The 144179-nt window shown below is 40.3% G+C and overlaps 1 protein-coding gene across 1 annotated transcript; it reads left to right on the forward strand.

Annotated features, from left to right (window-relative positions):
• The first annotated feature begins 20003 nt into the window (after nt 1–20003).
• Nucleotides 20004–84101, forward strand: B3GLCT (beta 3-glucosyltransferase). The gene is made up of 15 exons (XM_086481862.1): nt 20004–20091; nt 28369–28430; nt 31183–31222; nt 37916–38025; nt 53772–53848; nt 56287–56398; nt 61554–61690; nt 63774–63837; nt 68598–68729; nt 69702–69771; nt 75084–75197; nt 77171–77270; nt 78240–78359; nt 80678–80822; nt 83934–84101. The coding sequence occupies exons 1-15, from the start codon at nt 20004–20006 to the stop codon at nt 84099–84101; spliced, it is 1539 nt and encodes a 512-aa protein (XP_086337988.1).
• Nucleotides 84102–144179: the final 60078 nt, after the last annotated feature.

A 144179-nucleotide genomic window follows, 5' to 3' on the forward strand; every position in this document is an offset into this window, starting at 1 on the left:
CTACTGGCAGGCCTTAACCTGCTGCATTCCATGTGGATCTTGATTTTGGTTGTCAGTGGTACATTTGTTAGATGGTCCTGGCTGTTAGGAAGGGCGGGGAGAGGTGGTAGCATTCAGAGTCCTGAGTGTGCCTGTGTGGAAGAGATAAAATATCAGTATTTTGTCCCTACTCCTTTTCTAGATTCTGTGCTGTAGCTATCTATGCTAAAGCTTCACTTCAGAGTTGAGTAACATTCAGCTCTGTGCTGGATCGTGACCCCTCGTGATTATATATGGGGAGGAATTGGTCCCCTGAAATAATGTTTGCCTGTTTCAGAGGAACCACATAGCTGAAAAATCCATTGAGACCATTGTGTGACTAGCTGAGGCAACTTCTAGCTTCGGAATAAGCTGACAGGTTGGCCAGACACCAAGGTGTATGTGTGTGTTGATGAGGTTTCCTGTCCCTGCTTGACATGGTAAATATTCCTGATAATGCACTTACAGTTCTAAATGAGGAGGTAGACCTCTTTGGAGTAGTTAGGTGCTTAAATATTCCGATTTTTCTTGGGTGATATAGAAATGCTCAAAATACTTCCACTGCCTTCATGAGCATCCGAAATCCTTGCATTCTGGATAATGCTTCTCTAGAGCTTGAAGGTGAAAATCCAGTCCCTTTATTACCAGTTCATCTGTATGTCAGCCATTACCTTATCTGACAAGAAGCTGGGTGCGTAGTATTTTCAGTGATTGTTTAGAAAATGCGATTGTGGCAAGTGATGAACTTACAGCATACCCACTAGTTTAAGTGTCACCGTGGATGATAAAAGCACATACCTAACGTTCCTTTTGCTTTTTCTCCTTTGCTGTAAATTGTTTGTTCCTGAATAGAAATAAGAAAAACTTGACTGTTTGCCCAGATTTGCAGCTGGTCTCTAAAGGGAGAAAAATGTTACGCTCAGCAGTGAATTCGTAAGTTGCTCTGCTGGCACCATCTGTCTGAGGGTGCAGTAGTGTTGTGCTGTGCAGTGATTGAGCTGTGGCTTCAGTGAACTGGGATCCCAGTATAGGAATAAAGTTGGGCCACGAACAGAAGCGCGTATTGACGATGACTTGCTGTCTGTGAGGTGAAAGCCCACTGTGGAACTGTGAGTTGTGTGGAGGGTTGGGGAGGAGCAGAGGGGAGTTAAGAACTGCTGAGGGAAGTAATAGCGGTAAGATGCTTGCTCGAGATGGTCCCTGAGGCCAGGCCTGGGGCAGCTGGAACAGCGGTGAGGGCCATTCTGAAAGGGTAGCTGCCGCTGCATGTTGCCAGCACTCTGTAGGCTGGAAACGCTGTGGCTGTGGATGCAGCCCATGTGCCACCAGGAAGTGCTCTGTGGAGGAACAAGTTTGACTGTTATGACGTGAGAGAGAACCCCCTGTTTTCATCACTGATGAAAGCAAACAAATTCAAGATCAAAGAGCCATCAAGAAATGATGTGACATCAATTGGCTAAATTTAACACACCGGTGAGGCCTGACAGTGAGAAGACTCACATCTCTCTGGCTAGATGGTTGCTCTGGATAGAGCCAGCAGGATTGGAATCTTTAAAACTGATTTACCAAGGGCTGTAGAGATCAGATAATAAACTTTATTGTAAAAGTCTAGGAAAAAAAAACCCACTTAAAACTCTTGTTTCTTTCTTCTAATGATATGGAGACTCTGGGTGTCGCTCCTTTCTGAACTAGAGATAGGAAGGGTTATGTAAGGACAATTCTCTTGTATGGGAGGATGGGGAAACACACTGACTACTGCTGGGGTTTACTTGTGTTGGAAAGCTTATGAGTTTAGGAACTGAGAATAACCAGTGCGCTGCCCTTCCCTTTGATTGTCAGGTCAGCCTTTACTGGATGGCTGTGCGGATAGACGTGCTGGACTGGCATGAAATTTCTGTTCATGTTTTCCTTGGTAGCTGTCAAGTAGTCTGGGGTCTTAATGCTGCTGGGAAGGGAAGAGGAAGGTTCTGCTGTTCCTGCTTTCTCATTGTGCAGTGGGATATTGGATTGTTGTGCATGAATGCTCTGTTTCAACCTTTGTTTTTGCAATGCACCAACTATTGCAACTTGTTACCAAAATATGATGATTGACCTGTATTTTTCAAATTTTTAAGGTTGCCTTGTGCAGTTTGGCTGAGCGTTGCTCAGTCTACCCAAATACTCTACTTAAGTGTTTAGCTTATGGTAAATAAGGAGAGGGCTTGGTGACAAAAAAGCATGTGTGGTGGATTTTCCTTTATTCCTCAGCATGTGCAAGGAGTTCAGCTCTGTAGGTGCTCTTGTTGTCTGTGACAGTTAAAGGCATCTTTAAACATGTCCACATTCTGACTTGGAGAAAAGAGCAATCTGGCCTTCATCATTGCAAGCTGTGCTTTAAAGTGGTAGCTGCCTAGGCCTTTAAAGAATTATTTTCATATTTGGTGCTGGATGTTCTATGTTGTGGCCTCTACCAGAGCATTAATAAAGGTGTTAATTCCTGTTCCCGCATCAAATTCAGTTTATCTCATCTGTTAAACTAGTCTTAACGTTAGTAAACTCTCATTGGGTGTGGAGGTAGAATGACATTAGTGTCTATAGAGGGAATATTACCATTATAAAGCATGACCTAAGTGAACTAAAGAGAACTGGTTAATGTCCCTGTGGAAGCCCAGGCATCACATGGGACATAACATGGGAATCTATGGAGTACTTAGGATGTGTTGCCAAGAACCCAGAGAGAGCTGTACAGGAACTCTGCTGGGACAGTAGAAGCAGCCTTCTTTGTACATAATCTTCACATTTTATTTAAAAGAGAAAACAGGAGATCCCATCCCAGCATAGGCAGGCAACATCTAAACATGGCATTACAAGTAAACAGGTCTCTGTATCATTTCTCTGGGGACTTTATGTTCTCGCTTTCCATTTGTGGGCTGAGCTGCGTGCCAGCCCACGCTGTCGTTCTGATCTATTTGGAGGTTGCCTGTGCCAGCTTTACTGCAGCTGCCATTCCGTAACTGTGAGCAGTTGGCTTGATGATAGTGCATGATGGACATGCTGGTCGATCTTAGCTTCTGCACCATTTCTGTCTCTCATCTTTTGAGTAGATCTTTAATGCAGACCTAATGAGATTAGGGTTCGTTTGTTCTTGGGTTCCAGGATAAGTGTTAAAGGGTAAAGAGCGTTGGAGATCATTGCTTATTCCAAAGAAAGACTGATGTCCCTGTCAAGTCATGGTTCTCTGGAAATACAAATTAATTCACTAGATAGCTCCAGCGGTCTCACCCTTGCTGTACAATGCTGTACTGCAGCTCTTTTTTTCCACTGATTTTCATACCACTATGTTACCGCTGTATGATATTTATTTTCATGTATTTTACAAACATTCTGTAAATCAAGTGAAAAACAGGGTAGTAAGAAGGAAAATAGTATGAAATGCCAAATGTTTATTCAACTGTATGAAGCAATAGGTAACATTATGCTTGTAAAATAGCTAAGTGTTTTCATTTGGCCTTATTTTGGTCTCTTCTGTATAGGAAGTGTTAATGATAATGTTCTACAGTATTATCTTGGTTAATACCTTGATCCGCATGCTTATTCTGGAGAAAGAAAGAAAAGAAAGAAAGAAAGAGTGATGAGGATGTGTCACCAACATGGTAGTGTAAGCAGTCTGAAGCATAGCAACCAGTGGGCACTGCTTTCTAAAGGTTTCTACTGTTCAGACCATCCCTGCTGTGGGGAATATCCCCTTGAAACAAAATGCACAGCCTCTCGGGTAAGGCAAACAAACGTCACTTGATAGATTTCTGCATGCTTCTTGATAAAAGCCTCGGCACTTGGCAAATTCTAATGTGACTTTTCAGGGGTTTGGCCATGTATCAGCATACTTTAACACACAGTGTCACATGGATCCAAATCCCAGAGTAACGAGGGGGGCGATGCTTTATCTTCCTGACACTCTGAATAAGACTCTTAACCCAAAAGTAACATTTTAATCCGAATACAAGGATGTCTTTTCTCTGTGATTTTTTTTTTTTATTGTTTCTAGTTTTCACACCTATTAACAGATATGTGTGCTTGTAGAACATGAATTAAAATGGAGCAGGCTTTGCTTTGGATGCTAACGTGGTGAATGCCTCAAAAACTGTAATTGTGAATGTTTGCTTTGGTGCTGGGAAACTACCATTACCATCTGATGCTGATTAAGCATTCTTTGGGTTTACAAAACCACAAAACTAAGACTGAAACTAAGTAGCACAAAGGTGGACAAGGTAAGTTAAAAAGTTATGGTGCCAAGTTTATTGTAAACTTCTTCGTTCTCTTCACTTAGATGTACCGATGTTTTAATCCTTTCACTTAAACAACTGGGTTGTCTTACTGGAAAATGTGAAGATTGTAGGAAAAAGAGCACTTACACTTTATTTACTTTGTATTTAATAAGCTTAGTACAGCAAGGTAAGCGTACCATAAATGCTTTAAGACACAAAATTATGGAGTTTAGAAACATTCAAATAATATTAAACCTTAGGTGTTCATGAATCTCGATACTTTGAGTGATTGTGTGATTAATTCCCTCATAACCTTTTTTTTTTCCCACTGTCACTTAGACGCAAAAAGTGTTTTGAATAAGAAAACCAGACAATAGGATTATGGCACAAAACAAATTTAATGTGGCTGCATATCACTAATTGGAAGTAGTGAAGAGTTGAACAGTTTTTAAGTAAATATGGAATTAGAGTGCATAAACTCTCTGATGCCTAAGTGCAATTAATAAAATAAATGCACTTGTAAAAGCAAAAAGATTGCAAAGCAATGAGGCAGTCTGGATTCAAAAAAAATAAATCAGTGGTTTTTGACTGGTTTGTGTGTATAAAATCGAAGGAACTGAATGTTATTTTTAAGTAGAGAAATGAAAATGGATAGAAATGAAAATGAGGGAGGGGGGAATGGAGAAGAAGCAGCTAAGTTATTACTACTTGATCTGATAGCAAACCATCTGGCAGTATGCTGCCAAATCATTATGTATGATTTATATGACTCAGTGCTAATTAGATGTGCACAGATTATGCAGACTCCTTGTGCTTTCAACATTAGTAGAATGTTTTAAAAATAACACTTGCAATATTAGTGTGACATGTACTTGTTATGAATTTCTGACAGTAATCCAAGCCGTTTTTTCACTAGAAATTATCCCAAGCACTTCAAAGACTGTTCAAATTTTGACTTAGGGAAAAAACCCCAAGCCAAGAAACAAAACCCCAAACCAATATAATATCAGTATCTTCTGTACAGGCACCAAGAAATGAATTTCTTTCTCTTTTTTCAGTAACTTACTGAAAATATACTAAATAAACAGTTGGGCCTGAACAGTATGAAAAGGTAGCTAACTAGTTAAATATATATACACTACAGGTTACAATAAGCATGCTTTGAAAGAGCATGTAATAAAATAGCTTTTAAAAGAGTGTGCATGGTACTATGCCTATGCATACACAAATCCAACACTTGTGTGTTTTTTTCTAAAAAGGAACATGGGTATGTTATTCCTGTGCTCGCATTGTCGCAAAGTCAACAGTTGCCACAAATGGAGTACTATAAAAGTTTCCTTTGAGTGTTTATAGCATATCTATAGCTATACTTGGAATAAAATAGCTATTGTAAATATATAACTAACAGATTTCTATGGCAGCATGTTTATAAAATGTATTCTGAGAATTTAAAACTTCAAACTGTCTTCATATGAAAAAGACAAAAATCTGTTGGAAAGAATAGCAAATACTGAGTGTTAAAAATAAACAGGTTGAGTAATTACTCCAACAGGTCAAATTGTTCCTGTCTCCTCAAGAAAGGTCTTAAAGGTGGTACCTACAAAACTATGGAAATTACTTTTTTGAAGAAAAAAAAAATATGCTTGACTAAGAAATATTATATGTATTCTGGAAATTAAGGGCCTGTGAAGGGAGCTTGTTTATTTGTTAGGTGACCATAAGATTCAGTTGTGAATATGGTGAAAATAAGGTAGCACAAACCCATAGTTGTATAAGGGACCAGCAACCGGGAAGAAAGAAGTAATATTTGAAAAACTATCAAAACATTCCAGTTCAGGGATAAGGATCTTAACACAAGACTACTTTTTGTGATGTGGATGCTTGTGTAAGCATGTGTCACTTGCTGCATGTAGTCTCTTGTATTTACATTTACAGATGATCTGGAATAGGTGAAGATATCTCGAAGAGCTGGCAGCATGCTTTATAGCGTAGAAAGCATGTTCTGCAAAGTGGTGTAAGTAATCCATTGTTTGGATTTACTTATAGACTTAGAATTACTTACACAAGAAAGAGGCATATGCTAATCGGGGCACTTTTTTATTTTAGACATAGTCACATAGTGTTCCTCTAGTAGAAGGATGAGAGCCAGGTTCAAAACAAAACCGAGATGTACGCTTTTAACAGTGGCTGTCATTAATGATCTCCTGGTAAACTTTTCCAATATGATAAACTCATTTGAATTCCTTATAATTATGGGTGGTTGTCTTTCTGACAAGTTACTGTCCTTTGAACACGGGCTAGGTTCAGGTCTTTGTGGATGAAAACTGGATTGTTGTGCAAGAGATTTGATAGTGTCATAGTAAAGTCCACGCAACGCTTGGAACATGCTGAAGACTGATCCCTGTGAGAAGCCCCAACTGGGTAGGCCTGAAAAGTGAGAAACTAAAATAATGTGGACCTTAGGAAAATGCCGGCAGACATGTTTTGACAGCTTGTCTGTATTACCTGGGCTGTGCTAATATCCGTTTTATGGAGAATTCAAGCTGAAACAAAAGAAGTATGACATATTTGCCTGATTTGAAATCTACCACATCTGTTAATCTTATCTCTGAGACAAGCCTTGGCATACAGATACAATTGCTAACAAGCATTACATACGGTTTGTTGGTTTGGGGTTTTTTTTTTGCTTGCTTTTGGATCACTAAAGAAAAACAAGCTTATGTCTGACTTCTGGACATTGGGTGGCACTATTGCCTCACGTAAGCCACCATATAGTTATCTTCTAGTTTAAGTTGTACAGTGTTGGCTCAGCTCCCTTTTCCTCTTTAGCATAACTATATATGGCAAGTTAAAAAGCAGAACTAGTGCCCTTCTTTCTTTTCTTTTTTTTTAGCTTGATTTTAAGTAATCATCTGTCTTTAAATGGTAATGGATTTTTAAGCAAGAGCTGATGTTGCTTAGTTTAAGGAACTGTTGTTTTATTTTGAGTTGATCTACAGATCTGTGAAGCTTTTGACTGAAATAGAAAGATACTCTTTACAGACAGTCTGCTTTCGTGTGCATGTGCCTCAGCCAACCTGTTACGGAGCTGTGCACTACTGTAAAAAGCAGGTATAGCACCTGTGCATTTTGTTGTCTTTAATAAAACTTCAGTTTAAAATTATTTTTTTAATTAACTGAATGATCTGGTAAAAAAGAATACAGTATTCTGATTCATTTTTAGTTTATGGCTGTATTTGAGGCAAAAGTGCAGAGTTAAGTTTTGCAGTTGTTTCAGAAAGTCTCACAGCAGAGCGATGTTGGAGTTATGTAGATCAGAGTTAAGGACTGTCTCACCCAAGGGAAAACATTCTGATGAAAGCTGAGAGAATAACAGTGACAATCTGTTTGCATGTATGTTGGCTGTTTAACCTAAAGATACCACAATTTTAGCATAAATAGAAATCTACATAAAAATATTTCTTATTGTTTGAAAATGCTGCCATCCAATCATCAGAAACAGTAACTAATCACATATTGGTAGTATCTGCTTTAAACCACTTATGAACCTGCAGAAGTTTGCACTGTTAAGCCTTGTAAGGAATGTATTAGGTAGTCTGAACCAACTACAGAATTGAAAAACAGATCATTAAAATAGATTTCTTGGATTATCTGTTTATAATGTATAATCTGACCAGCCTATCTGTTTGCACTGCTCTAGAACTGATCACAGTGCAGCTCTGCAAGTTCAAGATCTTTCATTCTTCGAACATTTAGAGCCTCACAAGTAAACTTGGAGTACAGATAATCCAGTTTCAGAGATCAAAAATGGGACAGAAGCTTTAAATATACACTATGAGGACCAGTGAGGATCAGTGATTTAACATTAGAAGAATCCTATTTTTTATTCTTTTTAGTGTGAAAAGAAACATGATACTATTTCTCAAGTACTGAAAAACTAGGTAAGGACTTTCTCTAGGCCTATAAAGGACACCATGCAAAGTAGTGTCTTGCAATTAAAACAAGGAAGATTTAAGTCGGACACCAGAAAGAAGCATTCTAATCATGAGAAGTAAATACTGAGGGAGCTTGAGTTTCTAATGACGGGGATTTCAAACAACTGTCAAAATGGTTTAGACTCAGTTCATTGTGCCTTCTGGCTGGAACTGGGAGGGAGGAGATAGGGGAGGACTAGGGACTGTGGTTGAAAAACCAATGTGCTGGACTCTACTTTTCTTTCCGTAGGGGCTACTCAGCTGATACTGTACCTTTTGGCTCCCACAGGGTTTGGAGCTCAATGTCAGCCAGGAACTGGGAGTCCATGCCTTGCACAACTGAAAGATACTTTTCATTTCTGGTGTCTCCATGCTTTGAAAGGCAGCATGGGTCCTGCTGTGAGCAGATATGATTGAAATGACCTCTTGAGGTTTCCTCTAAGTCCTATCCGATCCCACCCCATTATTTTAATATTGTACATTCTGTAGTAGATTAATCTGATGGAAAAATTAATTTGTCTTTCAAACTTATTATTCAGACCAAGATTGCTGGTCTGTTAGAGTAATTCACTGCCAAGTAATGGTCGTGAAAAGACAAAATTGTCACTGATCTAGAGAAGATTGTTACCACCTGTTACGGGTTGACCCTGGCCAACAGCTGAGCACCCACACAGCTGCTTGCTCACTCCTTCCCCTCCCCTAGCAAGACAGTGAATAAAGGAAGAGCAAAAGCAAGAAAACTCGTGGGTAGAGATAAAGACAATTTAATAAGTGAAGGAAAGAGAGGGGGAAAGACCCAAATGATGCCAAGGCAATCGCTCACCACCTCTCGAAGCTGAGCAATGTCCAGCCAGTCACCAGGCAACAGCCACCTTGGAAGTCAAACACCCCCATCCCCCCTTTCTTCTTCTAACCCAGCTTTTATTGCTGAGCATAACTTCATATGGTATGGAATATGCCTTTGGCCCGTTTGGGTCCTAGCTGTGTCCCCTCCCAACTTCTTGCGCAACTGTGGAGAAGGGTAGAACCATCTGGGCTGCTATGAAGGAAGTTCACTCCATCCTGGCCAGACTCAGTACACTTAATTTACAGCTTTTTAGGTCAAATTCAACAAATTAGTTGTGTTCCACACAGTCTACACAAAGCTGCAGTTACTGAGGTTTACTGTGTATCTAATAGGCATTTTCTTAGGATCAGTGGTGTTTTCTGTAGAGCATTGTAAAGACTTGTTACTGCTGTTAAGCAGCATAGCATACTGGGAATGTCCACAAAGCAGTTTTCCTAGTCTTAACTGAGAGGTTTTGATTTAGAACTGTATTCAGGCTGCAATGAGTGCAGTTACTCTGAAGCGACATCAGGCTGTAATGGTTCTTAAGGGCCATTTCATAACTGAAAAATTCCGGAATGAGAAGTGCTTTGGTTCTTAGTGTCAGTCCTGTCCTACTGTCCTTCCTGTCAATTTTGCTCAGTAAGCTTCTCATCTGATTAACTGTCCCAGCCCTTGTTTCCCCCTACCCCTGTCAGCAGGACGAAGCAGATGCCCGCTTTTGAGTGAAGAAGATCAGAATGCAGAAGTCCTTTTCAGACATAATTAAAACTTTTTATTGCGCAGAGGATGTTTTAGTGGTTTTGTTCATTGCAAGCGATGGTTGTTAGGTGACTTTATTCATGAGCAAGGATGGTTGACAGGCTCAGAATTGAATCATTTTACCTTTAATAATGACCGACCTTTCTGTGAAGTAATTATTTTAAACTGCTGTTTTGTCTAGGTGGGGAGCCTCAACAGGCAGCAAATACCAACTTATATGCTTGGAGACAGTTTACAGACCCAAAATTACATATTGATTTTTGTCTGTAGTTATGTGCCAGATAGGTGTCATGTCATTTTCTATTCTCCCTACCGTCTCAGAATAAGAGAATAATTTAGGCTGATAATGACCTCTTGAGGTCATCTGGTCCAACACCCAGCTCAAAGCAGGCCTACCTCTGAAGTTGCTTAGGCCTCTGTCCAGTAAGTTCTGAATGTCTCCAGTGACACAGATGCTTCAGCCTCTCTGGGCAAAATTGGCTCAGTGTCTAATCTCTGTGACATTTTTTTATATTAATTTAGAATTTCCCTTATTGCAACTCGTGAATGCTTATCCTCTTGCTGAGCACTCTACTGAGAAGAATCTCTAGCTTTCCTTCCCTAGGTAATTGCTGGCAGCAATTAGATTCCCCTTTAGTCTTTTTTTCCATCTATCTTGAACAGTCCATTACCTCGGACCTGCCTGGTAAGTTCCAAGCCCTTAACCAACTTAAGGCTGTCCAGTGGATTTGCTCCAGTTTGACAGTCTGTCTTGTGCTGGTGGGCCCCAAATTATACAAAGTACTCCAGGTGCTGCCTCCAAAACACAAGTAGAGTGAAGCACCTTTTTTTATTTTTGTCCTGCTGACTATGCTGTTACTAATGCAGCCTATTGTATAATTGGCCTTCATGATTACAACAGGGCAGTGCATTCTCATGCTCTGCTTGACCACCCGGACTGATATTATTTGAGGTTATTCTGACCCAGGTGTGGAATTTTACATTTTTTAACAACATAAGGTTTCTATCAGCCCATTTTTAAAGCTTGTCAGGGGCCTTTTGAAGGCCAATCCTGCCCTCCAGGGTTTTGACTGTTCTGCAGTAGCTTGGTGTCACCTGCAAACATCCTGAAGGTGTGCCCCCCAGGAATTGTTCAGGACAGTAAAAAAAAAAAGGCCACCAGCTGCTTGTATAGTCCAGAGTTGTTGGTGTGAAGGCAACTGCTGTATTTTATTACTCTTTATTTGGTATCTTCAGGTATCAGGGCAGAATATAACACCATGACATCATTGTCAGAAGCATTTTTTTGGATCTGTGAGGGTTGGACTCCATCCTTTTTTCCTACTCTACATCAGAAAATGTTCCTGGCTGATGATGACCATGAGAAGATGATTTGTCAACATACTGGTTAATCAGTCTATGCAACTTACTAGCTTTTTGACACCCTATGTGCTGGGATGCATGAAAGTATCCATGTTTGAAGGCTACTCCTATAGCAATGGCATTGGCATTTCTAATATCTCAACTAGAGATGATATTTCTCTCAAGTGTCAGTAAGATATGAATAAAACATGATACATAACATAGCTACAAAGCTTTATAGAGACACAGATAACAAAATGAGAAAAATACACCGAATCTAGTTATATTAAAATAAAATGCAGAGACCTACTAGCTAGTAGGGATTTTCCAGCCCTACTTGTTCAGGGGCATGATTGTTGTGCGCACCGGAGTGGTTCACAAGAGAGCTACTTCAGCTAAAGAAACTAGCTCTTATGTTCCTACCATTGCTTAGAGCGTTCTTATCTAAGTATAAACTCCCTGCACTTCTTGGGATCACTGGTGTTAAATGCTGTAAGATGGACATACCCCAAAGTCTTTGGTGTCACCATCTGACAGGACGGATTTTCTGGGGTCTAAAACCTAGTTCAGATGTTGCACACTGAACATCTTTGGATGTTACTGTGACTACTTGTCTTTTCTACTCCCAAGGATTTTTTTTTTTCGTGCCAAATTGGAATGCCATAAGAACTTTTGAGTTGGTTCCTGAACTGTTATAGTGCAGCTGTAATAAGATAAAAAAAGTATGTGGAAGCCATTTGTGAGACATGGGACATCTTGAGGCAGTAATACCAACAGCTAATGCAAGTCAGTGCTTGAGTGATCGCGTTATTTACAGCCCATCAGAACAGCAGAAAAGTTAAAGACAAATTCAGAGGCCGTTATTTCACCATCTACCCCCATGTTCCTTGAACAGTTCACTTCGGTTTTTTCGCTGCTGCTATGACTTAGTATACAGTGGAAAAGGGTAGGTGGTTCTTTATACCACTTTTTATATCACTATATTTCTTTTCTTATAGGAATAGAAGCAGGGGAAAGTAGCCAATATGGCCACTAAGCTCTTTAAAATACGTGGAAGCATTCAGTTCCTATATGGTTTTGCTCAATTAAATCTCTTGCTCTTCATCTATACTTTGACTCTCAGTTGACAAGGTAATATTTTCATATATTGATAAAAAGACAATATCGCCTAGTTTAGGACTAATGTTTTGTATTTTCAAATAGCTGCACTTCAGCAGAGGGAAGTTATAAAGACCTCAGATGTGCTTGGTAGAGGCAGTTCTGTGTCAGATGGAAGCAGCAGGAGACAAAACAGGGAAGAGTATCAAGTCTGACAGTTCTTTTAGGCAAGCTGTTCATTTGACCAAAGGAGTGGGCAACATGCCCTTGGCTTATAATCAAGACTGAACAGCTTCAGTCTTCTACATCTGCCTGTAGAGGTATTACCCTTGTTTCTCCTTGCCTGTGTGCAGTACAAAGACAGTTGCAAGAAATCAAAATAATGCATTTTCCCCCTAGTTTTAACCTGGCAGATATTTGTCTGCAGATACTGATTCTGAAAAGAGTTTATACTATAGCTTTTCAGGAATGTTGTGCTAAAAATAATTCATAACTGAATCTTCCTGTTGACATAAGGGATTAAATAATTTCAATCATATCTGAATGTAGATAAATTTCTAATAAAATTATTTAATTTTAAAAGTAATTTCATAAAGTAAAACTGGAGACAACACTGAGCTTCCAAAAGTAGAAAAGGAAAACTTTATAATTGCACATAGTATTAATATTTTGTAACATTAAACTAACTTAAGGATAGTAAGGTCCTTTGCACAGGACTGACAGTCTGAATTCCTTCACTGATATGATAACTTAGTCTAGTAGTTTTCAGGTGGACTGGATAATCTTGTAGTAGTTTTTTCTGGACAGATTAGATACACTGTAGTTAGAACAAAGCCAAAGAGGAGGCAGAAGTTTAGGAGTTCAGAATGACTAAAGCCAACATGTAGACTTTGCCGGGAGAATAAAGAGCTTAGAGAACACCTGAGGATGTTCTAAGATCTAGTCAGTGAAGTTTAATGTCTGAACCAATATGGCAAGAAAGAAGAAGAATCAGATTCTGCAACTAAACTACAATCCTGTGGGAAGGAGGGATAGCTGAGTTACTGACTGAAGTGGAGGAAAGAAGTGGGAAAGGTTTCAAGCAGGGTAGGGGGGAGGAGTGAAGCGATTTAGTTTCCAGGTTCACCTTTCAAAGGATTCCAGAGTCCAAGCTTGCGTCTCCCACAGACCTATTCATTTACTGCTACTGTGTGGTTTAAACCACAAATCTAAGAAATATGAACAAAGCTGCAGCTATAGGTTATATTCTTTATGCTACCTGAATAATAAGCATAACCATTTTAGGTTTTGTTCCTGCTGTTTCTTTGAGATTAAGCATTTCAGAAGGTAAGCCACACCTGGCAACAGATTTTCAGTGATGCTTACCAGAATGATCCGATCAGAAATGTCAAGGTATGGTCTATAAGGGAGACTGAAGCACTGACATCTAAGTGGCTGTTTTAAGGCACTCTGAGGATCTGTGTTAAGTTCCACAGTTTGATAGATGTCCTGTTTCTCATCTGTGGCTTAGTCTGTAATTGTTCAAAGATGTTGAAATGTCCTCCCCCCTTCCCCAAATGTATATACTCTGCCTCTTGGACCATCCTATCATGAGCTCCAGAAAATACACTACATAACGTATTTTCAGTGTTTCTGTGCCAGATGACAGAGACGAGCTGTTAAGCAGGCATTGTTTGCCCTGTAGGAAAGGAATTGCCTTTGATCCATCTACAATCTACTAGGAATCCATGGCTGACCACTTCATGCCCAGTGTTTTTCCAGGTCCTCTCTAAAAAGTGTGTAATCTAATAACAGCAGTCTCTATTATGAGAAATTGCTTGGTTGAACTCTGTCCCTGACACTCTCTGCTACAGCCCCAGACCAGTTCTCTATAAAGTTTTGACTGAATGCCCTAAGACTTACCTCAAGATGGAGTCCTCACATTTTAATTAAAAGCAAGTTCTTCTTAGATTAACCCAGGAAGGAGAGAGACTAAACTCAGACCACGCTGTGGACTACCATCTCCCTCAGTGATTTGGTTGTCAGGCTTTTACAGCATGTGTGTGCTCTGATACTGCAACTTTATCAATTGTTCTGAACAAGACGGGGCAAGTCCCAGGCCAGGTGTCGCTGACTGAGTCATGTCTACAGCAGTCAGGGCTTTCCCTGCTACTGCAGATTTCTCCTGGAGAGAGCTCTTGGGGTGGTCCAAATGGGACAAGGGAGTGTAGTTAAGAGCTGAGCAATGCAGAGCTCCCATGCGCAAGCTCACTGCCTAGCATTTGACAAATGTAGATGTACTCCCAGGGTATTAGCTGGACGTTGTGATGTTAATGGAATGGAACTGTCATTGAATTACTGTCTTGAGTAGCTGAAAGCTGAGAAACTGTTTACAGTTCCATATTGTGATTCAAAAAGTAATTCTGTGATTCTGAACGCATTTGGGTTGGTTTTGCTGATTTCAGCAGGATTAGTCATACATTAAAGTTATGCCCCTGCTTGTGCAACTTGCTGAGTAGGACAGAGAGGTCAAACTGCAGCAACCTGAGGAACAGCTGGACAGAACTCAGCTCATGTGATTAACAGGCCTACCTCTGCCAGAAAGGCCTTTCCACCCCACCCATTGCAAGAAACCAAACGAGTACGTTGTCGTTCCTGGAGTAGTTAAATGTTTTTCAAATGGCTAATACAACGAAGTAGTTCCAGTCAAGTTCTCTAACTCAGTAATTGCCATCATGTCTGGATCAGAATTTCTCTCTTCTTCTTCCATATGATAGTCCTTCTATAGCAACAGATGACAGAGCCATCAGAGTATCCTGAATCGCTGCTGGGCTGCCTGTGTGTAAGAGCAAACCACCCTTGGACCACATGCCAGCCTGGCTAGTCTCAACTGGACTTCTCTCACTGTTCCTTTTGTCTCTGAAATGGTGATCTGAGCATTTTGTTCTGAGCTAGAGAGACTGGCTGTTCCCTGGTTTGTGTAAAGGAATGGGTGAATAACACATTAGCCCAAATGGCACAGTTGGAATACCAAGCATATTGTGGAAGTTTATGCTTGGTAAAATATAAACACTTGCCATAACTTCAAGCTTATTTCTCCATTGGGATACCAGATTCTTTGATTTCTTGTAGCCATTTGATTCATGAAAAGTGTTAAAATAGTGACACTGGCTCTATGAAAAGGTGTGAGGACTTAAATTTACCACGTGGATGGTCCTGTTGATCTCTTAACTGCTTATCCACATAGAGTGTTTTCAGGACAAAAAATCATAGTTGAAAAGTCGTCCCCATTCCAATCACTGAAATTTGTAGTTGATGAAACATTGCTTTGTTTCACATCAAATTGTCAGGCTGAAGTAAATCAGCAAAGCTTCCACAAATCCGTAAGAAAAAACAACCTCAGAAATTCTACAGGCCTCATAATCCCACAAATTATGATACAATACTAAATGTTATTAACTAAAATGTAGTAACTTGGATGCAGAATCGCTGTAACATACATGCTATTACAAATATTTCAAAGGACATAGGCATTTACTTTATTATTTTAATTACTCTTTCCCCAGAAAGTCCAAGTTTACTTTTTGTTCTGGAAAAAATGCTGGGTTTTTCTTTTCTTTTTTTTTCTTCTAAAAATCTCATCTGTGATGAATAATTAATTTAAAATGTTTAATTGTATTTAATACCTGTAAAAGATATCCTACCAGGACAAAATAATTTTGATATGCAGAACATTATGTGTATATATCTGACAGGATTTCTTTGTATTTGCAACCCCCCCTTGTTAACCTGAGAGGTCGGTGTGGTAGATTGACCCTGGCCAAAATGCCAAGTGCCCACCAAAGCCACTCTATCGCTCCCCCTCCTTAACTGGACAGGAGAGAGGAGAGAAAAAAAAATAACAACAGGCTTGTGGGGTTGAGATAAAGACAGGGAGATCACTCAGCATTTACCATCACGGGCAAAACAGACTCGATTAAAGGAAAAAATGTAATTTATTGCCAGTTAACTCAGAGAGGAGTAATGAGAGATAAAACCAAATCTTAAAACACCTTCCCCCCACCCCTCCCTACTTTCCTGGGCTTAACTTTGATCCTGATTTTCCTCCCTCCTCCCCCTCAGCAGCACAGGGGGGAAAACAGGGAATGGGAGTTGGGGTCAGTTCATCACACTGTTGTTTTCTGCTGCTTCTTCCTCCTCAGGGGGAGGTCTCCTCACACGCTTCCCCTGCTCCAGTGTGGGGTCCCCCTCACGGGAGAAAGTCCTCTGTGACTTCTCCAACGTGAGTCTTCCCATGAGCTACAGTTCTTCATGAACTGCTCCAGCGTGAGCCCCCCTCACGGGGTCACTAGCAGCAAACCTGTTCCAGCGTGGGCTTCTTTCTCCCCACGGGCCACAGGTTCTGCCAGGAGCCTGCTCCGGTGCAGGCTTCCCACGGGGTCACAGCTTCCTTCAGGTATCCACCTACTCCAGCGTGGGGGCCCTCCACGGGGTGTAGGCAGTCACCTGCTCCACCGCCCATGGGCTGCAGGGGGACAGCCTGCCTCACCGTGGTCTTCACCACAGGCCACAGGGGAATCGCTGCTCCGGTGCCTGGAGCATCTCCTCTCCCTCCTTCTTCACTGACCTTGGTGTCTGCGGGATGTTTCTCTCACATATTCTCACTCCTCTCACTCGCTGCAATTCCTGCTGCGCAACAACTTTCTCACTCTCTTAAATACGTTATCCCAGAGGCGAAAGACGCTGTCGCTGATTGGCTCGGCCTTGGCCAGCGGCGGGTCCGTCTTAAAGCCGGCTGGCATTGGCTGTATCTGACATGGGGGAAACTTCTAGCAGCTTCGTACAGAAGCCACCCCTGTAACCCCCCTGATACCAAAACCTTGCCATGCAGACCCGTTACAGTGGGACAGCAACAGTGCTACATTTGATTTATATTTGGATGTAAGATGTATGTAATACTATTAGGAAAGGAAGCTTGATGGTCTTCTGAACCTCTGTATGCCTTACCAGAAAGTTCATTATTTTCATCCTTCCTGAGATGGTAATTATCAGTGGGGTAGTTAGAACAACAAACAAACACAATCTGAGTTTGTATGTAGAGTAGAATTAAAGAAAATGATTTATTTCCTCCTTCCAGTCCCAAATATAAGATTTAAGACACTTAAGTGTTATTTTTCATAACAGTTGGAGAACATTAGGTTTCATGGTAGAGTTCCGCATTTCTAGGGAGGTTGTTACAATGAAATTTCTCTTAATTTGTGAGAATCCAAAACACTGATTACATCTCAGCAAAAGGTTGGGTTTTTGTTTTCCTTACTGACTTGCTCCATGGGGAAACATCTGAGCTTGGGTATGTCTTAGCTGTTTTGAAAGTGAAGTCTTATGTTTATCCCAGTTGTTGTGGGTGTAATCTTTGTGAGTGAATACTTAGGGAAACCAGCACAGAACAGAGAAATGGTAGAAAGGGCAGGAAATGCTGCTGAAACTTATAAGGAAAACCAAGCAAATATAGATATATGTGTTAAGCAGAAGGATTCACACCTTTTATATTGTTATAAATATAGAAATGGAAGGATAACTTAACACTTTTTTTTCCTCATGAGCACACACATAGAATCAGAGAGAGAAGTGTATTATAAAAGTTTCTATTTAATTTGCATCAGAATTATTATTCTTGAGGCCAGTAACTTATTTAGTGAATCAGAATGTCAGCACAAGCAGTTATAAGGCGAACAACAAGCTGTGGTTGCTCACACTTGGGTCCCATTTTCCCTCTCTCTTCAATCCCTTGCAATATAAGGCGGGGTGGCAAGTGCGTAAGCAAGTCTAATACCCCAAGGAAGTCTGGCTAACATATATCTGTTGAGCTAGTTTTCAAGGAAAGTGTGAAGTCTACTACCAAGTTACAGTGATACAGATGTGCTTGCTTGAACTTGCAGTGAGAGCGAGAGTTTATCACTGTGAAAAGATTTCCCTTCATCTTCACAATCACCTCTCTGGCATACTTAAGGTACCCTGTTGTAACTGCTTGACCTGTCAGGGAAAGAATGCAGTAGGTCTAGAAGCTGCAGAGTTTTGAGGAAAGGTCCAAGTTGGGCTCATGCTGTTTGTTTGCCTTACGGGGTTAAAACTATGGGAAGTTTATGGCTGACCTGGACATTGCACCATTTGTCTCCAGTGAGATCGGTACATACTGAATGGCTGGGTTGGTAGGAGGGGTCTGCATGGAAAGTATTTGACGGGAAAATGTGAACATATAGACCTGGCTGGAATTCATGTCTGCGCATACCCAGCGTGTAAGGGATTGTTCCCTAGGGGCACCAGGTGTTAGGCTTAAATTGTGTTAAAGGGCAAAGAGGAAGCGTGCCTTATATGTCAGTGAAGTCAAGAATTTCTTGTTACTGTAGTTGAAATGTGAAGAATCTATATAATGTAGATCTAATTGTTACAGAAAAAGAAAGAATGACAGTGCAGTGAAAATTTTATACACACTGCTGGGTGTCTACTCCTTTCCCTGCTCACCTTTCTGTGGGTCCCCTGGGTCTGAAGGTTAGCAGTTTCATTCTGGGGTGCACAGAGGGTATCACAGCAAGTTGTTAGAATGTGGAGCGCTTCACTTGGACAAATCTGACATTCATGTAGATGGTTTCTTCTTCCTTGCTCCAGGATCCATGCGGGGTTGTTTTTCATTTGCTAACGAAGTTTTACTCTTGATCTTTCTTCATAGGTCTGCAGCTCTGTTACATTCAAATTTACTGCGTTTTATCATGGCATTTGTGCATGTTAGATACTACTACTTTGTCCTCTGTGTTATCCCTAAAACCGGTTTTGTGTGGCTCCAGGTCTGCATTTCTTTAACTGATTATGGATGAGTTTGTAGCTGTGGTGACTCCGGTGCCAAGGCTGTGCCCTACTTGTGCCGCATGCCTGTACTCCGTGCTGCACCCCATGTCTCCGCTTCTGGTTACGAAATGGTGGTCTGGAGGTGCAATCTGCTCTTCTGGGGTAACGGTTTGTGAGGGTGGTTTTAGAGATGAACTCGGCCGCTTGTTACTGTGGGCCAGGCTCCTGTCAGAATGCTGGGTATCATTTCACTGACAATATTTAAATTTGTTTGCAAGAGGAGAAGGATGAAGCTAATAACAAAAAAAACCCCTCTTTTGTCTAAATTGGACAACCTAGAAACCTCGTTGGAGGACTTTCTGTGGAGTTAACAATTTAGCATGAAGACTTAAAGACATTACTGGTTTTGTACTAGCAGACGCTGGATGATCAGCCGTGGCTACGGAGAGCTGTGTTGCTACGGTTATTTCGGGTTGGATGCGTAATCCGTAGCCATCCGCAGGGCTGCAGGAGCTCCGGGCGCCCCGGGGAGCGGCCTGCCCGCGGCGGCCGGCCGGAGAGCGCCGGGGGCCCGCAGAGCGGCTGCCGGCCGCCGGCTGCGGGAGGCTGGGGCCGGCGGGGCCGCGGGGCGCCGCCGCTACTGCCCGCCAGAGGGCGCGGCGGCCCCCGCTCCGCCTCCCCCTCCTCCCGGCGCTGGCGCCCGGTCCTGCCGAGCCCTGGCGGGGGGGAGGGACGGGAAGGGAGGGCGGGCGGCGGGCTGGCGGCGGCACCGCCACCAGCACCGCCAGCAGACGGAGGCCGCTCGCCCGCGCTCCTGCGGCCGAGGCGGGCAGCCGGGCGCACCGTGCCCCTCTCCCCCTCCTCCTCTTCCTCCTCCTCGTCCTCCCCCCGCCGTGCGGCTCGGCGGCCTTTGCCAAGATGTCTCGGGAGCTCGGCTGCAACCGCTGGCTCCTTTTCGCTGCGTGCGCCCAGCTCTTCTTCCTTCTCCCGCCGCTCCGCACCCGGGGTGAGTGGCCGCGGGCCGGGCCGGGACTCCATGGCGAGGTGAAGGGAGGCGACCCGGGACGCTCGGCCCCTCCGCGGAGGCGGTGAGGGGGAGGAGGGCACGGGACAGAGCTGGAGAGCTTGGGCGGGCGCCGGAGCCGCCGCCGCCGTTTCTTCACCTTTCTGTCCCGCCCCGTCAGGGGAAGCGAGCGGGGGCACAGGAGGTGCCCCTTCCCCCGAAGTTTGTCAGCGAGCTGGGCTGTAGCGCGGACGGGGCAGCGCGGGCTCCCTTCAGCGGCCCCGGCTCTGAGGTGCCAGTGGCGGCCGGCGCCGGGACCGACTCCCGCCCTCCGGGCCCCGCGGCGGTGTGTGGGGGCGAGGGGGCGGCCCTGGAGACCGGTCCTCACCGGGCTAGCCGCTCGGGCCGAGAAAACCCTCACTGAACCCCACCGCGAAGCCACTCGTGTTTGAAATAGCACCTTACTGACGGGAAGCTGCCGAGGGGAGGTGGAAAGGTAGTACCGCCTGGTTAAAGTGTCAGCATAGAGAAAAAAGATCGTATTTCTGTATGTTAGAGACGTTTTGAATGTGTCTAGTCAGGTGGGGGAAGATTAAAAGAGAAGGGTTAGTAGTGTGCCAGCAGTTGGATCGCTTCAGGCTCTTGGAGTTAGGAGCTGTTGCCGTGAGTGTAACAGACAGAAATAAATGTTTACATCTGTTCTGTTTCTCATTATTTCTTTTCCTGAATGTTTCCATCTCTGTCAGCATAGGCTTGTCAGTTTGTTCTGAGCCTTTGGATTCGATTCTCTTCCACTACTATGGGTTGTGGATCAAAATCCTGCAGGGGAAACCTGGTATAAATAAATCCTGTTTTCAGCAAAGTAAAACTGTGATATTTTGATTTTTCTCTTGTAAAACACTTTTACTTTCACCTACGCAGCTTGGTTTTTGGAAGAGTCCTAATACTATACAGCTCTTCGTAAAGCTGTATTTCATTCTTTCTGAGATGAGTAGTTTTGCTCCAGTGCTTCAGCAAGGTATTAGAGCACTTGTAACCTTGAGCAGATTGTAATCACAGTCAGAGAATAGCAGCTTCAATTTTCCCCGTATGTATATTTGTTGTACATACATGCATACGTGCAGGTAAAAGGCAGAAATGGAAAAACTTAGATTCTTGCTTCTGCAATTACCTCTTGTTTAGTAGGTTTCCGTTAATGCTTATATAGAATTTGTTCACCTGAAGCTTGTTGCAGTATCATGGCTTTCTTGTAGTTTTTAAAATATCGTTTTATGTTGAAGTCCTTTCTTTTGTAGATGCCCCATGATTTTGAGATTGCCAGGGTCGTAAGTTTGCAGAACAATCAGCTTTGCTCTTGGAAAACAGAAATAATTTGGATTGCTTTTCACAGAAGAAAGCAGCTTGACTGTTGGTATTTAAGTCATTTTATAAATTCCAGCTTGCAGGTGGCAGCTTGCAGAATGGGAAAATGTATTCAGATAATTTTGTTTGGTCTAACTTCTAGACAATCAGAAGGGATAATGATGATGCTTTTTTCTTCTGATTTTTTTTTTTGCTCGCCTTTTATCAAGATACTGGTGTACGCAGCACTCATTTAGACATTTCAGTGGTTCACAGTGGTGATTTCAGCTGCCTTCTCGTGTGTGCCATTTGCTTAAAGAAATTTAGTAAAGAAATAGAATGAGTTGCTTTTATTTTATGAAAAGCTTCAGGTGCTGGAAATTTGCTTTCATCACCCCCTCCTCTTCCTCCTCCCCCACTGCTCTCTCCCCATTTTGGGTTGATCTGTAAGTCTTCATTCTTACCTAGCTAGACTAGGATCGTTGATGCTGGTAGGGTAGCAACAATGAAGAGATATTATAAAAGCTTGCATATAAATACATGAAACTAATTTATTTTTCTTGCTAGCGCTCCCAGGCTATCTCATTATGAAGATCCTGTCTCTTTGAATGACAGCGTCAGTGCAGATTTTCTCTGGAATCATGTCAATCCATAGGATCTTACGTTCTTTGAAAACTTGGGAGGGGAAGGAAACCCAACCGAACCAAAAATAGGCCTTTTGTTAAATTATAATTAGAAGTATAAAGAAATTATATTTTAAATGTTTTGTCTACAGTGTACAACATAATCAATAGTTTTCATTATTTGAAGTGGTTATTTTTATTAATCACAGTATTGCCATACATAAGTCGTAGAATCATAACCTTTTTGTAGCTCATTTAAGCTGACCCACAGCCCGGTGAGGTGATTGGAGTGACTCTGGGGTCACTCAGCCTTGAATCACAGCATAAAAGAGGAGGGTAACAGAAGTGTTGCCTTTCTGCCTCAAATGGATTTTGTCTGTCAAAGCAAAAGAATTAACTCTTGGTTTTTAACATCCTTTGCACTAAAAGGACATATAATTGTAAATGTTTGGAAGTTGTTGGCACTTGAAAGGGTAGTACTGAAGAAAGGATTACTTTTACATTTATAATGTGGTATTAGATCATTATATATATATATACAGTATATTGTATTTTAGTACCACAGTATTTACATCCATTTTCCTAATAGTTTGTTGGCACGTATTCCTGCAGTTCAGCTACTGAACAATGAAAATAAATTATTTGAATTTTACTTTCTAGTGTTATAAGCAAGTCTATTTACTCACCAAAATTTTAATGGAAATAATGGAACACTTGAGAAAAATAAATAGGGATTGAAGCTACTTGTATTACTTTCTCTGATTATATTTCCAGGTTTTGAATGGATCCAAAAATGTTGTCTAGCTTTTTCAGTGGATTTTAGTCATGCTTTCAAAAGAAATAAAGATAAAATTGATGAAAATAAAGAGCTTTAAAGTCTTTCTAAAATCTCTTTACTTTTCTTACTTATGCTCACTTATTGAGCATTTAGCAAAAGGAGAGGAGGACTGGGGATTGACATATTCCGCTTCTGTCTACTTGTGCCAAATGGTGTGAATAGCTACCTGTGTTAACAAACTTCAAAGTACACAATGCATTAAATAGTGAAGTGACAAATACAAAATTACAGGTTGCCTTTAAGACAGCATCTTGCTGGGGGGTTTTGTGATTTAGATAGCTTTGTGTGTGAGAAATTGTACAGTTAATCACCCTAGTCTTTTTGGTTGCTGTAGTGCCTATGCAGTTTGAACTTCTGTCCGCTATGGGTTTCTTCTTGCAACATCTTTTCTCTGTGCTCTGTGGTAAGTCAGTGGTCCACCTGAGGTGGTGTTGAAAAAAATGAAAGGGACTAGAGGAAATTCTGGATTTAGCGAAGGCACCTCTAGCTCCAGAGAGTGATGTGTGTCTTAGGGAGTTCTATACTGAAAAAAATCTGTTGCAGTTGTCTGAATTAATAATGATGTTTGGACATGAAAAGTTACTGTTTTGTTATAGTAGCATCTGATAGCTGTCCGACATAGGTCATCCTTCTTTGTGCATGTGTACTTTACATCAAAAAGATATCCTTGCAACAGAGAGTTTATAGTTTCTACCTGTGTTGTATAACTGATCTGGTCATGAGCTGCGTGTGTGGTCTATTCCTGGGCACGCCTTTTTCAGAAACCTCTTGGGAGTAAATTGTGGGTGCATGAATTAATCTTAGAGATGTCCTCTTAGGCCCAGGCACTGTATTTCCTACCTGCCCTATGGCACCTTTGTTGATAAGTCGTATGCTAGCTAGATTGACCATGTTCTTCTCATGCCACCCTTCTCCCAGTAAATCCTTAGAAAAGGATATTTATTTCCAGGCTGAGAGGTCAGGTTGCTTAGCCAGAACAGTCTTGGCCATATGTTAGTAAGACTTGAATTTACTCCACAAGTGCATCCCAGTTTACTTCTGAAGACTGCTTTGCTTGTATCAAATTCTGTGTGCATAACAGATTTGCTAATAATGTAGTGGAGGGGCCATGGCATATTTTCTGCTAAAATAAATTCGTACAGTCTGCCTGAGTGAAAAGCTTGGTTACTGTTGGGTGAAGGCTCTTGGGGTTTTTTGTGGTGCCTTCAGGGGTCTGCTAGTCTGTTTAGTGAATGATTTTCAGTAGTTTAAAAATAGTCTGAACAGTTCTTGCCTTATCATTAAAATGTATTAGCTGGGAAAAGTCTTCCTGGAATATTTAATGTAAAAGATACCAAGTCATTTTAATATGTTTATTTGTTGGAAAAGAAGCAGGCTGTATGTCTGAAAGCACTGGGAATAAGAATGATGGTGTATAGAGAGACTTCAGCGTTCATCACAGATACTGGTTTGTTTAATAAATGATGTGTTGTGAGTGTTGAAGTTGCACTATATGTCAGGGCAGCTGCAAAAAAAGTAATTTTTAGCCAGGCATCTTCAGTCTACCACTGTCCTCAACAATACAGAAAGATTGATATGGGAGATGGTCCAGGAGAGCTGGTTGATTTTAAAGTTTCTCCTCCTACAGGCTCAAGAATAGTTCCTCCCCGCATGTAGGAAAGCAAGGAAAGGTGGCAGGAGGCCCATGTGCATGAACAAGGAGCTCCTGACAAAATTCAGACGTAAAAAGGAAGCATACAAAAGATGGAAACAGGGTCAGGTCACCCCAAGAGTAATATGGAGACACTGACTGAGAGTGCAGGTATACTGTTAGGAAAGCCAGAGCCCACCTGGGGGTGAATATGGTGAGGGATTCAACTTCTGAAAGGCCAGAAAAAAGGCTTTCTCAGGTGTATCAGCAGCAAAAGGGACACTGGGGAATGTGTGGGCCTGCATCTGAATGTGGGGCATGTACTTGATTAAAAGAAGAACATGGAAGAGGGTGAGGAACTCAAAACCTTCTTTGCCTTGGTCTGTGCTGTTAAGACCCACCTTCAGCAATCCCAGGCCCCTGAAACTCATGGGAAGTCTGGAGCAAGGAAGAGTTACTTTCACTGGAGGGGGACCAGTTTAGGGAACATTTAAACAAACTGGACCTATAGAAGTCCACAGGACCTGATAGGCACCCACAAGTGCTGATGAAGCTTGACAATGTCAATGCAAGGCCACTCTCTGTAGTCTTTGAAAGGTCATGGTGACTGAGGAGAGTCCTGGAGACCAGAAGAGAGCAAACATTACCCCTGTCTTCAAGAGGGCAAGGAAGGGAATCTGAGGAAACTATAGGTTGGCCAGTGTCTTCTCAATTCCTGGCAAGCTGGTGAAGCAAATAATCCTGGATACCATTGGCAAGGAAGGAAGGACAAGACAGACATACAAAGGAGAAGGCACATGTGTTTTATGAAGGGGCCATCATGCTTCTGTGATTAGAAGACTGCCTTCATGAATGTGAGGAAAGCAGTAGATGGTGTTTATCTCAGCTTTAGCGAGGAGTTCAATACTGTCTCCCATAACATCCTACACAGACTGGTGAATTATGGGGTAGATATGTGGACTGTGAGGTGGGTAGAAAACTGACTTGCTGGGCTCACGGGTTCTGATCAGTGGCATGGTAGACTCCTGGGGTTGATAATGGTTCCAGTAGTGTTAAGCCTCTTCATTAATGACCTGGACAGTGGGACAAAGTGCACCATCAGCAAACTTGCAGGGGATACAAAATGGGCAGGAGGGCTTGATGCACCAGCTGGTTGTGTTGCTGTTCAGAGAGACCTCAGTGGGCTGGAGAGATAGGCAAGTGAGAAACTTGGAAACCCAAGTTCAATGAAGGGAAATGCCAAGTCCTGCCTCTGGTGAGGAGTCACCCCATGCACCAGTGCACACTGGGGGCATGCTGTCTGGCAAGCAGCTTTGTCGAGAGGAACCTGAGGGTCCTGGTGGGCACCAAACTGACCATGAAACAGCAGTATGCCATTGTGGCAAAGATGGGTAGCAGCCTCTTGGGCTGCATTACAAAGAGTGTTGTCAGCAGGTCAAGGGAGATCACGTTCCTTCCTCTCTTCTCAGCACTGGTGAGACACACCTGGGATGCTGTGTCTGGGTCTAGGCTTGCCAGTACAAGAGAGACATGGACATACTGGAGTGAGCCCAGCAAAGGACCATGAAGATTATTAATAGATTTGAGCACCTCACATATGAGGAGATGCTGAAGGAGCTGGGACTGTTCAGCCTGTAGAAGAGAAGGTTCAGGGAAGATCTTGCTGACATGTAAATACTTGATGGGGGGCAGTAAAGAAGACAGAGCTAGGCTCTGTGGTGCCTAACATGAAGTAGTTGGCATAAACTGAAATGCAGGAAATTCCATTTAAACATAAGAAATAATTTTTTTTTTTTTTTTTTTTTTACTCTAAGAGTGGTTGAACACTGGGAAGAGGTTGCTTGGAGAGTTTGTGGAGTCTCTGTCCTAGGAAATACTCAAAACCTGACTAGACAGGGTCCTGAGCATCCTGCTCGGGGGCAGTTGGATTAGATGATCTTCAGGAATCCTTTCCAATCTCAACAATTCTGTGGTTCTGTAATACAAAGATGAAGTAGGTTCTTAAAATAATTCCCTGAAGAGCTTTATCTGTGCTCTCAAAGACATAGTTTGAAATAGGTCTTTTTTTCCCAGGTTATCTGAGTATTGTTTGATTTGTTTCAAGAATCATGTGCATTAATATTTTATAAATCTTAGAAGCAGTGTGCCAGGGGTTATTGGATGTTATGGTGAGAGAGGCAGCATCTCTTGTCAATCACAGTTGTTTCATGTGTCATGTGTGCTGTTCCTCAGCTGCATATTAAGAACTGAAAGTCATGAAAATTCTATTTGCATTCAGTTCTGTGAATAAGCCGAATTTCTGAAGTGATAGTTCTTCAGGCTAATCCTATGTAATTAATACATTTCCTAGAATAAGGCTGTTTTGTGTTCTTGTAATTAGGATCGTGTCAAATAGAAGATGTGGATCTGGTTTGTGTAGTGGAAGACATTCCTTATCTGGAGCTCTAAGTACTGTTATGTTGGAAGAGGAGGAGGAAAATGATCAGAACATGCTGTCAGGAAGGGATTTAATAGGCAGATTGAGGTATTCTCTGTGCACTTTTGAACTAGAAATGTAAAACGTTTACTTGAGGACAACGTTGCAGGGGATGTTTCTGTTTTATTCTTCCTGGCTAAATGGTTTATTGAAGTGTGGCTATGGTCAATGTCAGGCTACTGTCTTAGAATGAATTTGGGATGTCTGCATCTAGTGGTGTGATTTGAGGTTCAAGTAGTCAGGACCTGAGATGTCATTGTGAAACTCAACTCCTAGACACTTGATGAAGTTTGGTCTCCAGTTGAAAGAGCATGGGGATATAGGTAATCAGAGGTGGAGCTCCACAGGCTTTGGACAATCTTGTCTTCTTGCTTTCCTGCATTCTGGGTTTCTAGCATGTTAAAGGAATTGATGGTTGCTAATAATTCACTTTGAAAACAATTTCAAGCAATAAAAAATTTAAACTTGCAGTGAAGCACTTCACTTGAATATGTTGATTTTTTTTTTCCGTCCTGGTTTTTAAGAAAACCATCTATTTGACCATGATCAGTAGTACCTTGAGTTCCTTCCAAATTACAGCAATTTACTTTCATTTGCATCTCTTTAGTACCTTTAAGAAAAACACTCCTTACAAAGAATCTTAGCAGAACTTTCTTATGTTAAATGGATCTACTTTTACAAATGAGTAAAACTCATTTAACAGAGACAAATTGATTAGGTTACATCAACAAAAATGAAAGAAAGAGCGCCCTTTTTAAGGATTATTTTTCTAATACAAACCAGAAGTATATGCATAGGGTGATGTCAGTTTAAAAGGTTTAAGATAATACTAAGTCTGTGCAAATTAGCTCTTTGGGGTCTCTATTATTTTTGTAAATGTTTATTTGGGTCTCTTATCCAGCATTCAGGATGTATGACAGCCATCTTCAAGTTTGATAGAAATTTCTGTCAGCTGCTATTAGTTTCTGTGGTTCCAAGTGAAGCTTTGGTAATCCAAACGTTAACCTGGAGTGGAAAGCAGGTCTTCCATGTGAAAGCATATTATGCTGTTGTCAAGTGAACTGCTGGACTGAACAGATTTGATTTTTTTTTTTTTCTTTTAAATGGGATTTATTTGCCTTGAAGCCAAGATAAATTGGCTTCACATCAAAGAGTGATCTTTTCAGCAATGTACAGGAATAGAATTATCAGGCAGTAAATGTCTAAATTCTGTAAGAACGGACTGTCTTATGTTCATAAAGATTATTACCAATATAGTATCATTTAATGTAGAAATCTACCTAAATGGATTTGGGTTTTTTTTTGCTGCAGAACTTTGTCAAGTGTGAAAATGAGCTCCTATAATATGAAAAAAGTCTGCTTTTTCTTTCAGCTTTTGCTGTACATGTAGTTCCTGAAGGTGCAGAAGATGAGACCGAGCTACCAGTGCTGCAGGTAATAAATTTTAATTGCCAGAGCAGGAGCATTTTACAGACATTATAAAGTCATCTAGAAGAGACTAGAGCAAAAAGCCTAACATCTGTGGCATTGATTATTTTGATCATTGACTTCAGTGGCACTAAATGTCATATGATGACTTTTTCTTCTGTGTGGCATATAAGAGACCTTTAATAGGACACAAGTTGCGTGTAGCACTACTCTTCCGTTACTATGAGGATCTTAATTTATCCTATGGATTCTTAGAGTTACTAGAATAGACTTACACTTAGCGCTTTTGTTTTCTTTCTTAGCCTGGTTTTTCTGACTTATGTTCACAGGTGTTAAGAATTAGGTTTTTCGGGTTTTGTTGTGGAACAAAATTATAAATTAGAGAACGATTTTTCTTTTTTGCAGGATCAGCTGAAGAGTGCAGTAGAAACTTATCGTGAAACAAACTTGTGGATTTTACCAAGTGCATTTCTACAACTTGACAGTGATTTTCTGCAGGCTGATAGTGTTATTGCTGTTGAGAATAGTATATAACCTTTATTAGTTTCAGAGCTAGGTTTTCCTTTCTTCTTGGTTTTGTCAAATATATTTTCCATTGCGAGGGAAATGGCTGCCTTTCTGCTAAATTAGCATTACTACATATGGCTATAGAAGTCACGGCTCAAGTAAAGCTTGAGTATGAGATTTCAAATTAACAGATTAGAAGAACTGATGATGAGAGCTAGTGCTACCGTTAAACACGTAAGGGGTGTTCAGTGTGTATGCATGAATGTCCTTTAATCTACCTTCTATCCTGTCCTTCTACCTACCAATGTTTTTATAGGTATGTATTTGTAACAGATATTTGTGTATGTATAGAAGACATTTAAGGGAGGAAAATCAAAGTACTGGAGTGAATCAAGAGTTAGAATCTGTAACTGTCGTTTAGAGGTAGTGATCTTGCATCAAATGCAATAGAAGTATGGTCAGAGATGCCTGTTTCTAAATATTTTTTGATTTTGTTGATGATTGCTGTATCTACAGTAATTTTCATAAATTAAAAAGATCCCTGTTGCAAACTGCTGATCTGCTGCAGTGTATCTGGGAGACTAGGAAATGTCACTCTTTTCATTACTTATAAGTTGCTGTTTGTCAAATTCCATTACTGTCTCAACCCAGCTGTTTAATGTTATCATTCTTATATAGCATACAAGTTATGAAGGCTTTCCTACTATTTTAGAGTTTCAAAACCTTTCCTCAGATGAAGTCAGAGGTGCCTCCTAGAACCCATCAGGCCAAAATCTTTTTTTTTCCTTTTTTTTTTTAACGTTAACAGGAATGTAAGGGGCAACAATTATTTTGTGTTAATAAAGCTAAATGTAAAATATGGCTTGTTTGTCACATTGTGTACCATAAAACACTTTTTTTTTTTTTTTTGCATAGAAAATTAATCTTCCCGCGTTGTTTACGATACAGGTTAACTTAGAGTGTGGTGTGTATTGCACTGTAAGGTGGCAGTACTGTGTATAGTCATCAAAACAACTTAGTCTTATAAGAACTTTTTTAAACTTCATTGACACAGTCAGCAAAAAAGGGTCATAAGCATGGATGCAATGCAGTCATTCTTGAAAAGGTTTTACAGATGGCTACCAAGGAAGTTGGAGCTTATGCATTTTGATGTAAAAGTCAGACCTGGACAAAGAGAGAGATCATCTGATGCAAGTAGGACTAAAAGGATTAGATGGATATTTAAAAAAAGAAGGAAGAAAAAAAAAGTGTTTATAAACAGGAATTAAGTCACAAGGGTAGGAAAACTATATACGAGCTTATTACTGAGGAGGGCCTTGTATAGTGTTTCTATCTGAAGGTCTTAAAACACTTGGACAAGATAAATCCTACAACATCTTCAAGCAATTAGTAAAGATGATCTTGATTTTACATGTGGAGAAACCGAAGCTCTGAGGTGCTGTTACTAGGGAGAAATTGTGCAATAAATGAAGGCTCTGTTTTCCTTCCTGCGATTTTTGTAGGAAGCACAGAGCTATTTCTCCAGTCCTATCTCTACCAGTCAGGAGTTCTTAAACAACAGCTTTCCACCCAGCCCCTGTTCTTTAGAAGCAGTTGAATATCCTCCTAAGATGTTTTTGTGCACGTCTTGGTTTCCAGGTTAATGATGCAAATGAAGTGTCACTGTTGTCTGTTCCTCAGCACTCTGTTAAAATTTCATCACAAATGTGTGTGATAACCTGAGTAAACCTTAGTGAAGTCATGTTATATACAACAACCTTTTCATATTTATTTGTCTTGACAGAAATTGCTTTTGAGTCTTCCTGTAAGAACTGTGTTTCAATAGATGCTTGATAGTGGATTAGATGAGTAAGAGTGTGTTGAGGTTTTTTTACATACTGAACGGATGTATTTGTATTATAGAGTCCCATATTCCAAACTTTGTGCTGAGGAGATACATATTAAAAAAAACCCAAACAACATTGTTAATATCACTTAAAGAGCTCTGGTATAAATTGACTCATGGAAAAGCATTGTCTCATTTTTTACTCTTTTACTGTATTGTCTAAGTAATAGTATACATACATGGAGAATATCTGTTTCAGTTCTTGATGATGAAAAACTTTTTACTTTAGGTTTTTTATTAGTTCTTGAGTTAAAACCTCTATGTATACGTTTATAATCTGATGAATGCTTTGACTACCTGTGTGTGTCTATAGAAATATTTGAGGGTTTGCGTGTATTCTTATTTTGCTTTTCTCCTTTCTTCTAGAAGACTGAGAAAAGTGGAACAATCAGTAAAATAAGCAGAGGTAAGTACTGTTATAATCTGTATTTGTTTCACTTGTGTCTGCCTTTTTAGTATAAATAAAATACAGTTGTGCTTTGAAAAGTGACTGTGTGAACAGTGCCTAAATGCTCAACAGCATTGTTAGTTACTTGCTGATTCCCAAATACTTTGTATTTTTTTTCTTTGCTCATGTAGTCTCATGAAACAGAAGCTTCTCAATCTTTGTTTGTGTTTGCAGTTCTTGTAGTAAAGTGTTTTTCTGAAAATGTTCACTTGCACTATGAAACTGATGCATTGCTTTTGGTAGTACACAATACCTTAAAATCAAATTTCATGATACTTGATGTCTCTTCCTGTAAAAATTTAACATGAGACTGAATTTTACAATTCTGCTAGGCTCTCGTGGTACTTGGAATAACTACAGTTATTATAAGTTAATTGTAACAACTTGTAATAACTTTGTGAGATCTAGAAGCAAGTATTTAGGAAACATGTCAAACATTAGTAGGATAGTGAGTGGTAAAATAATATTTTACTGGACGTGTGAGATAAATTATGAGAATAAAAATTCTGCAAGCTGCTGCTTTTTCTGAAAACAAGTCTGATGTCCTTCCGGCAAAAAGTTTACAGACCTGAGATTAGGACTTGATGTCTTTGCACTGTAACCTAGTGCTGCCTCTGCTATACTATAACAGTTCAGTCCTTAAAGCAACTTGAGCTGTTGCGGTACTTCTCACTCTTCTAAACCCTGAACACTTGGGTCTGCTTGTTCTAAAAAGAGGCAGGTTATCCATGCTTCTGTTGTAGCAGTTTCTGAGCGTTTGTGAGTTCGTTCTGACATCAGAGCTGAACACCGGGAAGACTTAGCATGCTTTTAGTAGAGTTGCTAACAGAACTCTGAATGGTGCTGAGAAGATCTGGCTTTTGTTTGTTTGTTGGCTTTTTTTTTGACTTAGTTGCAAGCTCTGTCCCTAACACAGCTAACCACTTCTGTGGAAAATAATTAAGTCCCTTGTCCCATTAATCTCCTGTTTTACTATTGAAAGGTCGGGACCTTTCTATAGAAGCTTTATTACTCTTTCCCTGTTCACCCTTCCTTATCTGGTGTCAAACAAAGTCTGTGTCCTCTTTGTGTTCTTTCATGTACTTCTGTGGAATCTCATAGCACAGCCAGGTGCTCGTTCCTGCTTTTTCACTCCCAGCAGACCTGCTGTGTCTCACTTCCTAAAACACCCAGGGAGGCATTGACAGATGTTTTTGGGGGTTTTTGCAGTGCTAAGTTTTCATAAGTTTCAATATAATCTCATTACTTAGGAAGGTTATATTTAGGAATGTTACAGTGGTACATTAATGATGTAACCACCATCTGTCATCTATTGTTTATTTCAGTAGGAGATCACTTTAAAGCAGACAAACAAGGTAGTAAAATTTTACAGGTAGTAAAATTTAGAAACCTGCTGCCACAGCAGGTTGTGGAAGCAGGATGTACCAGCAGTTTGAAGAGAAGACAAGTCCATAAATGTATGGTAAGATAAGTAGACAGCAATGTATCTTCTGGCATTTGCTAATACAATAGTTGTTGATGCTGTTCGAGTACGAGAGGCGCTGGAGAAAACCTGGAAGGTCTCGTGGTGCCCCTAAATAGTGTTTCCTACGGCTACTGTTAAAGACAGTATACTGGACTAGATGGACCAGTGGTCTGATGTAATATGTCTTCTCTTTTTTTTTTTGGAAGTCTCTTTTAACCCGTTTCTTTGGGTAAACTCAAGGAAGGACTTGAAACAGAGAATGAAGTTCTTGATGGTTCTTAATTCCTGTGATTTTTCATTCTTCTTTTTCAGACTTGTGTAAGAAAATTCTTTCTCCTTTATAGATCAGCTGTACCTTTGTACCAAGGAAGCAAAGTTACCATCTGAAGTTTTCCTTTCAAAGTTTTAAGAGGTCTTTTTAAGTGTCCTTAGTCAAGCCTTTGAAGACAGGTATCAACACTTTGATATTCTAGTCACTGGGAAGACAAGTATAATAAAAGACTGAACTTCATGTTCCCATGGTTGCTTTGTCTACCCAGAATGCAGTGTAGCTTTCTGGGTTGGCTGGTGCGCAAAGTGTTCCATGCATGGATATGTTACAGTCCAGCCGAAAGATAAGTGGTGTGACTTACCAGTGTTGGGTCATCCTTGCCAGGCCATGGCAAAAAGTCTTGCCCTTCAGGTGGATTTATAGGTACTCTATTGGTGAGTGTATTTGTCCCCAAACGATAGGCCTTATTGTTGACCAACAGTATTTTCAGCTTGTAGAATATTTGAGTAACAAAAGTCAATCTCTCCTTGAAGTGAGGCATTGGCTATTTCAGGCTAATGTACAATGGTTTTGCCTTCTTTGGAAACTCAAGGAAACATTGAGCTGGGGAGCGTGAGTTCTCTAGATTCCTTCTGCAATTTGTGGAAAGAGAGGGGCACTTCCAAGTGTGAGGAGAGATCCAAGGTAGGTTGAGTCATTCCTTCACCACAAGAGTATCTCCTGGCTTTTGGCTGTGGGGTGAAGAGGTATTTGGTTCAAGGTGTTTTTTATTGTTCTTAGCGCAAGAAAAGACTTTTAACTGTGGAAGCTTTTTATGAGGCCGCAAAAATCTGCTCAAAATATAAGAGCTAAAAGAGCCTGATCTAGAGTTTAGTTTGATTTTAGAGTGGGCATAAAAGGAGGGGAAGGCCTACAGAATATGCATGTGGCCTAAATTTTTTTAGACTCAAATTGGAAGCTGAGTTTTCTGACCTACACAGTAGCGTCTCTGGTTTGTGAGTCAAAGCACCAGTGCTTCTGTGCTTTAGTTTTTGTCTGAATAAAAAAATGAGATGTTTTGTATTTTCTCACTGGGTCTTCATTGTACAAATATTCCATTTAGCCTTAAACAAATTCATTTTATTTCCATCATTTCTTAAGAAAGAAAAACCCAAAGAAAAGAGGAGCTAGATTTAAGCACCGTTGGCAGAGCCACAAAGGTGTCCGCGGCATTCATTTACCTAGTAGAGGCCAGTGGTTAGACAGCATCCTCATTGTTTTAAAGTCATAATTATAAATCAAATTTTTGCGGAAATGGTTTGGACCATGTCACACATTCTCCAGGAAAGTATACAGGTCATCATGAAATTCTGTCTTTTCTGTTGATGCTTGTTCTACGTTTTTAGTGATGTGTTTAAACATTCGGCAAGTTGAAGACATGGTTCTAGATGCCCGCTGTTTCAGGTGAGTTAGATAATTGGGTAGCTCAGGAGTCATTTTCACTCTTTTCTAGAACAGTAGAAGGGAGTGGGGAAAACCCACTTCGGAATATACTTGCAGTCTAGAAATTAAGGAGGCTGACTTGGAATGCCAAAGACCTATATTCAGGCCCAAACTGCCTCACAGATGAGAATTTGGGTTTTATTGCATCTTAGGTGAATGCTTTAACCTCTGGGTAGTAGAGAAAGGCTATCAGGAAACATCATCATCATCATATGTTCTTCTGGGAGATTTCTTTTGAGCTGATTTAGTGATAATTCCTAAGGAGGAATATTTTGCATAGGTCATTGTACACTTGCTGAAACACACATTACTGTTAATGGCTTGTTAAAAGTTGACTAAGGTTCCCTTCTGTTTAGCAATGAGCCATTATTGTGGTGAGACTCAGAGTTTTAGCATTCCTGTTTCCGAATTTATTTTTTTTAATATGAACTTGCAGTATTTTTCCAATCAATAAGCATTTGAGATTGTTGAGGATATTTTCCAGATATATAAGTGTCTTGGGGAAATAAAAGAGAAGAGAGACATGAAGTATCCGCATATCAGTAGCTATTTTTGGATATTACTCTTCCAAAAGACTCTGTTCTTTGTCTTGCTTGGTTGACTGTTTCTCAACTTGAGAAACAATTTAGGTGTTTAAAATTATACCTATTTTCTGTTGACATTTTGATACAATGAATATGTCTTTTTATGAACTATTTTAAAGTGCCTATAGCAGAGCAAACTATTTCCATTGGATTAAAGCAGTAACACTAAAGTAGGTGGTAGAGTACTTCCTGAAAGTATTCTATTGTGGGATATCACAGCTGTTGTTAAATGTACCCTTGAATGTAACTGCGTGTAATTCAGATGCTTGCACATCTGTAAATATACTGATACTGAAACAGTAATTATATAAAGCAAAATAGGTTTTGGGTTTTCTCTCTTGGGTTGTTTTCAGTATTGTGCATGTAGCACTTAGCTCTTTGACTCTCACTAGCATCAATGAAGTGTAATTTTGATTTTTACACTAATTTTAATTTTTGCACAGGAGATCTAGGAAACATCCGGCTAAATATCGAATAGCTGCTATTCAGAAGTTTTTAATGTGCATGGTTTTTTTAAGCAGCTTGTTTGGTGGGGCAGAGCATGAGGGAATGCTGTGCGGGAAAAATGTGAAATCAAAACTGATATCTATGTCAATGCTTATGCCATCTTTGCAACTTTATCTCCGGGAACCTCACACAATTTGGCATTTTCAGAGTTTGTCTTGGTGAATAAGCTAGCAAATTGAGGGAAAAGTAGAACATTTAACTGCAGCTTTGAGCTGTCATAGGTTAGATTAACAAGTAACTGCTCAGAGGAACAAAGGAATGTAATCAGTCCTCAGGTTTTGGAGATGGTAATCTCATAATCTTAGTGAAGATACTTGAGGTTAATGCTCTTTTTTTTGCCACTGTTTTTCTTGTGATCTTTCTTCATGTGCTCAGTTTTACTCCTTTTTCCTTGAAACTACTTCTTTCCTCCTTTGGACATTTATTCTCCATCTTTGTTCCACGGTTCTTCACTCATTCTACTCTATTTGCCAAGTTAACATTTTTAACCTAGAGGTCAAGATTTTGGTGTGACACTAGGATCTTTTAGATTGACTTGATCTACTATGCAAGAATATATACTTTAAAAATAAATATTGCATGATGTAAAGCTTGAATTTACACGGCAGTGAAACTGCAGATTAAAAGAATTGAAATATTTTGCTGCCTGACAAGAAGCTTCACATGCTTTCCCTAAGGTGCTCTGTCCTTGGGATGTTTGTCTTCACAGACGTGACTTGTAGTAAAATCTGGCAGCTTTCAATCAGCCATGACTCACTAGTTCTCTACTGAACTTTCTTCCTGGACTGTCTTCAATTTGATATCTCCTGTATCTCACTCAAAGTTTGGTTTCAAGGGAATACCAGAAAGTGTCTTAGAAAGCTCTCCTAGAGGGTTTGTATCTTTACTTTCTCTGTCAGCTTTCATAATGTTGCTGCTGATGGTGATCTTAAAATTCTGCTTTTCTGAAGTTTGACTTGTATGTCTTTTTTGTTAGCTATGTAATTTTTTGTTCCTTGTGCACTTTGTTCCTTCTCCACATTTTTTGATATTCTATACAGATCCCATGGGACTTTAATTTCTTTTCTTTTTGTACTGTCTTGTCTTCGAGTGATGTAATTTGTAAACATTAACTCAGCAGCCTTTTCTGTGCTGCCTCCTCGTTGAATTAAATAGATTCTGTTGCCTCTTATGCTTGATCTGACTGTCACCTCAAGTGACAGAATATAAATGCAGTTCTCAAACTCCCCCATCCCCACAAGTCCTCTACTTATCTCCTTGAACACTGACAACATCATTACTAACTTTTTTTGTTTCTTATGCAGTGATTGAACGGTCATTGTCTTGAACCTCTTCAGTTGTTACATTTTTGAGTTTCCTTGTCTGGATGCTTTCTGCATAGTATCCGTGAAGTTCAGTCTTTTCCGGCCAAACAAACAGAAACCGCAGTATTGTGCAGTTCTCCTCGTCTTAAACTTTGATTGCTACTTAGTTCTGGTCTTGCATGGGTTATGCAGCATAGGTCAAACTTGTTAAGAATTTTGGAAAGGACATCTGTCTGCTCTTCCTTTCATCTTCTCATCCTCTGTTGTCTTCTGCTGTGTTCTGCTTCTGAATGGGATCAAATTTGCTTGTTTTTCTTAGCTTTCAAAGTGTTGAGGCATTGTTCTATCTACTATCATCAAGAAAATTTGACTATCTGCTTCATTGCCTACTTATATTTTTTTAATAGGCACTTTTTTCTATCCATAAATGTTTGCAAAGCTACTTCATTATTTTCTTTTAAATTTCTCAGTCTCTTCTCCAGTTGAAAGTTCTTAACTGTGGTGCCTTTAAACACTGTGAAGATGTGAAATGTTGGTGTTGTCCTATTAGATTAAAGAGTATTACCTCATTTTTCTCATGTGCATCTCTCCATCTGATGTTTGTTTCTGGGTAGCGTTTTAAGCTCTTTATTGAGGAAGCATCTTTTCTGTTCTATGTTCATGCATTGCCTAGTGAGGGGACATGCTGGTCTATGACTAACACCTTTTGACTCTGGTAATAAGGTGTGCTGGTGTGTTGGAGAAAAAGCAACTTCATGAATGTGGCTGCTGTTAACTGCGGGCATAAGTGTCTTTGTTGCTGCAGATCTGCCAGTCATGTCATGCTTTTTGTTTGTTAATCCTTAAAAGGACTGTTCTGGATTTTTTTGGTGTGGTTAATTTATGCCTTTTTACTATTTCATTAAATGTTTGTATAACTAAAGAGATAGCTTGCTGTGTAATAGATTCCTCCACATGCACCTGGGCTCTCACTAGCTTTGGAGAAAAAATGAAAATAACTTCTTTTGTCTTTAAATCTTCTTATTTTCTGGTTCACAGAATTAAAAGAAATTGTATTTATCATCCAGAGTCAAAGTAATTCTTTTCATTCCAAGAGAGCAGAAGATCTAAAAAGAGATATTTTAAAACAGGCTGCAGATCTTGGAAAGGTATGTTTAGATAATATAGATTGCACCTTGCTATGTGTACTTTTACTGCATTTTACTAAAAATATCGTTTTCTATTGTTCTTTTTTTTCAAATCCATTTTATTCCTTTTGTTAATTGTCTTCTGTGTGCTTATAAGAAAACTATTTCAGTGGGTATTTATTGATTGTATGCTGTGATTTATCACTAAATAATTTTAATTTGAACTATCTACCTTTTTGAATAACAGCTTTGTTTATTTGGATGGCATTTGGTGCAAAAGTAATAACGAGGAAGGCTTTGAAGAATACAGTTTTCCGATACAACTGTAGTATGTTTTAAAAAAAAAAAAAAAAAAGGAAAAAGGAAAAAGAGAAGGAAGATGCTTTCTTTATGAAGTGAAAAACATAATCATTTCAGTAATAGAGTAATTTTAGGTGAATACTTTATTTTATTAGAGCCGATGAAGGTGCTGTAAGGTAGATTTTATCAGAATTTCATTGCACAACTGTAGCACTGTGACAGTAGAGCAGCAGTGTGCGTGGGCATTAAAATCCTGACACAGGATTCCCTACTTCCTACACCAATAGTCTTTCACACTTCTCTTGCCCGAGTCGGTATTGGCTCCCTCCCTGGTGCAGTACCTTCCCAAACTACTCCTTGTTCCTCTGCCACAGCAGTGCAGACTGAGCGTTCTGCCTCTCACCTGCTGGTGGGCCGTGCTGGCCAGGGAGCTGCATGTTGTACAAGTCTGGTTTTGACTCAACACTAATATGAAATATTACTTGTAAAGCTTTAACCTAGAGGGAAGAGATTTTTAAGACACTTAGATTGAAAGTTAAGTGCACATCAGCAATGCTTTAATTTTCTTTGTCCTTAATAAAAATAAGAAGAAAGTAAGGAGGCCATACATCCCCTGAAATGAAATAGCTCGCTGTGAGGTTATTGGACCTACTTTTCTATTCCAGGTTCTTTGTTGTAAAGGAAGAAGTCTGATTTAAATTGTCTTCTGTATCTTGGCCTTGGAGTGCCTAAATCAGATTTCTGGATGTTTTAGGCTTCATTTATGGAAGCTTATCAAACCTGTTGTAAATAAATCCATTCTAAATGCAATTTTTAATCCCTTAATGAAATCAGTCATGTGAACAGCCTTTGTTCTGCGGAGTTCTGCTCTTTCAGAGTCCTCTTTGGGATTGAGACAAATGTTCAGATGCAATGTGTGCAGAGAGGATTATGGCTTCGGTTGTTAAAAACAAGGATTTTAATTGAGTTCTGTAATTGATGTTGCAGAATATGAATGGTGAAAAGATCAGTAAGTGGAAGTATAAATAGTTTCAGTGAGGGAGGAATATAAGCATGTTTTTTTATGGGAGAGAAGTAAAATCTTTTTTTGTAATGAGAGAGTTGTACCTGTGAGTACTTCTGCCTTGAGCAAACCAAACTGGCTTTTAAAAAACTTTATTGGAGGTAAAGGAGATTCCTCTAAGTGAATGCTGAAATGGTGATGCTTTTCCAGTATTAAGAGGTACCTGTTAAACAGCATTCATGGCATCTTATAGAAGGTGATGGAAGTACATCACACCAAAAACCTCATGCCTGAAATCTGAGAAAAGGGCAAAGCCATCAATGTACCGGGAAAAAATGAGCATAGCCAGCATGTACTTGATATGTCTTGATTGTTTGTCAACTCGCAATTCCACTGTAGTCCATTGTGAAGCATGACACAATAATACTAATTATGGAGAAGGGACAGAAAATCTCTGAAATTCTGCACATCAACATTTGAAGTTCACATTTTTCATTAAAAAGAACGCATATGAAATTATTAATTTCAGGCAAAGGCAGTTAAATCCTTGTGCTTTAAAGGACAACTGCTCTATAGAAACAAAGGACTGGATCAACTGAATCATCAGGTTCACTTGCCTGTTGTCACAGGACGAAACATCTATTGTTTCATCCATAAGGATTCATTAGTTATTATTTTCTGCTGTTTTAAAACGAGAAGTGGAAGCCAGCTGCTGGATTTGTGTTATTTAGTGAAACTAGAATATCTGCATTGCTTTAAAATGTATTGAATCTCTCACATTCGTATTTACTTTACTTTAATCTTTACAAGTAATTTGTCCCTTTGTTTTCTTTTGCTGTGTACTTAAAACATTTTTTTTCATCTGAAACTGATCTATAATTCCGGTCACCAGTAGGTGTCAGTATTGTGTTCATGCTTAAAAGCATATTCCATAGCGAGTTACGAACACAATCTCTTAAGTTAGAACATAGCAATGAAGAAAATTTCTTAAGGTTTTTACCTATTTTCTTAATTGTCTGAGCATTTAAGAAACTCTGTAAACTAGGAAGTCCTAAGAAACACCAGATAGGAATAAGGAAGCTTTCACAGTGTGAAATGGTAACGTTTTGGACTGTTCCCTTTCTGTTGCCTTAAAAAATTGAACACCAGGATTAGGTTTTTGGTTATAACATTTAAGACTAGAAAACTGGTAAAATATAGTTTTTGAAAAACAGTAGATTTTTGTTTGAAATATAGTTTTAGATGCAGTTAATGCTATTTAATTGCTTGGAATTGTGGCATTGGTTTGAAGACAAAGGTCTGTGTATTTCTTTATGAAAACTAGTCTAGTAGAGTAAATGCCTTTTTTTTTTTTTTTTTTTTTTTTCCCCCTTTCTTCCCCATTTGAGGGTTCTTATATTGAACACCCTCAGGCAATTCACGATTCGTTTATTTTTCCTGAAAAGCCTAGAGATTAAGTGGTATCCTATGTGTATTAACCAGAAGAAAATGGCAAATTAGTACTATTCATTGTGGAGTTAAAAAAAACAAACACCAAAACCCCCCAAGAACGCAACAATAAGATCTTAAGACTGATACTGTGGAGTATTGAGAAGTGGAAATGAGTATCGCGTACTTCCATATGAATAATAGATGATGTGAATTGTGACCTCTGTTTTATAGAAGCGTTATAACTATAATTTGCAATATTTTTACTGTGAGGCTTATTTCGTTTTGAGCAAGATCCTATATCTTGTACTATCTCCTAGAAATGAAGTTTCACAGATTTAAACTATCCCTACGTAGAAAAGGGAATGTTGCTCATTTGTGAGTTGAGGAGTGTTACTGGAGTGATCATTAACCTCAGTTTAAAAGAAACAAGTACAGTCAAAAGCGTGGAACTGTACATAGAAAACCTCCATATTCTGTTACTTGAGTAAATACTTGCTTTAGTTAACATCTTTATTAAATTTTCATAATATTGTTTCTTTGTTAGTCTTTCAGTTTGGCTAACATGAAAATATGTGACAAATGTTAGGAGCATTCTATAGTTGTGTTCTTGTTTATTTGAAACAATTTTGCAAAATCCTGTTTCCTGAAGGGCAACAGGAACAAAAACCATCAGAAACCCAGCTGGCCTATGCCAGTGGTCTGTGCCTCAGAAGTTCAGTCTCTTTGTTATCTTACAGGATCATGCCTGCAGAAGGTTCTGTTTTTTCTGCTTCCAGCACAAATTGACTGTAACTCAGTATCCTAGCTGCTGTGTCTATTAAGGTTGAAAAGCCTCTTGGTGCCTATCTCAGCTTTATTTTTTTTTGTCATTAGATTCATGGCCGCAATATCTTGCCAAAGTGCCGGCTGTTGTTGAGCATGGCATATGTGCTTTAAAAATCTGTTATTTTTAATTGCCTAGGCTGTACTGATGGCAGCACTGCACTGTTTCAATAAAATGGAAGATTTCTTTGTTGAAATGTTGGAAAGGGAGGAAAAAAGTATAATTAGTTTGGTTGAATTTTAATGTGTATATGTTAAGTCATCACCATATTCCTATCTGAAATGATCTGTCTCCAAATTGTTCCTGCTTACGTTTTGGACATCTGAGAGAGACTACTTTCAGAGAATTTATAGACTGTGTCTTTCTTTTCTTAATTTGCCAGTGGGACATGCATTCCTTCTCTGGGTGAATTAATGCTTTCTGAAGTTCTTCCTAGCTCTACTTCCACATCTAATTTCAGATGCTAGAGTGAAGTGAGCTGAAGTTCTGTTGTCCAAAAGCCTTTTTAAATATTCCTCTGTTATTGTTTGATACTATTCCCACGATGAATTCTGACATACATATCTTGCCTGAAAGAGATTTTTAAATACTGGCAGGCTATGAAAATGTGTCTAGGTTTTTCTTGCACTGTAGTACTTCTTTCCATATTTTATTCCTTGTTAGATGTATTCCACATGTCAACAGGCGTATATTCTTCATCCTGACTTGCAACAAGCTCTATAGCTAAAATTTCCCAATGTTTCTTGGAGTAGGTCTGAGCTGTTCCCTTACTGTAAAGCTCACATGCATGTTAATAATGTCATTATAAAATTTAGTGGAAGGATTGCTCATTCATTACAACTGAGTTGTTTTTAAACTGATCTGTGTGTTTAGACAAAATATTTGTATGCTTAACTTGCTTGAGACTTTAAATGCAGTGTAATCCATAATATAACTGTTGCTTCAACTTTCACATAGCTTACTCAAATTCTAGATTCTAGTCTGAAAACCCTGTTTCCTCCTCTCCCTCCTATAATGGCTTCCCATGCCATGGAACCTGCTTTCCAGCTGAGACTGATCAGATGATTCATTTTTGGATCTTGCAGTTTTAACAAGGTTTAAATATTTAAGTGAAGTGTTGGGCTACATTCTTCCTGCCCCTCCATCTCCATGCCTACAGCAGTTTGTCTTTTCTCCGCAATATGAAGATCAACCATATTTTTTTAATTAGAACAGGTATGTTTTATGCATAAAACTTTAAATTATTTTATTTCCTGGTGTCCTGGTGTTACTAGATTTAGTGTCTTTTTTTTTTTTTTTGTGTACAATGCTAGTGTGCAATCTGTTTCCTACCTAGCAACGTCTTTCTTTTCTTCGGCAAGGTTTTGTTCATGTCAAATAAATCCTGTAGCCTTATGAAATGGACTTACTATCTTAGTTCTTAAAATTTTTATTCCTTAAGACATAAGAGTTTATCTTGCCAGTCAGTGGACAGTTTTTGTTGACTTTATTTATGAAAAACAAGGCTCTTTGGCATACCTTCTCCATTAGCTTTCCATCTTTTTCCCTCTTTGTAGAAAAAGATCAGGTGCCAGTCTATTACCAGAGCTGTTGGGGAAGGCAGTGTCATGTCATCTGTGCTATTAATCTTGTATGCCACTCTACTTGGCCCTGGTTTTGCTAGTTTTTGACTTATCAGCAGGACTCTTTCCCCAGCAAAATGATGAATCTGGCACATGACTGGCAGTAGACTGTGTGAGGGTTTCTTGCCGAGATGACAAGTCCTGCACTTCTCTGTGGTGAGGGCAGAGATGCTGATGGGGTACCTGGAGCATCGGGCACTCTTTACTTTCTCAAAGAAGTGAAGTCCTTGCAGGAGTTCCCTCATGGACTCAAAAATTTAGAGTCATTAGGGTACTGCAGTGAAAGCGAGGGAGGAAGAAGTTCCAGCCATTATCAGTGGCCTCCTGAAACCACACAAATCCTTGTCCAAAAGTTTTGAGTGTCATAGTACCTGGTGTGTGTTGCTCTTGTGATACTTTTTTCTGTCTGTATTGTATAAGTCGGATGATAGTACTGGTAACTACCAAAAGCCCTGTATCTTCTCAGGTTTATGGATAGAAAATTCTGGAAACAAGATTTCTGTGTCTTTTTCTTCCCCCTGTCCCCCCCCCAGTTTAAAAAATACTTTGTATTCAGAGAATGAACACCTAAATATTGCCATACTAGTTGAATTTTCTCCTAAACTGGCATGTTTGTGCCTTGCATAATTTAGATTTCTTGTTTAAAAGACAGAAAGCAAATTGATGGATTAATTTAGTATTTCAGACTTGACCTGATTTTCAGATTCCTCTGTAAAGTTTAGTGGGACCTTCATTTTATCCAACCTTTCTTCTCTCCCCCTTTGCTTTTGTTTTGCCTGATGTTCTATTTATAACATCATCCAAAACTTTCATATTTATACTTACCTTCCAAGTCTGTCCTTAAAACTTCACTTCTATTATGTGGGTAGAGCTTGCAGTATAAAAACCTTGTCTCTAATAAGTGTGTGCATTTAAGTGTTCAGTGTATGGAGTTTGTATTTGCCCTTCCTTATCCATATTAACATCTGCATTTGTTTGTTTTGTGATGTATTATTGTGCTTACATATGTTGTCTGATATCAGCATGTTCTTGGTCATCTTCCTTCCTTTTGAGTCCATAGTTGGTCTTCATAATGCTTAATTTCTTTTAGGATTTGCATTTTAAAATGCCACTGCTCACTTTGGAGCCTCAATATTTGCATGTTCAACTTCTGAAATGCTTCTGAACTCTGAATCTGTTGAAGGGTGAGGTGCCTTTAAGTTCTGAAAAGCAAACCTTTTGAAAATGTTTTGGGAAAAGGGTACAAAATTACTGTTTAGTTTTGAAAATGAATTTCAGTTGTCTTGAATCTCTTCAAGGTCATCTTGCAGGACTTTACAGATTTGACTAACTTGTGTTTTATCTTTGCTTTCCTCCAGCTTTTCTCTTGACTTTTTGTTTTGTTTGATCTCTGACTTTCTGATATGCCCTTGCTTCTTGTTCTGCAGAGGTACAAGAATGATTTTGACCATTACTAGGCTTTATTATCAGCAAAATTAATATCCAGCGCATTAACTACTGAAACTGTAAAAGTTACCTACACTGTAATGCTGGAAGGTGAATATGATCATCTTTCCATACTAGATATCCAGTAGATTTGAAGGAATTTGTAGAAGTTGGATGATTCTGCACTAGAGATCTTTTAAATGTTTTATTAGCGACGAATGGGCTCTTCTCAGCCCTGCATTACACATCACACACTGTTTTTTATAGCTGCTTTTTTCCCAGTTAAATATGTGGTAATTGCATTGACTTTTTTATGCAGAAAATAAGACCTGTCATCTCACAGAGATTACTTCTCATGTCAGGGCAAAATATATACATGAAATGGAGAAGTTTAAAGTGCTTTAGACAAAGGTGTATCAGCCTCTTCTGCAGCAATCTCTGCATACATAATAGGATTTGAACAAAACCATTTCACTAAGGTATATCTTTATTAGTAAAGAATAAGAGGTTAATCTGAAGTTTTTTCTTCCACTGTGGTTGCTGTCTGCTATGTTAAAATAGCTCAGTCATCTTTGAATAAAGTGCCATATTCAGTGTTCTCAAGTATTCATGAGGCTAAATTACTACATCATCAGATTTAAACCCTTAAAATCAGTATCTGTTGATGGTTTTCTTTGGTCTTGGAAGTCCTCCTGAGCATCTGTACTAGTACTTGAAATACGTTCACCAAATTTCTTGCCTTGTGGAAGCTTCTTTCTGCTCTGCTATTCCTGTTCCTTTCTTCTTCCTTAGTTAGAAAACGTATTTTTAGGGTTACTCAGTAAGAGACGGTTGGGGGGAAGGGGCCTGCTGCCCCATGTATCAGATTAAGTTAGCTAGGGAGATGATTGCCTCAGACTTGCTGTCAGTGAGAGATGCTCCCGACTTATTTGTCTGTGAATATAAAAATCTATTAAGAGAAATACTTAAAACTTTCTGTGAGGCTAAGAGTTTGTGTAGATATTGCAATAAAAAGTTGGAGGATAAGGAGCTTATATTGTTTCCATAGAGAGAAACAATGGGAGAGAAGAGAAGACAGAAGTAAACCATCGTCCATTTATGTGTATGACGCATGGAATTTGCAAAACCATCCAATGTTAAAATAGACTTTATAGATTTTTAATTTGAAAAAGAGATTTTCTAATAATAAAAGAATCATCAGAGTCCCATAAATAGCTTAATTTCATTGTTTGAAATGTTTTTATGTGTTGGTTCTGATTGAGAAAGGTTTTGCTTTTAAGTAAAAACTCACTGTACACACTAACATTATCAATCACTGTACTAAAATCTCATGTTGAATATGTTCTCAATGATCTTATTCAGGTCAGTTGGCAACATAATCATTGTGATTCACCATTAATACTTTCATGAATAATTGCTATGTGCTGTATACCACATGTCTGTCTTCTGTATGATTGCTTATATTTAGAATTCTTGTAAACTGTGAGCTATGAAGACAGTATTCCTCTCTGCTTTTTAACTATACAAGTGATAAGCAAGCAAATGGGACTGTACTGCAATATATTGTTGTTATTCTAGGCTACTGTCTCATTATACATATCTCTGGTAGCATTTATTATAATAAGTGCTCAAAACTTTTCCAGATTATTTGACATCTTTTTTGTCTTGTTACAAAATAAGACTTAGTGATGTTGGTGATCCCTAACTCTTAAAAGAACAGAAGAGAGAAGATAGGGGACATCTAGGGGGAAGATAGAGCATTCTAGGGGAGGAAAAAGAAAATTAAATGCTGAGTAAATTGATGAGAAACTTTATATTGATTAAGTTTCCTCCTCCAAAACTACACTTTTTAATTAGCAAGTTCGAAGTCTTAGTTTTCAAAATTCAGACTGCTTCTCGAACTAAATATTAGAGTGACTTAAAATCCATGTAATTATTTTATTATTTGTGTTATTAAATCCCAATTAACTGAAAGTATAGTAGATGTGCCATACTGCTTATTTGGACTATTTCCACATCAGCAAGTGACGTGGTGCGGTAGGAGCGAACATGTAGAGCAATGCAGTTGTTGCTGAGTAGCTACCACTCCTGTTAGATGCCGTTTCAAAGGGGTTTACTTCGGACGAGTTCTGATTTGGTTCTGTCAGCTGGAGGTCCATTAGCAGTTGCAGCACATCCTTTGGTTTATCCCAAAGGCATACAATTTGTGCACTCTATCATGCAAGGTTGTGCGGCAAGTAGGAAAAAATGCACAAAAATGGACTAACCTAGACTGAATAGACGGGGCAGTGTTAGGAAGCAGTAGGAGCTGCTTTTGGTCTAGGTCTCAATCTTGCAATAAAGTTTGAACTTTATTTAGTAAATAAGTCTTTTTATTCTAGGTATTAAGATTTATGATAATGAGCCAACCTCTGAATGTTGTTCAGATCAAGAATGAAATTAGTTAGTTTTTTACATTTTTCAGTTTGAAAGGTCAGGAGTTGACAACTCTGTCAGTAAGCACTAATTGAAGACTCCAGACTTCATTTTGATCTTTGAAACATGCAGATTAAAACAGATAAAATTAGAAATATTTTATATTTTTTGACTAATTGCAGGGGGGGGGCATTATTCGTTTGTTGATGAACATGTATTTTGAAAAAAAATATTTATTTTTCAATTTAGCAGTTTCTCGAGTTTTCTTTTGTCCTGGTCATATGAATTACGATCCTTTCAGGTTTCATCTACAAGATTGGAGTAAATTCTGTTGATGTTGACACATTTTCTGCTCCTGGTAATGGAAAACAGGCACATTTATAAATTCTTTGTATGACTGTTTTTCAGTTTGCTGCAGGACACTTGTTTGTACCAGTAGTTGAGGAAAATCTTGTGCTGTCACATCAACATAATGCAAACCAAATTAGCACTGATTACTACTGACCACAGGTGAATTATTTCTGCATCACAAAAACCTTACTGGACCTTTTACCGATTTTTCTAATCATGGGAACTCTAGGCAGCGTGTTAGCAATTGGCAGCATCGCAATATGCATGCTGAAATTTACTTCCACTATTGTTGAAGAACAACATGGTAAAATAAAAAATCAGTGGCTACCAGCATCTTTCCTACATGAAGAGGTTGCATCAATGATAATTATAGGGGTTTGAGACAGAAATATATTGTAGTTGAAAGCTTTCTTTTGATAATTAAATAAGTTATTGCATAACGATTAATATTCTAGCTAACTGCCTAAAAAGTCCCTTCAGATACAAATACTTATTGGAGCTATTTTCCCACGCAATGAGTTGTTGGATCTGGCTTGTAAGCAGTCAGGAGTCAGTGCTTTGGTTATGCAGTCAAGTATATTTTCTGGCAGCTAAACTGGGTTATGAGGATTTCAATGTAATGTACAGTAGGAAATAGTGACAAAATTACTTCCTTTTCATGAAAAATCTTCCCTTTTTTTGCCTCTTATCTGAAGTTACAGTTAGGAACACTTCAAATCACTTCCTTAAGTTTATTACCTCCGTATGATTGGGTAAATGCTTCCATCTTTTCTTTAATGTCAGAGCATTTGACGAGAGGCTTGCAAACAGCATCTTGCTCTTAATTTATGAAAGCAGGGTACTGCTATGGCCTCTCCCTGAACCCCTTGAAACTGCACATAATATATTACCAAATCTTGGTTCTTTTTTAAAATGATAACCATTTGAGGCATCTGAGAGTATAACAGAATTAGAGATTCTCTCTGATGGAAAATAGTAGATTATTACTTTAGGCTTCCTGAGGAGCAAGACAATGAAGTGTCTATTTATTGGATGTTATGTGTTGTTAGCAACACAGGGTTTTTTTTTTAAACAGCTTAAAGGGAGAAATACAGCAAAGGTTAAAAAGGTCATGACCATCTTGGAGAAGGTCCCAAGTAACCGACTTGTTAAACAGAGGCGAAGTACTTGTATTGTAAAATAGTGGTTTAAATCGTTCATAGGTTTTATTTGAAGGGATATATTGAAATAATGTTTTGCCCTGGATTCTTGGACTTAATTATTAGATAAATATTGACACTTATGTTTTTTAACATGAAAAATATTTTAAATGTGTACTGTAGTAGTGTACAGTGTAATATTTGATGTTAGCAATTCCTAGCAAATTGACTGACCGACTGGGTTTAGAGGTAGGAGATTTGCTCTTACTTTCTGTCATTTTTAGAAATCCTTCAGGGTGTCTACAGCAGTGGCATGTTTGTGAAAATAAAGCTGTAGGGAGACTTCAGTGTGTATTCCACAGCTCTACTTTGTCAAAGGTGTCGTAACAGATGACTGGAAGAGTTTGGCTTATGTAGCCCCCCAAGGGAGGGCTGAGAAGAGGGTAGATAGGCTTGCTCTGAATGTGTGTGAGGATTAATTTCTGAAAAGAAGATAAGAGAGTAGGGAAAATACTGTTAAGTGCTGGTAGAGCATATAGAGCAAAAACTAGGAAAACATTTCTAATTCTGTAACTGTGCCATTCAACAGTACTGTCTAGGTTTTAGGATCCCTCCCTCCTGCCCCCCAGTTCTGGGTTTCCTGAGGCAGTTTAATAAACTTACAAAGCACAGAGATATATGCAAGACATCTGCAGATACCAGCATACTGGACTCATTACAAGCAGATTCCTATACACTAGTGTATTTTTCTATAATGTGTTATAAATTTGCTAATTGCTGTGATCAGGTGACTTAATATAACAGTAAACGTACTACTGTCTTGTTTTGCATTTCACCACAGTTCCGTGTCTGTTTATGTGTAGTACTTACAGTACTAGGCCACAACTGGATGTGATAAATACTGGTGAGCAACATCCAGTTTGAATTATCTTCTAAAAAGTATGTTCTCATTAAACCATACACTTAGGGCAAGGTTTGATTATGCTTAGATGAAATTCAGTGAACTCCGATCTGCAGGAAAATAAAGCAAGCACAGGTCTGCTAGGGGGTCTTAGAGAATGTGACCGAGCTGTGGCTCTGGAAATCCCATTTTATCTGGGAATGATCTCAGCCATCCCAGCTGCTTACAGAGGTCCCTTTTGACCTTGTAGTCTGTGAAATCTTAGCCCTTTTCTTTGTTTTTACACTGCACTGTTTTGTTGTCTGTAAATTGTGAACTTTTTAGATAGGTTTTGGTAGATTAATTTGAAATTGCATGTAGTACAGAAAGATTTCAGGTATTTGTTTCAGGTAAGCAATTCTTGTCATTATTATTTAAAAATTCTTTTATTCTGAAAGATCTTTTTCCTCATTGGATATGCTATTCCCCCAAGGTTTTTCATGTGTAAATGAAGGGAACTTTTAATGAAAAGAACCAGAGTTTAATTTCAGTTCTGTTGATGAATTGCTGTGAAATTGAGTGTATCACTAGCATCTTTGTACTTCAACTTGAATAAATAATATTAAATTATTTTAAAGATATGTCTGAAGCTAAGTCTTTTGAATTGGTTTGAAGATGTGGATCATAATGTGTTTTATGATGTTATGAGGTACACAGACACAGTTACTTACCACTGCCTTGACCATCTAGCCATCCCCTGATGAGCTAGTCAGCACATGCCCTTTCACTCTCCAAAGCTGACATCGAGTATTTTTTGCTTTTTTTTCTATCCTTGTACTGAAGGTAGAATAAATGAAATGACTAGGTCAGCCCAGTTCCACTAGATTCAGAGCGAAAATACGTAAAAAGAAAAAGGAAAAGCAACAAAGATCCTCCTGTATTTTTGGAAGAGGCTATTTTACCTGTACAGTGTTTTTTAAGCATCTCCTTTATTAAATCAGAGTTGTTGCATTGTGTAGAGATGAGTGGAAGGAAAAGTATATGCAGGGCATGTATTTTCATGTTTTAGAGGAGGTTGGGTAGAGAAAGACAGGCTTATGAGAATGTCAAAAAGAAAAGATACCTTGGAAAAGATACCTTGCGAAAGTATCAGGTTAGCTGAAGAAAGAGTGCTCTTTAACATCACTTCTTTGGTCTGCACAAAGGAGAGAGTTGGGTTTTACTGTTAAAGAGGAGATACTTAAGTATATGGTACGGCTACTTAGCTTATGTAATTTACTTCATACCTTTTGCATGGGAAAATGCCGTTTATATCTAAAATGAATACAACTTCAGCCTCTAGTGTGATATAGACACTGAATATATTAATAACTTTTATCTCTCTGGCTCCAAAATACGTGGCCATGTACAAATACTAGCGTAACTACAGGATTTGCTTGTAAAAACAAGTATTCTTGTAAAGACAGAGGTTTGCCCTTTTATCTTCCTGTCTGCAATCCCATAAGCAAACATATTTTTTACGGTTTTACCATGAAGTGGTTACATTTTAGTGAAATACCAGATGTTGAGTATACTGTTACTAAGATTTGCCACTTCCACCGAAAACCTCTGGACTTCTTCGGGTTTGCAGTAAATTGAAACTAACCAGAAATGTATTTGATGGATTGGCTTTCACTAGAACCATAAATTAGACCCACTGATATTTTAGATGCAGGTGAATATCCTGTTCCAAATTTTGGCATTGTTTCTTTTAAATTTGGGTCATTCACAATAGCATAAATATTTTTAAAAACAGTAGATTGTTATTTTTTGATAGTTTTAACGCACTCCTGAGAGACACGGTTATTATTTAGAGTGATAGAGATCTTTTCTTTAGTGCATGAAGTTTGGAGGTTTTATGTATTTCTAGGTTCTATGCTTAACTGCCCTTGAAAAGGATTTAAAGTAAACTTGACAGTCAGCAAGCAGTGTGAACTTTATATTACAGCTTTTCTTAGAGAATAAATTATTTTTGTGTTTAAATATGACTTTTATGTGGATGGAATTGGCTTATATTCACGAGATGCATTCGTCAAGCAAAAATGTTTGACATATGCAAGGTCTAAGTGGAAAGGAATTAGGCCCTTGAGAGATAAAGGTTTGTCTTAGGAACTGCTGAATCTGCTAGCCTGGCAGTGTCCCCAGATCCAGCCAGGAGCAAGGCTGAGCATGTGTTCCCCATACCAGCAGTCGCTGGTCTCACATCCTTAGTCTCTGCAGTTTATGGCAGGTGGGCATGTGACTCTTGCTGTGTGGCTCACCACTCTGTTCCGGTTGCTCGTGCTCAGCCCTGCTCCTGCACACCCACACACACACTTGCACAAGTTGTGGATCCTCCCAGTAGCTTTTAGACACTCAAGGTATCCAGTTGATCCCTAGACACCCTGGCCTTGCTGTTGCTTCACGCATAGACACACACACGCAAATGGGTACCTGGTGCAGACTTAAAACCCTACCAGTAGCTGACCCTTGCACCCCAGAGGCTCCCCTGTAGCTGGGACCTCCTGGTTCCTCCAGTAACCAACTGTCAGGCTCCTTGATCTCCCCAGTGTTTGCCTCAGACTTGCGGCTGCTCTGATACCTGGCTCCTAAGCCTCTTTTCCTACTCCTAGTCCAGCTTGATGCTCATGAGTAATTAAATACACTGAAACACCCAGACAGCATGCATCCACTCAACTCTCCCCAGTTTCTAGAAGTACAGACAAGTGCACACCTATGATTCATGGTCCCCTTTCCAGTTGCAGGCACTCAGACCTCCAAATACACACAGATACACAGAGCCTCCTGCCCAGGAGTTAGAAATGGAATTCAAGAAGACAGGACAGAGTGCAGTGATCAGTGCGCGACATGGTCAGACAAGCATCCTGACTAGCAATTTGTTTCAAATGACCAACTCCTTTTTTCCCTGTGTTTACCAATTGTTATTTCTCCTCAGACCACTCTGATCCCTCTTTTTTTTGGCCTTTCATCTTCCCTAAGCACCATCTAGTAAGTTTTGTGCCATGCCAAAATGCTCTTTGAATCCTGTGATGAGTCCCATGCCCCTGTAAGCAGCAACCCTCTGTCAGACTGTAAGATGAGCGGGGAGCCTCTCCCTTCGCTTTAGCTGGTGAGTGTCACACCTGGACAGGCTGATGGCTCCCTTGGGCCAGCCCTGGCGGGAGCTGGGTCACAGGCACTCAGTTTTCTCCAGTTAGGTTACTGGGATTCCTGTCCTGTTGCTGTTCCTCTTTGCTTCTTTGTGGTCATGGTGATGAGCCGTCAATCACAACAGTTTGTATGATGGAAAGGTGGGATCATTTACCTGCTGGTGTTAAGTCATTTGTGTTAAAATGCATTAACACCACTAGTGTTTTGTTAGGTTAGTTGTTGGAATGGAATGGACTGAGATGGTGAGGAAGTTTAGATAAGCTGGGAGAGTTAGGCATTTCTGGCAGAAAGATTTTTGCTTCAGTACTAGTACAGTTACCTAACCCAAAGGATTTAGACATCTGTGAGGTGGTTAAGACCCTAATGATGCTGCAGTAGAGAATTGTACTTATAAATGTAGTATATCAATGGAGTAAGATACTGCCTATATATTATGGAATATATATCTCCCTCCCTCTCCCACTTTTTACATGTATGAACTAGTGAATAAATTATGCAGTGTGGTTTATCAGAGGGCCATGTTTAAAGAGTGCTTTCTTAGGAACTACCCCAGAATGATAGCTTGTCTGCTAGACATTGGCATCTGCCACACTGAAGAGATCTCAAGTAACAGAAAAGCAAAGAAATTTATGAAAATATGTTCCTTTCTAGGAAGATACTTCAGTTTTTCAGGAAGAAAAAATGCTGACTCCTCATTTTGATTTTTGCATAAACTCATAGGGTTTTGTCATGATGTTGGTGTGAGAGGTCAAAGCTGAACTCAGCAAGGAAAAGTGTTAGAACTCTCACATAAGCTCTGTGTAATATGATTGTCCGATGGAAGCCTTTGTAGAATACCCTGAATTATTTATGTCTTTCTTTACCATGTCATAAAATCCCATAATGTAAAAAAAATTAGTATGATATATTGCTTAATTGATTACATGGGACCTATACAAAACATTTAACCTGAAGTGTATTAGCTTTATATCTAATAGAGAATTAAGAAATCGTGAGTTGGAAGAAACACTTTCCCTAAAATGCAGGTCACTTTGTTTCGTACCATCCTAAGTCATCTATTCTGCAGGGCTACTTGCCAGTAAGAACTAAATAGTCATTCCAGAGTAATTTTTTATTAAGATTAGTTGGTGTTTAGGAAAAAAGTGCATATAATTCAAGTTTAATGGGGATATTTTTATTTTTCTTAAAGGAATTACCTACAGTTCTGCTTATTCATCAGATGGACGGGCATGAAGGTGCATGGACAATATTACCGTTAATGAGAGAGTAAGTGTAATGAGTGCTAGTTATCTTCAGAATATTTTGTAAACAAGAATATAAATATAATTACTCAGACCTCTTTTTTCAGAAGAGTTTTTGAATGAGAGTTGCAGCCTTATCTTTTCACTTTTTTACTCTATTTTTTTTCGTTTTCCAAAGCAATTTTCTGTTAAATTTCATTAAATAGAGAAAGCTATTTTAAATAAAACAATAATGTAATGTAACTGAACAAGTACCTTCTTCAAGTCTTTGTGGGTTTAAAAAATATTGGGGAAGTAAACTAGTCAAAAGAAATACCATTTTTAAATGTGTATTTTCCTATTTGGTCCCACTTGTCACAGCATAAGGTGTGAGGTATTTCAGAGGTTTCCTTTTACTTGGCTGAATGAAGTGATAAATAATTTTTTAAAAACAGATAATAATACCTGTTTGGGAGTTCTATCTTTTATTGCTTACAGTGCTTCTAAGAGGTGGTTTGCCTCTATAGTGAAAAGGTGTAGCTTTCAACATCTTTTTAGGAGCTTGTATGGCCAGTTTTCATCTTAGTATGGTCAGAGAAGACTGGTAATGTCAAATATCTTTTCTTCTTTGCTTGAGCAGATGGCTCCAAGGAAGACATGCTGCATTTAGACGTAGTAGTGTCAGGAAGCAATGATTCTTCTTCCAGAAAGTCCTAAAGCTCCATGATGCTAAAGGCTATCGTTTGCCTAAAACTTGCATTTGAAATTGATGCCAAAGGCTCTGCAGCCTCTTGAGGTTTAATTTAGTTAATATAATTTATTAAAGTTACCCAGAAGGATGCTTTTCCTTCTGCTTTCCATTGCTTTCCATGTGTGTAGAAACATCAAATTAGTGCTTGTATACTAGCTATCTTTGTGAAAAGAAGTAAAAGGAGAATTGAAGTAAATTGAAAAACTGGAAGATGATGCTCCATCTATCAATCATCTTTGTTTTTCCTTCTTAGCTACTGTTTCAATGACCTAGTGGTTCCTCTTCTCTGGATTATGTCTCAGTGACAGAGTTTTTGCAGACACAGCTCTTACAAGATAGCAAAACTCAGAAGCAAAAATACAAATGCTTATTTGTGTGATAAAGCAGAATAAAACTCTTCAGAAACCAGAAGAGGAATTTTAAGTAGAGATTTCCATCTTGAGAATTCTGGAATATGAATTTCCTTGTATCTACTATTTCACTTACCACTTTTGGCACAATTAAGACATGGAGTAGTATAGAAATACGTCGATGTTGTGAGGCTTGTACTGCTTAGTTTTCTCAGTGGACGGAAGAGGAGGAAGGGAGATCAGCCCGCTCTGTAGCAGCTGATGATGCTCAGAATTGTGATACAAGATGCATTCTTATCTGAAAACTGCTTTTAGAAGAATGGCTTTCTTCAGTTGTGTAGTTGTCAGCATTTCTAAGGAGGCCTCTAAACAGTTATGGCAATTACTAATTTTTAGTTCTTAGGCACAGGTTAAGTTGGACAAAATACTTTGTTTCAGAAGATGAAAAGTCTTCAGTCTTCACAGGGCACTGAATATACTGTACATATTTAAAAACATGAGGGGATCTGATACCCTTTCTATACTTGTTTAGCAAGTTCTAGAAGGAACAGCTAGGAAGTGTCTTTCCCAGCTGATTGTATCTTGTTTGCTTGCCTGGATGGCAAAGAGTTGCCCAGATTTCAGTGTTGAGTAGGCAACAAGTATATGCTTTTATGAATTAAAAAGATGAATGGATCGTGAGTTCTTCTGGCTATTATAGTTTAGCAGATTAAGTATCATAAGCAGAAAGCAGTGAATAATCAAATACCATTACAAGACACAGAGGAAGGGTAGCTTTATAGGAATATTGGCTGTCGTGGTTTAACCCCATCTGGAAACTAAGCCCCACACAGCCACTCGCTTACTCACCCCTGGTGGGGTGGAGAAGAGAATCGGAAGGGTAAAAGTGAGAAAACTTGTGGGTTGAGATGAAGACAGTTTAATAGGTAAAGCAAGAGCTGCACACACAAGCAAAGCAAAACAGGGAGTTCATTCATCACTTCCCATCAGCAGGCAGGTGTTCAGCCATCTCCAGGAGAGCAGGGCTCTGCCACGTATAACAGTTGCTTGGGCAGACAAACGCCATCGCTCCGAACCTCCCCGCCTTCCTTCTCCTTCCCCCAGCTTTATATGCTGAGCACGACGTCACACGGTGTGGGATATCCCTTGGGTCAGTTGGGGTCAGCTGTCACGGCTGTGTCCCCTCCCAACTCCTTGTGCACCCCCAGCCCACGCCCATTCACTGTGGTCCTTTTGATATATAATTCTAAGGCAGTAGTAAAAGTTTCTGTTTCTGTGTAAAGGAATAATTGATTGCAAAGTACTTATATTTGGGAATGTGGGTTGATCTATCATTCTGTTCATAAGCCAGTTTATTAGTAAAATGTTACTTTCCTTTTTTAGCTTCTCTGTTACCTATGGTAGGAACTCCTCATGGATATTCTTCTGTGAAGAAGATACAAGAATACAAGTTGTAAAGCTGCTAGAAACACTTGGAAGATTTGATGGGTCTAAGGTGAAATTAAAATTTAGATATTTAACTTTCTTTTGAATGTGCTTGAATGGGTTTTTAGATGAAACATGTGGAATCGTTTTAAGTCCAAAATTATAAATACAGAATGTTAGAATTCCTAGTTACGGAACAGTTTCTGTGGTCCAGAATTTAATTTTATAACACTGCCTGGATGGCTCAGAGCTCCAAACAATGGAAAAGATCTATGCAAACAGCTTAAAATAGGGAGATAGACTTCTGTTGCTGAGGCTAAGAGTGATCAAGGTATTTAACATGAAGCAGTATAAGCACCTGCCTAGCTGTTGAAGAACTGTTAAAATTGGTCAGAGAAAAAGGTTCCTTCTGTGGATAGTCTGAAAATGATGTAGCATCAGTAAAAAGATTAATATAGTCTGCTGTGTGGTCCCCTCTCCTCATTTTCCTGTCTGTCATCAGTTCTTATTATCATCAGACAGAATAACTGATTTTCGTTTGACTAACTCGCTCTGATCTAATATAGTAGGATATTTTATTTGCACTATGTTTCTGAACTGTCTTGGTGATAAGACAGGGTTTTTTTACCTGCTGGAAAATAAACAACAACCAGAAACCTCGTAGAACAAAAGAAAAACGAAGTCACCAAAGTACAAAGTAAATTTTGCAATGCAACTGACACGAAAGCTGTTAATGTTTAGAATTCTCAGTGTTCAGAAAAAAATTCAGCTTGAAGTCTGTCCTTTGTCTGGAATAAAAGAAGCCAAAATCTCCTGTGTGAAATAGGTTTTGCCTCTTTATTGTTACTTTGACTGAGTATTGAACTCTGCTTCAGGTCTCACTTCAGCATATTTACTTCTTTTGCAGGCACATGGCCTTGTCCTGTTTTCTTACATTTCTTTTCCCAAATGGTACTAATAATAATTCAGAAATCTTACAGTTTTAAGCACTGTCTTCAGAATGGCCGACTGACTATATTCAGATGTTTCAAATATCCATTTATTTCTGTTTCAGAAATATGTACTCCTAATTGATGTTTTCAGAATAGATACATTAAATTTTTTGTTCTAGATGCTGCCCTTATGCCAGTTTTAATCTCTTCTTTGCATTACATGTAAATTCTATTACAAAAGCAAATTATGTTCCAACCTGCATTAAAAGGAAAATAAAATGTTTCGCTTTTGTACATAGTAATCATCATCTTAATGTAACAGTCCATAACTGATTCCTTATGTGCAGTAAAGTCCACCAATCACAAAATTTAGAATGACTTAGTCCAGAATGAGCTCATTCATTATTCATTTTTAAATGTCAGCAGTCTGCATAATAGAAAGCTGATATACATTAATCACAATAAAAGGTCTACAGGGGGCATGTGAATAGTTGATGAATCTGCAGCTTTTCAGTCTTGATATATAGAAATTAGTAACAGAACTATTGAGACTGATATGAATGTAATATTGAGTGAAAACAGATGTGTGAAAGCATCATAAGAGCCTGTGGAGGAACGTTAAGAGAATGACCTGCATTGATAACCAAGGACATTATTGACTGCAGTAAAACTGAGAAATAGTGAGAAATATTTGATTTACATTCAGACCTCAAGGTAAGCACTCAGATGGAACATCAGGAAACACTTTTACTGTGAGGTTGACTGAGCATTGGCACAGGTTGCCCAAAGAGATTGTGGAGTCTCCATGCTTGGAGATAACTCGCAAGCTGTCTGGACGTGGTCCTGGGCAACCTGCCATATAGGTGGCCCTGCTTGAGCAGGGGAAGTTAGACCAGATGATCCCCAGAGGTCCCTTCCAAACTCAAACCCTCTGTGATTCTGTTTCAACAGCAGATAGATCCAACTTCTGCTTTCATAATGTAAGAAGGCAGCAAGGTTAAACCAAATTGTATGTGCCACTCCTCTTCTGTCAACCTGACAGCATGACAGACTACAGTCCCAAAGATATCTAGAATGAGTAAATCATTGCTGATGGGCAGCAATGACTTAGTAGCTGTTGAATCTTAAAGGGTATAAAAATCAGTCTAAAGAACAGTTTGTCTTTGAGAATCATAAGAACTTACAAGATGTTGTAGTAAGACACAGCGAGGATGTGACAGCTGAAAACTGCTGTCCTGTGTGTCAGACGTAAGTCTTGAACAGATGAATTCGGCACACTTGTCTTGGTGTTCGTGAGTAAGTGTATCAAGAGTGAGTGGGTGGAATCAACTTGATGAGCAAGTTAGGTGAAGTCACCTCTGCTCACCCTGAGGTCTGGTACTGAGTTTTGTTGCATCACGTTCCTTCAGCTATTAGTTTAAAGTGTTCTAAAGACTTTGGAGTGCCCTTACTAAAGATAGATGATTTTTGCCATTTTTGAAGCACAATATATTAACTGATCCAGTGGATGGTAGTTATCCATAATGCAATAAATAGAATTCTTTTTTTTAGTCTGCATTTTTGCCTATATACAATTTGATTACCATCATTCCTTAAGTTACTTTATAAGTAACTTAATTCACATGTAACTAATTTGGTCTTGTAAAGCCAGCCTGCACGGATTGACTTCTCCTACATATCAGTGTAGTAAGTAAACTATGTTATGATCAAATAAGCTTGGAGAGTACTGGCTATAATCTGGAATGCCTTCACTGTGATTCGAGGCTTAATATTGCCAGAAAAAATAGTATGTGAGAGCCTGAGGAGGGTATATGTATGGGTTTAATTTTCTGTGTTTTATAGAGAAAGGAAAGTAAGGTTGTTGGGTTTTTTTTTTAATCCATAGATTGTTTTGATGTAAAAATGAGCATGCAAAATTAAGATAAGTAATTATATATTTTTTTCACTCTGTAGCATAACAAAGTGGAGGTCCAGAAAAAAATTGTCTGCAGATGGTACTGTCATATTAAAATGTTACTATTTATTTACTGTTTCTGAAACAGAATAGTGTGCTTGTGTTAGGAATATTTTGAAGCCTTGGACACCCTAAACCAGCTAAAAAATGGTGTGCACTAATGATTCTAGTGAATTATTTCAGTTCTTCCAAGGCAATCATCTTCGTGCATAAAGATTAGTATGTTTGCCCATTTTCTTTTACCTCCCAATATTTTGTTTGGTTTTTAATCCTTCCAGTGAGCACTATTGAATCCTTCAAATAAAGGAAGGAGAAAACAGTGTGTGTTGTGATTGAAGGTATAAATCAAAGGCTGAGTAAGTAGGTACCATGTAGCAACTCCTATGAAGGTGGTTAAAAAAAATCCATGGGGAAAAATCTCCACCCTTATCTTCTCCATATATTGTGTAGTGTCAGTTTAACTTTATCTGTTTCCTCAGCAGCTGAACACCTGCCTCAGCCTCAGGAGGCACATGGGGACTATGGGAGCAAACAAGTTTTCAGCATTTGTGTTACCTTAAGAGGTCACTAGTCAAGTAAAAGATCTATTTAGTTTAGTTTTGTTGAGAGTATCTGATCAGAGAGGAGAAATGTGCAGAATTTGTCGGAAAAGCATTCAGCACCTCACACGAGTATATGTACATATGCATACCATGTGACACTTGCATCAGTCCCTCGGAGAGTCGGTGTTCCTGGCAGGGTGGCATCCCTTATCTCTGACTCATGGTTGCTTATATTGGTCCTGGCCATCCTTGCGGAGATGGTGTTCTTGAAGCAGGCAGCACCCCATAGCTTTGACTCGGCGTGTGTGGCAAGACAAGCACCCCTGGTAGCTCCTGAGGGCTGCCCTTTTATTGCCTTTTGAGGAGCCAGGTTGAGTCCTGGCTGGAAGCCAGGGGGGTTGCCAGGCTGGATGACCTCTGGGGCAGCTATGGTTGCACACACTTCTGCCAGGCTAAGCCAGTTGGTTTTGGCTGGAAGTGTCTCCTGGTGCATGCAGACCTCTCTTCTGATCCTGAGACACAGGATCCTCTTAGGGTTAGACTGGGGCTTTTTTTGACAGATGTTTTTACAGTACTTTTGAATAGTTTTCCTTTTGTCTTGAATTTTGTGTAGATTATTTATTTATCTCATGTGAAGTGTGCGAACTGTGCTAATACTTTGAAGGAATTTTTCATTGCTGCTGATAGCTGCCCCTTTAAAGTATGGGAAAAATCAGATATGGTAGGAAGTATGGAGAAAGAGAATCTTTTGTGAAAAAACAGTTGCCCTAACTTGGAATCTGTTTTACTGATGATATATGAGGAACAGATAAGTTTTCAGGAAAAGAAAAAGCCTGAATTAATGTCATAATGCAAAGAACTTCACAGTTTAAAGATTTAATATAACCATTAAGGTGATTCGGAATTGTGAATTCAGAAATGTGAATCAGAATTCATTGTTTGTACTTGTAGGCCTGAAAAGCTGTCTTTATATATATATTTTTAATTTTATATATATACATGTATTCTTTTTTCCCTTCATTGCAGTCCTTATTCTGCAAAAATTTGGGGATATACTGATTTTAGAAGTAGTATTTAAGTCTGTTTGTTGTTTTCAGGTACAGGAGAGTCAATAGTAGAATCATAGAACCATAGAAGTAGTAGTAAATTATTAAACACTGTTATTTAAAACTCTAATAATAATGCTACTAATTAATTTTTTAATTTACAAATGGATACTTAGGACCTTCTTCATTTAACTGTTTTGAAGATCAAGGTATTTAAAACATACTTGCTTTTTAAGTTTGCTAGTGTGAAAGAGGCTAGACAGATGCAAATTCAAAATGGATACATGTGAAGTTGCTGAATGCAATGAGTGTATTGTCTAGTCAGCAGTCAGTTTGGGTGGTCAAACACTGGAACAGGGTGCCCAGAGAGGTTGTGGAGTGCATTCAGAACATGACTGGACAGAGTCCTGGGCAACCTGCTCTGGCTGACCCTGCTTGAGCAGGGAGGTTGGACTAGATGATCTCAAGAGGGCCCTTCCAACCTCAAACCTTCTATGACTCTGGGAGTCAGTGCCTTTTGAACAGGTGGAATCCAGGGCACATGCTGTAGTTTGAAAATACAGTGTTTGAATTTGGAAAACTGACTTTAGTTTCATTTCTTACCAAGTACAATTTTTGTCCGTATTGTTGTGAACAATACACTTCCCTTGTTTTTGTTTTCAGGTTTGCTTTATTCAGCATGAATGCAGTCGTCACCTTCACTAAAAGGATGCTGTAGATGAACAAAATTGTTTCCTATATTCCTTTACAGGAGTGGTTTTTAGGTAAAGCATTATATGATGAAGAATCTACAATAATTCACCATTATGCCTTTGCTGAAAATCCTACAATCTTTAAATTTCCAGATTTTGCTGCTGGTTGGGCACTTAGCATTCCACTTGTTAACAAGTAAGAATTGAATTTTTAATCACTTCTTGTTTATTGATAGTAATTAAGAATGTTTAATTTATACAATATTTCTAGATGCTAATCTGTATTATTTTAATGCATTATAATTTCATATGGTTTAATGCTTTCTATAAAAGAGGAAGGTGTTCCTGAAGTACAGTGGAAGGTCTTATTGCAGATCATGTAGATACGCAAAGTGAAATTTAATTTTGAGCTGTCTTTGAATTGAAGCTGATTGCAGCTTAGCTATGGCAGACAGCTTGCATGTACTCAATCAGTGCAGGCTGGCCTCTCATGGATTTGGCTTCAGAGCCTACGCTGAGCTTTTGCTGCTGCCACCTATATTATTTGCATCCATGCTGATACATGTAAGTTTATATTACTCTGAGGATCTAAGGTGCATAGCAAGACATTTGACCAGGCACAGTAATGTACCGCTAGCTCTGGGTATGCCTGCATAGACTTGTGCTCCCACTGTAAACTTACCTAGAAAATATATCTTTGATAAAATGCCATTTCTTTCTTATTCTACACATTCCAAGCATAATTATTATAGATAAACATTTCAGAATTCATTAGTACACAAGGGTACAGAAATAGATTTCTGTATCATTGCTGTATGTGTGATTTATTTTGCTTCACTCTGCCTACCTAAAAGTTAATGTTGTGTTAATAGTTAATAGTCCTGAAAGGTCCGGTATGTGGGTCAGGGCAATCCTAAGCACAAATACAGGCTGGGTGATGAGTAGATCAAGAGCAGCCCTGCAGAAGAGGACTTGGGGGTGTTGGCTGATGAGAAGCTCAACATGACCCAGCAATGAGCACTCGCAGTCCAGAAAGCGAATCAAAAGAAGTGTGGCCAGCAGGTCAAGGGAAGTGATTCTCCCCCTCTACTCTGCTCTCGTGAGACCCCCACCTGCAGCGTTGCGTTCAGCTCTGGGGCCCCCAGCCCAAGAAGGACATGGACCTGTCGGAGCGAGTCAGAGGAGGGCCACAAAGATGACCAGGGAGCTGGAGCACCTCCCCTGGGAGGACAGGCTGAGAGAGTTGGGGTTGTTCAGCCTGGAGAAGAGAAGGCTCCGGGGAGACCTTATGGTAGGCTTCTAGTACTTAAAGGGGGCCTACAGGAAAGATGGGGAAGGACTCTTGATCAGGGAGTGTAGTGACAGGACAAGGGGCAACAGTTTCAAAGTGAAAGAGGGGAGATTTAGATGAGATATTAGGAAGAAGTTCTTCACTGTGAGGGTGGTGAGACACTGGCACAGGTTGCCCAGAGAAGCTGTGGCTGCCCCCTCCCTGGCAGTGTTCAAGGCCAGGCTGGATGTGGCTTTGAGCAACCTGGTCTGGTGGAACGTGTCCCTGCCCATGGCAGGGGGTTGGACTAGATGGTCTTCAAGGTCCCTTCCAACCCAGACCGTTCTATGATTCTATGAATAGTTAACCAGTACTAGTTGTTCAACTGGTTCCGTACCAGCAGTTTTATTCCTGGATCTCAGAGTGACTGCATTGCCCTCTAGAAGTATTTCTCATGCTGTAGTGACAACCTAGATATTTATTTCAGATTAGATGCTTAGTTTTTAAATGAGATTTGAAAAGTTCATTGATTTCAGAAGTTAAATGCATCTTGCTGTGGCAAAGATTGATGTTTTCATAAAATGAAGGTGCTTAAATAGTGTGCATTGGTATACACAAAAAGAGAATATTGTCTGAAGTTCGAGATGCTGATCAATACTGAGCTTCAAACGCACTACTGCTTTTAATCTATTGAAAATGTTGTGCCAGACTGTCCATCTACTCCAGATGAGAACTTTCTTATTGGGCAGGAAGTAGGTATCAAAATGTGTATGCTGGAAGCTGGTATTAACATCATCAGACATTGCTCGGATGGAAAAAAAAAATTGTCATGAAAAAGAAATGTAAATTGCTTCTTGGGATGATAAATACGGAACCGTGATCTATTATTTTTTTTCCCCTTGTACGATGGTCAATAATACCAGCCACACTTTGTTGCATAAACTAGTGATAGATTTTTTTAAATTTAATATGTTTTTTTGAATAAATATCTTCATCTTTAATTGTATAGGCTTGCAAAGAAGTTGAAAAGTGAACCACTCAAGTCAGACTTTACAATAGATTTAAAGCATGAGGTAAGCAGTGATGTGATGAAAGAAAGAATTGTCTCAAATTATATATTTGAATGTTGATAAATGTTAATGGAAGTAACATGTCGCAGACATTGCTAAAAAGGTCGACTGCAATGGCAAGTTTAATTTCTTTCCCTTTCTTTAGAATATTGCAATACTTTAAAACTATATTTTAAGCATAGAAGAATTCATTAATAAAATTGCATTCATATATAAATACATACATCGTTGTATATAGTAAGGTATCTTCTGAGGCTTGCTCTATAAAGAACGAGAGAGACTTCCATTTCATGAAGCATGAACAGTATCTCACATAGCAGCCAGCCTCACTCTCTTTCTAAATCAGACTCTAAGAGCTAAATATGGTGGAGTTTGGATTAAATAGTCTGAGGAACCTAACTGTTGTGTGAACAATCAACTCTGCAACTTGCAGCCTGGAAGTCTGGAAAGTTGTTTTTTGCCTCTGGTTTGCAACCATTTTAAAACGTAACCACTAGGTCTTTCAGAGAATGAGTTGAATGAAAGGAACATGAGAAGTAAGGCGTGGGAGGATCTGAAAGAACAGCAGTGCTAATTTTTCTGAAACTTTTTTATTTTTTCTGCCTTCAAAATGTTTGTGCAGGCCAGGGTTTTGTACTGTCACCAAAGTGAACTCCTGAACCAGGGTGGAAGGGGAAGATGAATTTTGAATTAACTTGCTGATTTTGGCCTGAAACTATAAGCGATGTTGAATTTGTTTTAGTTTTTTAAAAAACCTGAAAGTCAACTGTAAATTGTGGTTCCAGCCCAGAAAAAAACCCACCTCGCCTAAAACCACTGCTACTGTTACAGATCTTTATTCTGTAATGGTTATAAATCTCCTGATTTCCAACATAAATCTACAGTGTATTTATAGAGTATAAATTAGTAGCGTATTTAAATGAACTTGGTTTTGTGCCAACACTATTCTTTCACATAGTTTCCTCTCCTTGACTGATGTATTTCTCAAAAGCAGTTGGACCCCTCTCAGCTTTCATTTTGCTAGATGAAACAAGCCATTGTTAAGTTTTCTAAATCCAAGACCTTGGGCTTCACATTGTTAATCTTCTTTTTGTAAGTTACCTCAAAGGCATTCGTATATTCCCAGTATTCCAGTCTGCCTCAGCACTGACAAAGCCTCTAAACATAGTCGTATTAAAAAAAATCATTAGCAGACATTTCTTTTATGTGCCACAGATTGCTTAATGAAAAACCATCGATCACTCAAGGCAAAATTACTTCCATCCACTTCTTATTCTGTTAGCAGTTCTTTGCATATGTTTCATTTCAAATTTATTGCCATTGATAACCTACTTCAGCCCTGTAGTTATTCTTTCTGCACAGTCTCGTGTCTCCCTAGAGACAATTCCATTCCCCCTCATTTATTTTATAAATCACCATCTTCTCCTTAAGTCATTTTTATCTCTATGGCCTTCTTGTGTGAATCAAGATTGACAGCAAACCCAAGGATATAATTGGTGATCTTTAATCATTGTGTGTAATTTTTAAATTTATGAAGGGCGATAAAAGTTTTAAGAAATGTTTTAGTTTGACAGAGTCCTAATAACATGTGCCTCTAGTCTTCGGTATTTTGTTGTGCCGTGCATCAGGGTTTTTTTCAGCCTACTGCTTTCTTGTTCCTTGTATCAATAACATTGATATCCCTTTCCATTTGAAAGGCCTATCTTGCAAATAAAGGGGTTTTGTCATGCTGCTGCTCATTTGTAGATTGTTTTTTAGACTTTTTGTAAATGCACAATATATAGCATATTTCCTGATGCTTGTTCAAAACTGGAAGTGAATGATTATTTTTTTGAGTATCTAACATTAGTTTTGAACTAGGACTAAGGCTAACAATATTTTTTTCTTTTTATTGTAAATCCATTTTCCTTGTTTTATGTCTGTCATCCTGTTCTATAACCCAAAATGGCACTCTAACTTTGCTTCTGAAGTGCGATAGCTTCACACCAGTCTAAGGCTTTCTGTTCAAGATTTCATTATTCAGTGGGAAATCTTAGTACGTTATAAACTTTCATAAATAATTCATGTTATTGAGTTACGTATTGTTATATTAAGTTACAATTGTTAAATATTCTTTGTGCTGCAGGAGCGTTGCTTCTTTATTGGTTCATGTGATAGATATGAATTCTGAATAGCTGAATTCTGAATGAATGCAATCTTAAAATGTACTGGAAGCTCTTTAGAAATCCCATCCCTTGCTGTTACATAGTCTCCAAGCTACAAGGCAGGGTCAAGAACTACTTACATTCCGCAATGTGAGTGTGGTGACAAGGCAAAAAGATAACCTTGGAGATGTATGTGTGTTCATTGGCTGCTCCTTACCACAAGTGTGTATGTGTTACATGTCGCTTCCATACTCCTTCTCTACTCCAGGCACTGTCAACAGTATTTGCCTTAACTGCCACTCACGCTTATGCCTTTTCTTCCCTGTAGAGTGGCCTTTCCCTTTAGAACTGTGTTGAACTCATCCGTAATGCTAAGATTGTCTCTGTGTTCAGCAGCATTGCTAAACCAACAAATAAACAGAGCACTTAATAATGGTGAGGCTAAGAGGGATTAGAACTTGCAAACTACAAAACTGACAATTGAAAGAACCTGCAGCTGAGTTACAGTGGTTTAGCAAGTCACTGTCAGCTGAGCAGTAGTAGTGACCATGTTGTACTCACAGCTCCCAGTCATCTGCCCAGTTACAAGGAAAAATACAGTCATTGAAACTCTTTTCAGTGCAATCAAGCGAAGTGTTTTTACTTTGCTGTTGAGGTGGTCTAAGAGCACATGTGTAGTTGTGAGAGCCCAGCTACAATCAGCAACTTGCTCAAAAGTCATCAGTTAATTGTGTTGCAGTATGTGACTGTACCCTATCAGGAATCTTCCAGATCTGGAACCTTAAGTTACAAAAATATGATTATATTCTTAGGCTTGCCACCAGTTCTAACAGGGCCTGTAAAAAACTGGCACTTCTATTTTAGTCCCTCTAAGTTCCAGAAATGACTGTGTGCAGGCAGTTGGATTTTCTGAGGATGTTGAGACACTAAATGAGGTAGGCAGGAAAATAATAATCTGTAACTTAGAAGTCTGTAAGTGGTTTGGTGACTTGGGCTTGTCCAGACCATACTGAATGCTCTTTGTGCCAAGTTCTTCCTGAACACTGGGGAGAAGGAAATATTATGCCCTCTTAATAGCTTAACGATCACATTATTTGCTAAAAGAGGAGCTGAATTCTGGCCCTGGGCGGGGAGGTGGGGTGGTTAGGTGGGGTTAAAGCTTGCAGTTCCTGAGTAGGCATCAAACAGTGAAAAGAAGGCTCATTTTCATTGCCTTTGGTGTGTGCTGGGGCTGGTCCCATATTCCAGTGAGGCACTTAACTTGTTTTCCATGAAGGAGTCATTGTGAATATGTGTAAATAACATGGGAAACAAGAACTAGAACCCAAGACTGATTTTCCTCCCTTGGAGGAGTCCCATTCTCCCTGTGCATTAGTCAGGCTCCCCTTCACTACACTGTCTTCTTGGTTCTGTGAACCTTACTTTTTGCCCAGTAACTCAGTTTCATGAGGTAGCATGGAGGGTGTCTGGCCCAGAATATCTGTGGTTTGTTGGTGTAGGTGCCCTTTTGAAAACCAGAAGCTCTAACTTCTGAGTTAGGCAGAAACAAACCTAGAACCTGGATCTCTACATCTTCAGTATATGCTCAAACAGCTCTTTTCCAATGATGCCTTCACATCCTCAGGAGCGACTAAAGCATTCAGAATAGGGAGTGTGTGGCAGTGCAGCTGGGAAGCTCTGAATCCACATACTTTATGAGATGATATTTTCTGCCTTTCAGGTTTTTAAGAATTCATTTTGTTCTTACAAGTTTCTGAACAGTTTTACATGAAATTAAGTTAATCTTTTAACTGTCCTAATGTAGGCACCCAGTGTAAACTTTCCTGCCTGAATACTTAGTCTGGCAAAGTTACAAGCAGTGTGAAAGTATTGCAATAGAAATGTTGGGCAAGTCTAAGTGTTCTGGATGTGTCATGAAGGACAAATTGAAATACTATTATTTTTATTATTAATTGAATGTAAAGACAAAGGGTGGCTGGTTGTTTTTTTTAAATCTTCAGACATCACTGGTTGCTTCTTTTTTTTTCTGTGAATGTTTTGTTGTTGTGTTTAAAATGGACAAGAGTCTACTGTAGGATAGCATATCTATTACATTATCCTTCATTGCATTTTACAGCTTCTACGAGCTTCATTATTGATCTTGAGCATTTTCAGTTGTCATCAGAGAATGGATCTATTTTCAAAAGCTGAAAATTGCCATGTAGGGTGAAACAGGCCTAACTATTCCAAGTTACCAAAATAATTTTAAAAGCAACACAATAAGGATTTTTATTTATGTTAAAAGAAGGTGTAAATGTTGACTCTACCACTTCTTATAAAAGTTAAAGATGAGTTGTTTTGACATGCTTAAATATATGAAACTAATTGTAATTCTATGAAGCAAATTTTAAAACTTGTCTGTCTATAGAATTTATTTTCTAGCAAAACAGTTATATGTTGGCTCTAGAAATGTGAGGAAGAAGTAAGGTATGCAGCTAGTTAGTCAACTAAGGGACAAACCTTCTACAGCATCCCATACTTTTGAGTTTTCCTATTAGGTTTGTCATGTAACGTCATTTTTTTGCCCTGAGAATTTTTATCCAGTTTCATCACTGATATAAATGTTTTCTATTTTGATAGATTGCCCTATATATTTGGCAGAAAGGGGAAGGACCGCATCTTACTCCAGTGCCTGAGTTCTGCACAGATGATGTGAACTCGTATAATGTTGATCATTGTGCAACAACATTCAGTAATTTTCTTCCACTTTGCGTAAGTACTGTATTTTAAATACCGCTTGCTTAATATAGGTATAACTCTTACTAAAATGCATGATACTTGACTTCAAAAATCTCAGACCTTAAGAAAATATTTTTCATTGTGTTTTAAAAAAAAGAAGTCTGTTCTGGCATTTAATATTTTTGGATATGATTTCAGCCTTCCATGGCACAGGATATTTGCTGGCAAACAAACATTGCATATGCTTTAATGAGTCTTTCTGCCACAATGTTTGATCAGCACGTGATCTATAAAGTATTTCTCCTTACATTTCTGTGAGATAACTGAAGTATAGATAATCTTTCTTCATAGGTAGGAAGCTAAAACATGTTGAGGCTAAAGATAAAATGTAATATAGTATTTGGTGCATTAAATTACAACCCATCTCTTCTGCCTCTAGGAGAATACATTTATGATATTATGGGTTAAGTGTTGCTAAAGGCCAAAATGATCTGTGCTTCCAGGAGAGCAAAACTCTAGGTGCCAAAAAGGAAAACAAATAAAAGTGGTTAAATTATTTTATTACACTTGAGGAAATTTAAAGTTTCTAGTGTGTAGCATTTAAGCTTCTTTTTCCAAGTATGATACAGTTCAATATGTTCTCATCATGATTAATTTCAAAGAAATTAAGAAAACTTTTGGTTTTGGATGAATCGTTCTTAGATCAACAAGTTCTACTTCTTTCTCTTTTCCTAGTGATAGGTGTTTTAGTTCATGTTAGAATGCTACAGCAATGAAAAAAGTATTTCAATAATGTTATTTCAGGAATTTTAGACCACTGGTGACCTATTTTCAGGAGACAAAAATGTACTTTGTGGTGCATTGGTACACTATTCTACTTGATATACTATACAATGAAAAGGTATTTTTTGTTTTATTATATATATATGTATAGACATACAGATCCTGTAAAATGTTACAGGCAGAGCCTGCAATTAAAAGTTAATTTTTGTTCTGTTCATATAGGGAGAGCCAGTGAAAAAGGAAGATGTTTTTGTTGCTGTAAAAACATGTCGGAAATTTCATGGTGACAGAAGTAAGTTGTAGGTTGGTCAAGGTAGTAGTTCTATGCAATATGGTTTATGAAATGAGTATTTGAAAAACAAGCTGATATATGCTGTCTGTGTAGCTCTTGGGACTACATATTTGCAAAATCCACTTGGAAACATGAAAGGTTCAGGATTTAAACAGCTTATTCTTTAGGCAGAATTTATTTTGCTATTCAGAGTTCTTCAGGAGTGCTGTGAAACATCTAAGACGAAAAGTTGTCGTCATGTGATGTTTCATCATTAGTGATTGGTTAGCAAAAATATTGAAATTGAATATCTAAATTAAATACATATAGTTAGCTTATATTGTTGTAAACTGGAGCTGTTGCAATATTAATTAATATAGCAGCTATTAATATCCTTCAGTGTGTTTCCCCCAGCTAACCAGTTCACTTCAGTTGTGCAGCTGTATGGGGCTGATTTAGAAATTTGAGCAAGCTGAAAGGTCTCTCCCCTCCTTCTTCCTTTTGTCCTGCCCTCACCTCCAGTAAAAGATTGAGCAGCATATGCTGTCACGCTGCTTCTGCCTGTTGTCACCCTATGCAATTTTATGTGCACATGGGTTTTTTAATGCTTGGAATGGTAAATTTTGGTCTGCTGTAGAAATCTGATCGTCTGTAGTACTTTGTCCAAGCCATGGCCCAGATCAAGAGTCTCCCAAGCATGCAACACTATAGCTTGTTTCATCTGGAAATTGTCATATTATACAACTAATGATAGTCACCATGAAAATATGACCATGATATCCATGTAAAAACAACAAACAAAAAAACCTAGCACAGCCCAACAAGATACGTCCAGTGAGTATTAACTTCCTTCTCAGGGGCACAGAAAATAAAGACATGGAGACACGCAGCTTCAACTAGAACAGTAAGGCTCAGCTAAGTTGAGGTAGATCCAGTGCCTGCGAAACTTCAAAGGAAAAATTCCACATCCACTGATTTAACAGAAGACACTCCTCCTACTTGGTGCCACTTACCAGTCCATTCTAGTTTACTTGTAGACATTTTGTTAATAAGGAAATTCGGGAATGGGTTCATTTACCAGGAATTTTGTGTGCCCTTGAATACTTCAGGTACGTAATATTGTCACCATTAGGCTTAGTTTGTTCATAAGCATAATTTAAAGTGATTATTGTTAGCAAAAAAATTGAAAATGAAGTAACGGCTAGTAGTTGTACCAAATTTTGGGGGGGTTTTGCCACAGAGGCAAAAGCTGTCAGAGGACAGGATGAAGATAAAAGCTCTCTTCTTGACTAAGTCCCCCTTTGCTAATGCATCCAAAACTGTAGGTTCTGTCACTTCTAAATTTGGATTATTTGCCAGTTGCTGGGGTTTTTTTCTTCAAAATAAGATTTATGAATTTTTTTCTCAATATTACTGCGCTTGATGAAGGCACATTTCTAGTATTTTAATCACTTAATCATTAGGCCGTTTTTGAAGTAGCTTTTGACAAGACAAAATTGACTGTCCTGTAATTGGAGTTCACTGAAGAGTTCTCCTTTCTGGATCCATGTTTATTTTCTTAAATCAAAATTAAAACAAAAAACAACAAACCTAGAAAGTCAGAAAAGAACATAAGGCTTCAAAAAGATAGCATAAACATTCTTCAAGAAACACCTGTTGAAGACTGAGGAAAATTCTTGAACTTTCCTCACAGCTTCCAGTGTTATGCAATAGAGGATAATCTTACTCAAGATTTTGAAAGATTAATGGATGCCAGCTTCAGAGAGCTCTTTTTACCTGGTAAGTCATTTTTTATTGTATGCCAAAAACTACATTAGCACAACATTAAGGCTTGGAATTTGATGTGCAAAAGCAGCTAAATTTTACTTAAGAATTTACTTCAGATGCAACTCTCCTTGCACTTAGTATATATGGATATATAAGAAAATTTCAAGACTGCAAACATATGTCAAGGTTTTAGAAGTAGCACAAATAAAATATAATTAAGAGCTTAGAGCTGACCTGTAAATATCTCTGTAGTGCGGTATTAAATCTTCTGCGTGATCACAAGTATTAATACGTATTGATAAATATTTTCATCAAAAGCTGTTCTGAAATTTCATGTAGTTGTTCTTTGTTTAGAACATAGGAGTTGTTAGAAATGACGAAGTATTGTGGGATTCAGTTTAAAATAGGCATTAGTCTGAATAGTGACGCTTCTGTCAAAACAAGCGATGAAAAGTGAAAGACACTATAGCTGGGAGCCCCCTTGTTAGAGCATTTAACGGAGGTGAGACTCAGGTCCTTGCTTCAGTGAACTTTTTTTCCTTTACACAAAGAAGGGGGACTCCACCGAAGAAATTAAGAGTCGCAGCCTGTAATAATATAGAGTTGTGTATGTTAAAGACCTACTGAGGTTGATCCTTGGTTGGAGAAAGATAAAACAGCCTTTACAGGTGTGTCTCTTCTGACAGGTGAAGGTTGGAAGCATTTGGTATATCTGTGATGCTCCTATACTGGGGCTTTTGTTTAGGAAAGCTTTCTGGTTTTGTTCTTCTGAGAAACTTTTTTTAAATAGAACATTTCCACAAAATAAGAAAATAATTTCCTGCCTAATTGTTTTCTTTTTCTAGCTGGGGAAAAATAAAAAAGGTTTGCATGGCATTCTCTGCCAATTAGTGCCTGACCATGCAATGTTATATGGTGGAATATGACTTTTTATTACATAGAGGATGTAGAGTTATTGCATGGTGAAATTCCTGGCTTTGCTTTTAAAAACTCCCATAATGTTGTATGAACACATTTTTGGTACGTAATTCTCTATGGATTTTTGATGCAAAAATTGAGAGCAGTTTTAAGTTTCTTTAAAAACTTTTAAAAGCAGTATTGGCCATTGCACAATGCTACAGAAGTGAAGTTATATTTTTTTATAAATATTAAAGCATTTCCATTAGTGTGTTGAATTCCTATTACTCTGTCTTAACAGTTACCTTTCAATTCATTTTAGTGTTATCAAACTGATTATTGCTCAGTCAAGAATAATAAATCCTTCTAGTCTGTGTGTGATTAGAGTAGAGGAAAGTGAGCAAGGAGGTAGGCAGCAAACATCAAATTCAGTGATAGAAGATTCCAGCAAGGGGGTAAAACAAGTTGTTCATAAGCGTCGGAGTTATATAGCAGCAAAGGGAAGTTACATAAATATTTCCTCCATTTAAAGAACTGGTGGGTTGACTGTAGCTGGATGCCACGTGTCCACCAAAGCCACTCTGTTGAGGGGAGAGAAAATATAACAAAAGGCTCGTGGGTCAAGATAAGGACAGGGAGGTCACTCACAGGTTACCATCACAGGCAAACCAGAGTCGACTTGGGGGAATTAATTTAATTTATTGCAAATCAAATCAGAGTAGGATAATGAGAAAATAAAATCCAAATCTTCAAAACACGTTCCCTCACCCCTCCCTTCTTCCTGGCCTCACTCAGATTTCTCTGCCTCTTCCCCTCCCAGCGGTGCAGGGGGACGGGGAATGGGGGTTGCAGGCAGTTCATCACACCCTGCCGCTCCTTCCCCCTCAGGGGAGTACTCCTCACACTCTTCCCCTGCTCCAGCATGGGATCCCTCCCATGGCAGACAGTCCTCCATGACTTCCCCAACGTGGGTCTTTCCCATGGGCTGCAGTTCTTCATGAACTGTTCCAACATGGGTCCCTTCCACGGGGTGCAGTCCCTCAGGAACAAACTTTTCCAGTGTGGGTCCCCCATGGGGTCACAAGTCCTGCCAGCAAACCTGCTCCAGTGTGAGCTCCTCTCTCCATGGGTCCACAGGTCCTGCCAGGACCTTCAGGCATCTGCCTGCTCTGGCATGGGGTCCTCCATGGGCTGCAGGCAGATATCTGCCCCACTGTGGACCTCCATGAGCTGCAGGGGGACAGCCTGCCTCTCCATGGTCTTCACCACGGGCTGCAGGGGAATCTCTGCTCCTTCCCCTCCTTCACTGACGTTGGTGTCTTCAGCATTGTTTCTCTCACATATTCTCACTCCTCTCTCTGGCTGCAATTGCTGTGGCACAGGTTTTTTTTCCCCCTTCTTGAATATGGTATCACAGAGGCTCTACCACCACTGCTGATGGGCTCAGCCTTGGCCAGCAGTGGGTCCGTCTTGGAGCCAGCTGGTATTGGCTCTGTCGTGCATAGGGGAAGCTTCTAGCAGCTTCTCACAGAAGCCACCCATGTAGCTCTCCCCTGCTACCAAAACCTGGCCACACCAACCCGGTACAGCAGCAAACATCAAGTTAGGTGATGGATGATTCCAGCAAGTGGCTAAAATGAGTTGTTCACAAGCATCAGAGTTATATAGCAGCAAAGGGAAATTACATAAAAATTCCCTCCATTTAAAGAACTAGCTGCTACCAATGAGACCTACTGGGTGGTGTTTAAACAACATAAATCAGACAAATGATGATAGCAGAATGGACAGTGCTTCAGAGTCTTTGCTCATCTTAAGTCCTGACTACTTAATTTTTAAAATGGAAAAGAGATCATTATTGTAATTTGATAGTTCTCTGCCAAACACCTTGGAGGTGTTTGACTTTTTTTTTGGTGAAACCCATAATTTCTTCACTCGATGCAATTTAAACATTCATAGCATCATTATTAGAATTTTGTGTCATCAATTTTAAATGTTTATGTGAAATGGCAACTCATAAGAAAAGGATTGCTTTTGTAGAGAAGCATTAGTCCTCCCTTGAATAGAATCTCCATGGGATCACAAAATTGGTTGTATGATATTTATAAATGTGCTTCTGTGAGTGTGTCTCCAGACACAGGTGCTTTTGAGCATTACTGTGACATTGTCAGATATGATGTATATATGACACAAGTGTAGTATTTCAAAAGGTGCATTTGGTCTGTTTCTGATTCAGAATATTTGATACACTACAGTTGGATGTACTGTTTAAAAATGTGACAGTTTCAATACTGGAAGAACAATTGATCTCTCGTGGTGTTCACGCTGATGTGTGCTATAAAGTCTACCATAGCAAGTGTAAAAGTAATGAATTCCGTACTTTGGTTAACATAAGTGTAAACATCATAGATTTCAGTGTAATATTTTAAAAGAAATTTAGTATTATATAAATAAAACTACCCTGACTGGCTTTCATAAAAATGTAGAATTGTTTTCTCTAAATATTGTAGGAAAGAAAAAAGAATAAACATTTAGAGCCACGGTGCTGTATTTGAAACAGCGTTTTCATTACCATGCGAAGGAGTATGGTAATTAACAAAGTGCATAAATTTTGATCAAGTACTTATTTTAATCAAGTGACTTCTGTTTCAATGTCAACTATTGTTTTGCAGTCCCAGTTGTAAAGCAGACTTGGGAAAGAGAAGCTGCCCTTATTGAATACTACAGTGATTATGCAGACATCTCCATTCCTACTATAGATTTAGGCGTACCTAATACTGATAGAGGTGAGCTATTGACTGTTGTTGTCAGTTTTGCTAAATAATTGTCTAAGGATCCTGTCTTATGTATAATAGGTGTGTTTCATGTATAGTACATAATTTAGAAATTCCGTATTTCTATAGCACATTTATGCAGCCTAAACTAAGAGAATGCTTTTGCCACACAGGAAATGGATGGAGAGTAGAGTTCACCTGTGTAGGTAGAATGGTCTTTTAAGTAGAAACCTAAATACTGTGAGTATGAAAGCACAGTACACTTATACACTCCAAGAGACAAAAATTGGTGTTATTACTTGAGGTAAGGATAGTAACTCTTGAGTTATTGACAATCTTGAATAAGATGATCAGTAGTAGCAGAAGTCATAGATTTATTTCAGAAGACCTCAGCCAGTGCCAACTGGTTATTAAGCAGAAACTACTTGCTGTATGGTATTCAGATATCCTATGCTTGTGCCTAGTATGTCTTGATTTAAGCCTGAAAACTGAACATTTAGGTTGGAAGATTGTTTTATGACAAATAATGTTGTTTTAGGCTATGGATATGATGGCTTCTGTGAGCTGATTAATTTTAGGGTTTTTTCTTTCATTTGATCTGTTGTTCTTAGACTTACAGTCTCTGCCACAGTCTGTTACCTTCTGAATTAGAGGTGTCCAAGCTGTGGTCTATTAGCTTTATCTGGCCCACTAGGTCAGTTGTTCTGATCTCTGGATTATTTCCAGCTTTCCAGCTGCCCTTTTTTTTGTCCTCCACAGGGTCTATTAGAGGCAGAGAGTAAGCAAGGATTTCCATTTGCACAGGTGCATTGTGACATGTGCAACCAGTGAGTGTTTTCAGGAGGCAGCAGACCTACTGGGCATGTGTGGGTCATTTGTAGAAGCCGTGCTCAGTATTTCTAGTCACACCACGGGGAAGGGACTGAACTTTGGCCTTTGAGCGTTGCCATGGGGACCAGTGGGACCAGTGGGCTACTGGCGTTCTAAACGAAACAAATTGTGCTGAATTTGCTCTTATACTATTTTTGTCCATCTTTCGTGATGCACTATGATATAGAAATCTTGGGTTTAATTTAGTAAATGTTTGTGTATCAGTCTGCATTAAGTTCATGTTTTCACAAAATCAGCAAAGCCAGGAATTCCTTCATTTCTTAAGCACGGTTACTGCATTCTCTCAAAAAAACCCCAATTTTAACGGGAAGTTGCTTCAAATATAGTATCCTATCCTTATTTTTTAATGTTCAGTGATTGTAATATTGACAGCGATAATTGCTTTAGACAATCACCTGTAATCTAGATGAATGCTGTTTGCAGTTCAATTTTTCAGAGATCTAAAGAAGATCCAATAGAAGTCTGAAACTTATTGTTTCTCTTGTCATGGTATTTCACTTCTTGACTCCTAGTAAAGGGTGTTTTACCTCTCAACTTCGTTATAGCCATTAAGACCTTTCCTTGGAGGAAGTTACCAGGACCTGAGTTGCTGATGATGACTATGGTAGATTAATGTAGACTTAAGTATTTGTATAAAAGCAATGGACCTGCCCAATGCATCACAAAATGCTATGAAAATATCATGGAGTATTTTGCAGAACACACTTCTATCATAGTCTGCTCATTTTACTGTTTTCAAAATTAAGAGTAGCAGTTTGCCAGGTATTGTCCAACAGCTTAACAGGATAGCTGGAATAAAGTTTATTTTTCAGATTTCTATAATTCAAAGAATTTCCATACTTCAACATCCAACATACAAAAGTATGTTCCTGCATAGAAAGCAATGGTTATATTGGAACAATTTGTACAAATACCATTCAGCGAAATGAAGGGTGTAATTTAAACTTGCATCTCAAATATTTTGCTGATCATTTCCAAAATGTTTTGCATAGTGCAGTAAAATATTTGTTTCATTTATGAATAATTGTTTATTTTGTTTATTACAAAAATCTCATTTTATTTAAATGTATATTCTGTTATTTCTCTTCCTTTAGGTCACTGTGGGAAAACTTTTGCCATTTTGGAAAGGTTTTTGAATCATAGCTCTCCCAGAACTCCTTGGTTAGTCGTAGTGGATGATGACACACTGATAAGGTATACATTGTAGTACTTTAGGAATTATCACTGTTCATATCAATAGAAACTTTGGCAATATTCACCTCTTCTTCTGTATTTAAGAGATACAGCTGTTTTATTAGTTACGTGGCTTTATATTCCTTTAAGGAAAAAAAATTGTTACTTTCCTTCAGCATTCCTTGACTGATGTTAAAAACAACATAATCTTGTAACTTGATAAAAACTATGCATATTAGTGTTGTTATGTAGTCGTATAGCGTGAATATCATTACGCATTGTGATTCTTAAGTATAGATATGTCTGAGCTGCTTGGTTTTAGTCATTTGCTAATACACTTTCTAAGATGTATTCCTCACATAAATGTGTCAGAAGAAAGGTTCCATAAGCTAGGGTCAGTTGTAGAGTTGTCTGAGGACTTGCCTTTATTAGAAAATCAGATCCTATTTGCATGAAATCTGACACTGCAGTGGAAGTGAAATAAGGCACAGTGATCAACCAGCAAGATCCTGTGGGCATGAACATGACAATAAGTCGTTCAAGACAATACTTTACATTAAGTCATGTGACAGAAGAATTTAGAAGTGTATAACTGTAGATAAAGCAGTATTTGTATAACTAAATCTACACTTTTGTTTTTCAATTCCTGGGGAGAAAAGATCATTTGGAAAGATCTTACCATTCTTTGGAAAAAATAATTTCGTGTTTTCTCTGAGATAAGACTGATTTTTGCTGAGAAACTTTGCCTGGTTCAGAAAAATATTTTAAGCTAATTGATTCATCATTTGACTAAATTCAACAGTCATATCTCATAGTAAATAACCCGTCATAAATTTCTGTTTAACAGCTTGGATCTCTGTTTGTTGTAGTATTTCTGAATTTCTCCTATGATTTTTGTGCTATTTACAAGAATGCCATTTAGGCTAGCAATGACATTTCAGAATCGATATCTACATGATTTTTTTTTTTTAATGGATTTTCATATTATAGTATCTTCAGACTCCGAAGATTGCTCAGTTGCTATGACCCAAATGAACCAGTGTTTCTTGGAGAACGTTACGGTTACGGCTTGGGAACAGGAGGATATAGTTATATCACTGGCGGAGGAGGGTAATTTATTTAAACTCCTACTGAGATCTACATCAGTCCCTTCTTTGAGTGCAAATGTTTTGAATTACAACACAAATCAGTTTCAACAGAAACAGCGATGTTTCCTAGTACAATTAAAACGTAGTGATGCTCAAAGACCCATGTGTCCTAGCTAGTAAGAAGTTGTGCTGCCCATTGGGAACAGATTTGTAGAGCAAAGCAGTTGGTGCTGAGGACTGTGCATGTTTCAGAAGGGGTCATTTCAGCTTGACTGTGAACTGAGTGCCTATTATCTGCACCACATCATGCAGCCTTGTTTCATCTGATAGAATTCATTCTGCGTACTCAGAGACCACCTTACAATGCGATTCAAAGTGTAGTAAGCAGAGACAATTGGGATAGTTGCTTAAAAAAGTACCCTCGTGATCTGAACTGTTATGGAGTTTGCAGGAGAACCCAAAGCAGCACACCTGGGGGTACAAATTGCTGCAAGGAAAATATTCATTCCTGTTCTCTTTCTTTGTCCAAGCATGGAGAAAAATGTTTGTGATTCTCCTTCTGTCTTTGAACTTCATGCAATGATTTATGGAGAGGTGGCTGAGCAAGGAGTTTGATGTTGATGTCCTGGAAAATAGTTTCTCATAGAAAGAGATAATTGTGGATTGATCTTATGCATGAGACACATGGGTCCCTGTGGTTGCAAAATTTGGTTTAAATGAACATGTATAGGAACTTTCAGATTGGCCCATATTGCAATAAGAACCGTCTTAAGACTTTGATCTGTCCATCTTGTGTGTCTAAAGCAAGTAGTGTGGATATCTGAATGTCCTTAGTGTCTTTCTCTGTGAAAAGTAGTGGCTATAATAACTTTCTAGATTCTTATCCATCCATGAGTAAGTAAAAACCAATTGACTGGCTTTCTCGTTGTTTTGCATAGTTGCATAAGGTCTTACTTATGTAGGGTTTATGCATGAGTTAAGAAACAAACTGGTGCTGATATGTTTGTTGGTTACCAGTCCTATACTTCTATATCTTTTTAGTATTTATATCTTAGTTTCTATTCTGTCATCTAGATGTGGAAATTTGGAGGTTGTTTTCATTCTCAGGTTTGAGCAGATAGAGATACAGATCATCCATCTTGCTTCATACCTTAATTTTGAGAAGGTTCACTGTAAGTGAAGAATTCTGTATAACTGAAGGGACACTATCCAGATAATCAACTAGCAAACACATTCCCCAAAAGTGTGCAATTTGTGTCACACCTTCTGTGTAGCAACACATGCTGGTCACTAACGCCAACTCCAACTCTTCCCCACCCACCCCCACCTTCCGTAAGGCTCTAGCTTATTATTCCTTTTCTATGTGATCTGAGTACTGGGATACAACTTCCTATTGTGCTCTCCTTTTTTTTTTTTTTTTTTCTTTTTATGATACATGCAGTCTTCAAAGTTGCAATGATAGTGATGGAGTCTTTTACGGCTTTAATCTGACAATATTCTCAGGTCAGTCTTTTTGACTTAGCATTAAGTATTTGTAGAAGTTTTGCTATGTCCCAGTGTCAAGTGAAGGTTTGTCATGTAGTGAATGAACTCATAAAGCCATGTAGTGATTTCAAAGTGTGAATCGTGTTAGTATAACTTGTAGTAGCTGGAGTACCCTGTATTCTGATTGGACTAGATGGATGATGTAACTTCAGAAAAGGTAGCTGTGGAATAGTAGACGAGTATATTCCCTCAGCTGTTAAATTTAAGACATCATCAGGTTTTTGGTCTATTGAGGGCTTATTTTAGTGATAATGATCTAAGAGCTTCAGGCTCTGGTTGATATTTAGATGGGCAAAAAGGTTAGGATAAATAGAAGAGCCTTGCAATGGCTTCAAGGAACATTTTCACTTCTGGAGAGAACTCTGTATAACAGAGAATTCAAGGAATGACGGTTCAGGTTTAGAGTTCTTCTCATTTAATTGCTACATGATGACTAACTGGACAATACATTTGAGTAAGATAGAGGAGAATTTTTCTTTAAAGTCCTGGCCAAATTTAGGAGGAATTATCAGCTGCAGTAAAAATGGTGGCTAGCTAAGTAATCGTTGGAATAACAACAATGGGCATAACTGGTATAATTAATTTTCATTATATAAAGTAATTCTATTTCTGAAAGTATCTCTTGCACTACTTGTCAGTACTGACTTCTCAAATTTTGAAATTTCAGATATGTTGTACCAGAGGGCTACATTTTATCTTGCAGTTTTATATAATTTAGCAATATTTATTAATTACAGTCATTTGGCTTCTCTAGTAGTTACTGTCTTACATGTTTCGTTTGCTTTTTTTATTCAGGATGGTTTTCAGCAGAATAGCTGTTCAGAAACTACTTGCTAGTAAATGCCGGTGTTACAGCATGGATGCGCCTGATGATATGGTCCTTGGGATGTGTTTCAGTGGCTTAGGAATCCCTATAACACATAGTCCACTTTTCCATCAGGTCAGAGAGTTATTTTTACTAGTATTTGAAATACATTTCATTCTTATAAGTGTACACGTAAAACAGGACTCATCAATATTGCAAACTCGATCAATGTGCAATAACGATAAGCTAGATGCTGCTGCTATACCTTGTTTCTCTCCAGAACAAGTTTGATCAAGCAAATAAGAATATTCTCAAAGCATGGATTACTACGGTGCTTTAATAGTTTGTAAGATATTTCAGTTAACCTATGACTACATTTTATAAAAATGCATTTTGTAAGAACTGCATTTTATACAAAAAATAAGAGGTGGAAACTTTGAAAAACAAATAGATTAGGAGCCACATGCTTTGAGTACTTGTGATATGTCCTCTAAGAAAAGGAAAAAACCCCCAAAAAACTAACAACACACTACAATATGTTTTTCTTCAGATAATGGAGAACCGACTGTGAAATTTTTCAGTAAATTTGTCTTCTCTACTTATCCAATTTTTCTATTGATACAGTGTTTACTGTTCTGAAATATCTCATTAGTGAAGATATAAAATCTAAAAGTTTTCCCAGAACTGTTGCTTTTCTGGTGGATTCTGAAGAATGATATAAATATGATAAATTGCTCTATGCTAGCACAAGGGAAAAAGAGGTCACAAAACATAACTTTCTTGTGAGTATATTCTCTGGTTTGGGAGAAGTGAGTTGGAATAGATTCGAATCTTGTTTCCGTCTTCCAGAATATTTAACAATCTAACTGTAATGTCACAGTGGAAAACAGGATGCACTGAGTCCCAAGAGATTTGCTGCCTCGCAAACCAAATAAACACTTTACCTTCCTCCCGTGGCATTAAAGAGAAGAAGCACTTAAGATTCACAGTGCACAACTTTTTTAAAATCAGCATTTAAATCAGTGTAGTGTTCAGTGTTTTTCAGGTGTTAATCTAGTTCAAAAAATGAGAAGACCTGTGTGTTTGAATATGAACTGAGATTAAGATAATAGGCTACTTGAAAATTAGTAAATTGCCATGTAATTCAAAGCAGCTGTCAGTGGGGGGGAAAGTTTGCTAATTAAATTATCAGCTTTTCCTATGTTAAGGTTCTCTTTCTGATTACATTTACTGTTTAGAGGAATGGGAAGACTGAAAAATGCACTATTCAATATTTTAATTCTTTGTCCATATAAAATATCATATCTGTTTACTTTCCTGTTTTGTTTATCATCGCTTGCTCCTTTCAGTGTAGAAAGAAAGCAAGTACTGCATCTTATAAAATCGACAGAGTTATTGAATGATTTGTGCTTGCACAGATGGTTTTTTAAAAAAACCCCACATAATTAAAGGAGAGGCAGAAAGAACAGAACTCATTTTACAGATTTGTAGGAACATCCCTTGTACAGCAAAGCAAAGCACTTCCTTGTAATCTTTAATGGTGTGCATTTGATACTGAATCACTTTGAAAGTGAAATCCTAGCAGTTTGATTTTCCATGTAGAAAATTGCCCTTGGATTGTAATTCATCTTTACTGTTGCTTATAACAAATTCTAATTTAACATACCTTGAACAAAAATTAACCCTGGGGGGAAAACTACTGAATAAAAATAGAGTGTGCTTATTCTGTGAATTCCACTATTGTGCAACAAATATTTTTAAAATGAGAAAACCAAAATTGGATTTTCTGTCAACCGGAAAATTATTTTTAAAGACTTGAATGGAATATTATGATGTGCAGTGTTCCTTGAAGCACGAGTCCAGAACTGTGCTGAGTATACATTATGAAACACAAGCAAAGAGATCTTCATCCTTAGGGTGGGTGTCTGTGATGTAGCAGTGTTTACTCACTCTTACTGGATTCCTGTTTGCTACATGCTAAGGTAGATATGTATTCTGTAACCTGTTCCGGAGGCTTTTGACATTATGAGGCGCTTAAAGAGAACAGGAACAGTCCCATGTTGAGTACCAGCCAGGACTGCGGTCTTAAAAATATAAAATCTGGGCAAGAGCAATGTCTTTGGCTTTTGTAAAATACCAAATACAAATTGTAGCACAAAAACCCCGTGAAGATTATAATAATTGATGCCACAAAATGTGAGGAGGAAGAAATTCAGGGACTTTATATCTTAAGGTCAACCACCTATAAAGCAGTATGATTCTTAGAAAGCAATGAATAAAAGTGATAGTTATTAGAGCGGATCTCATTCTTTTATAATTATCAAACCACCAAAATCTATTCAGGTTTCTTAATGTCAAATTCTGTTGCCTGATTTTATGACTGGAGTGTATACAGAACTGCATGGAGAACACAGCACGTAGAATTCGTTAATACCACCATAAGTAGGTGGAGCGTGCAGTGTTAAATCAGCTCCTAGCTTAGGCATTAAATCAGTGATTCAGCATCCAAACCACTCAATTTTCTTCTTGTGTTTTACATCTAGAAAAAACCAAACATGTGCATTTCATGTATTTCTCTCTACAAAAACTCTATTTACAGTGGCAAAATCTAGTTATTTTACCGGGGACCACTACGAGTGGGGCTTTTTTTATGTAATGATGCATAAGAAGTCAGCTGCGTCATATAGTTGTGTTGCAATTGTCTCTTTTGATATAGCCTGATAAAGAATAACAGTGCAGTCATCTGGCACCACGGTATTTCCTGCATTTGGTAACTTTTCCCCATCATAAGACTTTATCTATTTTTGCTGCTTATGGCTTTATTAGGATCCTACAGTTCACACCGGCAGTGCTGGCAACTCTCATTAGAAGGAGGAGCAAGAGAATATTATTTAAAATAATTTTGTCATTATTGAACCAAAACTGTATATTTAGAAAGATCCATACAAACTATACTGTTTATCACTTGCTTTCGTAGATGTTGACCGTTTAATCCTGAGAAATAGTGTATATTTAATATCAGTGTACTTCATAGCATGACTACAGCATGAATTGAAGATCTAAACTAATGCCTATCAATGGGTTTAATAGAGTGATGTAAAAAACCACTTTGCTTTCTTGTGTATTTTGTCAATGCCATATTGCTTTGTTAGGATACAGAGGGCATTGAACGGTGGTAGTTTCTTGTTCTAAAATTCTTATTCATCACCAAGTACTAGTGGTTTTGGTTTTGTTCTTCCATCTTAGGCAAGGCCAATGGACTACCCAAAAGGCTACCTTTCTCACCAAATTCCAGTATCATTTCACAAGCATTGGAACATTGATCCAGTGAAGGTATATTTCACATGGCTGGCACCAAACACAGAAGAGTCACTAAATGGAAAGAAAGTTGGATATCACAGAGAGGATTTATAAGCAGTAGAATGTAAGTGTTGATTAATGTACTACAGATGAGAGGCAGTCACTACTGTGATTTTTGTGGTGTTTCATGTTGTTCGTATGTTCATGGCATAGAAGACAATGTTTTGTTCCTGTTTGTTACATTGCTCCAGAGCAGTGGAAGAAGGCACCTAATTGACTTTTGGATTCTTTTGTTACACTTCGTTTCTTTTTAAAATGTTTTTGGGCTTTCTATACCAATGCACTTGACACGTTTGAAATGTCTTGTACAACTTTATCTTGTTCTGCCTTGGACTTGGAGTCAGACGGCATCAATTTACATTTCCTTCCTTTGTCCTCTCAAAAGCCGAAGTTATGTATTTGGGAGCCTCATATGTGTTGAACATCTGTTGAACATCGTCTCTCATTGACCCTCAGAAAACAGTTCTCTAAAGTGTTCTGGAACCAGTTCTTGATAGATCAGAGAGGTGACATGACTTTGTTTCTGTGGCCAGGAGCTAGATTCCGTGAAGTTCCTTTATACTCATTTCAAACAGAAATATTGTATATTCCTGGGACAGATGGACCAAGCTTGAACCACTGTTGTACCTTTTAAGTTTATTAGCACTTGTGAGGAATGTCATGTTCAGAATCGAAGAAAAGGTTGAGGACAGGGATTTCTTAAGTGGCCACGGGAGGTCACTGTGGCTCCTTCAGAAACTGAAGTCACTGTGTATCTGTTTGGCAAGTATAAATGTGACTCTTAAGGATTTTTGCAGAACTAACACTTCAGTATTTCTGATGTGTGCATTTCAGTAGTATATGGATGCTAGCTTTAAAAAGTTTGTAGTATTCCTAATTTATATCCTGAAGATAAGTAATTTTATGCATACGACATATAAAGAGTAATTCATATTTAAAATGTTCTTGATTTTTTTCCTTTGAGTAATTCGGTTTTGTAAAAATGTTTGTACAAAACCTGGCTTTAGTATGTTCTAAACTAATTTTTATATTGTAAAACGGCTCCTTTTAAGATGACAGTGTATGGCACTTGTATGCTGTTATTTAACTTCGCTTGCTATATTGTAACCAAATACAGGGTCTTAAAGCCATACTGCTGAAGTAATTTGTGTTTTGTTTTCTTTTAGTAGGTTAAAATTTGATTCCACTCCAAAGTAATGCAATATTTGCTCTTAAGTCAAATTAGGGGAGCCACTGATTCCTGTTTCAATAATTACTGAAGTTGTAGAAATGTTTGTGAACATAGCTTGTGGAATTTTAAGCATTTGAATAACAAGCACATATTCATAATAGATTCAAATTCGGGTTAAATAGGAGCAATTCATGTTATGTATTTTTTCTTTTTTCTTCCCACTATCAGTGCCTTAAACAGTAGACATTTTACTGATACCAGGACTATGTTCTCTGGTACCATGTATAAATTGTTAATTACATTTACTGTTTAGAACTGTGAGAGCTAAAAGCTGAATAAAAGCATTCTTCTTTAACCTTTTGTGCCTTCTTCCTCTTTGCAAACCAAGTACAGGATTATTTAAGTACCTGTGTCATGATTTTATCACCTGAATAGTATTCTATGATCAGTTGTACTAAAAGGCAGCTTAAACTTTTTTTTTTCGTATTTGATCCTGACATGCTTCCCCAGATTAGGTTAATTTTCAAGTGTGCGAATGAAAAATGCTTTTACAATGGACACCCTCACATGACTGGGAATGTTGATGCTATTGCAAAATATATGTCATTATCAAATTCTCCAAAGGTCTTGCAGCATAGTCCAATCGCTCCGACTTCAAGCTGGTGATACTTCACATCTCCTTGGGCCCTGTGGAGGCAGAATAGGCCCGGCAAAGACAATTAGCTTTGGGCCCATGCTGTGTTGCACTTGTAGGCTTCTGTGTTAATTAGAGATTAGGAGCCATTGACTCCTTTGTGGCTTGCTTACTCGGACCTTTACTTCTGGTCTGGCAACTGTAATGCTATCTGTCTTAAAGTCCGTCTTTTCTCTTACTGTTAGCTCTTGTTTACTTCAAGGATTCTGGAGGAATTAGTAAGCATTAGGCTTCCGATTCCCATCTTCATAGTTTTGAAAGCAATGAAGCAGTAATTTACTCAAGTATTCTGCCCCCAAAACTCTGACTTTTGGGCCATAACTAATGATACGCAACCCTAGCAGCAGCATGACAAAAGTGACCTTTTATCTCATGAAGTAAAAAATTGAAGACTTTTTTTATTTCAAGCAGAGGATCCCAGAGAGTTTCTGAAAACAAGATGTGATGCCTTCTACATCAAATTTAGTTTCAGAAGACTCAGCACAGCTGATTTTATCTAAAACCTAAAGACAAAATTGCACGTTAATGAGCCTGAACACTAATGTTCCTAAGGAAAATCAAGGGGATTATAGATGGTGTAATGTTAAAGCAAAGCAAGAGAAGGGAAATTCAGAACTCATTTTTGTAACAGGCGGATTAAAATGGGACTGCAAAGTTGATTGACTGCTTGACATTCCCTTTTCTGGGCCATCCCAGAATTGTGGTGTGAGAAAGAAGGTCTGGGAATTATTATTGATTGTTTGTTTTTAATGTGTCTAACATAAAAAATGACCGTATGTTAAGATACTTCTTTCATGGAATTCTTTTGATAATTTGGTTGGTTGGTTAATCTGCTTTCAGGGGCCAAAAAAATTCTTGAAATACTGGTGCCTTCAATATATTAGGAGATGTACAGGATGAGTGATGAAGTATTTGAGTCCCACATTTCATCACAAGTGAGAATGAGGACTGTGAACCAGTTTTGATTTCCCTACATCCCCAGATGGCCCAGGCACGGAAAGACCCAAAAGGAACTGACCTTTGTCTCTTCCTCTGTGAGAAGAAAAATGGGCAAAAGCCTGAGGCAGCTTGCCATCTGGATAACTTTCTTTTTGTGCAGGAAAACTGCGCTTACACCAGCTCCAATGACTGTTACTGGAGGGAGAAGTCCAAGTTACTTTATTTTCAGTTCCTTAATTTCTCATGGTTTAGGACTTTTGTTGTCATGGCTGGAACTAGAATACGTCTCAGCCAGAGGCCCAAGATGCTGTTCCATTGAATTCCTGGAAAGTGAGATCAACACTGGGTAAGGACTAACATAACAGGCTACTGTGAAGTGCCTCCAAAGCTAGTAAAGCCACTTCATTACCAAAAAACATGGAAAAGTAGCAAGAGGTTTGCTTTTTACAAGACTGTAGAACTCTGAAGGCTTTTTGTTCATTGGATTCCATGATAATAAATATATTTGAGTTTTCTTTTATGGAATTGCTTCTGCTTATTGTTGATACTGTGTTTGCTAATATTGTTGATATGAAGCTAAAGGAGAAATTTAGAATAATGAGCAAAATGCTCCCTGATGATGCCACCTCATCATAGATTCACTGAGGGAACTAAGAGCACTTGAATCTTTGCTGCCTGGTGCCTGTTAATGCTGCCTGGTGCTGCTCTGGCTCTCGGGTCCTAGGTCACAGCAGCCTGGTTGCTTCACCCTCCCCACTACCCAGGTGCACACATCTACCTTGTCAGTGTAGAACAAATCCACCTCCCCAGTCATGTTGAGGATGATATCCTTAAGTAATCATTTCATTCAGAAAAAAATAGTTGCAATATTGGTTTGTAGGGAGTTAATGTTTGTTTCCATGTTTCATATTCTGTGCATGTATAAAGCCTAGCTTTGTTAATATGCAGTCTTACAGTGGTAGCCATCCTGTAACTACTTGATGATTTAAGTTCTGACCCGAGAAGAAAATTCTTCACACTTTTCAAATCTCAGTCTGTGGTTTACAGGAAGAGACCTGTGGGATTAGAGGAAGCAGAGAGGTGAACTGTCTGTTTCCATCTAGCTGCTTTTGCCAATTCCCTTGACTCATACTTGTCTATTTGTGCCCCTGTTAGTCAGGAAGCAGTAGTGTCTCCATTGAAATCATCAGAAGAAATCTCATGAGATTAACTAGGACCTGCATTTGGATGGCAAGAATGAAACAGCTTTGGTGGAGTGTCTGTATACTGGTTAGTTCTGAACACCAGGGGAAAAAAAACAATAGAAATAATGTATTTAAAGATTAAAAGGTAAGTAGACAATATCCAGGCGCATGCAGAGGCCAAAAGGATTCACAGTCAAAGAAAGGAAGAACTGATTTGGAAAGCAGGCTGTGGAGAGGAGTGATAGGAAATTATGTCAATGGAGTATCATGAAACATTCTTTATGGAAGATCTATAGGCCTGCTGCTTTTGTATGCTAAAAAAAGTAATGCTGTGAGAAGTAAACTTTTAAAGCAATGGTTTTTGTAAGTCTGAAGACTTAGGAGCCTAGCTTTTACACAGACAACTCCAAAAAAGCAGTAAGTAGTTAATATTTTACAGACTTGACTTAGAAAAAAAAAATAAAATCTGTAGAGTGTGTGTGTGCAGCTTGTCATAATAAAAAGCCAATACAGAAAATTTTCTGCTGGGAAAATTATTGTGCATCATCAACTGGTTTGTGCCCACTTCTCTTGTAGGTATTTCAAACAGCTGTGACTTTGTAGGAGCATCTGTTGCTCATTGATGCCATGAGACAAAGTGCTAAGATGCCTTCTCTTCATGTGAAAGCAATAATGAAGTGGGCTGGCGTGTATGCTGTGTACTCAGCTCTAACTCAAAAGCACTTAATGGAAAGAAAAGGTGCTGAACTAAGAAGCCAACACCAACCACATAGTATTACAACTCAACTTCTCACCCATCCTTGCTGTTTACCCTTGAAATTCCTTTTGAAATGTAGCAGTTGTGAACCATGGTCAAAGACGAAGGGGGTGGGCCAAGTGACCTTTGGACAATGCTTTGGGTATTTCATTGGGTTGTAGCTGGGACAACCTCTGGATGAAGGCCTGATCACTCTGTTGATACTGAAGCCCATCAGGGTCCTCAAAGCAGGAACTCATGTGTCAGCCCAAGTTCTGCAGGCTAGGCAAGCACTGCACCCCATCTTCACAGGGGTGCTGCATGATAGTGTCTGGTACCTGCTCCCCAAAAGCCTGGGAGAGTGGTAGGAAATACAGCATGGATTCCTCAGGAAGGAGGGAAACCTTGTGTGACTGCAGGCCTGGTGAGGTCCTTGATTGTCTTAAGGAGAGCTCTCACTGGTGCTGCTTCAAGTTAACTGTTCCCTAGCTCGTGAGGTAGCGGAAGTGATACAGAATGTCACACTGAATGGACATGGGAAATAATAGCCTGTGTCAGGTCAAGCTCAGTTCTAGCTCAGGAGGCATTAGTAGCTCTGAGCTTATTAAGGACGGTCGTTCACAAGTGCTGATGGGCGATGTTGGCCAATTCACCAGCTCTTTTTTCCAAAGACTTCTTAAGACTATTCATCTCACTGATGCTCTGTTTGCAGGCTCCCTTTGCTTGTGTCTGGGAACAAGTATGGCTCTGTTCCTCAGGGATATTTCCTTGAGGTAGCCCTTCACACGGAGCAGATCAGGAGCTCTGCTCCAGGCACAGTGCTTTGATTCAGCCTACACTATGGTCCCCTGGCCTCATTCTGCCCATTCACGTAGCTCTGATGAGAAGTTCTCAGTCTCTTCTCCTGACAAACCAAGTTAAACATTTGTTCTTTCTCTTTCCATTATGGTTTCTTCAGGCTAGAATTTTCCTGTTGATGGATTGTATGCTAACCAAAATGCTTCTGATCTTACAAATGCTAGTTCAGGAATGACTTTACACTTAAAAAGTGAAATGCATTTTTTAACCAAATAAAATGTGGGTAATCATCCTATAATTACCAGGTTATTACCTTCTTTTGAGGAACTCACTTGAACTGAATATCTGAAAAAGATTAAAAGTCCTATCAGAATAAGACACGATTTTGTTTTACAGGGGCTTACTTACCTCTGTCATGGCTTGTCACTTGTTCACCTAAGTGGTGTAATTAACACATCAACAAACACTTGCTTTAGAAGCCCAAAATTGTCTTGCAAGTCTTTCAACAACTGATAAAATATTTGCTGCGCTTCCAGCATCATCGTAGGTGCTGCTTATAATGCGTGTTTTCATGACCTTTGTTAGCAATTCAGCCACTTAATTCTTAAAATCTTTCTGGTTTCTTGAATTAATGTTCTGGAAGGTCAGAAAGGTTACAGTGAAGAGTGTAGCAATCGTAGAAATGTAGAACCATAGAATCGTAGAATAGTTTGGGTTGGAAGCGACCTTAAAGGTCATCTAGTCCAAACCCCCCCTGCAGTGAGCAGGGACATCTTTAGCTAGATCAGGTTGCTCAGAGCCCCGTCCAAACTCTCCTTGAATGTTTGCAGGGATGTGGCTTCCACCACCTCTCTGAGCAGCCTGTGCCAGTGGTTCACCACCCTCATTGTAAGAAATTTCTTCTTTATATCTAGTCTAAATCTGTCCTCTTTTAGTTTGAAGCCATTACTCCTTGTCCTATTGCAGCAGGCCCTGCTAAAAGGTCTGTCCCCATCTTTCTCATAGGCCATCATTTTAAGTACTCCAAGGCCGCTATAAGGTCTCCCCGGAGCCTTCTCTTCTCCAGGCTGAACAACCCCAACTCTCTCAGCCTGTCCTCACAGGGGAGGTGCTCCAGGCCCCTGATTATTTCTGTGGCCCTCTTCTGGACTTGCTCCAATGGGTCCATGTGTTTCTTGTGCTGAGGGCTCCAGAGCTGGACACAGCACTGCAGGTGGGGTCTTACCAGAGTGGAGTAGAGGGGCAGAATCACCCCCCTCGACCTGCTGGCCACGCTTCTCTTGATGCAGCCCAGGATACAATTTGCTTTCTGGGCTGCAAGTGCACATTGCCAGCTCATGTCCAGCTTTTAATCCACCAGGACCCCCAAGTCCTTCTTGGCAGGGCTGCTCTCAATCCCTTCATCCCCCAGGCTGTATTGATACTGGTGGTTGCCCCAACCCAGGTGCAGGACCTTGCACTTGGCCTTGTTGAACCTCATGAGGTTCACACAGGCCCACTTCTTGAGCTTGTCCAGGTCCCTCTGGATGGCGTCCCATCCCTCAGGCATGTCAACCACACCGCTCAGCTTGGTGTCGTCTGCAAACTTGCTGAGGGTGCATTTGATCCCACCGTCTATGTCATTGATGAAGACATTTAACAGCACTGGTCCCAGTATGGACCCCTGAGGGACACCACTCATCACTAGTCTCTGTCTGGACTTTGAGCCATTGCCCACCACACTCTGGATGAGACCATCAAGCCAACTCCTCACCCACCAAACAGTCCGCCTGTCAAATCCATCTCTTTCCTATTTAGAGAGAAGGTTGTTGTGGGGGACTGTGTCAAAGGCCTTACAGAAGTCCAGACAGACAACATCCATAGCTTTTCCCTTGTCCACTGATGTAGTCTCTCCATCATAGAAGGCCACTAGGTTGGTGAGGACTTGCCCTTGGTGAAGCCATGCTGGCTGTCTTGAATCACCTCCCTGTCCTCCATGGGGCTTAGCATAGCTTCTAGGAGGATCTGTTCCATGATCTTCCCAGGCATACAAGTGAGGGGGAAGGGAAAGGGAAAGCGAAAGGGAAAGGGAAGAGATACTGAAGTTAAGCTGTAAAAACATATCGAAGTCTGGGCCGCTTTTATGTCCTCACATTAGTGCATGCAGCCATATGCTCATAGATTTAGATTCTATCTCCGTGTTGGAGTCAGTCTTAGCAAACCTTTCTGAAGCATTTCTAGTGTACTCATCACAGCTAGGATAAAGGATTGTGGGTTTACCTTGATGAGGGACAAGCTCACACTACAATTCATTGCTTTAGTTCCTTGTGTGTAAATTCGCAGTTGTTTTCCAGCCTCTGCAGAACTAGGACTCTGAGTGGGTGGGTCACCTCCCACCTTTAGGTCCACCTGCCCACAGACAAGATCCAAAAATAGCTGCAGTTAAAGACGGTTTTAAACAACACAGATAATGCAGCTTATGGCTCCATGGACAAACATAATAAAAGTGCTGCTTTTCTTTGAAAGCTCTGTTCAAGCACCACAACTCTCCACATGCTGAAAAAGGCAAGATTGTACTGCAGAAGAGTCCAACTGAGGGACTGAATAGATCCCAAGAAGCAATCATGTGGCCTGGCTTGTTGCGTTGTCGTTGCCTGTGTCGCATGTGAAGAGATACTGAACAGAAACATTAAATGCAGTGAGATGAGTCAGATTCTTATGGCCCCTGGAGTTGTTTGCTTGTCAGCACTCATTTAAGTAGGAAATATCTTCCTTTCAGATTAAAAAGTAACATATTCCAGAACTTGCTTGGTTTTATTTCTAAAGATAGTGAGAAACAATATGAAGGGTGATAAGGATCTGTGAATATATGAAGCAAGTTTTGTTCGGTGAAAGACTGAATAGGCTGGAAGTATCCATTTGAAAAGGCACGAGTAGGGCCGAAGTCCCTCTAATGAATCATACAGGAAAGGTGAACAGGGAGTGGTTTTTCACTCTCTTGTAATCCAGGTACCGAGAAGTATGCAACAAACTTGTCAGGGTAGTTCAAAACAGGTAAATGTGTTTCTGTAGCACAAAACCAAACTGCAGAACCTGACGGCACAGGCTGTGCAGAGGCTGGAAAGTGCAAAGGGCCTTAAAAACAAATTGCACAAAATCGCAGCAGAAAGGTCTATAAATGGCTGATGAACACAATGATTTTTGAGAAACATCTTCAGGCTAAGGCTTTGAATTACTACTGCCTGACACTGGGCAGGTACATTGGGTGGGCTGAGCCTTTGTCCTGGCTCAGTATGGTGATTCCTGGGTAATGCTGGTCTGCACAAAGTTCAGTTCAAAAGGAAGGCTTGAGGGTCTTGGTTTCTACTGATGGTGGTTATGGGTAGTGCTTCGGTTCCTGTGCCTATGGAGTGTCAGAGTATCCTGTGGTTGTACAAGTCCAGAGCCACCTCAGAGATGATGTGTCAAAACAGAGGATCTGTCAAACCCCTGCTTTCCTCTGCTGTGACAATTTCTGAGGACCCCAGACAAGAAAATGGTGGTCAAAGGTTGGATGATGAGCCATGCATCCACGCAAACTCAAGTGCTGGTTCACCACAACTTGTGAGCCAAGAAACATGCCAAAGACAAAGACCCCAAAGCTTGGGCTCTGCAGGGCAGCCAGCCAAGCTCTCTTTGCTGAATATGGTTTTAGGAAAAACTGAGCAACTTTTCCTATCAGGAAGTGAACAAGCTTTGGAGCTGATTTGTCAACAGCATCAGGCCTATCTGTCAGTAGTCTCCTTATCAAGAGAGCAAATCACTTTGGGTGATGGTTTCAACCACTTCTAAACCCTGTATTACAAATGGGAGTTAGGGTTTGATCTCCTAGGGATCATATTTGATGACAAAGTTATTTGAGGTCCGTCTACTCCAAAGTCTAACTAGAAATGCCAGATATTCTATGGAAGGCAGGGCTGAACCTGGGTTCTTTCCAAATCCCATGTTTCAGAGGAATAATTTATGCTTATCCTTCATTTGGCTGACTTCCAGGGTCCTCAGACAGGCTACCATAACTCAGCATGCTTCCACCTGGAATTTGTTTTCCATTTTTCCAGATGTGGCAGAGGAGAAACCCAAAGCCCCTTCCCCTCCTGCCCAAGCTGCTCACAGAACAGGGAGGACCCACTATCCAAACCTGTTCATCTTTGGCAAGCAGCTGACAGAGGCCCGGTGGCCACCCATGGCTCCCTGACAGACTCTGTGTTCTCTTCCCACTGCTTGGGAAGTCCAGGTCTCCTTTATGGGACTTTCACCTCCGTTGTTTTGTGCTGTCTACTAGGGGTGAGGGACTCAGTTCTTCATGAGTGATTTCCACAGATCACCCTCCAGAAGCCTCTTTAAAGATTTACGCATCCCACGGTTCTCATGGGTTTTTTGTGGGCCCTAGTTAAAGTTTTTTCTGAAGGATGCCCCACCTCAGAAGGACTGATGTCTGTCACAGGAGCCTCCTTTGAATTTCTGGACATCTTACTCCCTGCCACAGTTACTCATGAAGGTGGCCTCCTGATAACCACTGCTTCTGCTGGGCACACATTAAAAATGGTGGCAGATTATCCTAAGCAAACTTCTTCATCTGTAGGATGCCCCTTCTGATATCTAAAACTTTTCCTGACCTGTGACAGTTTCCTTCAAAGTAGGTGCTCAGATGACCTGTTTTGTTTCCCTTGATATCACACCGTCAAGACTGAGATCCTGAGTGCCCTGGATCCCAAGAAAGCTCTGTCCCTTTTGTTCCACAGGCCAAACCTCTTGGACATACTCCAGCAGTCACTTTAATAGCCCTGTTTGGCCACATCTTTATTCCAGACATCCTTGGATGAGCTACTGGGAAGTACTGCTTCTTCAGATGCTTTGCCAGCCCAGAGGTATCAAGGAATCAGATTGGGCTTGGCAAAGCTTTGCTGAGCTTCCCTACAGGACTGCATAGTCTCATTTCAGGTCGCCGATACGCTGGTAAATGCTGCCTGGCATCACTCAGATTGTTTGGATGGCCATCTGAGGACCAAAGAAGTGGTTTACCAGTTCTTTGAAAGTTCTTTAATAAGACTTAGAGACCCACATCCCCCCTTCCCCACCCCTGCTTTTTCTTCCCTGTGCTTTGCTCTATGATTTTCTGGCTTTGCAGGTTGAAAGGAATGGACATTTTAGACTACACCTCTGGTTGAGACCAAATACTCTTGAACACCTTTATGCAAATAGCAACCTCAGCACAGCTCTGGCAAATAATGGCATTGGGGGAGCTGTGCACCTACTGCAGATAATCCATGGAGCAATATTTTCACCAGCTCCTGCTTTGGATGGCACATGGGCCCATAAGACCTGAATTGAGATGTAAATTATCATTCAGACAACTCCAGTAATTCAGAAGTGATGTCTTCCCCCCAGGGTTTGCTGTGTCCTCTGATACACTGCAACTCCTGCTGCCTCTTGGCTCTAAAGTTAGTAATGTATTACTAAAACCACAGCAAACTGGCATAGAGATGAGGGAAGCAGCTGTGTGGAAACAGTCTTGAGCCAGTGCAGTGCCACCATCGTCCAAACCCTGTTCTCAGGGACTTGCTGCTTGAAAGCTGAAGGTCCAAGCAGGGGAGTTTCTTGGTCTTGTCTATAAATTTCACTTGTGCATGGCAGAAACTCTAGCTTTGTACAGCCTGCAAAGTCCCTTTAACGCTGGACCTGTGAACATGCCATTTCTACTGTCTTGAGAAGAGGAAGAAGACAGACCCCAGCTCTAGCTGGGCTGAAATACTTACTCCAGGTAAGTATGTCATTGACTCCTGTTGGTATTAATCATGCTCAGTCCCTGAGAGGACTGGAGCCAATGCTATACTAGCTGCTTCCAGGTGAGCAGATCCCTCATACTTTATTTGCCTCAGGGAGTGCCTGTCAAGAGCTGTTTCTCAAGAGAACTGCACATTTGCACAAAAATTCAGAATTGCAGAATAGCCCAGGCACCTCTGGAGGTTACCTGGTCTAGGCCCCCTACTCAAGCAAGGACACCTAGAGCCTGCTGCCCAGGACCATGTCCGGGTGGCTTTTGAGTATGTCCAAGGACGGAGAACCCACCACCTCTCTAAGCAATCTGTGTCAGTGTTTGACCATCCTTGCTGTATAAAAAGGGGGGTTTATGTTTAATTGGACTTCCCTGTGTTTCAATTTGTGCCTGTTGTCTCTTGTCCTGTCACTGGGCACCACTGAGAAGACGTGGGCTCTGTCTAAGCTACACCCTCCCATCAGATACTTACTGATAAGATGTCCCTGAGCCTCTGCCTCTGAGAATTCTCTGAGGCTGCCTAACAGGGGTTCAGATCCAATTTATATTTACTTATTTGACAGGTTCTCTTTAACCTGGCAAGGTGACTCCAGGGACTTTCCTCCAGAGCCTGTTTACAGGTTTTTAATAACTGTCACAGTGCCAGGCATTTGCTGCATGGTAAGAAGCCGCTGATAATAATTAGCACCAAGGGGAAAATGTCAAAGAGATTCAAATGTAACATTTATACAAAATACCACTGCTTTTTAAAGTTCCTGTCAGCAGCAGCACAAAACCTCTGCGAGTCCCCAGCCCCTGGGATTCAACCCACCTACATCGCTATGCAGAGCAAGTTCCCCCACCCAGAGCCTCATTTCTTGTCCCCGTGAGGCTGGTGCTGGCAGCACTGGGAGCTGGAGATCCACACAAGCTCCTTGGTGTCCCGGCATCCCGCATGTGGCACCTTTCTGCAGGAAGGGTTATCCGCAGCTCATGCCCCCATAGGAAGGTGCTCAGGCTGTCTGCATTGCTTACCTCACATCACTGCTCAGCACGTCTCTGCTGTTACCTCACTCTTCTGGTTCGTTTTGCCTCCAGCCACCCCGTCATCTAGCCCTCCAGATCTGCACATCAGTCCCCCAGCACCGGTGATGAGTTGTGCGTTGTGTTCCTCCTGCTGCCCTCTTCCCACTGGAAATTAATTGGGCAGTTACCGCTGTGAGCTGCAGGTTTTAAATCTTTCGCTTGTGAAGGAGAGTCTGTTTTCAATTAACACTTTGCTCCCTTGCAGGTTTCATTACCAGTATCTAGCATAAGGGTTTTACTGCAGCCTTCCTAGGGGTTGCATAGCTTGGACAGCGGAGGTGTGACCTGGGGGCACTGGCAAAGGGATTGGTGATTTCCTCCAACTCCCCACTTTCTCTCTGGCTTCCCCAACGCTCTGGTGTGGAAGTGCCCTCTTCCTGCCAGCACACAAGTGATCTGCTTGTAAAAGTGCATGCTTTGCTGTGTCGGTTATTTGCTGGTCAGACTGAGGTTTCTCCACATGAGGGCCTCTCTATCGGTGCAAATAACAGAAGAGAAGTGTTTGCTGCTAAGGCTGAGCAGAGGCTTCAAAGCATCTAAAGGATTGGTTCAGGCAGACATCTCCCTTAGTATTCACAAGAAATTACTTCCATGGTGAGAAAAAACCCAATATATTTCTTCAATGATACTCCAATAGGACTGGAGAACCAGTTTAGTCTTCAAAGCACTTCAGGAGCAGCCAATTAGCTCAACGGTAGCCCCACCACTAAGTGCAGAGCACACCAGGACCAGCTAGAGAGCTCTGAATTGCTGCCCTCTTGCCACTCGCTGGTGTTGGCTTCCCGTGGCTATGTGTCAGCCTTCAGAGGAATTACTGATTGCTACGTGCAAGGGCTGGGCTGAGCAGAACAAAGCTTTTTACTGGAATCTTTTGAAGAGGCAATATAACTATGTTTTTTAGCCAGCTCTCATGGATCTGACCTATGGATGATGTCCTGGAGAAGACAATCATACGCTGTTTAAATTTGTAAGATATGAATATTGTTTTCTGTAATGTCCCTGACCCTCCAAAAATGTTCTGTTCTCTTAAGCCCTCCTGAATAGTGAAAAAATAATTATTAATTACACATTTCCAGATGACCATGATATATTCTCTTCTCCCATCCACAAATAAAAAAAAAAAAAAAAAGCTAAATTTCAGTAGCAATCTCTATGGAGTGTGCCCAGAGAGAATTTATAGATTTATGTTCTTCTACATTACATATGTACATTTATAAGACCCATCTCAAAGACCCGTGATTCTGTCAAACCTCTTTGTTAATAGCTCCGAGGAACTGATTTTACACAGTCATCACCATTAAGATCCTATATTTACATCGCACTATCACTGCACTGAGAAATAATGGTACAATACAGGGGAGCATGCAGTTAATGACTTATACTGTCCTGTGTAATTTTCTCAGGTGTTCCTAATATCTTTGTTGGCTAAATCCCTTTCTGAAGTGCCATCGTCACCTGTGCTGAAGTACCCCAAAGGGATTCAGGCATTAAAGTTCAAGGCTTTAGACTCCAAAACTGCAACTATTTCTGTCTAAACTATTCAGATACTCAAGTACTTGTTAGTGAGAACAGCCAGAACATCCTCAGTCATGATGGTTAAGACTTTTAGCCCTCCCCTGGGATTTACAGACAAGATGTTTCTGCACCTGCTGGTGGTGACAGGATACGTTCATCCCATCCAGAACACAAAGATTTTCATTAAACAAGCGCAGGGTGGTGACAGCATCACCTGTGAGATGGGAAGTCATCTGAGAGGGAGCCTGAATGCCCATCTCTAAGCTGTAAGCAGAAACTCTCTGTGCTACCTGGAGCCACTGGACTACATGGCACAGCAGTGGTGGGCAGGTTGCTGCTAAAGCTGTTTCGTTTTGCCTACTTACATACCCAGAGAAGCGGTATATAGAACCCAGATCTCCCTCTCTACTGGCTGAGTAGCTGCTGGATCTGTTGAGACAAAGAAATGTGTGAGGCCCACATGCAGGTGACAAGGCTGCATTTGTCCATCTTTCCTACCGAGAAATGTTTAGCAAAGTTCTGGCTGGCTTGCTGTGGACATAGAACATCCCTCTGCAGCAGAGGGTCATTTATATCCCTTGTTACAGCAACTGCAAGGCCAAAGTTAAAAAATTAAATGTGGTGTTCGTTAGTGAATATTGGGCTTTTACATCTCAGGCACTGTGAGTGATGTTGCAAGACTATCTTAATCCTGTCTTTTTAGAATTTATTTTTAAATGCACTCTGTAATATATCTTGTGGAATAAGTGTTGCATAAACAGAAATAGCCCACGTCAGACAAATATAAATCATGTTTGAGTTGACTGAGTCATCCTCTTCAGGGTACAATCAATTATTCAAGAAGTACACATCCAAATGTTGCGTAAGAGCTCTCTTCCTGCTGAAATTATCAAATACATTTAACAATTTATTGAGGAGGAGACAAATAGCTTCAAATGTCTTTGTGAACTACTAATTATTTTCAAGATAGGTTCAATGCCAGTATAAAACATCCATGCGTAACTCAGCACACTGCTGCGCACTATGTGCTCACAGGCATGTAGAGGCCCCAGACAAAATTATATCGTAACCCATGAACCCTTTATTATTCAACACTATATCACTGCCCTCACAGCAACCAGTCAGAGCTCACACTGTTAACTCCCTGGGAGCAGAATTGCCCCTGAGATCACCGATGGTCATAGCAAGACAGCTGGACTCCCTGGTACACCCTGCCTGCAGCACCCCTCTCTAGAGGAAGCCTCGTGCCCCAGACCTCTCTGCACCACCTCCATTTCCAAGCTGTGGCAGCCTTCCCAGGCAGCAGCAATGCACAGCCAATCTAAAACCATGGTCTGTTTTCGAACAAAACCAGGGTAAAGCCTGAGTTTAAATCACTTAGTAGAAGAGGTTATTGAACAGAAAATTATGACAGTTTGTTTTTCCTAGCAGCAGGAAGCAGGGATCTTAAACAATAAGCTATTGAATAACAAACATTATCATCTTTGCTGGGCAAGTGTCTCAAATAATTTTCTTTATAAATAAGGGAGATAAAAAAAGGAGAGTTACTCACAAGCTGAAGAACAGAACAGTTTTTCGTTTCTCTAATTATTTGTCAAGGGTTGTAGATCAGCCCTGTCAGACAGGCACAGGGAAATGCTCTGTAAAAACAACAGAGTTGGATTAACCCGGTGGGGCTTCTTCACAGGCGTGCCACAAAGCTCTAGACACTTCATCAGTCCTGCAGGGATAATTGCAAGTCTGTCGGTTCTTCCTAAAACACTTTAAACTTTCACACCACTTGGGTCTCAGAACCGGAATTGCTTAACAAATCCCGTGGCGTATAAGAATCTTAGGAACGCTTTTTCATGCAGTCTTAAGTTTGACTTCCCTGCTCTTCTCTATTTCTTCCCTTGTTTCCCAATGCTTTTCTTCCCCCCACAGCTTGGTTTGTTTTTGGGTGGTTTTTTTTTGCCTAATGAACCTATCACCCAAACAGAGATTTAGCAGGCAGGCTGAGGGGACCTTGGTCATCCCCCCATCCCAACTAGGCTTGTGTGCCTTTGACATTGGCACAGCTATCTTGTTTAAAGCAAGGCTACCTGTGAAGTAGCAGATGCCCAGAGCACCTTGGATTTATTCTGCTCCTCTTCCTGCTTGACATTTTTGCCACTCTTTTCCATGCACTCACAAACCAGTATTTTACTACATTTTGCTCCCACAGAGGAGACAGTTGCGCCATCAGTTGACAGGGATGATGCAAAGAAGCACCCCAGGTCTGCTGAGTGTAGGCACTTCCACTGGTCCCTGCTGCAAGGAATACTCTGAAAAAACAAAACATAGTATTTTCTTGCTTAACAGCACTCAGCCACCTTGGGCACCTGGCAGTATGTTTGCAAATCTGCCTTCTGTACTTTAATAGCCAGTCCCTCATCTGATGTTAAGGTCCCTCTATATAAATGCTGAATGCATTTAGGATTTGGCCTCTGTATTACTGTGAAGGAAGAATTTCAAATGCCTGGTGAACACGCTCAAAGCTCAATAGCTTTACAGGAGGAGGCAGAGCTCAGGGCTAGAAAAAAACAGTGAAAAGGGGGAGTTTTGCAGCCTGTTGAAGACCAATGCACAGTCATTATTTTGTCTTTAATTAATTCCTCTGCACCCAGTACCTGTGAATACTGCAGTGGTATCACTTCTCTGCAAAACTAGGAGAAAAATTGTCCAATAGTGGGTTTTGTTTTAATGTCCTTTTCTCAGGAAATCAGGCTGGTTTGCTTTCTGCTATGACTAAGCGTCTCCAACTCAGTGCACCGAGTGGCTGTCTTAATCCAGGAGTGCCGAAAGGACTGGAAAACCCCATGGTTATCTTGCTCAGCCTCGAGCCTGCATCAGCCTGGCTTTACCTGCTGCCCACAGCAGTGGCTTTGGGGCAGAACAGAAACAACGCTGGGGCTCACTCCAGCCTTTCCTTCATCCCTCAACCTGCCCCGTGTGGCAGACCAGCCACCGACAGCCTCCTCCAGCATCTGCAGTTGCAACAGCACGGCCTGGGCAGAGGAGCTCTCTCTGTCTCACCAGTGTCCCACACACAGCCAGGGCTCTGTATGCCCGTATAGCATTCAGCTGCAAGATTGCTGTATCACCTGTTGCCTCACAGAGCTGGGGCTGGGAGAATATTCAGTTTTCACCCGTTCCCCCTCCTGTGCTCATGGTGACAGCACTGCCCAGGATGTGTTTGGATGTATGAGGTATTGCCATTCATTGCTGGATTCTCCATACCTCCCTTTTGGCTCTCTCCTTTTGCTGCACACCTCAAGCAGCATCAGGGGGATTTCAGACAGCCTTTACTGATTGACTTTTTTTACTTAATCATGTAATTTCTAAAAATACCATCCAGAATTATGCTTTACATGCTGCACTGCTGCATTGGTTAAACCCCCATGGCCTTCAGTAGTGTCACACAGGTCAGCAAAGAGCTGGAAATGGTCCTCAACATGTCAGTGAGCTCTTGGAGGACTTGACAATGAGATTTCAAACTGTGTTTAGTAAGAGACAGTAATATATTAAGGCAGTAATCAAACAACTTCAAATACCTATGTTCACAGGGAGAAAAGCTTCCTGGTTGTTGATTCTTTTTATCCTTGGGAACTGCATCAAAACAACACCCCCAGTAGCTCGCACTAGTGCTGAGATGAACAACAGCCAGGGACTGGTCCTGCACTCACATGTTGTGCTTACTAAAGGTCAGATTAAATGATTCATTACTCACAAAACCTTAATGAGCTTCATACCCTGTTTGTCAGGGCAGACGTGATTAACTGAAGCACAGGGTGTCATGTTGGGTCTGCACAGCTTCAGTTCAGCAGGTGATGCCAGAGCAGCCTCTGGCTCCCAGCAGAGAGAGGCACCATTCCCCTAGACATGAAAAGCCTCTTTCCCCACGTTAAAAGGAAAAAAGGACGCTTCATCTTTATTCTTGAACGTAAAGTGTTCAAAAGCTCCTTTCCAGAAACATTGTCTTTCCTGCATCAAATTTGCTTTCAAGCTCTGTGTATTCGTACTTCCAAGTTTAAGAGTTCCCCTGCTGGGAGTTCACATTTTGGACATGGGAAGAATTTCATTTGCACAACTTCACTGGCTTCTCTCTACTTAAACAAGAAAGACATGAAAAAATAATGCTGCAGATTTCCCTGGAACATGTACCCATTGCAAACTGGTGTATTTGGGACCTTCTCACTACTACTAGAGCAGGTCTCCTAAGAAGTAACAGGTGCTCAAAGGTACATGAAATTATAGGGTTCAATTCTCTTCTTACTATGGATACCACTGTATTTGGCCACTGGCTTTAAGGCTGGAAGGAATTAGTTACTCTCTAGTCTGACGTGCAGCGGAATGAAAGCGGTATGCCCTCCTGGAGGCTGGGCACACGATTTGGGGGAAGGGTGAGGTGGGCAGGATGGGACCTCACAGGAGAGAGGCATGGCAGTGTCCCTGGAAAGGGTGAATGACAGGCATGGACTTAGGGGGGCTGAGTGGTCATGGAAAGCAGGGAACGGAGCAGGTATGTGTGGTAGGGGCAGGACGAGCTCTAAGACTTGCAGAGAAAAGGAAAGGAGACCCAGACAGACAGTGAGAGACCAGCTGCTCTGTTGTTATAGTAAGGTCTCTTTAAGGGCTAACTAGAAAAAAAATGCAGCACTGAAGGGACCAATTTATTTCATTTTATAAAAAGTAAAAACAATTCTCTGCATGCCTTGGAGTGCATGGCTTTCATTGACATTTATAAGCCAAAATATTACTGCATAGATAAATATGGATCTTTAATTCATGTTGAATATTAGAAAAAATTTACATAAACTGAAATATTCAAAGACTGATGGCATCTCAGTTACATTTTATCATGTCAGTTTCCACTGAAATATTTTTTTGTGATGATTTAGTTATGACTAAGTAAAATTTAATTCAAAACCAGGCCCCAGTAGTGGTTTATCTCTGTTCAAGATTTTTAAATAGTGTTCAGCCATAAAAGTTTCTTTTCCTCCCCACCTGCAGACTTCCAGACAGTCTCAAGCTCCTTGTACAGTTTGGGTCTTCCCATAAAATGCTTCCCCAGCTGATTTTCAAGGCTTGTGGCAATTTTTCGTGCATGTATCTATTGCTCAGGGGTATTTCATCTCCTCCTTCCAGAGCACTGCTCTGTGCTGCAGTCCTGGCAAAGGTGATGAAACCCCACAGAGACTGAGAGAACATGAATCAACCCCCACCCAAGGGTCACGATGAGCTCCATGATTTCTGCATGGAGCCTCTATAGGACCGCTAAAAAAGTCACTTCCCTCTGCCAGCTCCCGGGACATTCCTCCATGAAAGGCAACATCAGTGGGGTACAAGAAGAAGCAGCTGGAGCCACCGTGCTGCAGAAGCAGTCTACCGGCAAGACAAGGGGTGTAGGGCATGTATTGGTTGAAGTGGGCATGACAGGACAGAAAAAAAAAAGTTTGGGGGTTTTTTGCAAAACCTCACGTGACCTCAGGCAAGTTACTTTGTGCCTGGTGAGATGTGATAGCTCCAGATGTCAACTGGTACCACAGTTTCATGGCTGTTAAATTATAGGTAAGTCCTTGTGGATTGCAGCATATTTGAAAGTAAAGCCACAGATATCTAAAGTTAGACACCTGAAATAAAAAAAACTTCAGTGAAAAGTGGGTGTCCATTTTATTTTACCTTAGTTTTCTAGCCACTGAAATAATCTGTAGCTTTGGAAAATTATACATTTGGTTAAAGTAAATTTTACTTCCACTTACATATTATACATGACAGATGAGTCCTCAGTACTTGCTTGGTACAGATATATGTTTGTGTACATATATATGAGTAGGGTAACTGCACAATGCCTGCAAAAAAAGCTTTTCAATAAGCCTTTTTTTTTTAATGAAACCCACAGAAAGGTACTATATATCACAAATTCATTTTGGCTGACAACATATTTTAAATACTGCTCTTTACATCAGTTCTGCCATCTCTTCTTTGCTAATATATTTGAGGTTTGGGAATCGAGACAAACAGGATGTATGTAAATGAAAACCTATATGATATAAACAGTGTCAGCCACCAAGTCATAAAACTTAATGTATTGAAACCCATTAGTGGTAATTCTAGCTATATCTGGCTGTCAGAAAGGAATAGATTAAAATACTTTAAAAGGCTACGAAAAGACAAATATTTCTCTTGATTTAAACTCAAGATTCAAAGCCGAGGTGAAATGTTTGCCTTCAAAGAAAGAAGGAAGATGGATGGAAGCTGCAACATCAGCTGGGTGGAAGGCAGGGCTGCCTGATGGTCTTATCTCACATGATTAATCTAAGGCTGTTTGCCACGGTGAGCACTGTAACTGCCTCGTGGCCGGTGGCAAACTAAAAGCAGCCTCGGAGGCTGGCTTTGCTTTGAGGAGGTGATGGGTAGGGTTCAATCATCAATGTGACAAGCTCAAACTCATCCCCGGGGCTTGAATTTGGGATCAGAGAGGTACTATCTGTTCAGTTCATCTCTTACAGGCCATGCAAACCAAGCTTTTGCCCAAATGGAAATTTCTGTGAATGTCGTATTTGAATAGCCACCTTCCACCCTTAGCAAGATAACTAGAACGAGCACAGTATCAGAACCCCTTGAGGAAGCCCTCTTGAAACCTCCTCCGTGCCTGTGGGCACCTCTGCAAGCCAGCTTTATTTAAACTCCTTGAAGTTATTTTGAAACAACCCTTTTATCACATCATGGAGAGCAGAATACCTATGAGCTTGTGGGTTTTGGGGTCCTTTTTCTCTCTGAATGCTGTTCAAGCTCTGGAGTGTGTTATGCAGTCTCTCTTGTGTTACGCAGCCTGGGATAGTCTTTCATGGGAATAAAGTGGATCTCAGAAAGCTCCTTGGGTTTTCTGCTTGTTTCAATAAATCTGAACAAGAGGAAGAGATTTTTGCTGATACTTTGTTGTCAGAAAAATTTTCCTACTTTATTTAAAAGTCCAAGCTGTCAAGTATACGAAGGTCTCTCCAAAAAATTAAACTTCTGGTTATATTTTTTTATTCAAATTAGAATTGACCAGAAAACTTTTATTAGAAAGGCATTTAAGAGAAAAATATTTTTTTTTTAAAAAAGTGTTTTCCTGTGGAAAATGTCTTTTTTTTTTTTTTTTTTTGCATAGGTTTGAAATGATTCACAGTGTTCTGTGAACTGATGTGAATTGTCTTGAGTCTGCAAGATATGAGGAGTCCTGGCTCCTTTTCCCTTTCCTTTCCTCTCATGGGACAGCTTTTGTAGAAAATTATATGTCCCATCGGACAACACATGCTTCCTTCTGGACACGTCACACAGTGTGCTGTGGTGGTCACACCACCCTGTATTTGTTCTAAACTCTTGCTCACAGAGATTGATCAGGTAACCTTCAACCCTGAGCTGAAATTCCCATGAAGCAGTGGAAAATACCAAATGAACTTAGTGAAAAGATCAGCTTGGTATGTCAAAACAAAGTACCCTGATTCTGCAAATGCTGAAGGGATTTATTCTGATATGTATGTCCCCCAAAATGATACAGCTCAACATTTGCCCTGGGATGAAAAGCAAGGGTTTAAGGCCAGTATTTGCTTCAGTCTGGATCTTCTGGGCTCAGCTCACCTCAGCTCAGCTCAGTGGAGCAGGCCATGGGTGACTGTCATGGTAAAATCTTCCCTCACCTTTGCAGCACAGAGTGAAGCGAATCCAAACCTCTAAAGGTCACTTAGCTTTTCTCAGCGCTCAGTTATCAAAGAACCTGTAACTTCTGTGGTTTCATAGTGGGAAGGGAGCTAACAATGCCCTGTGCCTGTCAGGGTGATAAATGTCTATGCCTGGAGATGCTGCCACTGTACTTCAGCTTGTACAATGGTCATGCAAGAACCACCCCCTGCAGGGGCCAACCCTTCTCCTGCTCACTTGAGTGGCTTTTTGGCCTCAGTGTTCATCCAGAAAATGCAACAGAAATAGTTGCTGGTTTTCAGTGAGCAGTTACCCAAATTGCAGTGCCTTAGGCATGGAAAACCAAACAGATTTTTTTTAAAACAGCATCCAAAAAGCTCCCTTCTGGAGCTTTCATCAGGAACACATAAGTGGTATTCTAGAGCTTTGCCTAGTGTTTTTTTGCTATTTTCTGTCTCTTGATGGTGTCTGTCTGCTGTGTATTTTGCTCTGACATGCCACTGAGAGTCACTCAGCTTGCTGTCTCCGCATTATCATTAAATCCGCGGTGGGAAACCATGTGACTGAGTGAATCAATATCACATATAGCCTAATTCTAGGGTGGTAGATTTAATTAGCACAAGCCATCACTGATACTGCGTTTTTCCATAGTTATGCATCCAAATTTGTCATTGTCAACTAACCGGGACTCAGTGCATGTGTTAACAGTTGTACTGGGTTTGCATGGCCAGGTTTTGGTAGCAGGGGAGCTACATGGGTGGCTTCTGTGAGAAGCTGCTATAAGCTTCCCCTACATCCGACAGAGCCAATGCCAGCTGGCTCCAAGACGGACCCATCGCTGGCTGACCCCATCAGCAATGGTGGTAGCACCTCTGTGATAATGTGTTTAAGAAGGGGAAAAAACCCTGTGCAACAGCAACTGCAGCTGGAGAAAGGAGTGAGAATATGTGAGAGCAACAACTCTGCAGACACCAAGGTCAGTGAAGAAGGAGGGGGAGGAGGTGCTCCAGGCACCAGAGCAGAGAATCCCCTGCAGCCCGTGGTAAAGACCATGGTGAGGCAGGCTGTCCCCCTGCAGCCCATGGGTGATGGAGCAGATACCCACCTGCATCCCATGGAGGACTCCACACCAGAGCAGGTGGATGCCTGAAGGAGGCTGTGAACCCATGGGAAGCCCACACTGGAGCAGGCTCCTGGCAGGACCTGTGGGCCCATGGAGGGAGGAGCCCACGCTGGAGCAGGTTTGCTGGCAGGACTTGTGACCCCATGGGGGACCCATGCTGGAGCAGTCTGTTCCTGAAGGACTGCAGACTGCACCCTGTGGAAGGGCCCCACGCTGGAGCAGTTCATTAAGAACTGCAGCCCGTGGGAAGGTCTCACACTGGAGAAGTCATGGAGGACTGTCTGCCATGGGAGGGATCCCACGCTGGAGCAGGGGAAGTGTGTGAGGAGTCCTTCCCCTGAGGAGGAAGGAGCGGCAGAAACAACCTGTGATGAACTGACCGCAACCCCCATTCCCTGTCCCCCTGCACCACTTGGGGGGACGAGGTAGAGAAATCGGGAGTAAAGTTAAGCCTGGGAAGAAGGGGAAAGGTGTTTTTAAGGTCTGGTTTTTGTTTTCTTATTATTCTACTCTGATTTGATTGGTAATAAATTAAACCAATTTCCCTAAGTCGAGTCTATTTTGCCTGTGACGGTAACTAGTGAGTGATCTCCCTGTCCTTATCTTGACCCGTGAGCCCTTTGCTATGTTTTCTCTCCTTTCTAAATGAGAAAGGGAGTGATAAGTCAGTTTTGGTGAGCACCTGGCATCCTGCTAGGGTCAACCCACCACAGCAGTTTTATCAAGCACCAAGAAAGTCAAGCTAATACAACTATTATGAGCCAGTCAAGTCAGTCTGGCTCTCAGTGGCAAAAGTCTCAGGTCTGGACCAAACAGATGGAAGTAAGGGGAAAAAACGAGTTTTAAACTGCGAAACGTTAAAGCCATTGGCCCGTGTCTGCATCATGCTTAGCTGTACATAGTCCCATTAGGCTAATGAGGTCTTAAGGTTACAACTGCGCAGACTTCTTTGTAGCATGTGGTGCTTACGATTTGTGGCTCTGTTACTCTTTGCACATAGTCATTACGGCAACAGCTGCTTTTAAATAATGCATGTTTGTTTGCATGTTTTATGGGTTTCTTTTGAAGATGTGGATCTCTCTTAAAGCAGTTAATAGAGGTATGCAGAACAGAGTTTGACTCTGTCTCCCTCGAAGAACAATCAAGGAAAAGTCCCTAAAGCTCTTTGAGACCTGCAAAGCCAGTGTTTGCTCCCTCAAGGTGAACGGAGCACAGCAAACGAACAACAGGCAGAGGCAATCCTGATGCAGAAGGCATGCTGTCCTTCAGCTGAGTCAGAATAATACTGAACACCATCCACAGCTTGCTTATATCCCCACGTTCCTGGTATCAGCATCATTGTCACACATGGTTTTTCATCAAGGATTGGGTGGGAAGAACTTTCTGAAAAATCTCTTCTTGGCCTAAAAGAGGATGTGTTAACTTCATATGATCATATTATAGCTTCATATTATACAGGAATAAATGGATAGGACTCACTAAGCTCTAACATACTTGCTGTAGGATCTTTGCATTTAATTAATGTGTTATTTGGTTTGGTTCCTAGGGCATTCCTTGGCACATGCATGAAAAAAAGTTTAGTCTTGCGCCCTGGCCACCTTGGACATGCAGACAGCAGACACAGCCTGCCCAGAGCCCTGGGAAGCCCTGTCCCTCCCAAGCTCTTGGCAAAGCAGATGGATCTGACAGGGGAAGGTATCAAGAAAGCAGAAGGGAGACCTTCAGGAGAGAGCAGACTAGTGTGCAAGGTTGGCACTGACTACTGCATGCACCCTCCCTCGGGAGGTTCACCCAGGGACCAGGGTTTCTTACCACATGTAAGTCCTGGAAAGTGTCAGGTGCTGCTCTCAAAGACCACTCCAAACTGTGCTACACGGCCTCCAGTACAAGGCTGTTGGTCTATGCAGACACTGTGGGCCAGCGCGGCACAGCAAACCCAGGGCAAGCAGGCTATGCCCCTGGATGGAGGTCCAAAGGTCTCATTTGAGATGTTGAGAACTATCACATGGTCCTGTACAAACTGAAACCTGGTTTGGAAAGGACCCTACCTGGAGTTCATGTATCAACCAGCTTTGGCATTCAGCTGCATTATCTCTCTGCCCACATTCCCAATACCCAATTGCCAGAGGAGCAGTAAAATACGTGGAGTAAAATTGCTTGGAAGAGTCTCACAGGAGTTCATGTGCAGGGATTTCACTAGTGAGCAGCTGTAGCATTACCCCAAAAATTCTCACTAAGGGCTGTATATCAACCCAAGCCACTTCCATGTCCAGGGAACCAAATGACAGTGTCCACTGCCTGCAACAAGCTGTGCTAGGCACTTCACTCCTGGTGTGGCAGGCTGACATCCCACCCAAAACACACAGGATGAATGGAGAGGAAAAGAAGGTAGGAGACCAATTAGATCAAAACCTTTTCTTCCATACTGAGTAGCAAAAGGGGGAAATGAGTTTTCTGAGTCATGTCAAATCATTATTCATGGAAGCCCAGGGCTGCCTTAAGATGTAAAGCAGGAATAGCCTCTAGAATTTGCTTTTCTTTTTTAGACAAGTCTGAAATTGGCTGCTAACTGATTCTTATCTGTGCTGGTGAAAAAAAAAAAACCCACAGATTACTCACATTTGACTTAATTTGAATAAATGTACTGTCACTGGTATGATTGTTAATTATCCCTGTGCTCAGTTATCAAATTAGAATCCTATGACTTCATCAAAGTGGATAAGCTGTATCAAGGAAAAGGTGTTTCTTTACCTAAACCTGTAGTCTTATCACATACAGATAACAGCGTATAGCAGGGGTTTGACCTTTAACAGGGTGGGTCTGACCATGCTGCTGTTTCAGAGCACTTAGGACTTTTCCTGCCTTGTGATGAAGGGAGCAAAGCTGGCTGCTCTGCCTTCTCAAGCAGATGGCAAAGGGACTGATGGTACCATTTTCATAGGACGTGACTGGGAAAAGGGAGATGGACATGTTCAGCTGCTCATAGAAGGTCTTGTGTTCTTCACTTTTTTATCTCATGTCTTAATCATCTCAATTATCACCTTTCCTCCCTAATCCTGAAAGAGCATCCCAGAGAAAGGAAAAAGAGGTTGTGTGATGCAAGGGCGAAAGATCAGGAAAAGAGCCCTGGAGGTGGTGCTTTCCCTTTGTCTGAGGAAAAGGGCAGACTTTCCTCAAAAATATGAAATACAGAGATGAGCTGAGACAAGATAGGAGAAAAAGAGTGAGAAATAATGAGTGGAAGAGTTACACTGGGGTTAAGTTAATATAAGAGGTGAAGACACAGCTGCCATCGGTGTGGCAATGAAGAAGAACCTGCTTGTTGTGGGATACAAGTCACCACTGAGATGGAGAAGGGATAGAGGCAGGGAAGCCAGGAGTGATTTTGGTGTCCTGAAAGAAGTCAGAACCCATCATACAACCCAGCGGTTCTGTCTCCAATGTGCCTGTTTTACTTGATGGGATCACCTAGCTGTGGGAGCCCATTTGTCATTCTTTTTTTTTTTTCCCCTAAATGTATGAGATCACTTACTGCAGAGCTCTTTTAACAGGTGTGAGACCTATAGGGCTTTGGCCATAGGAATACAGTCTCACTAGAAATTTATCTGTAGATAAGTAGGATAATGAGTCAATGATTGAAAGCAAGAATTTAAACATAAGAAAGTCTCTAGAAAGCAAAAGACCTCTTATTTCCTTCAAGAAAGAGCAGGCCCATGACCATGTTAAGTCTTGTCAACTCCAATGGTCCCACACAAAGCAATTGCAGCTTTCAGGATGTCAGTGGGAGATGCACATGCTTAGCACCTTTGAAGATCACACCTTTAACAACATCAGATCAAAAATGTTCCTACTAGTCTATATAATTAGTTCTTCACTGGGATTTTCTTTACGGGTTTTTTTGGTGGTTCGTTATTTTGGTTTTTTATTTATTTATGCTGCTATAAATGAGAACTTGGCCTGGGGTTCTTCAACTAGATTTCAAATAAAGAATAATGTTTGATATGAAGTAGGACTGAAATCAGCTCACTTTCCCAAAGTAGCTTGGCTATGTACTATCAAGAGAATAAACACTCACCATTAATTAGGCAAAGGGGAAATGTCACTGAACATATAATGAAGAATATATCCTTTTTAAGCAGTCTCATTTAAAACACTTCCAGCAGCTATGCTATAAAGGTAGGATATCAGGTAGAATGGACCCAAGAGTTATAAAAGGTATCCTACAGATCTAAATCATACGAACCATTAGCTACATCCTCTTCTGGACAACCTTCCATCACTTGAATTTCACTCTATTTTGCTAAAATTTCTGCAAAGAGTTATTTTACTTTAGAAAAATAATGTATGGGCAATCTGCTAAAATGATGTCGTTATGGTCATCAACTATTTCTAGCTTTGCATAAATAAGCAATTGCATCTAACGTTTCAAAATGTCTGGTGTAAACTGTTTGAAAACTATTCTAACAGTTGAGCCCAACTGAATTCAATGCAATCATAAGCCATCAGAAAAGCCTCTGATAATCCTGCTACAGGACTACACAAAATTCTAGCAGGTAAACATAATCAGTGGTATATTTGGGCTGTTGTCCTATCATGTATCCCTGCCTTTAGTACTGAGTGTAGAAACAGGCAGGGCATGATCATCACCTCCATTTGAGACAAAGCTCAGCTCAAGCCTAAGATGCCTCCAAACTGTTTCCCGGTCGCTCTGTTTCATGATTTCATGTAAAGCTAATAATAATGAAAATTCTACTAAAATAAATTGATATAGAGCAATGTTTGCTAACAATCTCGTTAATCAGGCTCATGCTGGCTTGTCTGTAAGTGCCCCTCAGAGCTGTGAACATCCACCCCCCAAAGCCTGGGGAACCCACACAGCACAGGCCCCCAACAGCGCAGTCCCAGCCCCTGCAAGGAAAGCAGGCTCTGGGCTTGTTTTCTTAAACTTTCATCCTGTGATTAAGGCATTTGGGATCTTTCCTTACCTCCATTTTCACCTCTCTCCTTTCTTTTAAAAATCACTAATTGTTCTTAGCAATGTTTTCCAGTAGAGGTCTTAAAACATATCACAGAAACAAAATTAATTATCCCCTCAACCCTTCTACACCCCAGCACAGTTCGTTAGCTGACTCACCCTCTGTTAATTGGTGCATCTCCTGTGTTATGTAGACAGTCAGGAAATTTGAAATATAGCATTGCTAAGGGATTGTTTATAATCCGTTAGCTCAATTTTTGCTTTACCCAATTAAATTTTCTGATCCTGTCAAAGTGTGTAAAGCCCTTTGTTTGAGTTACCCTTGAGTCTAAATTATTCTCTGTTTTGTGACCTGTGCAATCCTTGAGTACGATAATGCCATTTCAGCCACACAGTGACATACGTCAGTGTTGAAGTTGACTCCCCATTTCTAGACATAAATCAAAACAAACATAAACCTTCACCCAGCTCTTAGGAATTACTTTAAGCCCCCAAATAAACTCCTTGCCATTTAACACTCGCAATTAATGTCCATTACTCTTTTTAAGTAAAACTGTCAATTAGATTCATTCTATTAGTGGGACTGTGTTTGTTAAGCAATGTAATAAATATAATATACTTTCAAGGAATGATGGTAGTGCTTTTTCCCATTTGCACTTTTTATTCTCTAGAAAGCATCTTTTCCCCTGCTAGTTGCAGCTGGCCTCTCTCTCCGCACTCATCTGCTTTGGTGCTGCCATTGCGAGGGTTGCCAAATGTGGGGGCCTCCACCCCAGGGGAGCTGTGGAAGAGTTTGGTGCTGATGCACACAATCACGGTGCTCTTCCCTGGACTCTCAGTGTGTGTACTTCCAGCCTAATCATTGCCTTTCATGCTTTGCTGCTCCCGGCTGGGTTTGTCAGACACAAGCAGGCTCAGCACATTTCTCTCCTTTCTTTCTTTCCTTCCCATTAACAGGCTTGAGGCAAAGGTTCAGCTCATACAGGATTTCATCTCTGTTAAGAGCTGTTCTGCATCTGTCCTCAGGAAGTGCAAACCTTTTATCTCAAAGCAGGGCAACCAAGCACTCAGAAAAAAAAAAAAAAACAACCTTTCACTATGTGTATGTCACAGCTTTAATTGAATCCCTGTCATTTCAACAGGGTCTTTCAACAGCTTTGTGGACTCAGCTGATGAAAACTTGAGCTGGAAAAAGGGCTTAGTGTGGCTATTGGCCAGGACAGCTCTCCCCTATGATACAGGCCACATCATCGTGTTAGACAGGATTAACTGCAATGGCAGCATTGCATTTTTACCAGTGTGGCTATTGCATAAAAAAAGCCACACAACTCCATTCAAGTGCAAGCTTGTGTTTGCATCTTGTATAAGACATAATTCTGAGTCATGGAGCAAAGTCCTGCCTATTTGAGTGAGGTAAAGTTAACACTACATTTTTATTAGCCTAACAGGTAAAACTGCAAAAATCAAACAAGTTTTCAGGCACACTAGCTCCTGAAACCGTGAAGGGATGGGAAGAAGAGCCACTTCAGAACCTAAACCGAGGTTTCTGTGCTCAAAAATCTTCTTAGGTTTCCAATTCTACCAACTGGTCTCCTGAAAGACAGTTACCCATTCATATGAAAATTCGGCTCCCTTATACTCCTAGATAGTGATGTCTACAACAGTACTGGGTATTACTGGTTCATTTCTGCCTCACCCTGCATGTGCACTCTATGGGGGTTTGTCCAGACTACCTCATACAATATGGTCCCCTCAAAAGACTGAAAGCTTTTAAACTCAAAACATGCAGGTATCATTCAAATTAGAAATCGAATCTTTTAAAATAAAAATCAGTGGCTAGGCCAGATAGACTGAAATAAAAATATTTCTTTTTTTTGCTGTATATATGTACATAATACAGAACTTCCCTCTGCCCATCCTCGAAGGTATGCTCAAGGGCAAGTTCTTGTTTCCAGCTAACTCCATGTCTGAAAGACGACATACTCTGCCTGATCCCCTCTGGTCCCTCAGCAAATCCTCTTTCCCTGGGAAGCCTGTCTTTACCTGATCCTAGGCACAATCTTTTGGCCTCTCTGCCCAAGCCAGGTTCATGCTGCAATCTGCTCTCACTCCATCCTTTGGTCTTTGAAACCTTCTGTCCTGGAGCAGGGGGGACACAGCTCCAAGAAAATGCACTATCTCCCCCCACCCTGCAGCAGATGCCTCTCCAACCAACCGTCACACAGGAACACGGGTCAATGAGTTGTGCCTCAAACCTGTTCATGGCAGTTTAGAAAGGTTATGGATCCAAATAAAGTTGAAACAAAAAGCACTGACATTTCATTTTTCCCTGTAACACAGACACGGTTTCTGAAATTAAATACACTTAGTACGACAGAACTAGACATCAGTTAACAGCTACAAAGCTGAAAGTGTCTGTTTCACAGAGCAGCTGCTTTGGCTTCCTGAGAGTTCAAGTGTGACAGGGCACCTCACTTGCTTCGAAACAGTCCAGGGTTTCCCATAAACCTTACCTCACTAAAGACCAGCCCACAAATTCCTTCTTTCCTTTGCATGATCAAAAAACTCTCAATTTTATTTAAATATCCACTGCAAGGCCTGATTTAACTAGATTTTTAATATGTCTACATTATGCTGGTACTTTCTGAATTCCAAGGTGCACTTCTTGTTCTTCACAGGCTTACTTCAAATTCTATGGCTTTTGAGGTGAATGTTCATCTGATTCTGTAACATTCACGTACCATCAACAACAGCATCTCTGTTCTTACAAACATTTATCCCTTCCTTGAGATGCATGTTCCAAATGTTATTTGTATTTTTCACCTGAAGAAATGTCAAGTTCTCTCCACATTCAAGAGAACCCATCTGCGCACTTGGCTGAACTAAGCAAGTCCTTTAATTTCTCAGGTCATTGTCTGCTGGTGCCATCTTGAAGAACAAGAGGAATTTACCACACGTCAGGTTACTGAATCACGGACATGAAAGGTCAATATTCAGTCTGCCTCTGAATGAGTGAGTAGCAAAGGAGGAGGGTGGTGAAAAACTAGGGCACAGGAGTTGTTATGTGTCTCTTTGTTGCTTGATCTCAACAGATTAGGTTATTTCACTTAGAGCAGAACATTAACAATAGGTGGGAATGAGGGAGTGTCAGTGGTGTGCCTGTGTTGACCAAGTAGATCTTCAAAACCTTCTTAACACAGTAGTTTCCATGTATAACAGAGTAGACACGATAAATTAGTTTCCAGGACAGCTAGAAACTCAATGAATTGAGAGACCTATAGTTGAGGCTGGTATAGGGGAAATTGTCCAGGACTTTATGAATGATCTGGAACAAGTGTCTCACCTTCCCATCCACAGAAATGCAGAATGAGGGACACTATTGCCCTGAGTTCAGATGTACATCCAAAATAAGTGCAAGGGAGGCTCTTGTTCTGTCCCCACTATCCCCATCTCTCAGGGCTGGCTGAGTAAAACCCGCTCCAGGTGTAAAATGCCTTTTGCAATGATCGTCTGTCTGCCGCAGTCTAGTGGGTCACTTTTCTGTGCTCTGCCAGCAGATCAGGGCATAACTTCACCTTGTGACTGCTCCATAGGTTTTCTCCTATTCATCTCCAAGCTAACTTACTAAAGTCTAAGACTGTGCCACCTATTCTTGTCTACCAAATTTCCCCCAAAGCCACCTGATGTTCTCACTGAGCACCTCTGAAATGGCTCTTCTCAACCATATCATAAAACTAGTCCTCTGCTCGTCTTGAAACAGTGTTTTCCTCACTGCCTGCAATGCTGTTACTCCCCTGCCATCGTCTTGATCTGCTGATTGCCTCCCAGGGTGTCCTTTGGAGGACCAACCCTCTTTGAAGGCTGGTGGCCCCTTCTGTTGGCATGTCTGTCCTCAGGAACCTCATTAATAACAGAGCTTCAATGACTGTTTCTGTGATTACTTGCGTAGTTAAATGTATTTTCCAGTTGCCTGTTGAAAATAAAGCTCTGGTCCTCCTTTATGGTCTCTGCTCAAAGAGGTTTAGTGCTCATCTTAGACTCTTCTCTGACCTCCTCTCTGCTTCTTCAGGCAAGAGCACTGTCTTGACTTCTGCTTAGGTTGAAACTCAGTGTGCATCTGTGGTGCTGCCTGGCAGTGCCCTCGCTCAGACATTGACAAATTTGTTTTGCCGTTTTCATAGCTACAAAGACTGCTGCTGCTAAAAATAATTTCTAAGCATACCATTTTAACCATGCCAAGTCTTCCTGAACATCTGCCTACTAGACAATTTTTGTCTATTACATTCAGTGACTTCAAGCCTCTTTAAGGTTTACCTCTACACACATTTTAACATTTACTGACAGTCACTAATGTAAGTCTTCTTTTATTTTGAATGAACCAGTAAAAAAATGGCAATTTTAATCTAGTTAAACAGCTTCTATCAGATAATAAGACCAATGTCACCAAACTTAAGCTCTCCTTTCAAAGAAAGTTTTATATTGGCTTAAATACATTTGATATTATCTAGGTACAATCAACTGCTTTGTTTCTCATTGCAGCTTCCATATATCACTTATTTTCAAGATAGCAGCCATGATAAACAAAGGAAATTAGAAGTTTGAAGGGACTTAACTTTTACTGCTGAGAGTAAGTGCAATTTCTTTCAGGTGAGTATACGTGTTAGCCAAAATGTTTCTTCATAGGTAGCTTTCTTACGTGCACAGTCAGTTTCCAGACTTGTCTGCAGAATGGGGTGAAGAACTGCAAAGCAAGAGAGGACACATCCAGCCAGCTGAGAGGCACGGCAAAGCATCCAGCACATACATGAATGCTGCTGCGCCCCAGTACACCACTAATGGGCACGATCTTGCTGAAATGCCGCCTGTAAGTGAAGAATAACTTGAATGATGGGATGGGCCCTTGTTTTCCTCCCATGTGGAATACTATGCTGCTTTAGCTTTATGCTAAACTAGCAAATACTGACAGAAGGTGCAGCCAGATTGGCAAATGGGTGAAAACAGTGTTAACAATAGACCAGTGAGCCTGCTCCCGCTGTGTTCAGATGTGCTTAAAAGGAGAAAGTGTCAAATTGAAATAACTCAGACTTGTTGAAAATGTGGAGACGTGCCTGTGTAAACCTCGCTGGCTTTAACACCTTCTGAAGTACAGACCCAGCTTTCTTCCAAGGTACTGCAGAACGCAGTAAACTGCGGGGACAGTGGTTCAGGCTTAGCCTGAACCACTATCCCCACAGTAAACCCAGAAAGTTACAAAATAAACTTTGCAGATTAATTTTCTTTCCATAAGGCCATCTCAGGATGTGATGCCAAATGTTCCCAAAATAATGCATGCAAAATCCATTTTCCTCCTGAGCTGGGGACTGCCCACCCCTGGACGGAAGAGGAAGGACTTCTAGCTGGAGATTGATCAAACAGTTGCTTAATTGTTGAATTGAGTAAAACTACCCCAAACTCTCTATGCAGAAAGAAAAAAGAACATGTGTTGCACTTATAAAGCTACCTAAAGACACAAAATGTTGCTGTAAAAATTGATGACTGAAGACACTGCAATGCTGAGATACCCTGTATTTATCAGAACACGGAATGGAAACTCCCTGCTGCCACTGTGCAGATGAAAACTTTTATATTTATTATTTGGTGTTATGTCCTTCCTCAATGCCTACTTCTTCTTGAATGTCAACAATTTATTGGCATTCGCTTAATAAATTTTTTTCCTGAAGTCAAAACGGGAAAACAGCTCCTATTACCTCAGAAGAGACTCTGCTTATGATTTAGTCATTTTTGTTTGTTTTGCTTTCTTGTCATGTATTTGTAGATAAGCATGTGACTAAATAATGTTAAACATTTGGTTTAGGTTATCTTTTAATTAGTACATTATAGACTGCAGAAATACAACAGATAGGACTGTTGTAAAATCATAACATAAAGTGATATTCACTACCTTGTGAAAGTGAAATAGTACTCACACAGTAAAAGAATATCTTCACCTTTCCCACCTTCACCCTTTTTGAGGAACTAAATTGCAGTAGGACAATCTTATCTAATACCGGAAAATATCTAGTGGAAAACTGGCAAGTACTTTAGGACTCTTCAGACTTCTGGATGAAGACAGACCATCAAGCAAGGAAATGCCTCACTTCACGTCTTCAAAGCTGACAAAAAAAGATACCTTACTGAAATCCTTTGGGCAGATGAGAAGAGGTTGGCATTGTCTACAGAACGTTCCAAAAGAAGTGATTCCTACAGCACCTTCTGTTACCATGCCATAGGCATCAGTTATCTACAGCAAATGATCACTTTCACTTTCACTTTCCTTTAGCTGGTACATGACATCGAAGTTAATAACCTTATTTTATTTTCAGATATTCCTGATGGAGATAATTTGGCATCTTCAAAGAAGTCTACCAAGCAATGGATAATTCCCTCTTCAATTTTGTAGTAACAAACAAATATTACAAAAGCCTTGATGTTCCTGTGTTTGAGGCATTAGTGCCTATGAAGACAAAACCACCCTCTTCCACTGAGTCATTTTCTCTATTAAAAGATGAGCCTGTTTATTGTAGAGAATCTGTCTTCATAAGGAAGAAATCCTTTGTACATTTTACCTAAGGCTGGTGAAAGACAAGACTATTTAATTTGCTGTCAGAATCAAGTGAATTACCATGACTAAGTCTTTGCCACAAAGCTTGACTTCTGCAGCAGCCCCTTTGTCACTTTGTGCATGCAGACTCCTACGAAAAAAACCATAGATGCAAGGACAGCGAGGCTTTTGCAATCTGGTTTTATTTTGAACGCTCTCTTACACCTGCAATTCAACCAGAAGCAAGTGAAAACCATTTTCCAAATAAACTACAATAAGTCTCAGGGCAATTATCATTATCTTTATTGATACATATATAACCAAATCCATGCTCCTTTAAAATCCAATTGCTTCTCTTTTGGTGTATATTTTACCTTGGTCATGTAGCCATTGTCATAATCCATGTGAGGATCATTAAATCATTAAAGTTCGGCAGGGATTTCAGAAAGTCTTGTGTCCAAAGCAGGAGTTCAGACCAGGGCCCAGAACTGGATGAAGTATTCTAGGTAGGGTCTACTGAGTGCTCAGTAAAGGGCATTTACTCAGCCTTGTTACTTCCCTTAGTCACTGGGTCTATTCCCATGACACAACCCTGGACGTGTTAGCCTTCATCCCTACCGAGGCATGCTGGTGGCTCATGTTCAGTTCATTGCCCATCAAGGCCCCCTAGACCCTTCTCAGCAGAGCTACTCCCCCAACTAGTCAGTCCCCAGCCTGCAAGAGTCCTGGAGGCCAGTTCTGCTCCAGCACTTTGCATGTGTCCTTGTTGTATTTCATGAGGTTCCCGTTGATGCATTCCTCCAGCCTGTGTATGACCTCTGGATAACAGCCCTGCACTCCAGCATATCAACAGGTTCCCCCCAATTTCATGTCGTCCACTAATGCAGTGAGGGGGCTCCTGTCTCCTCCAGGTTACCGATAAAGACATTAAACAGGACAGGTTGCAGGATAGACCCCTGGGGAATTGTAACCATCCTGCAGGTAGAGTGTGACAACCCATTAGTCATTACTTCAGTTTTTCATCCATCTAGTTGTCCACCGATGTAGAGTGCAGTGCCTCACTGGATACAAGGATACTACAGGAGACGGCCTCAAGGGCCTTGCTAAGGTCAGCATGAATGACATCCACTGCTCTCCCCTTGTCCACAAATCTAGTCTTTTCATCACAGAAGGCAAACAGGTGGGTCAGGCATGATCTACCTACAGCAAATCTATGTCTACTGTCCCCAGATCCTCCATCTGCTTCATGTGCCCAGGAATAGTTTTCCAGGGGACATAGTCCTTGATTTTCCCAGGAAATCATTGAGGCTGACCAGTCTGTAGCTCCCTGGCTTGTCCTTCTTGACCTTTTTAAAGGTAGATGCAAAGTTTGTCTTTCTACAGTCACTGCAGATCTGCCACAAACCCTACAGCCTTTCTGAGGTGCTGGAGAGTGGCTTTGCAAAGACTTCCAGAGTTTCTGTGCACGTCTGCAGGGCAGTCTCAAACTCTTGAGCCATATTGAACTCATGACAGTTCATGGCTCCCGACAAAGTTCTGTCTCTCACCAACAGTGACAATGTATTTAGTATTGCAAATTACAAAGCAGCGTTTTGTTACTGAGGAAGATATTAGGCCAATGCATGTCTTCAAGGTTATTACATAAACCAAACTATGGTAAAAGATTCACAGATTTGGAGCAAAATAAGATGGTTGTATCCCTGCCCTTACCTCACTCATTTACTTTTGCTGTTTTGATGGTCTTCAGGAAAACTGTGTTCTGTGACACTGTGGACTGGAAAGCTATTGCTCTGTTTTACAGCCTTACTAAACAGCCAGGTATTAACAAGACTGTAATGAACAAGTTGAACTCAGCAAATTCCAGAATTACTATTTTGTTATTTTCCAGTGAAGTGCAATGAACAGTTCCTGTGCTATGAAAATGGCATCCAAATATCTTCTCCCTTCTTTTCTAATATTTTCTTGGCAGATTTCTTGACAGTTTTAATATTGACAACTTCAGTATTTAGTACTCTCCTGCACAAGAGAACACTCCCTTAGGAGAGTTGTTGTCATGGTAAAACAAGGGACGGAGTATTTTATTTACTCACTACAGAAAATCGCAGAATCAGTTTCGACTATGAGCAATCCTTAGCTCTCCTGACTTGTCCCAGTGGAGTACCTCCCGTGGTCCAAACTGTGCTGTACTCACATGCTAAACCAGTGCTGAGCAAGACTACAAGAGTGAAGAGAGGGAGAGGAGCCCACACTCTGGAGCTTCTGCTTCCACGGCACTGCTGCTCCTTTTAAACCTCCACGGGCCTGTGGAGAAGCTGCAGCGCTGCCCTGCAGGGGTAGGGTTGGCAGTGGTGCAGAGGGGAAATGGGAGGCAAGGGCTTCAGCAGTCAGAGACCCCAGCCACCCTCGGAACTCGGCACATACTGTCACACATTGCACGTATCAGCATGAAATACTGCAATAACAGGACCAAGAGCCTTACATCTTAAGACTTCTCCATGGCCTTGCTGTAGGGTGGACTTTATTACACACCCAAATTTACCTTTGACATTCAGCCGTGTACAGAGTATAGTCACTGTTTGTGGCATTAACCTTTAAGCACTGAAAATTATAAGGCAGAAAAATGTTTGTATAGAAGCTTCTACTCTAATTAAAAAAAGCAAATATCCTGCTTCTTTGAAACTACTGCTGAAATTTCTCTTTTAGGAAATTATTGCATGCTCAGAGTCAGATATCTGAATGCATGCCCAACACCCTTTCTCTGAACACTCTCGTAACATCCTTCTGAAAGGGTCCTGTCCTCATTCAGAAGACTGAAGTGCAGTGTCCTTCAACAAGACCGTGATGAACGCACTACTTAGACCACTGGCTGAAGTAGGATCAGGATGGAACTTAGGGAGCTTATAACGGTCATGCTGAGGAAAAGCCTTCTGCTCAACTAATGGAAGAGGCTGTGAGTGCTAAGTACTCCCATACAGCCAGGGCCAGCCCCAGGGGCAGCCGCAGCCAGTGCCTGGGACCTCCTGGTGGGTTATTACCCCAGCACATACTCACGGACATGCTGCCACAGATGTGTTCTCTGTCCCAGTCCCTGTTCAAATTCATGGGGAATATATCCATCTTGCTCAAAATATACATCAACAGATACATTGCAGAGCTACAGCTACGGGTGAGTGACTTCTGTTTCTAACATGATATTAAGAATACCCTTGGAGAGGGGAAGGAGAAGACCAGGAGCCAGGCCCAGATCGAAATGTCTGTGCGTACTGCTGGGAGGCCAGGGGACAGCAGCCAGGTCCATGGAAGTCTGCTTTATTCCTTCCAGGGATACTGAGAATGGAGGTTTATTTACAGCCTCTGGGTTATTCTCTGGAGCAGAAGCTGGCAAGATCTCGTACCTCAACAGAGAATTGTATACTGTCGTGCTACCATACGATGTACTGAAAGCTCATAGCTGTAAATTCACCGACATTTTTCCAAGTATGAATTTTTCTCCCATGGCAAAAGGCAGTAGCAGGCATGCTCTGCTCCTTCAATGTGTCCTCTAGGGCTGGGTGGTAATGGAATTTTATGGTGATTCACAACCTGGGGAGTAATAATGCAACTGAAACACCACAAACATAAGACTTCTTAGCTGAAGAGGCACTGAAAAGAAACACAGATGAGAGGTCTTTTGGTTGGGAGACTATTTTCTTATGGGAGCAGGTATTTTTCCAGCTGTAGTTGCCAGAGATGTTCTTTATTACATGATCATGCCAAAAAATTTACTATCACTGTTAGGCAGCTGTCATAGTGTTCAGATTTTGGATATGTCAGTGTAGCATGAGTTTTGCTTTCATCTGTGCAAAATGGCTGGGTAACATCCTACAGTAGTACAGCATATAAATAATTCAGCTGCTCAGAGAGTTTTATAAATAAAAATAGAAATTATTTAACATCACTTTTTAATTTGAAGTAAGATCAGCTACCCACTTTTAAAATTCTTGTCTCTAACTTTATACGTATTTTTTCCCTTGTGTCTTTCTTCATAAAAGACAAATACAGGGTTTTTCCTTCAGGAGATATTGTGCCTGTATGGACATTGAGAAAATCAATTTTCTGGATGATTTTTAATTAAATCAGCAGAATATGTCCTTCTGTCTTCTTTGTTGCTGCAACTTCCTCCAGCATTCACTGTATGATATTAGAGGAACAAAAAATAATTCTGTGGTAGAAATATAGGTTTATTATCAGAAGTTATCAGTTCTCTTTGTGCTTTTTACAATTTTCATTACACTTCAGAAATGCAGATAATATGTGTTTACCAACATCACAAGGTGGTTTGAGTTCTGATTTTCTTTGCTTAGATTTTTAGACGCTTAGATAGTGGGCACTTTATTCAGATAAAGTACTGCTTCCTATCTATTTTTGCAGGGTGCCAGCCTGATGGTACTCCTCCTTGATTTACCAAGTCATTAAATGCTGCGAGATGCTAGCTGGTGTTAGCAATCATGCTTGCATAGCTCTACCAAAAGTGGTTCAAATGGTTATTGTCACCTGGAGGCCATTTTCTCCAGCGCTGAAAACATCAAAACTGATTGTGTGAGCACTCCAGGCTGCTTCACATTAAAGTAACCATAAATTAACTCAAATCGTCTTCAGCCTCAGAGGTCGGGATGCATTGGAATAAGGTGAAAACTGCCAAAAGGCAAGCTAAATTGTACCCTGCAATTACCTTACAGTTTCTTTAAGCTACATTGAAGAGAAAGCACTTCTTAAGTCATATGAATTGGAAGAGAAAAATAAAAGACACAGGGTCACCAGTAAGGGGAGAGGGGGTCAGTTTGAAAACATTCTAGGCATGGTCCCTACCGAAATGCTTAAGCTAACTTTATTTTTAGTGGGATAGTTTTGGAGTATGATGGCAAAAGCAGGGTGGATGGTCAGAAACAGGCTATGGAAAGAGAAACCTGAGGAAGGAATAACAATCAGCCTGAGGAGGAGGAGCATAACTCCAGGTCACGGAATGAGCTGGCTTCAGAAATGGTGGTTCTGATAGGAAGAATTTCAAATAAATCTCTTGAGCTGGGAGAGGTGATTGACAAAGCAAGCCAGGCAACTGAAAGCACAGCTTAATATTCATGATATGAATATTAACATTATTTATTTGCAGACTGCCAGTTTGTACTGCTCAGCTGCGCTAAAGGCGAGCCAGTGTGCCCGTCATCTGTGTCCCTGCCTTTGCACAGGCTCAGCAAAAGACTGTCAGGGGCACGGGATATCCTGAGTGCGTGGGCTCCCCGTGGGAGTCCTGCCATTATCTCAAAGGATGCACTGGCATGAAATGATAGGCTGTGGAGCATATGGCAACTGTGGTGCCACAGAGCAGACTGAATTTGCCACTAGAGAAAAAGGCAATGAGGAGGAAATGAGGACAGCTGCTGAATCTACTTACTAGGTTCAGCACAGAAAAACACACCAACAAATGCCTTTTATACGATTAATAATAATCCACTCTATAAGGTTTTACAATACTATTGCAAAAACATCAAACATCTATTTATTTCTGTAATGGACTCACTGAGGTGCATCGTATATTTCCTGAGCTGTTGAGGCTTATCATGCTGCAGTCTGTGAGCTCTCTTTGTGCCAGTGCATAACTGAGGGTAGGAAGGTTTTCCTGCTGGATCCCCAGCCCCGTCTGTAGGATGTCTCAAAGAAGGAACAACTCCATGCACATCTGCATCATCTTGTTTATGCTCATAAATCCAATGTGATGCTTGACTGACTCAGAAATAGCTCAGAAAAAATCCTATTTCTGCACTGAATTGTTCCAGTTATTCCCCCAAACATGAGGTGGTCCTCCTCTCCTCCTCCCCGTTCTTTTGCAAATCTGGAAAATGTCATCTCCGTTCCAAAGGGAATTTTCTGATTTGCACATCCTTGCCCTAAAGGTGAAAACCGATATATGTTCAGTTTGTGCTCTCATAAGTGTGCTCATCCCTTCTCTTTGCATTACATGCACATGTCCTCTGCAAACTCTTTTTAGTAATCCATAACCCAAGCGGAAACCCTCCTCCTCTCCTCAGACCCTGGTTCAGCCCATTTGTTCCCATGAATAACTCTCTTGTTAATGGCAGAGTATTCCCATCCCCATCAAGGAACAGATGGTTGGAGTTTATAACTACCTGATGAAAGCAAACTCTGTTTATGACAAAGTGTAACTTTGATTCCTAACTTATGAGTGTAGCTCTGTGTTTATTTCGACATTCAATCCTAAATTGATTCTACTGTGAATATTAAAATGTCATCTTTTCAGCTGCTCAGCTGGATTCAAATATCTCACTTCTTGTGGTTGTCATGGCCCAGAATTGTGTTTTCAAGTTATGACCATATATTATAATGCAGATACCAACATTACCCTAGCAATGCTTTGTTTAACTGACATTATTATGACATGTAGGAAAACAGGAACAGTAGTACAATCAATTTGACCATAAGGAATTAATTACTAGAGCAAGATCCTGATCTCCTTTCTCTTTCTTCCTTCTGCTCAGTTTTTCATGAACAATGAGTACGCCTGCAGTCTAACTCCAGCTGTCATGGGACCTTTTGTGCTATTTGTAGGAGTAACTATTGATTTTAGGATCATAGAAGATTAATGACTGCTGGGTCTGCGTGTGGGACTGAGGCACGAAAATGCAATTTAAGAAGGTTTCATGCAAGCTTTAGTTATTAGTGAAAAGCAGTATTTTCCTTGTATTTTTCTGATAATCACTTGCATCTACCACAAAGTTTGGGTTCATTCATTCCATTCCCAGAGGAGAGTTGTGTTTAGTCTCTTATGCTGGCTGATATACATGTGCATATATATACACACATGTATGTTATGTACATGTATGTATATACACACATGTTGCTTTTTTCTAATAACTCAGAGCAATTAAAAAATGTGCTTTGTAGTTGGAACAAGAGATTGAAGAAACGCATAGAACAGTTTTCCTTTAAAACTTCATTTTTTACAAAAATTGTTTTTTACTGTTTTGCTAACATACATTTCAATGATAATTTAAAAGTCAAAATTTTCCATTTCAAATTTTGTTAATGGAAAAATGTCCATTTTTGATTGTTGTTGATTTAGCTATGTTATATTCAAATACCAGTTTTAAAATAATATTTTCTGTACTGTCTGTAACATTGTAATGAAAGCTTAATACAGAATAATCCACATGATCAAAAATAAGGAAGTAATCACTAATCATAGAATCATGGAATCGTTTCGGTTGGAAAAGATCTTTAAGATCATCAAGTCCAATCATTAACTTAGCACTCCCAAGTCCACCACTAAACCATGTCTCTAAACGCCATGTCTACACATCTTTTAAGTACCTCCAGGGACAGTGACTCCACCACTTCCCTGGGCAGCCTGTTCCAATGCTTGATCACTCTTTCAGTAAAGACATTTTTCCTAATGTCCAATCGAAACCTCCTCTGGCGCAGCTTGAGGCCATCTCCTCTTGTCCTATCGCTTGTTACCTGGGAGAAGAGACCGACCCCCACCTCGCTTTCAGGTAGTTGTAGAGAGTGATAAGGTCTTGAAATTGAGACCTTCTTTTATTCCTCACATGTCTGGAAAAATGTCAAGAAATGTCTGACAAGTATCAGCAAGGACCAGTGTTGGGAATGAAGCTGCAGAGCTGGTGGCTGTGGTGCGGACTCAAGCTTCTTGGGAACACAGCTTTGGGCAGGAAGCCTTCCCATCTCCCAGTCAGCCAGGGTGCTGGTGCTTCCTGAGCGCACAAGACCTTCCTGAGAGACCTTTCCCAAGACTAGATAATGACCTGTGAGCAGAGCTTAACTAGAAGACGTGGGGAGAAGCTTGCACTCCAGCCAGCCCAGCTTGCTGCAGGAGGACAGTTGGGAGCAAAACTGTTCTGTGCATCTTAAGGGACTGTGCTCTTTCCAAGAGTTACTTGCACAGGGATCCCAGCTCAACCCCTTATCGTAGTTTCCCCCTCTCCCTGCAGTAAAACTCGGCTGGCACAAAGCCTTTTGCACAAACCTATTCCTGCCATGGGGGGAAATGTGATGCTCTTTTTGAAGCACTGTGACAAAACCCTGCAGGCGTCCTTTTTAAATTTGTCATTTATGAGTGACTGGCAGATGTCAGGGCAAAGGTCTAGAATGTGATATCGTGACACAGCCACAGGATTAGAAGGTCTCAAGTACAGGGCTACACTGCCCAAACCATCAACTAGCACCGACGACTCTTTGGGTCACAGGCTCAGGGGAAAATTCAGGCTGGAAGGCACCCCAGCAGGACCAACCTTGTGCTCCAAGCAAGGCAAGCTGTGAGGTCAGATCAGGTTACTCAGGGCTCATATTCAAACTTGTCTTACTTGTACCTTCCTTCAGACACTGCTTGTTTCCAAGCTTCTTTATTTCCCCTGGATTTTACAGACCTGCTGTGCTCATTGTCGTCAGGGCTGCCCATTGCTTTGGACTACCTCAGTGCTCATGTTGCCAACACCTTTCATTCTTTTTTATGAAGTGCCAGAACTGCAAGTTGCTATAGTCTGTCCTTTGCTTGGAGATCTCTCTCAGAATCCCTTGTCCACCTGCCATGTTGACTGGACTACTGAAATTCATTATCTGGATGACTTTTCTGTGCTTCTCTGATGAAGTTGACTCAAAGAAAAAGGTGGCAGAAGAAGTAATTTTTAGGGAGCAGATGTTTGGTGGCAGCCCATGCAACCTTTTAATCTTGGAGCCCAGGTTCAGATGTGACTGTCAGTGGAAAGAATGAGATTTTCATGGTAGCCCAGGTGATGAGCCAGCCCACTTTCTTACTTTCCATCAGACCTTACTCTTCTGCCCATACACTGGGCTCCCTGACTCTGCTCCACCACAGCCAGATTTGGGCTGTGCTCATTACTGCTCCCTGTGCATGCATAGCTGCGAAGAGGGAGATGGAAATAAAAACATGCAATGAAGTAATTGTTTTCTTAACTACATGCATTGTACCTTTATCAATATTTTTGTTCTACCAAGTTGAAACTAGGTTTCTTTTTTTCCTACCATTTAGGAGGATTACACATGAGGCTTTGAATATTAGATGCATTCAATACACTGTCACAAAAATAGGCATCAAAGTTGTAGTACAAAATACTCCCACAAGCTTGTTTAAATGCAGAGAAAAACTTACTCTTGAATGCCAAATCTGCTTTTGATAGTAACAAAAGAAAGGGATTTTACAAATCCCAAGTAAAATGTAATCTTTAAGAAAATATAAAAACAAGCGGAAGACTGTCAACAAGTGTCCTCAAAACATCTGCTTGTAGACTAAATGTGTTAAGAGGACCTGCAAGTGGAAATCAGTGATTTGTAGGCTTCTCTCCAGTATAGTCTACTCTCCTATTGCCAATACAATAAGCATATCCACTTGAAAGTTGCTGATGGAAAAATATGAATCAGAAAAATGTAGTTGTGACAGAGTGAAAGCATTTCTGATGAAGAAACTTAATGTAAAAAAAAGGAAAAATGTTGAAACGTAATATTTTAACCACCTTGTTTTGCCTCAAAATACAGTAGCTATTTTGTGCCATTAGTGTTAATTTATCTGTATATATTATGTAATATCTTTATATATATTAATTACATTGTGATTAATACTATGCAAGTGTAAGATGATACTATTTTCAGTTTGATCCAACTTTCTGAAAGTGAGTTTTCAATGCTGTAAAAACAAATGCTAAGGCCAAATGAAAATATGTTTTAATTTTCTTTCCTTGGAAATGTAGAAATTTCATCTTGGCATCCAGATGTGGAAGAAAACCTACTAAAAACAACAAAGAAGAAAACTGGAATTTTATGTGCAAGTGGATACCTGATTTCTGATTTGTTCTACTAAGCTTCTGCAAGATGCTGGGGTCTGAAAAAGGCTGTATTTCTCAGCTATGCCACCAGCAGCATAGCTGCACAGAGTGTTCTAGCAGCATCAACTGCCGTGATTCTTCCATTTTGGCTGCCGCTTGCTGTCACCCTTTGATGAGCCTCTTCTCCCGTCCTTGCTCTTGGTGACAGCAGTTTCCTATATTACAAACCCAACATGGATAAACATTGTACGAAGCATAGCTGGTGAACAAGTGAAATATTTGTTCTTTTTTAAAGAAAGAATGGATTTTTTCTTTATAAATGATTTTACATCATTATTTATCACAAAGCTTGTGCATGAAATTTTTGCATCAGAAATTTAGATGATTCAGCCAGTGGACTAGACCTCGAATTAATTCATGCAAAAAGCCTTTAGGACTAGAATATTGGAAAGATCTCTTGAAGATAAAAGCTCAAGACACAATGAGAATGTCCTGCTGCCTAACTACAGACATTTCCGAAAAGAAGAAAATTTCATGAGCAGCTCATGAAACTAGTTCTACAAAGAGACTCTTCTTAGAGGATCATGGGTAGAATTTGACACAGGTAGCTACCTTTTCTAAATGCATTCTCTTTGAGATAGAAAGTCATACTCTATACAAGAAAAAGGAATTGGGGTCAACCAAGATGAATAATATAAAACTTTGATCCCAGGCTGAAACGATACCAGTAAAAACACAGAAAACTTGCAGTGTTAGTGCCATGACAGTGAATCCTAGATTTTGCAATAATGAAGTAATTTTGGATATTTCTTGCAAAACAAGCAATATTGCTGAAATGAAAGCAGTTGGCTATACCCACTATCGAACTTGCTGCTCTTCAAAATTCCCTGGTGTCCTGGTTTGGGCTAAACCAGAACTAATTCTGTTTTAGTGCTTTAACTTTTCAGTTAAGTCTCTTCTAACTAACTGCACTTTCTGAAACAGCAGCATGTTTTTCCAGACAGTGACTGCTCCTAGCAGTGATAAGGCCTGATGTTTATAATTAGTACCAAGGAATGATGTGCAGAAAGGCCTTTGTTTATACTTGTTCTTATAGTGACCAAGGTCACTGCTAAATCTTGTACTCCATGTTGGGGTGCCGGGAGTGAAAAGGGTCACAAGCACGAAAAAGGTCACACCTGCAGGGAGGAGCAAACCGGACAGGTGACCCAAACCTGACCAGCAGAGTGTTCCATCCCATATACGTCATGTTCAGTATAAAGCTGAGAGATCACAAGGGTCAATCTCCCTTCTTCGATGGCCGACGTCTGAGGAGGACTCTGTCTGTTCTTCTGTCGTCAATCCTGATCCGTGCATCCCTAAATCCAGTGCCTGAGTCCAGCTCCTGCATCCCGTTCCTGTCTGCTGCCGTGTCCAGTCTGCGACTGCCCCAGTGCCAGCCCTGCAGTGTGGTGGTGACGTATCGTCATCAGGGTGGGGGGAGTTGGGTTTGGTATTGGGTTTGTATCTATTTGGATCTATTTGTATGTATTTCTACATATTGTATATATTTCCTTATTTCCTTATTCTTGTTATCTTTTCTTTTCTTGTTATTGTTTCATTAAAGCTGTTTTAGTTTTCTTTTCCAAACCGTAAAGTCTCTCTCCCTTCTTCTCTCTCCTTTTTCTTTTTGGGAGGGGAGAGTTGTTAATAGAGAGTGTCTGTCATTTGTTAGTGACTGGCCCAACCTCAACCCATGACACCTGGCTAAAATATTGACATGGCATTAATCATTCCATGGCTGACTTTTTCTCTTAATTTTGGTGAAAACAGTTGTAGCTTTCCAGGAGTTAAGTAAGTCCTTAGCTAGTATGTTCCATCATTCCTTCCCTGAAGTATTCTTGATTCTTTTATTAATTAAAGAAACAGAGTTATAAGTTACTATGTGCTGGACCAGAGCCAGAAAATGTCACATATAGACTTTAGAGTATGCAAGGCAGTCAGCAGTATTTCTCCACTTTCATCATACACATTTTTTCCTTTTCATTGCTGTGAATGCAAAGGTCCTGCTGACCTTTGTTCGAGTAAAGCTATTTTGGTGTGTATCCAGGAGAATGTTTAAAATCAGGTTTATATACACAAGCTGACCTTTACTTGACTTTAGGAATGGACTGAATAGGAAGGAGCAGCTGGTTTGTGTGTGCACGAAGCTTTGAGGACACCAGGTCTAGGCACTGAATAGAGATGACAAGGGTCAGGGAGGAAGATGGACAAAGACTAGAGCTTGGAGCAGTTATAAAACAGTGACCTTGCAGGAGCCAGAAAGCTCTTCTGAATCTCTAAAGAGATTTTAGGCATAAAATTCAGAACAGACACAGTGGCTGACCAACTTATTGCTGAATTTATTATTGAAATTACTTGCTGCACAAGCTTTCTGTATCCTTCCCTAGCCAGGGCATTGCACTCTGGCAATTTATGGCACTGCATTTATGCCACATATTTTAAGAATTTCACTGAGGAATCAGGGCTAAAATTGGCATCAGGGGAGGGCAAGGACATTGGGGGAGACATCTTGGGAGACAATTTATGTTACCTGTGTCCTGGGCTGGCTTTTGGAGATGCCTTCCATTGACTTTTTTATTGAAATATCTTCCTCAACTCTATGTGTCCAGTATGCTCTCTTACAACCTAGATACCTGCAAAATGTAGTACAAAAAATGTATCAACAAAAAGTTGTTACTGTAAGTACCTCGATTTCTCTGTAAGAGAGCAATTGTCCCTTTTACCCGTGCCCTCAGTGACTGTTGGGAGGCATCAGTTATGCCAGACTGATTGCATCTCTCTGACATCAGAGGTGAGTTTTCAGCAGCAGTTGCAGTAGCTCCTGAAAAACATTCTATTTTAACCTGGATGTGTCAAAACTGGAGATTTTGTCTCAGCCACTAGAGAAATTATTTTCTCTAAGCATTTTACTCTCACCTCTGTTGTGTGTTTAATCCTCAACAGACAATTACTGTCACCTCCTGTCTTTGCTTAATGGTAAAGGCAAATAGATGAATTTGTGCCCTCTCAGAGTGGGTTTCTCCTGTTCTGTTGCAAAAGTCACCTTCCACCATTCCACAGTGAGCCCTATAGACAGAGCAAAACAAATCACACCTCCCTGGCTGTAACAGAGCAGTCGCAGCTCAAGTAGAAGAGCAGACTGGGCTGAAGCAGCTGTACAGTGGGGACGAGTCTGTGTCAGTGTCAGCTGACATTGATACCTGCCCAGCTGATATTAAAGCCCAAAAGTCTGTTGTTTTGATACTACGTTATGTGCTGTGACAGCCATTTCCCATGGCTCTCCACTGGCAGACAGGTATTTATGGGAGTATGCCATCCTGGCAAACTTTCTGCCACTGGGAACTAAGCCCAGATGTTATCCAACCTCTTCTCTTTCTCCCTAGCAGATATGCCTTTAGTTTCACTGAGTTTTATATACTTTCTACACTATAGAAATGGGTTAAAAGACATGTGAATTAGATGTATTATATCTACTACAACAGCATATGGCTCTTTTGAACTTCTTTTAAAATTCCCTCAGATCTTTGTGATATTTTAGTATTAAAGTCCCTTTAACAGTCCAGCTATTTTCTAGATTTGTTTCTCTGCTAAATTGAAAATAATTAATAGGGTGAAAACAGTAATAAATGTTTTAGTTAACAAAATTGCTACCATTTTTTGTCCCCATCCTCAAAGTGTGTTTCTGAGGAAACAGCCCCTGTCTCTCCTGACTCTACCAACAGTGCCGACCACATCTCCCCTTACAGTGAACACAGCATAAGGTCCCTGGTCACACGTAAACCCTCTGCAGAGACACAAAAAAATTCAGTGGCTTGGACTACAGCTGAGTCCTACACCAACAGGTTTAGGGAAAGCGAGAAATGTCAGTGAGCTACCATCTTGGTCCAAGATCAGCAATAAAAGTTGGTAGAGTCAAAGGATGCCCTCAGGTTATGGAAGCTGCAAGTTTTTTGAAAGATGGGTGAGAAAAGTAAAGCATACATTCATTCATTGTCTAGCCTTAACTATATAAAAAAAAGTGTTTAAGGTAGTCATTAAGGCTACCTCTACTCAAGACGGGAGGGGAGAGAAAGAGAGATCAGCATCTCCAGAGGGCAGCTAATCCCATCATAGAAAAATCAGTGGAAAAGATTTATGGACTGAATGAATTGGACTGCAGAGGGCGCTTAGTTAAGAAACTGTGAGTCTCATCTAAATGGGTACTAGTTACTCCCACTGCATGTGGCAGACCGCATGGATTGCCAGATGATTGTTGTTTCTGAAGGCAGATGTTGGAGCAAACCATGGGAGTCTTCAGAACATAATAGGCATTACTGACTGCTAGAAAGCTTTCCAGTTATGAAATTCTTCCGTTGCAGGATTCTTAATACAATGGAGGCTCCAAAGACCTTGTCAAAATATTATGATAATTAAATCTGAGAAACAGAGGACATGAAGGTACAGCTGAGGAAAATGTATTCTTTGCCAAAAAGACCAGTTTTAAAATTAATAGGTCCAAATAATTATCCACTGAATTTTGGTATGGTTTACTGTCTCTTCCTGAGAATGCCATGTAATAACATGCTTTTTAATACTGGACTGAATTATTGCAGCATATTATTTAAGGGAGACACAGCCTGCTGCCAGTTACAGCAGCCATTGCAGAGGAAAGAATAATTTTACCAGTGGTACACTCCGTAATGATGATGTGAGACCTGGAGAGAAAGGGGCAATTAGTTTCTCCTCAGAAGTTTTATTACAGAATATCCTCTTCTGAAGATCTTAATTCTGGGAGTTGCCCCTGAGGAAAACTAAATGTTGAGAGTAGCATCGTACATAAAACTCACTAAGAACACGAAGTCCTTGTCCATGAACTGGCTTACTTAGCTGTTCCTGAAATTAGAGATGTCTACACATGAACTGGATGGGGAAAGGAATGATTGTTTACCCATCCTAACAGTCAGATAGCTCTAATATATGAGTGATCTTGGATAGAAAGTGATAAGAACAGGCATTAATCAAAACTAGAGTTGTGGGAAACCTCATGGAAGCAGGAATTACTGCTGTTGCTACCTGTCACTTCTGTTCCTTCAAATTGGGCATGTGTAGAAACAGCTGTCAAAAAAAGATTTAAGTACCTATGGAAAATCTAAACCTGACTGAGGTAAATAAAATAGCTACTTCTCTTTATTATTGAAATTGCCATCTGGGAAATTTGCCATAATAATTTGGAACTGCTGCAAATTGGTTTCAAATTATGGGAGTGAAATGGGAGGTAACTGGAGGAAAAGGTGTGAATAGCACATCTGGCTCAGTCTGTGCTAGAGAGTCACCTATGGATGGGCTGGCCATCACAAGGGGATCCAGCTCGGGTTTAGCTTCAGTCGAAACCACTGAGAACTGTTATTTTCTCATACTCAATTACAGATGCCTCAGCTGCCTTCTCATTTGGTGTCCACCTTCTGATAATTGCTCCACAATGTGTTTTCCCACAGGGATAAGTCTTGATTATGCTGTCTGATCTTCATCATTTTTACTGTACTGTCTCCAAATAGCTATTTCCACCTTCACTGTGGATTTACACCATTTTATATGAGAGGAGAAACAGTCCTAGTAAAATCCCTTTCTCTGCTGCACAATATGCCTTTGGGTGCCTGTCTGTATGTAGATTTGTATTTGAAGTGGGCAACTTACCTCCCCTTCCCCATCATGATTCAGATTTTCAAGGACTTTGTGGAGAATGGATAGCTGGTGGTGGCTGAATCTTGACAGCACCAAGGATGAGATCCCCACCTCACAAGTCCTACTGGTGGACAACCTTCTTGGTGCCACAGCCCCCTGGCTCAGCTGGCCTTTCCCTCCATCTGTACTTGCCCTTCTGTCCAAGTCACCACCTTCTCACCTCATAGTGACTTCTCCACACTTGCTACTGCAGGTAGGTGAGGGCAGGGGGCTCATTCAGCCATTTGGGTAGCAGCCAGAGCCTGCCCTGCAGGGAAGGGAGCCGGCTCAGCCAGCAGCATCTCTGGGGCTGCCCAGTGGACCACGCTGCTTTAGATACTTCAAGGCTTTCTGTCAAATACGACTAAGTAATTCTTGGACTGCAAATCCAGGGCATGCTGTGAGAAGGTGTAGAACTTGGTGTCGACATTGGTCATAGGTGTTTGTATGGGACACTTGTCATGGAGGTAACTTTTGGACACAGGTGTTCCCCTCCTCTGGCTGGATCAGAATACAGGACTTTCAGCCCCTGTGCTTTTACAAGGTGTGAGTGGACTGGGTCCATGTGAAGACAGGTATGTGCGCTATATAGTAAATAATACAGGTTTTTATTATTGCTTTCTTGGGTGAATAGAACTATTTGGACCAAATTCCCTGGGCAAACTCTTATGGTTTAAAACAGGTGCTTTCTGTGGACATTTTGAACTGATGATCAAGTTGAGTGACTCAAAATTACTTCTGTCATTAAATTTTGATATAAGTATTCCTACAGAAAGTGAACAGAAAATGACTGTGAACTCAGTCAAAGCACATTTATTTAATAAAAACATTTCCTCAGAAGATTCTGTGGTATTCATGCATTAAATATTTCTGAAGCTTGAAAGAATCTGTAATGGAAAGAGTGACATCAAACACATTAACAGTCCCCACCAAGCAAGTGAGGAAAATATAATTGAGATTTCTCAATTTCTTTGGAAAAAAGTTTATTCATATTTTCTTCCTTTTCTGAAAGACTATCATATCATCTCATGATGTGATAGAGTTAATAATCTGATTGATAATGATTGTTTTTCTGTTTGGTTAGTCTTTGCTAGTCCCACTGTTTCTGTGAACATGGGTATCTGCAGTCAGGAAAGTGATATTTGTAGCAGTAAAGAGTACATTATCCCTGACTGATGTTGATCTCTGCTTTATCATCTGAAGCTATTCCTCATGAGTGTGTGTGTTCAGGAACGACTGTAATTTTCATTATACTCCCATCTGTCATAAATTTGTGTCATCTCATGAAAGAATTACAAATTCTGCTTTCTTACCTATCTAGCACCCTACCATAACTCCTCTTGTGGGGGCAATCTTTTCAGCAGAGCCTGTTGTTATAGGACAAGGAGTAGAGCTTTTAAACTAAAGGAGAGAAGATTTAGACTGGCTACAAGAAAGAATTTTTTTACAAGGAGGGCAGCGAGCCACTGGCACAAGCTGCCCAGAGAGGTGGTAGAAGCCCCATCCCTGGAAACATTCAAGGCCAGGTTGGACGGGGCTCTGAGCAACCTGATCTAGCTAAAGGTGTCCCTGCTCACTGCAGGGGATTTGGACTAGATGACCTTTAAAGGTCCCTTCCAACTCAAATGATTTTATGATTCTGTGATTCTATGACTCTGATTCTATGATCTTGGATACTGGTTAGATGACCAGTAAAATCTAAGCTAACAATTAACCTTTTTCTCACTTTCTCCCACTTTTTCCTTATGTAATTCTTATTCCTGCATTTGCTTATACTTTACAGCTTATTCCAATTATGTTTTAAGCTTTCTTTGCTCATTTCTTACTGTCATCACTTGAGGATTAATCAGTTCACAAACCACCCATCCATATTCCAGTGGCAATAGCTTCAGTAACTGTAGGATTTACAGCCCTACATACAGATCATAGACTCATAGAATCATAGAACAGCCCAGGTTGGAAAGGATCATGAAAGATCATCTGATGCAGCCTTTCATAGTAAAAGGAAGCCTAGATGAAGTTATCTAGTATCCTATCCAATCATATCTTGAAAATCTCCAGCGACGGAATCTACCACATCTCTGGGGAGGTTGTTCCAGTGAATATTTTTTTCACTAAAAAATTTCTTTCTTCTGTTGAGATGAAATCTCTCTTGGTGCAAATTGTAGCTGCTGCCCCTTGTCTTCTCCATGTGGCTTCTTGTGAAGAGAGAGACTCCATCTCCTTTGTAGCTGCCCTTTAAGCACTGGAATACCGTGATGTGGTCCTGAGCCTTCTCTTCTTCAGTCTTTCCTCATAGGGCAGGTTCTCCAGCCTTTTGATCATCTTCATGGCCCTCTTCTGAACTCTGTACAGTCTGTCTATGTCTTTCTTGAATTGTGAGGACCAGAACTGGACACAGTACTCCCGGTGCAGCCTGACAAGTGCTGAGCAAGGTGGGACGATACATCTCTGTCCTCCTAGTAGTGCCCCTGCAGATGCAGCCCAGGAGCCAATTTGCCTTCATTGCTGCAGCAGTGCACTCCAGATTCATGTTCAGCTGGTTGTCCACCAGGACTCCCAGGTCCCTTTCAGCAAGGTGCTCCCCAGCCACACAGATCTTAGCCTGTACTGAGCTCTTTGTTTATGTTGTCCAAAGTGCAGGATCTTGCACTTGTCTTTGTTAAACTTCATACAGTTCTTGATAGCCCACTCTTCCAGCCTGTCCAAGTCTCGGTAACACGGGTCTCCCTTCTGACACGTGCACGTCACCACCCAGTTTGGTCACATCAGCAAACTTATTGAGGGTGTTTTTGGGCCCTTCTTGTAGATTTCTTTTTGCATTGTCCCTGTTGGTGATGTGGTGCTTGTGCTAGGCATCTGTGGCTTCCCTGGAAATTCTTCTGAGAGAAATCTGCTGCCAACCTGCATGCTGGTGTTCAAGAGTCTGGTTGCAAAGATGTTACTGGCTGTGGCTCTGTTACTGGCACAAAGTCAATAACAAATTTAGATGAGGAAGGGACAGAGAACTCCCAAATATGCCTTCTCCAGCCATCAGTTCTAAGGACATCAAAGCAAACCACTGCCCACCTTCCCTACAGCTGGGCTGTGGCCTTGATCACTGTCCCTTTGTGAGACATGCTATAAAGATACTCAAGACACGGGACTGGTCTGGTGTACTCACTGCAGACCTCTGAGGATTTGGAGGAACTCATCGGTGATTCAATGATTTACATGCGCTTTAAAATTATTTGAAGGTCTGGAGACCTCCTGACATTTCATCAATAGACCTTAGGCATGGAAACATGAATGCACAAGAGGGTGGATTCACTTGTTTTGAGCAGAATGCATAACTTAACATTCGTGATTTGTCAACGTATCTACAGCACCTGGGACTGATTGGATATTTGTTCTGTGATTTTTTTTAAATTGTTGCCATCTATTAGGTGTCCAAAAGGATCCAGCATCATAGAAACTTTATATAGTACTAGTGAAGAATGCACATCTTATATGCATCCTTAATGCATTAAAATAAAACTGGAAAACAGTCTCACTTTTTCTGTTTTATAAGTATTCATTCAACAAATACTGAGGCTTCCTTTAATAGAGCTTGATGTTTCCATAGTTGTTTTCCTTTCTTCCTCCTTTTGCTCAATAAATCAATTTTATAATGATGTCAGATTACAGCAGCTCTGGAATGCATGTGCATTGGGAAGCAAATAAAAATGCCAGATTTACTATTTCTTCTCTTCTGCATGATTCATTTGCAAGCTGGATTGAAATGCCAGAAATGGAAAAGTAGTGCAATGAAAATTTAATCAAAAAGTTGCTCCAAATCCACAATAAAAGTAAACTGGAAAAAGTGATTGGGAAGACAGGAGCAACTGTTAGCATTGGCAGAAGGAAGCATTTCACATGCAGAAATGTGCAGTTTTGCAGGTTTTGCCTCCTTGACCCTACATGGCTGGTTGGTAGGTAGAGCTGAAACTTTGGCCTTCCTTTGCACCCTGAGACCCATTCCACTGCCTGGAGTCCACAGGGGATTTACACTTGAGACACACTGCATCCAAGGCATTCAGCCTTCCTAGGACACCAATTGATCTCCCTGGCACATTCACAGTCCAGTACATATGGAGTTATCTTGGACTTGGGCCTTAAGTTTTCCAAAACAGGCTTAGAAGGAGTCGGAATTATCTTTTATTTAAATTTGTTAAGTTCTCTGATTAAAGGCTAAACACTGTAAACCCAAAGACCTAGTGAGGATCAGAGGATGACTGACAAGTGGAAACTCCCCCAACCTGCCAAGTGAAGATGGACCCCACTGACCTAGCTACTCCTTGAGCCTGTCCCAAGGGACACCTACTCAGAAGCACAACTGGCCAGACCTGGAGCTGCAGATCCACAGCAGATAGGGTCAGTTAGCAGTGACAGGAGAAAGCCCCTGAGTCCTCAGGTTCACTGGATCCTGCAACCTCTAACAAAATTCAAAAGCCAGAATCTATGTGGTTTTATGAATATTTAATATGCATTACAATTTTTTCATCAATTTGATATTAAAGCAACAAACATAAATTCAGAAAGCCTCTGTAATCAAAGGCAGTGTTGGAGGACAACTTACATCATTTGATGTTAGTCTACAGCAGTTAATACGCTGAAACTACATTTAAGCATATCATACTGAGAGCAATTTTAAAATAGTAATTAGATACTCACACTTTCGAACATAACACCTTGATGTCTGCTTATTTTTGAGTTCAGTTTGGAGTCTGCAAAAGAAGTAAAATAAAATTTTCATTATCACTTCATGTAGATTTCATTACAAGAAAGCTGGAAGTTCAGTAAAGGGCTGCAAAATTATATATTCTGTTTGTAACTCATTATCAGAAATGAATGCTTTACATTCCCCAGGACCACCACAAACATTTTCCTGTAATGTTCAAAGTCATCTGGAAAGTCTTTGTAAAACTGAAGTATATTCAGCTGCCTGATGTGCCAGCTGAGAGAACTCATCTATTGTTCTGGATTTTTTTGAAATAAACTGTGTGAATTCACAGAAGCAGCAGAAACATACACTACACACAAAACCAGGGCACTGAGTTTGTGAGATGGCTGCTGTTTTCCCTCCTGGTAATTTACTGTTATTAACTCTATTTGCCAGGACATTTTTGCCATTTTGAGATTAAACTTGCTTTCAGTTTTCTGACAGATGTAAATACCTTCTTTTTACCATCTTGGCTCTAAGGCCTTTCAACATCTGAAGTTGTTTTTAAAAGTTCATGGAAGACAGTCATCACTTCCTGTAACACATTACACTTTTAGCCTGTATCATCTGAAGTTTTCACCAATATGGGTGGACCAGCTATTTGCACCGTAACTCTGTCTTGTTTGTAATTATGTCATCTTATCACTCAGGAGTGTGATTTCCCTGATTTTCTTTGTGAATAATAATAATAATATTTTTGAGACTTAGAAGTAAAAACTAAAGACCTACATAGATGTTCATTTGATTGCCATTATGTTGAACCATCATTTAGGCAATATCCCTTTGCTTACAAATAAGTACTGAAGTGCAGTGTGTTCTAGGATTCTGGCAGCAGCTGGGAAAACACATTGTTTTGTTGTGAATTTTACTGTATTTGTGAAATTATCAAACTTTGTTAAAGATGGCAAATTCCCCTGCTGTTAGAACACCAGCCACTATATGAGAGATATGAGCAACATCAGGAACACGTTGCAATTATGTACTCACATAGTACTTTTAGCAGGTACCTTGAACATACGATAAGAACCACACATGCATATACAGTATTTCTTCCGACCTTCCGAGCTTCCAACTGTTTTCAGCTCCAGGGACTTCCTTAACCTGATGTGGCATCTGTGTAGTCAGGACTTCTCTACTTTTCCTTTCATGAAATTGTCTCTTTGAACCTATATGAACTGTTGTTATCTTCAGCAACCTGAAGCAAAGTTCAGAGATTTACTGCATTCTCAATGAAAAACTCCCTGCATGACTGTCACCTAATCACAGCTGAGTGACACCCAGCTTTTCCATCTACTGTCACCCAGAACAGCAAAAGAACCATAACTGAAGCGTCATGCGCAATTTCTGAAGTACTGCCACTCCACTGGATATTGCAAACTAAAATTCATGCAGTTCCTGGAAGTCCTTGCAAATTTGCTGTTTCATCAACAATTCAAGAAAGCTGACGACTTTACAGTTTCCTTTTTTTCTTTTTTGACTATGCTGCATCTTCCAGTGCCTCTGGGAGGCTTCACCAACCACTGGCTCTCAGCATAAGGGAATGCATGTGGTGCATATTTAATTTGACAAAGCAAAAATACATAACACATTCAGACCAAGCATGTTGCCACTTTGATCTGTAATTTTTATTTGTTTCTATGTTTTTGCTGCATCCTTTAGTCTGATATGACTTGCAGATACATGTGCTAAATCTGAGTGTGCTTTGCCAGCCACACCAACACTACAATCAATATTTGTGACTTAAAATTTGTCCTTCACACAATCTATTCCTTCTTTGTTTTTTTTTTTTCTCCCACTACAAATTCCTTACATGTTGCTCATGACTTTTTTGCCTTTTGCAGAGCCAGACTCACAAACCAGCACTGCACTTTTCTGTCAGCCATATTGTCCTCATCCTTGACATGATCTTGTCTCCTCTTGGCTGACTTCAGAGTTTGCAAGATCACCAACACTCTTCAGAAAAAAAAAATTTACAAAAACGAAAAAGAAAAGCTACATCCGCTTGTGCCCACAGGTCAGACTTCTTTGTCAGCTGCAATCCTCTGTTTCCAGGTCAATCCTGTCCTGCAGACCATCCAAAGTCTTCCAAATTCCTGGTCATCTTGCCAAAAGTTGGGCAAGCCAGGAATCTGGCTGGCCTGGACACTTGGAAGGCTCCTGTTCCACAGCTAGTCAGTGTCTTATAACTTGCTGTTAGCAGAAAAAGTTTCTGCACCACCTCAGCTCTTCCATAAATTTCTTTTATGGTGTTTTTGGGAAAATTGGTTGCGGATAGTCACAGGTTGGGATATGACTGCAAAAACATCTGGAGACTGATGGTAAACTAACAGAAGTTAGATTTTCCCTGGCCAGCTGTGTCATGTATATGATTTCAGTTGTTTACAGTGTTGAAATCTGTATCTAAGTCACTATCCTGAATGGTCAGCAGTGGAAAACAAGCACTTTTTTAACCATAATTTAGCTGCTTAAGGTTAGATATCCCCATAAGGACAAGAAGAACTGTTCTCTGATGTGCCCGTTTGTTTACACTGACCACAAAGGGACCCAGGGATGATCAGCTCCAATGCAGATGTCCACAGTTTGTCAGGTAAATTCCACCATTACTTCTCACATTCAGATCGTGACATGACCTTAATATGTTACAGAACTCCCTCCCAAAGAGAAGGACCCTGACATATCACAGTGCCTCTTGATCTTATTTATATCTGGCCATGAGCACACAGCAGTAACAGGAAGGTGTGTTATGATGGATGAGATAACATCTTCATGTCCATTTATTTGCGGAGTGATGCTAAGCTTGTTTGGAGAATAGCCAGAAAAAGAATTCCTTTACTTGCTTGCTATTTTCTTATTGCATTATCATGAATCTATAGAAAGCCCTTTATAGAATAATACATGATAAAGACAATAGATACTATCTAAAATAGCACAGCAAGGAGCAACAATGAGAGCAAAACGTAGAAGACTCTTTTAAAGTGGTGTTTCAGTGATGTGAAATTTGCAGGGCAACTTGAGCTAAGTGAGAAAGGCAGCTGTGACCAGCAAGGCAGCTAAGACCTGTTTCTGGCAAACAAAACGTTTACCTCCCTTCTCAACCAGTGACATTTGTTCCCTCCTACCCCCTTATTAATATTGCTGCATCCAGAGGAACTGCCCAATTTACCCAGGCTTACTTAGCGGCACTTGCTGCCAGTATCCCACAAAGATGGGACTCCAGACAATTTCTGGGATCCATTTTCTTTGCTCCTCAGGCATGCAACAGAGAGTGGCCAGAACATTAGTGCAATGGATTCATATTACTGAAGTGACATAAACACTAAAATGATTTAATGCTTGCAAAGTACATAATTGGTTGCAAAATGTGCCAATTTGCTATCAATAGACCTTAAAAGTGTATTTAAAATTAAGTGCTTTTGAGACTGAAGTGCTTTCTGGGTCATAGGATATGTTAAAGGGCTTTAAAAGAAATGTTTAAAAGGCTTCTAAGTCAGTGTTTTAACCATAAGCATTTTCATTAAATTTAGAATCATAGAATCACTTCAATTGGAATGACCTTTAAGATCATCGAGTCAGACTGTTAACGTAGCCCTGCTAAGTCCACCACTAAACCATGTCCCTAAGACATCTACACATCTTTTAAGTACCTCCAGGGATGTTGACTCCACCACTTCCTTGGGCAGCCTGTTCCAATGTTTGACCACTCTTTCAGTAAAGACACTTTTCCTAATGTCCAATCGAAACCTCCTCTGGCACAACTTGAGGCTATTTCCCCTTGTCCTATCGCTTGTTACTTGTGAGGTGGGGGTCAGTCTCTTCTCCCTACAACCTCCTCTTAGGTAGTTGTAAAGAGTAATAAGGTCTCCCCTCAGCCTCCTCTTCTCCAGACTAAACAACCCCAGTTCCCTCAGCCGCTCCTCATCAGACCTGTTCTCCAGACCCTTCACCAGCTTCGTTGCCCTTCTCTGGACACGCTCCAGCACCTCAATGTCTGTCTTGCAGTGAGGGGCCCAAAACTGCACACAGTATTAGAGGTGCGGCCTCACCAGTGCCCAGGACAGGGGCACCATCACCTCCCTACTCCTGCTGGCCACACTATTGCTGATACAGGCCAGGATGCTGTTGGCCTTCTTGGCCACCTGGGCACACTGCTGGCTCATGTTCAGCTGGCTGTTGGAAAGCACTCCTAGGTCCTTTTCCGCTGGCCACTCATCCCCAAGCCTGTAGTGCTTCATGGAGTTGTGACCAAGTGCAGGACCCAGCACTTGGCCTTGTTGACTTCATACAATTGACCTTGGCCCATCAATCCAGCCTGTCCAGATCCCTCTGCAGACCCTTCCTACCCTTGAGCAGATCAACACTCCCACGTAACTTGGTGTCATCTACAAACTTACTGAGGGTGCACTCAATCCCCTCGTCCAGACCTTTGATAAAGATGTTAAACAGAACTGGCACCAACACTGAGTCCTGGGGAATACCACTTGTAATCAGCTGCCAATTGGATTTTACTCCATTCAGCACAACTCTTTGGGCTTGACCGTCCAGCCAGTTTTTCACCCAGTGAAGAGTACACACATTCAAGCCATGAGCAGCCAGTTTCTCCAGGACAGCACTGTGGAAAATGGTGTCAAAGGCTTCTACTCCCTATCCCACCTTCCAGATCAGGGGGCTTGGTACACAGAGAACAACTGATCTTACTATTAAAGACTGAGACAAGCCTTTTCCTCATTATTTGTCACTATCTTTCCTGCCACATCCAATAAAGGATGATGATTCTTCTTAGCGCTCCTTCTGTTGCTAATGAATTTATAGAAACACTTTTTATTGTCTTTTATGGCAGTAGTGAGATTAAGTTCTAATTGGGCTTTGGCCCTTCTAATTTTCTCCCTGTACAACCTCATGATGTCTTTGTAGTCCTCCTGGGTTGCCTGCCCCTTCTTCTGCAGGTCATAAACTCTCTTTTTTTTTCCTAAGTTCAAGCTATAGCTCTCTGTTTTACCAGGCTGGTCTTCTTCCTTGCCAGCTCATCTTTCAGCACATGGGGACGGCCTGCTCCTGCACCTTTAAGATTTTCTTCTTGAAGAATGTCCAGCCTTCAGGACTCCTTTACCCTTCAGGACTCCTTTACCCTTCAGGACTGCAAGATTAGACTTAGATTTGGGCTTGAATCAAAAACTCAGCATCTAACTTTGCATGTCTTGAATTTGAGTCCTTTTATGTTTGGACTTCAGTGGCCTTCTGGCTGTTTATATTAGTTAAGAATCTGGCCCACCAAAAGTTGGCTTTGGCTAAATCGCAGTAGAGTATTTATTTTTAGTAAGTCTTAAGATATTAAAACAGTATTGCTTTATGTATAACCAAGTACTCCTAACCAAAGTTGGGCCTGTCTGTCATTTTGCTATCCTACCTGGGATGTAAAAATAGCCATAGAACCATGTCACTGCAGAAGAAGGTATTTCTTACCCTATTTTCTTATTTCTTTTTGTATCATTGATTAACTGTAGTGCTAAATAATATCAAGGA

The sequence above is a fragment of the Leptosomus discolor genome, chromosome 1 (assembly GCF_034619465.1).
Source record: "Leptosomus discolor isolate bLepDis1 chromosome 1, bLepDis1.hap2, whole genome shotgun sequence".
In the NCBI taxonomy this organism is placed as follows: Eukaryota; Metazoa; Chordata; class Aves; order Leptosomiformes; family Leptosomidae; genus Leptosomus; species Leptosomus discolor.

Bases quoted from the DNA above. Each gene is read 5' to 3' on its own strand.
- B3GLCT (XM_086481862.1), top strand. From the start codon at position 20,004: ATGTCTCGGGAGCTCGGCTGCAACCGCTGGCTCCTTTTCGCTGCGTGC. The intron at 69,772-75,083 runs GTAAGTTGTAGG...ATTGTTTTGCAG, and splicing joins GAAATTTCATGGTGACAGAA to TCCCAGTTGTAAAGCAGACT. The intron at 78,360-80,677 runs GTAATTTATTTA...TTTTTTATTCAG, and splicing joins TATATCACTGGCGGAGGAGG to GATGGTTTTCAGCAGAATAG.